Genomic DNA, 111053 nt, shown 5'->3' with positions numbered 1-111053 from the left:
TGACAAAGATGAGCGCACGTCACCGGCAGCCTAGAGGATGCTTGTGAAGGACCATCTGCCGCCAAATTTGCCAACCTAAGTGTGGGGCTTTAGCAATGTGATGACCAGCCAGGCTGTTTTATAAGAAGAAGGTCGTGAGTTAAATCCCAGAGTCTTGCCACATCTGTCTTTTTAGGATGGTTTCCTCACAATTGCCTTGGTTCTTCATAAAGGACTTTTGCCACAAAATGTGCCCAGCCAATTGTGAGTCTTCAACGACGTAGTGGCTTGAGTGGCTGCTTTGCAAGAAGCGGGCAGCAGGAGGCATGGACTGGCATGGACTGGCATGGACTGACAGGGTGGCATAAATTGCATGTTCAAAGAAAATACCCCCCCCTGTCCACTTCTTGGAAACTTTCTTCCCAAGCCATGCTGGAACTACAGGAGAGCACCAGGTGTCTCACTTCTAATTTGTGCCATGGTGGTCCATTTCCTTTCATGCATGCCTGGTTTTCTTCCATGTGCATTTCCTTGGGTTGCATTTCTTGAGTTGACTCAACGCATGCCTTCTTCCATGTGTGTTTCTCGGGGCAACCTTTGAGCTCAGCCCTGCCATGGACCTTGGGGCTGCGGCTTGCTTGGTTTGACTCAAGCACACCTCTTTCTTTGATTGCATTCCTTGGGCTTGATTTGATGCGACGCATGCCTTCTTCCATGTGTGTTTCGGGGCACCTTTCAGCTCAGCCCCTGCCATGGACCTTGGGGCTGCAGCTTGCTTGGTGTGGCGGCGGAGGTGGGAATTGAACTCAGGATGTTGTGCTCTGGGGGCGGTTACCTTGCCCACTGCTCTACTTGTCCGGCCCCCATTTTACCTAGATACTGGTTTTCCCTTTCTATCTAATGAGCCAATCTTTCCTGCGGCTCCAGCACTGCCGTGCATATGTCTGTTTAATGGATGCTTTTTGTTTCATTGGAAAGAGCCACCTGCTGGCAGAGGTGCGTTCCTCCTTTGGGCTCGGGGTTAAGGCGGCTGCCTCGCAAACAGAAGGTTGCGAGTTCAAGTCCTGGTGCGGTCTCGTTGCGAAGATATGATTTCCGTTTACAAACGGAAGCTTGCGGCTTCCATTTCTGCTTACTTCTTAGAATAAATTTGCTTCATCATAAAGAGCCAGCAGCCGACGGAGGTGCATGCCTCCTTTGGGCACGTGGTTAGGGTGGCTGCCTTGCAAATGGAAGTTCACGCGAGTTCAAGCCCTGTCGCAGTCTCGTTAAGATAACGTAAGTTCCGCTTGCAAAAGGGACATTTTGCCTTCAATTTCTGCTCTCCTCTTGGAATATCTTTGCTTCATTGTAAAGAGCCACCTGCCTTGAGTGCTTGCATGCCTCCTTTGGGCTTGGGTTTAAGGCGGCTGCCTTGCAAGCGAAAGGTTGTGACATCAAGTCCTGCTGTGGTAATGTAGGTTCAGGTAATGTAGGTTCTGCTAACAACCAGAAGGTTGTGGCTTCAATTTCTGCTCTCCTCTTTTTGAGATGCTTTGGCCCATCAAGAAGGGCCATCTGCTACATAATTTCTTCACTTTGCTCTGCACTTTCAGCGTTGTGGTGGAAAAGGCAGCTGCCTTGTAAGTAGACGGTTGTGAGTTTGGCTCTTGGTTTGAAACTGTCTTTGGGATGCTTTTGTTTGAGTGATTTTGCTTCATCGTGAAGAGCCACCGGGCAACAAATTGACAAAGATGAGCGCACGTCACCGGCAGCCTAGAGGATGCTTGTGAAGGACCATCTGCCGCCAAATTTGCCAACCTAAGTGTGGGGCTTTAGCAATGTGATGACCAGCCAGGCTGTTTTATAAGAAGAAGGTCGTGAGTTAAATCCCAGAGTCTTGCCACATCTGTCTTTTTAGGATGGTTTCCTCACAATTGCCTTGGTTCTTCATAAAGGACCTTTTGCCACAAAATGTGCCCAGCCAATTGTGAGTCTTCAACGACGTAGTGGCTTGAGTGGCTGCTTTGCAAGAAGCGGGCGGCAGGAGGCATGGACTGGCATGGACTGGCATGGACTGGCATGGACTGGCATGGACTGACAGGGTGGCATAAATTGCATGTTCCAAGAAAATACCCCCCCTGTCCACTTCTTGGAAACTTTCTTCCCAAGCCATGCTGGAACTACAGGAGAGCACCAGGTGTCTCACTTCTAATTTGTGCCCATGGTGGTCCATTTCCTTTCATGCATGCCTGGTTTTTTCGCATGTGCATTTCCTTGGGTTGCATTTCCTTGAAGTTTGACTCAACGCATGCCCTTCTTACATTGTGTGTTTCCTCGGGGCACCTTTCGAGCTCAGCCGCCTGCCATGGACCTTGGGGCTGCGGCTTGCTTGGTTTGATATATCATATGAGGATTTATTATCTTGGGCTTGATTTTGATGCGACGCATGCCTTCTCCATGTGTGTTTCCAGCTCGAGCCCCTAGCCATGGACCTTGGGGCTGCAGCTGGCTTGGGTGTGGTGGCGGAGGTGGGAATTGAACTCAGGATGTGTGCTCTGGGGGCGGTTGACCTTGCCCACTGCTCTATTCGGCCTTTACCTAGATACTGGTTTTCCCTTTCTATCTATGAGCCAATCTTTCCTGCGGCTCCAGCACTGCCGTGCATATGTCTGTTTAATGGATGCTTTTTTGTTTTCATTGGAAAGAGCCACCTGCTGGCAGAGGTGCGTTCCTCCTTTGGGCTGCGGGTTAAGGCGGCTGCCTCGCAAACAGAAGGTTGCGAGTTCAAGTCCTGGTGCGGTCTCGTTGCGAAGATATAATTTCCGTTTACAAACGGAAGCTTGCGGCTTCCATTTCTGCTTACTTCTTAGAATAAATTTGCTTCATCATAAAGAGCCAGCAGCCGACGGAGGTGCATGCCTCCTTTGGGCACGTGGTTAGGGTGGCTGCCTTGCAAATGGAAGTTCACGCGAGTTCAAGCCCTGTCGCAGTCTCGTTAAGATAACGTAAGTTCCGCTTGCAAAAGGGACATTTTGCCTTCAATTTCTGCTCTCCTCTTGGAATATCTTTGCTTCATTGTAAAGAGCCACCTGCCTTGAGTGCTTGCATGCCTCCTTTGGGCTTGGGTTTAAGGCGGCTGCCTTGCAAGCGAAAGGTTGTGACATCAAGTCCTGCTGTGGCCTCTTTCAGGTAATGTAGGTTCTGCTAACAACCAGAAGGTTGTGGCTTCAATTTCTGCTCTCCTCTTTTTGAGATGCTTTGGCCCATCAAGAAGGGCCATCTGCTACATAATTTCTTCACTTTGCTCTGCACTTTCAGCGTTGTGGTGGAAAAGGCAGCTGCCTTGTAAGTAGACGGTTGTGAGTTTGGCTCTTGGTTTGAAACTGTCTTTGGGATGCTTTTGTTTGAGTGATTTTGCTTCATCGTGAAGAGCCACCGGGCAACAAATTGACAAAGATGAGCGCACGTCACCGGCAGCCTAGAGGATGCTTGTGAAGGACCATCTGCCGCCAAATTTGCCAACCTAAGTGTGGGGCTTTAGCAATGTGATGACCAGCCAGGCTGTTTTATAAGAAGAAGGTCGTGAGTTAAATCCCAGAGTCTTGCCACATCTGTCTTTTTAGGATGGTTTCCTCACAATTGCCTTGGTTCTTCATAAAGGACCTTTTGCCACAAAATGTGCCCAGCCAATTGTGAGTCTTCAACGACGTAGTGGCTTGAGTGGCTGCTTTGCAAGAAGCGGGCAGCAGGAGGCATGGACTGGCATGGACTGGCATGGACTGACAGGGTGGCATAAATTGCATGTTCCAAGAAAATACCCCCCCCTGTCCACTTCTTGGAACTTTCTTCCCAAGCCATGCTGGAACTACAGGAGAGCACCAGGTGTCTCACTTCTAATTTGTGCCCATGGTGGTCCATTTCCTTTCATGCATGCCTGGTTTTCTTCCATGTGCATTTCCTTGGGTTGCATTTCCTTGAGTTTGACTCAACGCATGCCTTCTTCCATGTGTGTTTCCTCGGGGCACCTTTCGAGCTCAGCCCCTGCCATGGACCTTGGGCTGCGGCTTGCTTGGTTTGACTCAACGCACACCTTCTTCCTTTGATTGCATTTCCTTGGGCTTGATTTGATGCGACGCATGCCTTCTTCCATGTGTGTTTCCTCGGGCACCTTCCCAGCCCCTGCCATGGACCTTGGGGCTGCAGCTTGCTTGGTGTGGTGGCGGAGGTGGGAATTGAACTCAGGATGTTGTGCTCTGGGGGCGGTTACCTTGCCCACTGCTCTACTTGTCCGGCCCCCATTTTACCTAGATACTGGTTTTCCCTTTCTATCTAATGAGCCAATCTTTCCTGCGGCTCCAGCACTGCCGTGCATATGTCTGTTTAATGGATGCTTTTTGTTTTCATTGGAAAGAGCCACCTGCTGGCAGAGGTGCGTTCCTCCTTTGGGCTCGGGGTTAAGGCGGCTGCCTCGCAAACAGAAGGTTGCGAGTTCAAGTCCTGGTGCGGTCTCGTTGCGAAGATATGATTTCCGTTTACAAACGGAAGCTTGCGGCTTCCATTTCTGCTTACTTCTTAGAATAAATTTGCTTCATCATAAAGAGCCAGCAGCCGACGGAGGTGCATGCCTCCTTTGGGCACGTGGTTAGGGTGGCTGCCTTGCAAATGGAAGTTCACGCGAGTTCAAGCCCTGTCGCAGTCTCGTTAAGATAACGTAAGTTCCGCTTGCAAAAGGGACATTTTGCCTTCAATTTCTGCTCTCCTCTTGGAATATCTTTGCTTCATTGTAAAGAGCCACCTGCCTTGAGTGCTTGCATGCCTCCTTTGGGCTTGGGTTTAAGGCGGCTGCCTTGCAAGCGAAAGGTTGTGACATCAAGTCCTGCTGTGGCCTCTTTCAGGTAATGTAGGTTCTGCTAACAACCAGAAGGTTGTGGCTTCAATTTCTGCTCTCCTCTTTTTGAGATGCTTTGGCCCATCAAGAAGGGCCATCTGCTACATAATTTCTTCACTTTGCTCTGCACTTTCAGCGTTGTGGTGGAAAAGGCAGCTGCCTTGTAAGTAGACGGTTGTGAGTTTGGCTCTTGGTTTGAAACTGTCTTTGGGATGCTTTTGTTTGAGTGATTTTGCTTCATCGTGAAGAGCCACCGGGCAACAAATTGACAAAGATGAGCGCACGTCACCGGCAGCCTAGAGGATGCTTGTGAAGGACCATCTGCCGCCAAATTTGCCAACCTAAGTGTGGGGCTTTAGCAATGTGATGACCAGCCAGGCTGTTTTATAAGAAGAAGGTCGTGAGTTAAATCCCAGAGTCTTGCCACATCTGTCTTTTTAGGATGGTTTCCTCACAATTGCCTTGGTTCTTCATAAAGGACCTTTTGCCACAAAATGTGCCCAGCCAATTGTGAGTCTTCAACGACGTAGTGGCTTGAGTGGCTGCTTTGCAAGAAGCGGGCAGGCAGGAGGCATGGACTGGCATGGACTGGCATGGACTGACAGGGTGGCATAAATTGCATGTTCCAAGAAAATACCCCCCCCTGTCCACTTCTTGGAAACTTTCTTCCCAAGCCATGCTGGAACTACAGGAGAGCACCAGGTGTCTCACTTCTAATTTGTGCCCATGGTGGTCCATTTCCTTTCATGCATGCCTGGTTTTCTTCCATGTGCATTTCCTTGGGTTGCATTTCCTTGAGTTTGACTCAACGCATGCCTTCTTCCATGTGTGTTTCCTCGGGGCACCTTTCGAGCTCAGCCCCTGCCATGGACCTTGGGGCTGCGGCTTGCTTGGTTTGACTCAACGCACACCTTCTTCCTTTGATTGCATTTCCTTGGGCTTGATTTGATGCGACGCATGCCTTCTTCCATGTGTGTTTCCTCGGGGCACCTTTCCAGCTCAGCCCCTGCCATGGACCTTGGGGCTGCAGCTTGCTTGGTGTGGTGGCGGAGGTGGGAATTGAACTCAGGATGTTGTGCTCTGGGGGCGGTTACCTTGCCCACTGCTCTACTTGTCCGGCCCCCATTTTACCTAGATACTGGTTTTCCCTTTCTATCTAATGAGCCAATCTTTCCTGCGGCTCCAGCACTGCCGTGCATATGTCTGTTTAATGGATGCTTTTTGTTTTCATTGGAAAGAGCCACCTGCTGGCAGAGGTGCGTTCCTCCTTTGGGCTCGGGGTTAAGGCGGCTGCCTCGCAAACAGAAGGTTGCGAGTTCAAGTCCTGGTGCGGTCTCGTTGCGAAGATATGATTTCCGTTTACAAACGGAAGCTTGCGGCTTCCATTTCTGCTTACTTCTTAGAATAAATTTGCTTCATCATAAAGAGCCAGCAGCCGACGGAGGTGCATGCCTCCTTTGGGCACGTGGTTAGGGTGGCTGCCTTGCAAATGGAAGTTCACGCGAGTTCAAGCCCTGTCGCAGTCTCGTTAAGATAACGTAAGTTCCGCTTGCAAAAGGGACATTTTGCCTTCAATTTCTGCTCTCCTCTTGGAATATCTTTGCTTCATTGTAAAGAGCCACCTGCCTTGAGTGCTTGCATGCCTCCTTTGGGCTTGGGTTTAAGGCGGCTGCCTTGCAAGCGAAAGGTTGTGACATCAAGTCCTGCTGTGGCCTCTTTCAGGTAATGTAGGTTCTGCTAACAACCAGAAGGTTGTGGCTTCAATTTCTGCTCTCCTCTTTTTGAGATGCTTTGGCCCATCAAGAAGGGCCATCTGCTACATAATTTCTTCACTTTGCTCTGCACTTTCAGCGTTGTGGTGGAAAAGGCAGCTGCCTTGTAAGTAGACGGTTGTGAGTTTGGCTCTTGGTTTGAAACTGTCTTTGGGATGCTTTTGTTTGAGTGATTTTGCTTCATCGTGAAGAGCCACCGGGCAACAAATTGACAAAGATGAGCGCACGTCACCGGCAGCCTAGAGGATGCTTGTGAAGGACCATCTGCCGCCAAATTTGCCAACCTAAGTGTGGGGCTTTAGCAATGTGATGACCAGCCAGGCTGTTTTATAAGAAGAAGGTCGTGAGTTAAATCCCAGAGTCTTGCCACATCTGTCTTTTTAGGATGGTTTCCTCACAATTGCCTTGGTTCTTCATAAAGGACCTTTTGCCACAAAATGTGCCCAGCCAATTGTGAGTCTTCAACGACGTAGTGGCTTGAGTGGCTGCTTTGCAAGAAGCGGGCAGCAGGAGGCATGGACTGGCATGGACTGGCATGGACTGACAGGGTGGCATAAATTGCATGTTCCAAGAAAATACCCCCCCCTGTCCACTTCTTGGAAACTTTCTTCCCAAGCCATGCTGGAACTACAGGAGAGCACCAGGTGTCTCACTTCTAATTTGTGCCCATGGTGGTCCATTTCCTTTCATGCATGCCTGGTTTTCTTCCATGTGCATTTCCTTGGGTTGCATTTCCTTGAGTTTGACTCAACGCATGCCTTCTTCCATGTGTGTTTCCTCGGGGCACCTTTCGAGCTCAGCCCCTGCCATGGACCTTGGGGCTGCGGCTTGCTTGGTTTGACTCAACGCACACCTTCTTCCTTTGATTGCATTTCCTTGGGCTTGATTTGATGCGACGCATGCCTTCTTCCATGTGTGTTTCCTCGGGGCACCTTTCCAGCTCAGCCCCTGCCATGGACCTTGGGGCTGCAGCTTGCTTGGTGTGGCGGCGGAGGTGGGAATTGAACTCAGGATGTTGTGCTCTGGGGGCGGTTACCTTGCCCACTGCTCTACTTGTCCGGCCCCCATTTTACCTAGATACTGGTTTTCCCTTTCTATCTAATGAGCCAATCTTTCCTGCGGCTCCAGCACTGCCGTGCATATGTCTGTTTAATGGATGCTTTTTGTTTTCATTGGAAAGAGCCACCTGCTGGCAGAGGTGCGTTCCTCCTTTGGGCTCGGGGTTAAGGCGGCTGCCTCGCAAACAGAAGGTTGCGAGTTCAAGTCCTGGTGCGGTCTCGTTGCGAAGATATGATTTCCGTTTACAAACGGAAGCTTGCGGCTTCCATTTCTGCTTACTTCTTAGAATAAATTTGCTTCATCATAAAGAGCCAGCAGCCGACGGAGGTGCATGCCTCCTTTGGGCACGTGGTTAGGGTGGCTGCCTTGCAAATGGAAGTTCACGCGAGTTCAAGCCCTGTCGCAGTCTCGTTAAGATAACGTAAGTTCCGCTTGCAAAAGGGACATTTTGCCTTCAATTTCTGCTCTCCTCTTGGAATATCTTTGCTTCATTGTAAAGAGCCACCTGCCTTGAGTGCTTGCATGCCTCCTTTGGGCTTGGGTTTAAGGCGGCTGCCTTGCAAGCGAAAGGTTGTGACATCAAGTCCTGCTGTGGCCTCTGTTCAGGTAATGTAGGTTCTGCTAACAACCAGAAGGTTGTGGCTTCAATTTCTGCTCTCCTCTTTTTGAGATGCTTTGGCCCATCAAGAAGGGCCATCTGCTACATAATTTCTTCACTTTGCTCTGCACTTTCAGCGTTGTGGTGGAAAAGGCAGCTGCCTTGTAAGTAGACGGTTGTGAGTTTGGCTCTTGGTTTGAAACTGTCTTTGGGATGCTTTTGTTTGAGTGATTTTGCTTCATCGTGAAGAGCCACCGGGCAACAAATTGACAAAGATGAGCGCACGTCACCGGCAGCCTAGAGGATGCTTGTGAAGGACCATCTGCCGCCAAATTTGCCAACCTAAGTGTGGGGCTTTAGCAATGTGATGACCAGCCAGGCTGTTTTATAAGAAGAAGGTCGTGAGTTAAATCCCAGAGTCTTGCCACATCTGTCTTTTTAGGATGGTTTCCTCACAATTGCCTTGGTTCTTCATAAAGGACCTTTTGCCACAAAATGTGCCCAGCCAATTGTGAGTCTTCAACGACGTAGTGGCTTGAGTGGCTGCTTTGCAAGAAGCGGGCAGCAGGAGGCATGGACTGGCATGGACTGGCATGGACTGACAGGGTGGCATAAATTGCATGTTCCAAGAAAATACCCCCCCCTGTCCACTTCTTGGAAACTTTCTTCCCAAGCCATGCTGGAACTACAGGAGAGCACCAGGTGTCTCACTTCTAATTTGTGCCCATGGTGGTCCATTTCCTTTCATGCATGCCTGGTTTTCTTCCATGTGCATTTCCTTGGGTTGCATTTCCTTGAGTTTGACTCAACGCATGCCTTCTTCCATGTGTGTTTCCTCGGGGCACCTTTCCAGCTCAGCCCCTGCCATGGACCTTGGGGCTGCAGCTTGCTTGGTGTGGCGGCGGAGGTGGGAATTGAACTCAGGATGTTGTGCTCTGGGGGCGGTTACCTTGCCCACTGCTCTACTTGTCCGGCCCCCATTTTACCTAGATACTGGTTTTCCCTTTCTATCTAATGAGCCAATCTTTCCTGCGGCTCCAGCACTGCCGTGCATATGTCTGTTTAATGGATGCTTTTTGTTTTCATTGGAAAGAGCCACCTGCTGGCAGAGGTGCGTTCCTCCTTTGGGCTCGGGGTTAAGGCGGCTGCCTCGCAAACAGAAGGTTGCGAGTTCAAGTCCTGGTGCGGTCTCGTTGCGAAGATATGATTTCCGTTTACAAACGGAAGCTTGCGGCTTCCATTTCTGCTTACTTCTTAGAATAAATTTGCTTCATCATAAAGAGCCAGCAGCCGACGGAGGTGCATGCCTCCTTTGGGCACGTGGTTAGGGTGGCTGCCTTGCAAATGGAAGTTCACGCGAGTTCAAGCCCTGTCGCAGTCTCGTTAAGATAACGTAAGTTCCGCTTGCAAAAGGGACATTTTGCCTTCAATTTCTGCTCTCCTCTTGGAATATCTTTGCTTCATTGTAAAGAGCCACCTGCCTTGAGTGCTTGCATGCCTCCTTTGGGCTTGGGTTTAAGGCGGCTGCCTTGCAAGCGAAAGGTTGTGACATCAAGTCCTGCTGTGGCCTCTTTCAGGTAATGTAGGTTCTGCTAACAACCAGAAGGTTGTGGCTTCAATTTCTGCTCTCCTCTTTTTGAGATGCTTTGGCCCATCAAGAAGGGCCATCTGCTACATAATTTCTTCACTTTGCTCTGCACTTTCAGCGTTGTGGTGGAAAAGGCAGCTGCCTTGTAAGTAGACGGTTGTGAGTTTGGCTCTTGGTTTGAAACTGTCTTTGGGATGCTTTTGTTTGAGTGATTTTGCTTCATCGTGAAGAGCCACCGGGCAACAAATTGACAAAGATGAGCGCACGTCACCGGCAGCCTAGAGGATGCTTGTGAAGGACCATCTGCCGCCAAATTTGCCAACCTAAGTGTGGGGCTTTAGCAATGTGATGACCAGCCAGGCTGTTTTATAAGAAGAAGGTCGTGAGTTAAATCCCAGAGTCTTGCCACATCTGTCTTTTTAGGATGGTTTCCTCACAATTGCCTTGGTTCTTCATAAAGGACCTTTTGCCACAAAATGTGCCCAGCCAATTGTGAGTCTTCAACGACGTAGTGGCTTGAGTGGCTGCTTTGCAAGAAGCGGGCAGCAGGAGGCATGGACTGGCATGGACTGGCATGGACTGGACAGGGTGGCATAAATTGCATGTTCCAAGAAAATACCCCCCCTGTCCACTTCTTGGAAACTTTCTTCCCAAGCCATGCTGGAACTACAGGAGAGCACCAGGTGTCTCACTTCTAATTTGTGCCCATGGTGGTCCATTTCCTTTCATGCATGCCTGGTTTTCTTCCATGTGCATTTCCTTGGGTTGCATTTCCTTGAGTTTGACTCAACGCATGCCTTCTTCCATGTGTGTTTCCTCGGGGCACCTTTCGAGCTCAGCCCCTGCCATGGACCTTGGGGCTGCGGCTTGCTTGGTTTGACTCAACGCACACCTTCTTCCTTTGATTGCATTTCCTTGGGCTTGATTTGATGCGACGCATGCCTTCTTCCATGTGTGTTTCCTCGGGGCACCTTTCCAGCTCAGCCCCTGCCATGGACCTTGGGGCTGCAGCTTGCTTGGTGTGGTGGCGGAGGTGGGAATTGAACTCAGGATGTTGTGCTCTGGGGGCGGTTACCTTGCCCACTGCTCTACTTGTCCGGCCCCCATTTTACCTAGATACTGGTTTTCCCTTTCTATCTAATGAGCCAATCTTTCCTGCGGCTCCAGCACTGCCGTGCATATGTCTGTTTAATGGATGCTTTTTGTTTTCATTGGAAAGAGCCACCTGCTGGCAGAGGTGCGTTCCTCCTTTGGGCTCGGGGTTAAGGCGGCTGCCTCGCAAACAGAAGGTTGCGAGTTCAAGTCCTGGTGCGGTCTCGTTGCGAAGATATGATTTCCGTTTACAAACGGAAGCTTGCGGCTTCCATTTCTGCTTACTTCTTAGAATAAATTTGCTTCATCATAAAGAGCCAGCAGCCGACGGAGGTGCATGCCTCCTTTGGGCACGTGGTTAGGGTGGCTGCCTTGCAAATGGAAGTTCACGCGAGTTCAAGCCCTGTCGCAGTCTCGTTAAGATAACGTAAGTTCCGCTTGCAAAAGGGACATTTTGCCTTCAATTTCTGCTCTCCTCTTGGAATATCTTTGCTTCATTGTAAAGAGCCACCTGCCTTGAGTGCTTGCATGCCTCCTTTGGGCTTGGGTTTAAGGCGGCTGCCTTGCAAGCGAAAGGTTGTGACATCAAGTCCTGCTGTGGCCTCTTTCAGGTAATGTAGGTTCTGCTAACAACCAGAAGGTTGTGGCTTCAATTTCTGCTCTCCTCTTTTTGAGATGCTTTGGCCCATCAAGAAGGGCCATCTGCTACATAATTTCTTCACTTTGCTCTGCACTTTCAGCGTTGTGGTGGAAAAGGCAGCTGCCTTGTAAGTAGACGGTTGTGAGTTTGGCTCTTGGTTTGAAACTGTCTTTGGGATGCTTTTGTTTGAGTGATTTTGCTTCATCGTGAAGAGCCACCGGGCAACAAATTGACAAAGATGAGCGCACGTCACCGGCAGCCTAGAGGATGCTTGTGAAGGACCATCTGCCGCCAAATTTGCCAACCTAAGTGTGGGGCTTTAGCAATGTGATGACCAGCCAGGCTGTTTTATAAGAAGAAGGTCGTGAGTTAAATCCCAGAGTCTTGCCACATCTGTCTTTTTAGGATGGTTTCCTCACAATTGCCTTGGTTCTTCATAAAGGACCTTTTGCCACAAAATGTGCCCAGCCAATTGTGAGTCTTCAACGACGTAGTGGCTTGAGTGGCTGCTTTGCAAGAAGCGGGCAGCAGGAGGCATGGACTGGCATGGACTGGCATAGGACTGGCATGGACTGACAGGGTGGCATAAATTGCATGTTCCAAGAAAATACCCCCCCTGTCCACTTCTTGGAAACTTTCTTCCCAAGCCATGCTGGAACTACAGGAGAGCACCAGGTGTCTCACTTCTAATTTGTGCCCATGGTGGTCCATTTCCTTTCATGCATGCCTGGTTTTCTTCCATGTGCATTTCCTTGGGTTGCATTTCCTTGAGTTTGACTCAACGCATGCCTTCTTCCATGTGTGTTTCCTCAGGGCACCTTTCGAGCTCAGCCCCTGCCATGGACCTTGGGGCTGCGGCTTGCTTGGTTTGACTCAACGCACACCTTCTTCCTTTGATTGCATTTCCTTGGGCTTGATTTGATGCGACGCATGCCTTCTTCCATGTGTGTTTCCTCGGGGCACCTTTCCAGCTCAGCCCCTGCCATGGACCTTGGGGCTGCAGCTTGCTTGGTGTGGTGGCGGAGGTGGGAATTGAACTCAGGATGTTGTGCTCTGGGGGCGGTTACCTTGCCCACTGCTCTACTTGTCCGGCCCCCATTTTACCTAGATACTGGTTTTCCCTTTCTATCTAATGAGCCAATCTTTCCTGCGGCTCCAGCACTGCCGTGCATATGTCTGTTTAATGGATGCTTTTTGTTTTCATTGGAAAGAGCCACCTGCTGGCAGAGGTGCGTTCCTCCTTTGGGCTCGGGGTTAAGGCGGCTGCCTCGCAAACAGAAGGTTGCGAGTTCAAGTCCTGGTGCGGTCTCGTTGCGAAGATATGATTTCCGTTTACAAACGGAAGCTTGCGGCTTCCATTTCTGCTTACTTCTTAGAATAAATTTGCTTCATCATAAAGAGCCAGCAGCCGACGGAGGTGCATGCCTCCTTTGGGCACGTGGTTAGGGTGGCTGCCTTGCAAATGGAAGTTCACGCGAGTTCAAGCCCTGTCGCAGTCTCGTTAAGATAACGTAAGTTCCGCTTGCAAAAGGGACATTTTGCCTTCAATTTCTGCTCTCCTCTTGGAATATCTTTGCTTCATTGTAAAGAGCCACCTGCCTTGAGTGCTTGCATGCCTCCTTTGGGCTTGGGTTTAAGGCGGCTGCCTTGCAAGCGAAAGGTTGTGACATCAAGTCCTGCTGTGGCTCTTTCAGGTAATGTAGGTTCTGCTAACAACCAGAAGGTTGTGGCTTCAATTTCTGCTCTCCTCTTTTTGAGATGCTTTGGCCCATCAAGAAGGGCCATCTGCTACATAATTTCTTCACTTTGCTCTGCACTTTCAGCGTTGTGGTGGAAAAGGCAGCTGCCTTGTAAGTAGACGGTTGTGAGTTTGGCTCTTGGTTTGAAACTGTCTTTGGGATGCTTTTGTTTGAGTGATTTTGCTTCATCGTGAAGAGCCACCGGGCAACAAATTGACAAAGATGAGCGCACGTCACCGGCAGCCTAGAGGATGCTTGTGAAGGACCATCTGCCGCCAAATTTGCCAACCTAAGTGTGGGGCTTTAGCAATGTGATGACCAGCCAGGCTGTTTTATAAGAAGAAGGTCGTGAGTTAAATCCCAGAGTCTTGCCACATCTGTCTTTTTAGGATGGTTTCCTCACAATTGCCTTGGTTCTTCATAAAGGACCTTTTGCCACAAAATGTGCCCAGCCAATTGTGAGTCTTCAACGACGTAGTGGCTTGAGTGGCTGCTTTGCAAGAAGCGGGCAGCAGGAGGCATGGACTGGCATGGACTGGCATGGACTGACAGGGTGGCATAAATTGCATGTTCCAAGAAAATACCCCCCCCTGTCCACTTCTTGGAAACTTTCTTCCCAAGCCATGCTGGAACTACAGGAGAGCACCAGGTGTCTCACTTCTAATTTGTGCCCATGGTGGTCCATTTCCTTTCATGCATGCCTGGTTTTCTTCCATGTGCATTTCCTTGGGTTGCATTTCCTTGAGTTTGACTCAACGCATGCCTTCTTCCATGTGTGTTTCCTCGGGGCACCTTTCGAGCTCAGCCCCTGCCATGGACCTTGGGGCTGCGGCTTGCTTGGTTTGACTCAACGCACACCTTCTTCCTTTGATTGCATTTCCTTGGGCTTGATTTGATGCGACGCATGCCTTCTTCCATGTGTGTTTCCTCGGGGCACCTTTCCAGCTCAGCCCCTGCCATGGACCTTGGGGCTGCAGCTTGCTTGGTGTGGTGGCGGAGGTGGGAATTGAACTCAGGATGTTGTGCTCTGGGGGCGGTTACCTTGCCCACTGCTCTACTTGTCCGGCCCCCATTTTACCTAGATACTGGTTTTCCCTTTCTATCTAATGAGCCAATCTTTCCTGCGGCTCCAGCACTGCCGTGCATATGTCTGTTTAATGGATGCTTTTTGTTTTCATTGGAAAGAGCCACCTGCTGGCAGAGGTGCGTTCCTCCTTTGGGCTCGGGGTTAAGGCGGCTGCCTCGCAAACAGAAGGTTGCGAGTTCAAGTCCTGGTGCGGTCTCGTTGCGAAGATATGATTTCCGTTTACAAACGGAAGCTTGCGGCTTCCATTTCTGCTTACTTCTTAGAATAAATTTGCTTCATCATAAAGAGCCAGCAGCCGACGGAGGTGCATGCCTCCTTTGGGCACGTGGTTAGGGTGGCTGCCTTGCAAATGGAAGTTCACGCGAGTTCAAGCCCTGTCGCAGTCTCGTTAAGATAACGTAAGTTCCGCTTGCAAAAGGGACATTTTGCCTTCAATTTCTGCTCTCCTCTTGGAATATCTTTGCTTCATTGTAAAGAGCCACCTGCCTTGAGTGCTTGCATGCCTCCTTTGGGCTTGGGTTTAAGGCGGCTGCCTTGCAAGCGAAAGGTTGTGACATCAAGTCCTGCTGTGGCCTCTTTCAGGTAATGTAGGTTCTGCTAACAACCAGAAGGTTGTGGCTTCAATTTCTGCTCTCCTCTTTTTGAGATGCTTTGGCCCATCAAGAAGGGCCATCTGCTACATAATTTCTTCACTTTGCTCTGCACTTTCAGCGTTGTGGTGGAAAAGGCAGCTGCCTTGTAAGTAGACGGTTGTGAGTTTGGCTCTTGGTTTGAAACTGTCTTTGGGATGCTTTTGTTTGAGTGATTTTGCTTCATCGTGAAGAGCCACCGGGCAACAAATTGACAAAGATGAGCGCACGTCACCGGCAGCCTAGAGGATGCTTGTGAAGGACCATCTGCCGCCAAATTTGCCAACCTAAGTGTGGGGCTTTAGCAATGTGATGACCAGCCAGGCTGTTTTATAAGAAGAAGGTCGTGAGTTAAATCCCAGAGTCTTGCCACATCTGTCTTTTTAGGATGGTTTCCTCACAATTGCCTTGGTTCTTCATAAAGGACCTTTTGCCACAAAATGTGCCCAGCCAATTGTGAGTCTTCAACGACGTAGTGGCTTGAGTGGCTGCTTTGCAAGAAGCGGGCAGCAGGAGGCATGGACTGGCATGGACTGGCATGGACTGGACCAGGGTGGCATAAATTGCATGTTCCAAGAAAATACCCCCCCCTGTCCACTTCTTGGAAACTTTCTTCCCAAGCCATGCTGGAACTACAGGAGAGCACCAGGTGTCTCACTTCTAATTTGTGCCCATGGTGGTCCATTTCCTTTCATGCATGCCTGGTTTTCTTCCATGTGCATTTCCTTGGGTTGCATTTCCTTGAGTTTGACTCAACGCATGCCTTCTTCCATGTGTGTTTCCTCGGGGCACCTTTCGAGCTCAGCCCCTGCCATGGACCTTGGGGCTGCGGCTTGCTTGGTTTGACTCAACGCACACCTTCTTCCTTTGATTGCATTTCCTTGGGCTTGATTTGATGCGACGCATGCCTTCTTCCATGTGTGTTTCCTCGGGCACCTTCCAGCCCCCTGCCATGGACCTTGGGGCTGCAGCTTGCTTGGTGTGGTGGCGGAGGTGGGAATTGAACTCAGGATGTTGTGCTCTGGGGGCGGTTACCTTGCCCACTGCTCTACTTGTCCGGCCCCCATTTTACCTAGATACTGGTTTTCCCTTTCTATCTAATGAGCCAATCTTTCCTGCGGCTCCAGCACTGCCGTGCATATGTCTGTTTAATGGATGCTTTTTGTTTTCATTGGAAAGAGCCACCTGCTGGCAGAGGTGCGTTCCTCCTTTGGGCTCGGGGTTAAGGCGGCTGCCTCGCAAACAGAAGGTTGCGAGTTCAAGTCCTGGTGCGGTCTCGTTGCGAAGATATGATTTCCGTTTACAAACGGAAGCTTGCGGCTTCCATTTCTGCTTACTTCTTAGAATAAATTTGCTTCATCATAAAGAGCCAGCAGCCGACGGAGGTGCATGCCTCCTTTGGGCACGTGGTTAGGGTGGCTGCCTTGCAAATGGAAGTTCACGCGAGTTCAAGCCCTGTCGCAGTCTCGTTAAGATAACGTAAGTTCCGCTTGCAAAAGGGACATTTTGCCTTCAATTTCTGCTCTCCTCTTGGAATATCTTTGCTTCATTGTAAAGAGCCACCTGCCTTGAGTGCTTGCATGCCTCCTTTGGGCTTGGGTTTAAGGCGGCTGCCTTGCAAGCGAAAGGTTGTGACATCAAGTCCTGCTGTGGCCTCTTTCAGGTAATGTAGGTTCTGCTAACAACCAGAAGGTTGTGGCTTCAATTTCTGCTCTCCTCTTTTTGAGATGCTTTGGCCCATCAAGAAGGGCCATCTGCTACATAATTTCTTCACTTTGCTCTGCACTTTCAGCGTTGTGGTGGAAAAGGCAGCTGCCTTGTAAGTAGACGGTTGTGAGTTTGGCTCTTGGTTTGAAACTGTCTTTGGGATGCTTTTGTTTGAGTGATTTTGCTTCATCGTGAAGAGCCACCGGGCAACAAATTGACAAAGATGAGCGCACGTCACCGGCAGCCTAGAGGATGCTTGTGAAGGACCATCTGCCGCCAAATTTGCCAACCTAAGTGTGGGGCTTTAGCAATGTGATGACCAGCCAGGCTGTTTTATAAGAAGAAGGTCGTGAGTTAAATCCCAGAGTCTTGCCACATCTGTCTTTTTAGGATGGTTTCCTCACAATTGCCTTGGTTCTTCATAAAGGACCTTTTGCCACAAAATGTGCCCAGCCAATTGTGAGTCTTCAACGACGTAGTGGCTTGAGTGGCTGCTTTGCAAGAAGCGGGCAGCAGGAGGCATGGACTGGCATGGACTGGCATGGACTGACAGGGTGGCATAAATTGCATGTTCCAAGAAAATACCCCCCCTGTCCACTTCTTGGAAACTTTCTTCCCAAGCCATGCTGGAACTACAGGAGAGCACCAGGTGTCTCACTTCTAATTTGTGCCCATGGTGGTCCATTTCCTTTCATGCATGCCTGGTTTTCTTCCATGTGCATTTCCTTGGGTTGCATTTCCTTGAGTTTGACTCAACGCATGCCTTCTTCCATGTGTGTTTCCTCGGGGCACCTTTCGAGCTCAGCCCCTGCCATGGACCTTGGGGCTGCGGCTTGCTTGGTTTGACTCAACGCACACCTTCTTCCTTTGATTGCATTTCCTTGGGCTTGATTTGATGCGACGCATGCCTTCTTCCATGTGTGTTTCCTCGGGGCACCTTTCCAGCTCAGCCCCTGCCATGGACCTTGGGGCTGCAGCTTGCTTGGTGTGGCGGCGGAGGTGGGAATTGAACTCAGGATGTTGTGCTCTGGGGGCGGTTACCTTGCCCACTGCTCTACTTGTCCGGCCCCATTTTACCTAGATACTGGTTTTCCCTTTCTATCTAATGAGCCAATCTTTCCTGCGGCTCCAGCACTGCCGTGCATATGTCTGTTTAATGGATGCTTTTTGTTTTCATTGGAAAGAGCCACCTGCTGGCAGAGGTGCGTTCCTCCTTTGGGCTCGGGGTTAAGGCGGCTGCCTCGCAAACAGAAGGTTGCGAGTTCAAGTCCTGGTGCGGTCTCGTTGCGAAGATATGATTTCCGTTTACAAACGGAAGCTTGCGGCTTCCATTTCTGCTTACTTCTTAGAATAAATTTGCTTCATCATAAAGAGCCAGCAGCCGACGGAGGTGCATGCCTCCTTTGGGCACGTGGTTAGGGTGGCTGCCTTGCAAATGGAAGTTCACGCGAGTTCAAGCCCTGTCGCAGTCTCGTTAAGATAACGTAAGTTCCGCTTGCAAAAGGGACATTTTGCCTTCAATTTCTGCTCTCCTCTTGGAATATCTTTGCTTCATTGTAAAGAGCCACCTGCCTTGAGTGCTTGCATGCCTCCTTTGGGCTTGGGTTTAAGGCGGCTGCCTTGCAAGCGAAAGGTTGTGACATCAAGTCCTGCTGTGGCCTCTTTCAGGTAATGTAGGTTCTGCTAACAACCAGAAGGTTGTGGCTTCAATTTCTGCTCTCCTCTTTTTGAGATGCTTTGGCCCATCAAGAAGGGCCATCTGCTACATAATTTCTTCACTTTGCTCTGCACTTTCAGCGTTGTGGTGGAAAAGGCAGCTGCCTTGTAAGTAGACGGTTGTGAGTTTGGCTCTTGGTTTGAAACTGTCTTTGGGATGCTTTTGTTTGAGTGATTTTGCTTCATCGTGAAGAGCCACCGGGCAACAAATTGACAAAGATGAGCGCACGTCACCGGCAGCCTAGAGGATGCTTGTGAAGGACCATCTGCCGCCAAATTTGCCAACCTAAGTGTGGGGCTTTAGCAATGTGATGACCAGCCAGGCTGTTTTATAAGAAGAAGGTCGTGAGTTAAATCCCAGAGTCTTGCCACATCTGTCTTTTTAGGATGGTTTCCTCACAATTGCCTTGGTTCTTCATAAAGGACCTTTTGCCACAAAATGTGCCCAGCCAATTGTGAGTCTTCAACGACGTAGTGGCTTGAGTGGCTGCTTTGCAAGAAGCGGGCAGCAGGAGGCATGGACTGGCATGGACTGGCATGGACTGACAGGGTGGCATAAATTGCATGTTCCAAGAAAATACCCCCCCCCTGTCCACTTCTTGGAAACTTTCTTCCCAAGCCATGCTGGAACTACAGGAGAGCACCAGGTGTCTCACTTCTAATTTGTGCCCATGGTGGTCCATTTCCTTTCATGCATGCCTGGTTTCTTCCATGTGCATTTCCTTGGGTTGCATTTCCTTGAGTTTGACTCAACGCATGCCTTCTTCCATGTGTGTTTCCTCGGGGCACCTTTTCGAGCTCAGCCCCTGCCATGGACCTTGGGGCTGCGGCTTGCTTGGTTTGACTCAACGCACACCTTCTTCCTTTGATTGCATTTCCTTGGGCTTGATTTGATGCGACGCATGCCTTCTTCCATGTGTGTTTCCTCGGGGCACCTTTCCAGCTCAGCCCCTGCCATGGACCTTGGGGCTGCAGCTTGCTTGGTGTGGTGGCGGAGGTGGGAATTGAACTCAGGATGTTGTGCTCTGGGGGCGGTTACCTTGCCCACTGCTCTACTTGTCCGGCCCCCATTTTACCTAGATACTGGTTTTCCCTTTCTATCTAATGAGCCAATCTTTCCTGCGGCTCCAGCACTGCCGTGCATATGTCTGTTTAATGGATGCTTTTTGTTTTCATTGGAAAGAGCCACCTGCTGGCAGAGGTGCGTTCCTCCTTTGGGCTCGGGGTTAAGGCGGCTGCCTCGCAAACAGAAGGTTGCGAGTTCAAGTCCTGGTGCGGTCTCGTTGCGAACATATGATTTCCGTTTACAAACGGAAGCTTGCGGCTTCCATTTCTGCTTACTTCTTAGAATAAATTTGCTTCATCATAAAGAGCCAGCAGCCGACGGAGGTGCATGCCTCCTTTGGGCACGTGGTTAGGGTGGCTGCCTTGCAAATGGAAGTTCACGCGAGTTCAAGCCCTGTCGCAGTCTCGTTAAGATAACGTAAGTTCCGCTTGCAAAAGGGACATTTTGCCTTCAATTTCTGCTCTCCTCTTGGAATATCTTTGCTTCATTGTAAAGAGCCACCTGCCTTGAGTGCTTGCATGCCTCCTTTGGGCTTGGGTTTAAGGCGGCTGCCTTGCAAGTGAAAGGTTGTGACATCAAGTCCTGCTGTGGTAATGTAGGTTCTGCTAACAACCAGAAGGTTGTGGCTTCAATTTCTGCTCTCCTCTTTTTGAGATGCTTTGGCCCATCAAGAAGGGCCATCTGCTACATAATTTCTTCACTTTGCTCTGCACTTTCAGCGTTGTGGTGGAAAAGGCAGCTGCCTTGTAAGTAGACGGTTGTGAGTTTGGCTCTTGGTTTGAAACTGTCTTTGGGATGCTTTTGTTTGAGTGATTTTGCTTCATCGTGAAGAGCCACCGGGCAACAAATTGACAAAGATGAGCGCACGTCACCGGCAGCCTAGAGGATGCTTGTGAAGGACCATCTGCCGCCAAATTTGCCAACCTAAGTGTGGGGCTTTAGCAATGTGATGACCAGCCAGGCTGTTTTATAAGAAGAAGGTCGTCAGTTAAATCCCAGAGTCTTGCCACATCTGTCTTTTTAGGATGGTTTCCTCACAATTGCCTTGGTTCTTCATAAAGGACCTTTTGCCACAAAATGTGCCCAGCCAATTGTGAGTCTTCAACGACGTAGTGGCTTGAGTGGCTGCTTTGCAAGAAGCGGGCAGCAGGAGGCATGGATTGGCATGGACTGGCATGGACTGACAGGGTGGCATAAATTGCATGTTCCAAGAAAATACCCCCCCCTGTCCACTTCTTGGAAACTTTCTTCCCAAGCCATGCTGGAACTACAGGAGAGCACCAGGTGTCTCACTTCTAATTTGTGCCCATGGTGGTCCATTTCCTTTCATGCATGCCTGGTTTTCTTCCATGTGCATTTCCTTGGGTTGCATTTCCTTGAGTTTGACTCAACGCATGCCTTCTTTGATGCGACGCATGCCTTCTTCCATGTGTGTTTCCTCGGGGCACCTTTCCAGCTCAGCCCCTGCCATGGACCTTGGGGCTGCAGCTTGCTTGGTGTGGCGGTGGAGGTGGGAATTGAACTCAGGATGTTGTGCTCTGGGGGCGGTTACCTTGCCCACTGCTCTACTTGTCCGGCCCCCATTTTACCTAGATACTGGTTTTCCCTTTCTATCTAATGAGCCAATCTTTCCTGCGGCTCCAGCACTGCCGTGCATATGTCTGTTTAATGGATGCTTTTTGTTTTCATTGGAAAGAGCCACCTGCTGGCAGAGGTGCGTTCCTCCTTTGGGCTCGGGGTTAAGGCGGCTGCCTCGCAAACAGAAGGTTGCGAGTTCAAGTCCTGGTGCGGTCTCGTTGCGAAGATATGATTTCCGTTTACAAACGGAAGCTTGCGGCTTCCATTTCTGCTTACTTCTTAGAATAAATTTGCTTCATCATAAAGAGCCAGCAGCCGACGGAGGTGCATGCCTCCTTTGGGCACGTGGTTAGGGTGGCTGCCTTGCAAATGGAAGTTCACGCGAGTTCAAGCCCTGTCGCAGTCTCGTTAAGATAACGTACGTTCCGCTTGCAAAAGGGACATTTTGCCTTCAATTTCTGCTCTCCTCTTGGAATATCTTTGCTTCATTGTAAAGAGCCACCTGCCTTGAGTGCTTGCATGCCTCCTTTGGGCTTGGGTTTAAGGCGGCTGCCTTGCAAGCGAAAGGTTGTGACATCAAGTCCTGCTGTGGCCTCTTTCAGGTAATGTAGGTTCTGCTAACAACCAGAAGGTTGTGGCTTCAATTTCTGCTCTCCTCTTTTTGAGATGCTTTGGCCCATCAAGAAGGGCCATCTGCTACATAATTTCTTCACTTTGCTCTGCACTTTCAGCGTTGTGGTGGAAAAGGCAGCTGCCTTGTAAGTAGACGGTTGTGAGTTTGGCTCTTGGTTTGAAACTGTCTTTGGGATGCTTTTGTTTGAGTGATTTTGCTTCATCGTGAAGAGCCACCGGGCAACAAATTGACAAAGATGAGCGCACGTCACCGGCAGCCTAGAGGATGCTTGTGAAGGACCATCTGCCGCCAAATTTGCCAACCTAAGTGTGGGGCTTTAGCAATGTGATGACCAGCCAGGCTGTTTTATAAGAAGGTCGTGAGTTAAATCCCAGAGTCTTGCCACATCTGTCTTTTTAGGATGGTTTCCTCACAATTGCCTTGGTTCTTCATAAAGGACCTTTTGCCACAAAATGTGCCCAGCCAATTGTGAGTCTTCAACGACGTAGTGGCTTGAGTGGCTGCTTTGCAAGAAGCGGGCAGCAGGAGGCATGGACTGGCATGGACTGGCATGGACTGACAGGGTGGCATAAATTGCATGTTCCAAGAAAATACCCCCCCCTGTCCACTTCTTGGAAACTTTCTTCCCAAGCCATGCTGGAACTACAGGAGAGCACCAGGTGTCTCACTTCTAATTTGTGCCCATGGTGGTCCATTTCCTTTCATGCATGCCTGGTTTTCTTCCATGTGCATTTCCTTGGGTTGCATTTCCTTGAGTTTGACTCAATGCATGCCTTCTTCCATGTGTGTTTCCTCGGGGCACCTTTTGAGCTCAGCCCCTGCCATGGACCTTGGGGCTGCGGCTTGCTTGGTTTGACTCAACGCACACCTTCTTCCTTTGATTGCATTTCCTTGGGCTTGATTTGATGCGACGCATGCCTTCTTCCATGTGTGTTTCCTCGGGGCACCTTTCCAGCTCAGCCCCTGCCATGGACCTTGGGGCTGCAGCTTGCTTGGTGTGGCGGCAGAGGTGGGAATTAAACTCAGGATGTTGTGCTCTGGGGGCGGTTACCTTGCCCACTGCTCTACTTGTCCAGCCCCCATTTTACCTAGATACTGGTTTTCCCTTTCTATCTAATGAGCCAATCTTTCCTGCGGCTCCAGCACTGCCGTGCATATGTCTGTTTAATGGATGCTTTTTGTTTTCATTGGAAAGAGCCACCTGCTGGCAGTGGTGCGTTCCTCCTTTGGGCTCGGGGTTAAGGCGGCTGCCTCGCAAACAGAAGGTTGCGAGTTCAAGTCCTGGTGCGGTCTCGTTGCGAAGATATGATTTCCGTTTACAAACGGAAGCTTGCGGCTTCCATTTCTGCTTACTTCTTAGAATAAATTTGCTTCATCATAAAGAGCCAGCAGCCGACGGAGGTGCATGCCTCCTTTGGGCACGTGGTTAGGGTGGCTGCCTTGCAAATGGAAGTTCACGCGAGTTCAAGCTCTGTCGCAGTCTCGTTAAGATAACGTAAGTTCCGCTTGCAAAAGGGACATTTTGCCTTCAATTTCTGCTCTCCTCTTGGAATATCTTTGCTTCATTGTAAAGAGCCACCTGCCTTGAGTGCTTGCATGCCTCCTTTGGGCTTGGGTTTAAGGCGGCTGCCTTGCAAGCGAAAGGTTGTGACATCAAGTCCTGCTGTGGCCTCTTTCAGGTAATGTAGGTTCTGCTAACAACCAGAAGGTTGTGGCTTCAATTTCTGCTCTCCTCTTTTTGAGATGCTTTGGCCCATCAAGAAGGGCCATCTGCTACATAATTTCTTCACTTTGCTCTGCACTTTCAGCGTTGTGGTGGAAAAGGCAGCTGCCTTGTAAGTAGACGGTTGTGAGTTTGGCTCTTGGTTTGAAACTGTCTTTGGGATGCTTTTGTTTGAGTGATTTTGCTTCATCGTGAAGAGCCACCGGGCAACAAATTGACAAAGATGAGCGCACGTCACCGGCAGCCTAGAGGATGCTTGTGAAGGACCATCTGCCGCCAAATTTGCCAACCTAAGTGTGGGGCTTTAGCAATGTGATGACCAGCCAGGCTGTTTTATAAGAAGAAGGTCGTGAGTTAAATCCCAGAGTCTTGCCACATCTGTCTTTTTAGGATGGTTTCCTCACAATTGCCTTGGTTCTTCATAAAGGACCTTTTGCCACAAAATGTGCCCAGCCAATTGTGAGTCTTCAACGACGTAGTGGCTTGAGTGGCTGCTTTGCAAGAAGCGGGCAGCAGGAGGCATGGACTGGCATGGACTGGCATGGACTGGCATGGACTGACAGGGTGGCATAAATTGCATGTTCCAAGAAAATACCCCCCCTGTCCACTTCTTGGAAACTTTCTTCCCAAGCCATGCTGGAACTACAGGAGAGCACCAGGTGTCTCACTTCTAATTTGTGCCCATGGTGGTCCATTTCCTTTCATGCATGCCTGGTTTTCTTCCATGTGCATTTCCTTGGGTTTGACTCAATGCATGCCTCCTTCCTTTGGTTGCATTTCCTTGAGTTTGACTCAACGCATGCCTTCTTCCATGTGTGTTTCCTCGGGGCACCTTTCCAGCTCAGCCCCTGCCATGGACCTTGGGGCTGCGGCTTGCTTGGTTTGACTCAACGCACACCTTCTTCCTTTGGTTGCATTTCCTTGGGCTTGATTTGATGCGACGCATGCCTTCTTCCATGTGTGTTTCCTCGGGGCACCTTTCCAGCTCAGCCCCTGCCATGGACCTTGGGGCTGCAGCTTGCTTGGTTTGACTCAACGCACACCTTCTTCCTTTGATTGCATTTCCTTGGGCTTGACTTGATGCGACGCATGCCTTCTTCCATGTGTGTTTCCTCGGGGGCACCTTTCCAGCTCAGCCCCTGCCATGGACCTTGGGGCTGCAGCTTGCTTGGTGTGGTGGCGGAGGTGGGAATATTGGGAGCAACAACACCATGAAGTCCAAAGAACACACCAGACAGGTCAGGGATAAAGTTATTAGCGATCATTCAGAAATGGAAGGAGTATGGCACAACTGTAAACCTACCAAGACAAGGCCGTCCAACTAAACTCACAGGCCGAACAAGGAGAGCGCTGATCAGAAATGCAGCCAAGAGGCCCATGGTGACTCTGAACGAGCTGCAGAGATCTACAGCTCAGGTGGGGGAATCTGTCCATAGGACAACTATTAGTCGTGCACTGCACAAAGTTGGCCTTTATGGAAGAGTGACAAGAAGAAAGCCATTGTTAACAGAAAACCATAAGAAGTCCCGTTTGCAGTTTGCCACAAGCCATGTGGGGGACACAGCAAACATGTGGAAGAAGGTGCTCTGGTCAGATGAGATCAAAATGGAACTTTTTGGCCAAAATGCAAAACGCTATGTGTGGCGGAAAACTAACACTGCACATCACTCTGAAAACACCATCCCCACTGTCAAATATGGTGGTGGCAGCATCATGCTCTGGGAGTGCTTCTCTTCAGCAGGGACAGGGAAGCTGCTCAGAGTTGATGGGAAGATGGATGGAGCCAAATACAGGGCAATCTTGGAAGAAAACCTCTTGGAGTCTGCAAAAGACTTGAGACTGGGGCGGAGGTTCACCTTCCAGCAGGACAATGACCCTAAACATAAAGCCAGGGTAACAATGGAATGGTTTAAAACAAAACATATCCATGTGTTAGAATGGCCCAGTCAAAGTCCAGATCTAAATCCAATCGAGAATCTGTGGCAAGATCTGAAAACTGCTGTTCACAAACGCTGTCCATCTAATCTGACTGAGCTGGAGCTGTTTTGCAAAGAAGAATGGGCAAGGATTTCAGTCTCTAGATGTGCTAAGCTGGTAGAGACATACCCTAAAAGACTGGCAGCTGTAATTGCAGCAAAAGGTGGTTCTACAAAGTATTGACTCAGGGGGCTGAATAATTACGCACACCCCACTTTGCAGTTATTTATTTGTAAAAAATGTTTGGAATCATGTATGATTTTCGTTCCACTTCTCACGTGTACACCACTTTGTATTGGTCTTTCATGTGGAATTCCAATAAAACTGATTCATGTTTGTGGCTGTAATGTGACAAAATGTGGAAAAGTTCAAGGGGGCCGAATACTTTTGCAAGCCACTGTAAATAATACTCTGAAACACTAGTAATTAAACTAAATGGTTATCACCATTGCCAGAATCCCCTCCCCCCCAGAAATCTAACTTGAGCATGATACATGCTCAGCAGACAGCTATGGGAAAATGTGTTTTTGGTGACAAAAAAATGGCTTGAAAAATTTATTCCTGAAAAATATCACTGTAAAAAAAAAAATGTTATTAAATATCCATGCAGTTCATCTCTTCCACTGTAAGAATTATTCAGCCACCAGCTACGTAAAAAAATAAACATTACATCTTTTTACTGTTCCTGAGAGACTAGTACACAGACAAAATTAGAAAAAGAAGGGGGGGGGGGATCACACAAGGAAGGGGCTATTGTAATTATAAGTTCCCAGGTTTTTCCAAAGGAAGCAGGATTCTGATTAATGAAGTGGGAGGTTGCAAAATAACTACTCTTGGTAATAATAGTTAATACAGTAGAACCCCCATTTTACGTTTTTCAGGGGACCATGAAAAAAAGATGTAAAATCAGGGAAAATGTAAAATCAGGGAAATGTGTTAAGGACACATAAATGTCAATGATTTAAAGGAAATAAGTACAGGAATAATTTTTTATTTGCAACACAGTTCCTTTACTGAGTTATTTCACAGGTTTTAGCAGAAGTACTGAAACAACTTTTTACAGTGCAGGTATCGGACCCCTTATCCGGAAACCCATTATCCAGAAAGCTCTGAATTACAGAAAAGCCCGTCTCCCATAGACTCCATTATAATCAAATAATTCAGAATTGTAAAACTGATTTCCTTTTTCCATGTAGAAATAAAACGGTACCTTGGAATTGATCCTAACTAAGATATAATTACCCCTTATTGGGGCAGAACAGCCCTATTGGGTTTATTTAATGGTTAAATGATTCCCTTTTCTCTGTAATAATAAAACAGTACCTGTACTTGATCTCAACTAAGATATAATTACCCCTTATTGGGGCAGAACAGCCCTATTGGGTTTATTTAATGGTTAAATGATTCCCTTTTCTCTGTAATAATAAAACAGTACCTGTACTTGATCCCAACTAAGATATAATTACCCCTTATTGGGGCAGAACAGCCCTATTGGGTTTATTTAATGGTTAAATGATTCCCTTTTCTCTGTAATTATAAAACAGTACCTGTACTTGATCCCAACTAAGATATAATTACCCTTTATTGGGGGCAGAACAGCCCTGTTGGGTTTATTTCATGGTTAAATGATTCCCTTTTCTCTGTAATAATAAAACAGTACCTGTACTTGATCCCAACTAAGATATAATTAATCCTTATTGGAGGCAAAACAATCCTATTGGGTTTAATTAATGTTTTATTGATTTTTTCGTAGACTTAAGGTGTTGAGATCCAAATTACAGAAAGACCCCTTATCCGGAATACCCGGGTCCTATACCTGTACTGTAAAACATTTTGCATTTAATGCATGAGTTTGCTAAAAGTTTGAATATCACTATAAATTAATAAGATGCGGAAAAGAATACTGTACAGCACTGAAACAAAAATCTGTACTCTTTTAAAAATCTGCACCTTGTACAGCTGTTCCCCATACTTGTGCAACGCGGTATTTTGTACGCTCCCGGATAGGTACGCATGCGCAGTATGAAATATGAAGCGATAGTGGTGACGCTGACCTTCCTAAGATGGCGCCTGTGATCGCAAGACATGGGGGAAACTTTAATTCCTAAAGTAAGCTGTATTTTTACCTTAAAACTAAGCGATTTGCTAGGGAGAGGCATGATAAAAACAGTGTAAAATGCGGGAAATACAAATGTAAAATCCGGGAATAGAGCCCATAGGAATGCATTAAAATTGGTGGGACCACAAAAAAACGGTGTAAAAAGCGGGAAAACTTAAAATCCGGGGATGTAAATTGGGGGTTCTACTGTAGTTAAGAAGTGCAAAGCTGTGCTTATAGGCACAGATTTTGACTACAGAAAGGAACTGCCATAAACACATTGCAAGCAGTCTTCCTTTATCCTATGGTTTGAGAAGGATCTACTGACACTTTTAATATATGAGAGAGCTGAAAATCTATGAAAGGCTCAGTACATTTTTACATTTTAGACGATTTGTGCATGTGTGATAGATATGGGAAATCTGATGGAAGGATGTGCATGTGCAAGTCATTTACAGAGGGGTTGACATCAACAATTGAGACAACATTACTTACTAACAGGCTGGTGGCTGGTTGAATCAACTTGCTTTCATTTCAACTAAAAAGGATAAGTATTCTTTACTAACTTTATCAAAACCATTGTGTTTTTTTAACTGTTGGGTTTTATTTATTTTTTTCATAAGTAATTGTTGTTTTTGGAGCTAATTTACAAAGTTTGTGGGATCCATAGGCTTACAGCAGGTTACATTCCCTTGTAATTACCCTCAGCTTGAGGAGGGTGGGGTTTGATTAGTTCACTTTTACAGACTGCATAAATAGAACCACAGGCACTCCAGTGGAGCTTGCTCTGGTGGTAGGTGCTCTGGAAGTGATTGCTCTGGAAGTGATTGCTCTGGAAGTGATTGCTCTGGAAGTGAGTGGGGGCTCTGTAAGTGGAGTTATAAACTCAGGAGTTAGTGGGGGCTCTGTAAGTGGAGTTATAAACTCAGGAGTTAGTGGGGGCTCTGTAAGTGGAGTTATAAACTCAGGAGTTAGTGGGGGCTCTTTAAGTGGAGTTATAAACTCAGGGAGTTAAACACTAAGGGAGTTAAAAACAAGGTAAAACAAGGTATTTACTACAAGTCCTTACACCTTTTTTTTTTGTTTAACTGTTCTTGTAACTGGGAGAATGAGTGGTAGCAACATTGAAGGTCTGACACAGTGCACAGCCTGCCACATGTATGCAGTTGTGGAACAACAGTTCCAAAGTGCATACCTCTGTTGTGGATGTGAGCGAATTGCCACTTTAGAGGCTCGCGTTAGAGTCCTAGAGGAACACGTCGCAACACTGCGTTCAATCAACAATCTTGAGAGGGGTCTCTTGTTAACTGAACAAGAACTAGTGGGGTCAGATAGTAGGGGGGAGGGGAGCAGCAAAAGGATGATAGGGCAGTAAGCTGGGTGACAGTTAGAAAATCTAGTGTGGGGAAAAGGAAAAGGGAGGCTGCTCCAGGGTTTGCGCATCCCAACAGATTTGCCAGATTGTGTGAAGAAGATGGGAGTGTGAACTCTGGATTGGCGGTTCTAGGTGAGGCTGATCTCTCTAACAGCCGGGAGACCAGTTTCACTAGTAGTGGTGGGGAGGAGAGCAGAGCTAGGCCTAAACAGATGGTGGTTATAGGGGATTCGATCATTAGGAAAGTGGACAGGGTAATCTGTCGAGCGGATCGCTTCAACCGGACAGTTTGCTGTCTTCCTGGTGCCAGGGTTCGGCATGTGGTTGATCGGGTTGGCACATTATTGGGAGGGGCTGGGCATGACCCGGCTGTCTTGGTACATATCGGTACTAATGACAAAATGAACGGTAGGTGGGGGACTTTAAAGAGTGAGTTCAGGGATCTAGGCTCTAAGATTAGGCAAAGGTCCTCCAAAGTAATTTTTTCTGAAATTTTGCCGGTGCCGCGTGCAAGTTTAGGGAGACAGCGGGAGCTTAGGGAGCTAAATGCGTGGCTAAAGTCTTGGTGTAGGAAGGAAGGGTTTGGGTTCCTAGAGCACTGGGCTGACTTTTCCTTGGGGTACAATCTATACAGCCCTGACGGATTGCACCTCAATGGAAGGGGGTCTGCTGTGCTAGGGGAGAGAATGGTTAAGAGGTTGGAGGAGTGTTTAAACTAGATAAGGGGGGAGGGTGAGCTAGAATTCCATGGGAAAATTAGTGTAGACGGGGTAGGGGGACTAGCAAAGGGTTGTGGGGGAGGAGTGAGGGGGGCATATAGTTTATCAGATAAGGAGCTTCCGTTACAAGGAAAGCAGTCTCATAATTGCCTTAGCTCTAATTCTCCCTTAGCTAATGTAAACATCAGAGGGAGAAGTAATAATCTCCGCTGCATGCTGGCTAATGCGCGTAGCTTGTCGGGTAAATTAGGGGAGCTGCAAGCTATTGCATGTATTGAAAATTATGATTTAATAGGTATCACTGAGACCTGGTGGGATGATAAATGCGACTGGGCTGCAAATTTAAATGGTTATACAATTTTTAGGAGGGACAGAGAGATTAAAAAGGGTGGAGGGGTTTGTCTTTACGTAAAGTCAGACTTAAAGCCATGTAATAAAGACATTACCAATGAAAACGTCGAATCTCTTTGGGTAGAAATTTCAGTAGGGCTGAAGGTCACAAAGAAAATGATCATTGGTGTATGCTATAAACCACCCCGTATAGATGAGGGGGATGAGGCCCAGCTATTGTTGCAAATGGAGGAGGCTTCAAAACTGGGTCAAGTTGTTGTTATGGGGGATTTTAATTATCCGGACATTGACTGGAGTAATGGGGTGGCTAAGTCAGAAAAAGCTAGTAGGTTTGTAAATATGCTAAATGACAACTTTTTATTTCAGGCGGTTCAAGAACCCACTAGGAATGACGCTATTTTGGACCTGGTGATTTCTAATAATAATGAACTTATCTCTAACATTTGTGTGGGTGAGCATTTGGGGAACAGTGATCACAACATGGTCTCCTTTGAGATAATGCGGCAGAGACAGCTCTATAAGGGAGTAACTAAAACGCTCAATTTTAGACGTGCAGACTTTGCCAGTATAAGGGCATCTCTGCAATGTGTCAACTGGGAAAGGCTTTTCATGGGGTTAGACACAGAAGGAAAATGGAACATCTTTAAAACATTGCTTTGTAGGTATACACAACAGTATATCCCCCTTGTAAGCAAGGAGAGGCATCGCAAAGCAAAACCTTTATGGCTGAATAAAAGTATTATTGTCGAGGTTGGTAAGAAAAAACGTGCTTTTAAAGCATTCAAGTTAGCTGGGACAGCGGAAACTTTCATCAGGTACAAGGAAGCAAATAAAGCATGCAAAAAAGCTATCAAGCAAGCTAAAATAGAAATGGAAAGGGATATTGCTGCTAGGAGTAAAAAGAATCCTAAATTATTTTTTAATTATGTGAATAGTAAAAAAATGAAGCAAGAAGGGGTGGGAACTTTATTATCACGGGGGGGGGGTAAGTTGGTTGATGAGAACGGGGAAAAAGCTGAAATTTTGAACTCTTATTTTTCATCTGTCTATACATCTGAGGAGCCAGATAATGAAGGCTTCCCTTGTAATATGCCCAGTTCTAGTAATTTAGCTACGGACGCGTGGGTCACTCGGGAGGAAATTCAAAAGAGACTTGAACATGTAAAGGTAAACAAAGGTCCAGGGCCGGATGGGATTCATCCCAGGGTATTAAATGAGCTGAGCGCTGTGATTGCCAAACCTCTTCACTTAATTTTTCAGGATTCATTGAGGTCTGGCATGGTGCCAAGAGACTGGCGGATTGCTAATGTGGTGCCGTTATTTAAAAAGGGATCCCGTTCTCAGCCTGAAAACTATAGGCCTGTTAGTCTGACATCAGTAGTAGGAAAACTTTTGGAAGGGGTAATAAGGGATAGGGTACTTGAATACATTGCAGTTCACAATACTATTAGTTTGTGCCAGCATGGTTTTATGCGTAACAGATCTTGCCAGACTAATTTAGTTGCCTTTTATGAGGAGGTGAGCAGGAACCTTGATGCTGGAATGGCAGTTGATGTCATCTACTTGGACTTTGCTAAAGCGTTTGATACAGTACCTCACAGAAGGTTAATGATCAAATTAAGGAATATTGGCCTAGAACATAATATTTGTAATTGGATAGAGAACTGGCTGAAGGATAGAGTACAAAGAGTGGTGGTAAATGGAACATTTTCTAATTGGACCAGTGTGGTTAGTGGAGTACCGCAGGGGTCAGTCCTTGGGCCTTTGCTTTTTAACTTGTTTATTAATGACCTGGAGGTGGGCATAGACAGTACTGTTTCTATTTTTGCTGATGACACTAAATTGTGCAAAACTCCATGCAGGATGCTGCCGCTTTGCAGAGCGATTTGACAAAATTAGATAACTGGGCAGCAAACTGGAAAATGAGGTTCAATGTTGATAAGTGCAAAGTTATGCACTTTGGTAGAAATAATATAAACGCAAACTATCTACTGAATGGTAGTGTGTTGGGGGTATCCTTAATGGAGAAGGATCTAGGGGTTTTTGTTGATAACAAGTTGTCTAATGCCAGGCAGTGTCATTCTGTGGCTACTAAAGCAAATAAAGTGCTGTCTTGTATAAAAAAGGGCATTGACTCAAGGGATGAGAACATAATTTTGCCCCTTTATAGGTCCCTGGTAAGGCCTCACCTTGAGTATGCAGTGCAGTTTTGGGCTCCAGTCCTTAAGAAGGATATTAATGAGCTGGAGAAAGTGCAGAGACGTGCAACTAAACTGGTTAAGGGGATGGAAGATTTAAACTATGAGGTGAGACTGTCGAGGTTGGGGTTGTTTTCTCTGGAAAAGAGGCGCTTGCGAGGGGACATGATTACTCTGTACAAGTACATTAGAGGGGATTATAGGCAGTTGAGGGATGTTCTTTTTTCCCATAAAAACAATCAACGCACCAGAGGTCACCCCTTTAGATTAGAGGAAAGGAGCTTCCATTTGAAGCAGCGTAGGTGGTTTTTCACGGTGAGGGCAGTGAGGTTGTGGAATGCCCTTCCTAGTGATGTGGTAATGGCAGGTTCTGTTAATGCCTTTAAGAGGGGCCTGGACGAGTTCTTGATCAATCAGAATATCCAAGACTATTGTGATACTAATATCTACAGTTAGTACTAGTGGTTGTATTTATAGTTTATGTATGTGAGTGTATAGATTGGTAGGTGTGGGTTAGGTGTGCTGGTTTTACTTGGATGGGTTGAACTTGATGGACACTGGTCTTTTTTCAACCCTATGTAACTATGTAACTATGTAACTATGTAACATTGTGTGACAGCACTGCCCTGTTTTTACCAACGGTGCCAATCTACAGTACATATTCCAGTTATTAGTGTAGCTGAAAACCAAAGCCAGTTAAACAGAAATTAGACTCTTCGGGGTGAACAGATTGGCTGGAAAGGTGCATGTATAGAGGGCAGCTAGGGAAACTGATACACCGGCAATACCCTTAACAAAAAGATGAACCCATCCCTTAAATATAAGCGATTTCATGAATTTCATGTATTTATGAGTAGTCACTTTAATGTGGTGAAAACCACCTGCCAGCATTTTCCTCTTTTGTAATTGCAAGAGGCAGAAATACATTGACAGAGTAAAACAGTCCATAGGCGATTGCAAAAAAAAGTTTTGTGCATTTTGTCACATTTTCTCACCTCAAACTAAAATAAATAAATAAATAAATCTGCCTCTTTTTGTCTTTAACTGAATGATTGAGTTTGTTCGGAATAAGACAATTGTTTTTACATTCAATACACTTTGGCAGGTAAATAAGGACAGTTCTGGCCTGTGCCCGCTGCACTCTACACCTACAGCTCTCTGCATGAGCACCTTAGCGCTATTGAACTTCTGCCCAGGACATAGTGAATGAACTCTATAGATCTTTTTACCACAAAAGAAAAAAAATGTGTGTTTTAGACAAATAAGTAGCAGCCCCTGCTCCAAATTCTGCCCTTGTGCCTTTAACTTTTTCCCCTGTGTGAAAGTTCTTCTTGTACCCTGTCATTTATACTGTGAGTGAGATGTCAGGAAAGTACATTTATAGCTGGATAGACAGGCTATGCTAATATGCATTTACATTTTTAACATTCTTATTGAATAAGCACAGATGCTGTTTACTTACTATCTGACTGTATTAGCAGAATGGTTAGTTTTATATCTTCCATTCTTTATTAACAAATGAGAAGCCATCTGTGTCCAATTAACATCTTCCTACATTTGGATACTGAGAATCATCAGTATTTTGTAGATTTGTAGCAACTTAAATGTTCTTATTTTTAACAAAGTAAATAAATAATCAGCTTGTTGGAAAACACTTAAATCATATTACTTTTTGCATATGTGGAATTAGAATTGTTAGTACTGCCACATCTCCCCCATGTAAAATACCAGCTTATTTAGCCACTTATGACTATCCTCCATTTTGTGTAGCTGTAACGTAAGCTATTTGACTAAGGGTGATGGTACACAGGACGTTTTGTTGCCAACAATACATTTTTGCTACTGCAGGTGAGAAAGCGGCCCTTTGACTGGCTAACATTGAAACAGCTGGTGGTGAAACCCGTGACACAACATTGCAACATCCCCCGTGAGGCAAATTAAAGCTACTTTGGAAAGCTGAAACCCCACATATTGTTTTCCTTTAATCTGCGGGTTTAGGACAGCAAAACACATTAGCATGTCCCCAATTCCTTCACTGGACACCTGCCATCAGCTTATTCATGTGCACCCGCCTGCCCCAATCCCTCCCGTGACGTCAGAGGTAGGTGGGTTGGACATAAGTATATATTTATATATTACAATATAAATTTATATTATAATAATGATTCACTAGGTTGGGAGAGGGTTAGCATTTTGTCGACCCACACATACCTACTGCCAGTATGATGAAATTAAAACAACAGGGCCACCTGCTGGCCAGTTCTTCTGTTTTATTATTACAGAGAAAAAGGAAAACATGTTTAAAAATTAGAATTATTTGCTTATCATGGATTCTATGGGAGATGATGTTTCTATATTCAGAACTTTCTGGATATCAGAATTCTGGATAAGTGATATGACACCTGTACTAGGCTATATACATATATAAAAAAAAATATAGTATATGCATTTGCTTTTTCATACAAGGTTTTCCTGAAAATGTTATGAAAAATATTGAGGGACTTTTTGATTTCTGACAAATCTGGTTTGAGCAAAGTACCTCTCCTATTGGTTCAGTTTCATTGTTGCTGTATAATACAGGTACAATGTAAGTTAGCCCCCAGTGAATTGAATTGCTAAGGCTTTAACCCAAGTCAGTGATCCTTTTAGCAGAAAAATGCATTGGCCTGGGAAAAAATTAAAGAAGCACATCAATCTTACATACCTTTGCAAGATGTTGGTCTTCAAAATTAAACTTGTGTATGCACGAGCCTTAGTCTGCCCTAGGGATGCCTGGGAAATATATGTAAAATGGAGGCATGAAGGCCCCAGGCCAGTGCTTTTCCTTCTTAAATTAGCGTCTACCTGGTGATTCGATTCACTAGGAAGTGCCTAACATATTGCCGCCACAGTGAATCAGGAATTTCCTTGTCTAAAATTGGAATTGTAAAGTCTTTTTACATCTTCTTTTACTTTTAACATATTTGCTTAGGGTGCAAAGGAACTGTTCAATAACAAAGTTTCACAATTTTTGTTTCACTACAAATGTCTTTTAATCATTCTCAGACTGCAACATCATTACAGTTGAGAGTCGGTTTAAAGGGCAATTCAACTCAAAATAAAAATTTTGTTAACTTCCACGAAAAAGTCTTATTTTTCGTAAAGACTACGACCATTTCAGAATTCATTCAAGCTTTGGTATCTTTTGCCCAGGTTGGAGTTGCAAAGTACCATTGAGTCCTATGGGAGGCTTCCAAAATCAAAAACGAAAGGTTTTCGTGCCATTTACGATCATTTGGATAAGAAAATTTTGTTTACTCTCGAATTGCAAACAAATATTTTTGTACGACCAAGAAAAAAAGTTTTGCACAATTTTTGCACATCGGAAATTATCGTGGTTACTCCCAATTTTTTTCCAATCCTGCTTTTAACTAGTGAAAAATTTGTGCTTTGTTGACTGGCCCCTAGATCTGTAATCAGTAAAAACTGTGGAAATAATTATGTTGGGTTGAAAACCCCAACATTCTGTTCTTCGACTTTAGCTTATTCGTTCGCTTCTTCTTATTCTTATTCTTAGCGCCCCCATTTTCTAAACGCTACTCCTCCTACAGTTTTAAGGGTACAATACCCAAACTCCCCACACATCTTCGCCCTATAGCGGAGCAGGTTGCTTGTGCTTTTCTAAGCGATCCCGCCTCCCGTCTTTTTGTAGCGCCGCTCCGAACCCCCCAATTTTCCCATTGACTTTGACAGGGAAGATTTTCAAACTGCTGCCGCACTTACAGCTTTGATGCTACAGCCCCCAAACTTGAATAACATAATCATGGGGTCACCCCGTATGAAGCAGCAACATTTGTTGGATGACCCCAAAGTGGGAGGGGCCAACAACAGCCAATCAAATTTCACCCATTGATTTTTATGGGGAAATTGAAACTGCTGCCAATCTTACAGCTTTGAGGTTACACTCCCCAAACTTGAATCACATAGTCATGGGGTCAGCCTAAATGAAAATAGGATGATTATTGAATGCCCAAAAGTGGGCGGAGCTGTGAACCGCCAATCAGATTTTACCTATTGATTTGGCGGAAATTCAACCTGCTGCCATTCTCACAGTAATAACGTCGGGGTCCCCAAACTTTTTACACTTGGTCACTAGGGAACTGCAGTTTAAGTTTTGAAAAGTGGGCGGAGCCACCAACAGCCAATCAAATTTCATCTATTGATTTTTATTGGTTTGATGCCAGATTTTCCAAACTTTGCACAGTCAGTCACTGGCAACCCGCAAAATGGGAGGGGCCAACAACAGCCAATCATATTGTACCCATTGACTTTTATGGGGAAATTGAAACTGCTGCCAAACTTACAGCTTTGAGGCTACACTCCCCAAACTTGACCTGCTGCCGTTCTCACAGTACTAACACCAGGGTCCCCAAACTTTTCACAGTTGGTCACTAGGGGACTGCAATTTTAGTTTTGAAAAGTGGGTGGAGCCACCAACAGCCAATCAGATTTTACCTATTGACTCTTAATGGGGAAATTCAACCTGCTGCCATTCTCACAGTATTAACACCAGGGTCCCCAAACTTTTCACAGTTGGTCACTAGAGGACTACAGTTTTAGTTTTGAAAAAGTGGGCGGAGCCACCAACAGCCAATCAGATTTCACCTATTGAATTTTATTGGTTTGATGCCAGAGTTCGCAAACTTTGCACAGTCAGTCACTGCGTGACTTTGTACTCAAAGTTAGAAAAAGTGGGTGGGGCCGCCAAAAGCCAATCACATTTTTCATTGTTTTCAGTAGGAAAATTTTAACTGCTGCCATTCTCACATGTTTAATGTCAGGGTCCCCAAACTTCGCACAGTTTGTCAATAGGTGACTATGTTCCAAGTTTAGAAAAGTGGGTGGGGCCAACAACAACCAATTAGATATCACCTATAGACTTCATATGTTTAAAGGAGACATTTCATATCACCTTCATATTCAGTTATATGATTCATCTTTCTTCAATCTATGTAATCTTGCAGGTAAAAAAACGATTTGAATGCATTTTACCTGCTAGAATCGTTTTTATATCAGAGCTGCAGAGAGATCTTCACTCCTCCTGAAGCTAAACTGAAATGAGAGATGGGAATGTCTCTTCATTCTCCCACAGGAAATGGTCACAGCACTGACTGACAGGCTGAACTCTGCTGTAACAGGGAAACCCACCCCACCCCCCTGCCTGTGTATCTGTTACCAGTCTGCACATAGCTGTCCTGTGCTGCCGCCTGATCTTTACAAGTTGCAGGGAGTTGTTGCAGGAGAAAATGCAAAAAAAACCCCAGCTTAGCTATCAAAGTACAAGTTGCAGGGAGTTGCTGCAGGAGAAAATACCAAAAAAAAACCAGCTTAGGTGTCAAAGTACAAGTTGCAGGGAGTTGTTGCAGGAGAAAATACCAAAAAACAGCCAGTTTAGGTGTCAAAGTACAAGTTGCAGGGAGTTGTTGCAGGAGAAAATACCAAAAAAACCAGGCTTAGGTATCAAAGTACAAGTTGCAGGGAGTTGTTGCAGGAGAAAATACCAAAAAAAAAAAAACAGCTTAGGTATCAAAGAACAAGTTGCAGGGAGTTGTTGCAGGAGAAAATACAAAAAAACCCAGCTTAGGTGTCAAAGTACAAGTTGGAGGGAGTTGTTGCAGGAGAAAATACCAAAAAACAGCCAGTTTAGGTGTCAAAGTACAAGTTGCAGGGAGTTGTTGCAGGGGAAAATACCAAAAAAAAACGGCTTAGGTATCAAAGTACAACTTGCAGGGAGTTGTTGAAGGAGAAAATACCAAAAAAACCCGGCTTAGGTATCAAAGTACATGTTGCAGGGAGTTGTTGCAGGAGAAAATACCAAAAAAAAAACCAGTTTATGTGTCAAAGTACAAGTTGCAGGGAGTTGTTGCAGGAGAAAATACAAAAAAAACCCCAGCTTAGGTGTCAAAGTACAAGTTGCAGGGAGTTGTTGCAGGAGAAAATACAAAAAAAACAGCCAGTTTAGGTGTCAAAGTACAAGTTGCAGGGAGTTGTTGCAGGAGAAAATACCAAAAAAACCTAATTTAGGTGTCAAAGTACAAGTTGCAGCGAGTTGTTGCAGGAGAAAATACCAAAAAACAGCCAGTTTAGGTGTCAAAGTACAAGTTGCAGGGAGTTGTTGCAGGATAAAATACCAAAAAACCCAGTTTAGGTATCAAAGTACAAGTTGCAGGGAGTTGTTGCAGGAGAAAATACCAAAAAAACCCAGTTTAGGTATCAAAGTACAGGTTGCAGGGAGTTATTGCAGGAGAAAATACAAAAAAAAACCAGTTTAGGTATCAAAGTACAAGTTGCAGGAGAAAATACCAAAAAAACAGCCAGTTTAGGTATCAAAGTACAAGTTGCAGGGAGTTGTTGCAGGAGAAAATACCAAAAAAACCTAATTTAGGTGTCAAAGTACAAGTTGCAGCGAGTTGTTGCAGGAGAAAATACCAAAGAACAGCCAGTTTAGGTGTCAAAGTACAAGTTGCAGGGAGTTGTTGCAGGATAAAATACAAAAAAACAGCCAGTTTAGGTGTCAAAGTACAAGTTGCAGGGAGTTGTTGCAGGAGAAAATACCAAAAAACCCAGTTTAGGTGTCAAAGTACAAGTTGCAGGGAGTTGTTGCAGGAGAAAATACAAAAAAAAAACCCCAGTTTAGGTATCAAAGTACAAGTTGCAGGGAGTTGTTGCAGGAGAAAATACAAAAAAAAAACCAGTTCAGGTATCAAAGTACAGGTTGCAGGGAGTTGTTGCAGGAGAAAATACAAAAAAAACCCAGTTTAGGTATCAAAGTACAAGTTGCAGGGAGTTGTTGCAGGAGAAAATACAAAAAAAAACCCCCAGTTTAGGTGTCAAAGTACAAGTTGCAGGGAGTTGTTGCAGGAGAAAATACCAAAAAAACCCAGTTTAGGTATCAAAGTACAAGTTGCAGGGAGTTGTTGCAGGAGAAAATACCAAAAAAACCCAGTTTAGGTATCAAAGTACAGGTTGCAGGGAGTTATTGCAGGAGAAAATACAAAAAAAACCCAGTTTAGGTATCAAAGTACAAGTTGCAGGAGAAAATACAAAAAAAAAACAGTTTAGGTATCAAAGTACAGGTTGCAGGGAGTTGTTGCAGGAGAAAATACAAAAAAAAACCCCAGTTTAGGTATCAAAGTACAGGTTGCAGGGAGTTGTTGCAGGAGAAAATACAAAAAAAACCAGTTTAGGTATCAAAGTACAAGTTGCAGGGAGTTGTTGCAGGAGAAAATACAAAAAAAACCCAGTTTAGGTATCAAAGTACAGGTTGCAGGGAGTTGTTGCAGGAGAAAATACAAAAAAACCCAGTTTAGGTGTCAAAGTACAAGTTGCAGGGAGTTGTTGCAAGAGAAAATAAAAAAAAACCCAGTTTAGGTGTCAAAGTACAAGTTGCAGGGAGTTGTTGCAGGAGAAAATACCAAAAAAAAACCCAGTTTAGGTGTCAAAGTACAAGTTGCAGGGAGTTGTTGCAGGAGAAAATACAAAAAAAAACCCAGTTTAGGTATCAAAGTACAGGTTGCAGGGAGTTGTTGCAGGAGAAAATACCAAAAAAACCCAGTTTAGGTGTCAAAGTACAAGTTGCAGGGAGTTGTTGCAGGAGAAAATACCAAAAAAAAAAAAAAACAGTTTAGGTATCAAAGTACAGGTTGCAGGGAGTTGTTGCAGGAGAAAATACAAAAAAAAACCAGTTTAGGTATCAAAGTACAAGTTGCAGGGAGTTGTTGCAGGAGAAAATACAAAAAAACCCCAGTTTAGGTATCAAAGTACAGGTTGCAGGGAGTTGTTGCAGGAGAAAATACAAAAAAACCCAGTTTAGGTGTCAAAGTACAGGTTGCAGGGAGTTGTTGCAGGAGAAAATACAAAAAAAACCCAGTTTAGGTATCAAAGTACAAGTTGCAGGGAGTTGTTGCAGGAGAAAATACAAAAAAAAACCCCCAGTTTAGGTGTCAAAGTACAAGTTGCAGGGAGTTGTTGCAGGAGAAAATACCAAAAAAACAGCCAGTTTAGGTGTCAAAGTACAAGTTGCAGGGAGTTGTTGCAGGAGAAAATACCAAAAAAACCTAATTTAGGTGTCAAAGTACAAGTTGCAGGGATTTGTTGCAGGAGAAAATACCAAAAAACCCAGTTTAGGTATCAAAGTACAAGTTGCAGGGAGTTGTTGTAGGAGAAAATACCAAAAAAACCCAGTTTAGGTATCAAAGTACAAGTTGCAGGGAGTTGTTGCAGGAGAAAATACCAAAAAAACCCAGTTTAGGTATCAAAGTACAGGTTGCAGGGAGTTATTGCAGGAGAAAATACAAAAAAAACCCAGTTTAGGTATCAAAGTACAAGTTGCAGGAGAAAATACAAAAAAAAACAGTTTAGGTATCAAAGTACAGGTTGCAGGGAGTTGTTGCAGGAGAAAATACAAAAAAAACCCCCAGTTTAGGTATCAAAGTACAGGTTGCAGGGAGTTGTTGCAGGAGAAAATACAAAAAAAACCAGTTTAGGTATCAAAGTACAAGTTGCAGGGAGTTGTTGCAGGAGAAAATACAAAAAAACCCCAGTTTAGGTATCAAAGTACAGGTTGCAGGGAGTTGTTGCAGGAGAAAATACAAAAAAACCCAGTTTAGGTGTCAAAGTACAAGTTGCAGGGAGTTGTTGCAAGAGAAAATAAAAAAAAAACCCAGTTTAGGTGTCAAAGTACAAGTTGCAGGGAGTTGTTGCAGGAGAAAATACCAAAAAAAAACCCAGTTTAGGTGTCAAAGTACAAGTTGCAGGGAGTTGTTGCAGGAGAAAATACAAAAAAAACCCAGTTTAGGTATCAAAGTACAGGTTGCAGGGAGTTGTTGCAGGAGAAAATACAAAAAAAACCCAGTTTAGGTGTCAAAGTACAAGTTGCAGGGAGTTGTTGCAGGAGAAAATACCAAAAAAAAAAAAAAACAGTTTAGGTATCAAAGTACAGGTTGCAGGGAGTTGTTGCAGGAGAAAATACAAAAAAAAAACAGTTTAGGTATCAAAGTACAAGTTGCAGGGAGTTGTTGCAGGAGAAAATACAAAAAAACCCCAGTTTAGGTATCAAAGTACAGGTTGCAGGGAGTTGTTGCAGGAGAAAATACAAAAAAACCCAGTTTAGGTGTCAAAGTACAAGTTGCAGGGAGTTGTTGCAAGAGAAAATAAAAAAAAAACCCAGTTTAGGTGTCAAAGTACAAGTTGCAGGGAGTTGTTGCAGGAGAAAATAAAAAAAAAACCAGTTTAGGTGTCAAAGTACAAGTTGCAGGGAGTTGTTGCAGGAGAAAATACCAAAAAAAAAAACCCAGTTTAGGTGTCAAAGTACAAGTTGCAGGGAGTTGTTGCAGGAGAAAATACAAAAAAAAACCCAGTTTAGGTATCAAAGTACAGGTTGCAGGGAGTTGTTGCAGGAGAAAATACCAAAAAAACCCAGTTTAGGTGTCAAAGTACAAGTTGCAGGGAGTTGTTGCAGGAGAAAATACCCAAAAAAAAAAAAACAGTTTAGGTATCAAAGTACAGGTTGCAGGGAGTTGTTGCAGGAGAAAATACCAAAAAAAACCCAGTTTAGGTATCAAAGTACAAGTTGCAGCGAGTTGTTGCAGGAGAAAATACAAAAAAAAAACCAGTTTAGGTATCAAAGTACAGGTTGCAGGGAGTTGTTGCAGGAGAAAATACCCAAAAAAAACCCAGTTTAGGTGTCAAAGAACAAGTTGCAGGGAGTTGTTGCAGGAGAAAATACCAAAAAAAAACCCCAGCTTAGGTGTCAAAGTACAAGTTGCAGGGAGTTGTTGCAGGAGAAAATACCAAAAAAGAGCCAGTTTAGGTGTCAAAGTACAAGTTGCAGGGAGTTGTTGCAGGAGAAAATACCAAAAAACCCAGTTTAGGTGTCAAAGTACAAGTTGCAGGGAGTTGTTGCAGGAGAAAATACCAAAAAAAACCCCAGTTTAGGTATCAAAGTACAAGTTGCAGGGAGTTGTTGCAGGAGAAAATACCAAAAAAAAACCAGTTCAGGTATCAAAGTACAGGTTGCAGGGAGTTGTTGCAGGAGAAAATACAAAAAAAACCCAGTTTAGGTATCAAAGTACAAGTTGCAGGGAGTTGTTGCAGGAGAAAATACAAAAAAAAACCCCAGTTTAGGTGTCAAAGTACAAGTTGCAGGGAGTTGTTGCAGGAGAAAATACCAAAAAAACAGCCAGTTTAGGTGTCAAAGTACAAGTTGCAGGGAGTTGTTGCAGGAGAAAATACCAAAAAAAACTAATTTAGGTGTCAAAGTACAAGTTGCAGGGAGTTGTTGCAGGAGAAAATACCAAAAAACCCAGTATCAAAGTACAGGTTGCAGGGAGTTATTGCAGGAGAAAATAAAAAAAAAAACCAGTTTAGGTATCAAAGTACAAGTTGCAGGAGAAAATACAAAAAAAAACAGTTTAGGTATCAAAGTACAGGTTGCAGGGAGTTGTTGCAGGAGAAAATACAAAAAAAAACCCCAGTTTAGGTATCAAAGTACAGGTTGCAGGGAGTTGTTGCAGGAGAAAATACAAAAAAACCCAGTTTAGGTATCAAAGTACAAGTTGCAGGGAGTTGTTGCAGGAGAAAATACAAAAAAAACCCCAGTTTAGGTATCAAAGTACAGGTTGCAGGGAGTTGTTGCAGGAGAAAAAAACCCAGTTTAGGTGTCAAAGTACAAGTTGCAGGGAGTTGTTGCAGGAGAAAATACCAAAAAAACCCAGTTTAGGTATCAAAGTACAGGTTGCAGGGAGTTGTTGCAGGAGAAAATACCCCCCAAAAAAACCCCAGTTTAGGTATCAAAGTACAAGTTGCAGGGAGTTGTTGCAGGAGAAAATACCAAAAAAAACCCCAGTTTAGGTATCAAAGTACAGGTTGCAGGGAGTTGTTGCAGGAGAAAATACCAAAAAAACCCAGTTTATGTATCAAAGTACAGGTTGCAGGGAGTTGTTGCAGGAGAAAATACCAAAAAAAAAAACCGCTAGTTTAGGTATCAAAGTACAAGTTGCAGGGAGTTGTTGCAGGAGAAAATTTTAAAAAAAAACCCAGTTTAGGTATCAAAGTACAGGTTGCAGGGAGTTGTTGCAGGAGAAAATACCCCCCAAAAAAACAGTTTAATTATCAAAGTACAAGTTGCAGGGAGTTGTTGCAGGAGAAAATACAAAAAAAACCCAGTTTAGGTATCAAAGTACAAGTTGCAGGGAGTTGTTGCAGGAGAAAATACCAAAAAAAAAAAACCAGTTTAGGTGTCAAAGTACAAGTTGCAGGGAGTTGTTGCAGGAGAAAATACAAAAAAAAACCCAGTTTAGGTATCAAAGTACAGGTTGCAGGGAGTTGTTGCAGGAGAAAATACCAAATAAAAACCCAGTTTAGGTGTCAAAGTACAAGTTGCAGGGAGTTGTTGCAGGAGAAAATACCAAAAAACAGCCAGTTTAGGTATCAAAGTACAAGTTGCAGGGAGTTGTTGCAGGAGAAAATACCAAAACAGCCAGTTTAGGTGTCAAAGTACAAGTTGCAGGGAGTTGTTGCAGGAGAAAATGCCAAAAAAACCCAGTTTAGGTGTCAAAGTACAAGTTGCAGGGAGTTGTTGCAGGAGAAAATACCAAAAAACCCAGTTTAGGTGTCAAAGTACAAGTTGCAGGGAGTTGTTGCAGGAGAAAATACCAAAAAAAACCAGTTTAGGTATCAAAGTACAAGTTGCAGGGAGTTGTTGCAGGATAAAATACCAAAAAAAAACCCAGTTTAGGTATCAAAGTACAGGTTGCAGGGAGTTGTTGCAGGAGAAAATACCAAAAAACCCCAGTTTAGGTGTCAAAGTACAAGTTGCAGGGAGTTGTTGCAGGAGAAAATACCAAAAAAAACCCAGTTTAGGTATCAAAGTACAAGTTGCAGGGAGTTGTTGCAGGAGAAAATACCAAAAAAACCCAGTTTAGGTATCAAAGTACAGGTTGCAGGGAGTTGTTGCAGGAGAAAATACCAAAAAAAACCCAGTTTAGGTATCAAAGTACAGGTTGCAGGGAGTTGTTGCAGGAGAAAATACCAAAAAAACCAGTTTAGGTGTCAAAGTACAAGTTGCAGGGAGTTGTTGCAGGAGAAAATACCAAAAAAAACCCAGTTTAGGTATCAAAGTACAAGTTGCAGGGAGTTGTTGCAGGAGAAAATACAAAAAAAACCCAGTTTAGGTGTCAAAGTACAAGTTGCAGGGAGTTTGCAGGAAATACCAAAAACCCAGTTAGGTATCAAAGTACAGGTTGGAGGGAGTTGTTGCAGGAGAAAATACCAAAAAAAACCTAGTTTAGGTATCAAAGTACAAGTTGCAGGGAGTTGTTGCAGGAGAAAATACCAAAAAAACCCAGTTTAGGTATCAAAGTACAGGTTGCAGGGAGTTGTTGCAGGAGAAAATACAAAAAAAACCCCAGTTTAGGTATCAAAGTACAAGTTGCAGGGAGTTGTTGCAGGAGAAAATACAAAAAAAACCCCAGTTTAGGTGTCAAAGTACAAGTTGCAGGGAGTTGTTGCAGGGGAAAATACCAAAAAAACCTAGTTTAGGTGTCAAAGTACAAGTTGCAGGGAGTTGCATGTAAAAAAAACACATTTCTTTTCATTAGGTACAGTCTATAGAATAAACAGATTTGATTCCTTTAGTATGAAAAACGTTTTTTTTTTATTTGGCAAAATATTATTTTTCAATAAAGAGATACAAGACGCTTACTTACAGGATGAGTCACAGACGCAGCTAACTGAACGGCTCTAGTCAGGAGGGCTGGGCGGGGCTGGGAGCAGCACAAGAGAGCAGGACCCCAGCATGACTGACGTGGGCGGGGAAATGACATCACCAAAGTCCCCGCCCACATCTCACGCCCACTCCTCTCTCAGTGGCTGCAGCGTCTCTATGGGAAAGAAGCTGGGGCCGGCGGCCCTAGCTGAAGACAGAGACTTTCTTCTGGCCGGAAGCCCTGTGGATGGGAGGGGCTGCAGCGTTTCAGCAAGGATTTAACAGCCTTCTTGAAGAGTAGGTAGAAAATAAACTTTATTGTATTCAATTTTACTGTGTTAGCTGCTTTTTAAGATAAAGTGAAAAATTATTGTATATGTCTCCTTTAAATTTAAACTGCGGCCATTCTTTAAATATTAATACTAAGGTCTCCAAACTTTGCAGAGCTAGTCACCAGGTAACTGCAGTTCAGAGTTAGAAAAAGTGGGTGGAGCCACCAACAGCCAATCAGATTTTACCTATTGATTTTCAATGGGGAAATGCAACCTGCTGCCATTCTCACAGTATTAACACCAGGGTCACTAGGGAACTGCATTTTTAGTTTTTAAAAAGTGGGTGGAGCCACCAACAGCCAATCAGACTTCACCTATTGAATTTTTTTTGTTTATATTTAAAATGTTGCTTTGCTCACACTATTTATGTCAGGGTTCCCAAACAAGTGGGAGGAGCCACCAACAGCCAATCCATTTCCACCCATTAGATTTCATTGGTTTATATTTAAACTGATGCCATTATTTAAATATTAATTCCAGGGTTGTTAACGTTTCCAGAGTTAGTCACTGGGTATTTGCCATTCAAAGTTAAAAAAAAAGTGGGTGGAGCCACCAACAACCAATAACATTTCACCTATTTACTTTCAATGGTGAAGTGTAAAATGCTGTCAGCCTCACAATGAATGCCTCAGTCCCCAAAATTTGCAAAGTTGGTCACTGGGGGACTGCAGTTCAAAAATAGGAAAAGTAGGTTGGGCCACTAACAGCCAGTCAGATTTCATCCATTGAATTTTATTGGTTTTAATTTAAAATGCTGCCATTCTCAAACTATTTATGCCAGGGTGCCCACTGTTTGTCACTGGGTGACTTCGACTCAAGGTTAGAAAAAGTGGGCGGAACCACCAATCACAATTCACCTATTGACTTTTATTGGTTTAAATTTTAATTGCTGCCGTTCTTTAACTATTAATCCTAGGGTCCCTAAACTTCGCAGAGTTAGTCACTGGGTAACTGCAGTTCCAGGTTAGAAAAAGGGGGTGGAGCCACCAACCGCCAATCAGATGTCGTTGACTTTCAGTGGGGAAATTTAAGTTGCTGCCATTCAGACACTATTAAAACCAGGGTCCCCAAACTTTGCACAGTGGTTTTTACTATATAACTGTGCTCCAAGGTTAGAGAAAGTGGGCGGAGCCCATTCAGTGACTTCATGTTTTTCAACCCAACATGAAGTTTGTTCTCAAACTTCCCTTTCTAGTTACAATATGATGCACTGTTCAGCTAATGAAGATACTAACACACATTACAAGGTGTACATGCAAACTGTATACATTTGTGTTATACATTTCTTGTGACCCGTTTTTATTTCCTTTTGTTTAAATAGCAGGACTTAATCTCTGCTTTAACGTCTCTTCTCGAATGTCCCTAACTTTTCCAGATAAAGTCTTTATTTTAGTTCCCTGGCACGGAGTTGGAACTCTGACTGGCAACCCAACACCAAAGGAAAGTCACTTTTTCTTTATTTTTGTTAGCCGACAAAATAAGAGATCCCAACAGACGAAGTGCGCTACCTCGGCTTGACAGCAGCAACTCAGAAACACCGAAGTGCTACAAGTCGCCACTCCCACAAGGCGGCTGTGTGTGCGCAAGTGCGCTCACGCCTAGTCGCGCCGCCAGTCTCGCGAGATGAGCATTGTATTGTTGGGATTGTAGGGAAAAGAGCTTGCAGGTACTCTAGCAACCGGCCTCCCTCCCGAAGTCTGCAGCTCACTGACAGCAGGGGGGCCGATAACCCAAGTAAGTGCAGTATAACCGGGCACTTCTTCAACCCAAAACCCACCGGGCCCGCGACGACTGTCCCCCCATATGGCGGCCCTGGCTGCAGTCAGACGCTCCTCAGAATCTCACTTTGCAGCAAAAGATTTGTTTTCATATTCATTCATGGCAGCCTGCTGGAGTTTAGCAACATTAGATGGGCTTCTAGCATGAACTGCTTAGTTCAGGTTCTGGCAAATCACTGCTGTTATGTTTAGATCTGGTGTTCTTCATCCTTTCCCTGGTTAGCCTCTGTCTGTGCTTTGGGTTGCACTTATTTAAAGTTGCATGCACCATTTGCCTTGTAATATAACCTGCTGGGCTAGCAGTGCATTTCCTGCAAAGTGCAGGGCGCTTTTATTTTGAAAAGCAGACACACAGAATATAAATGTTACTCTGCTTCATGTAAGTCTGTCCTTTAGCTGTGAATTGCAGGCGATTAAATATATGACATATGATTATTACTTTACAATGCACAAAAGCCATGAATATATTGTACATTATATCTTTATAAATGGAGCTTAGTGATGTCATCAGATATAATTGTTGCTTGGTGATGTCATTTGTTTCACATGACAGAGGTAAACTTGCATATTGTAAAAGAAAGAATGTACCTGTTGTAAAATATTGAGGAAATTAGTTTCATGACTTGTATAAAAGCACTTGACATGTGGCCTCTTGCTTTTATATGTTTATGAAAATTGTCACTGGCTTTTAATAATCTTATATTTTACAATAGGGGGGTATATTATTCTCCATATTACAAGTCTAACATAATTTGGGAAAGCAACATTTTAATGATCACTTATATATTGCCACTCCTAATTCCATTTTGGGATGTACAAATGTCCCAGTTGCCAAGAGGTTAAAAAGTTTTATTTTTTAGAATGTGTAGAAAATGTCTACAGTTGGTATATTTACTCCCAAATGCTAGAGACTGGAATTCATTCTGTCTCCAGGTCGGTTAAATAGTGCACTTTTTTGTTTGTATAAACTTGGTCATTTTAAAAAGTTTTTTTGCTTAGTATATAAGGTTGAATAATAAACTACATGATTTTCCTGCGTTTGATTAAATTTGTTATGTTTTGTTAAAATTTGTTTATATGTTTATTAAAGAATATGGGTTATGAGATGAATTTGTGTTGAGACCTTCAAAAAGTGGAACAGTAATAAAACTAAAAATCTACTTTTTTTAGGACATAGCAAATAGCCTAATGCGTTTTGTGCTTGGTGGGCCTATGGGACACTGGTTGGATAATGTTTGACTAATGTCACACATGCTGCTTTTTCCATTGGTGGTCAAACACTTATCTGAATCTGCCTGTCAGTGCTCACATTGATCACATATTGATTTGAAGTGCATTTTTGTGCACTGCATCCTTTCCATTACAAGGATCTTATGTGCAAGGACTTAAGGCCCCCATACACGGTCCCTTGGACCGACTCTGCAGCTTATCTGCCCGTGTAGGGGCAGAAACGAGCGGGCTGGCCGACCGATATCTGGCCTGAAATTGGGCAGATATCGATCGGCTAGGTTAAAAGATTCAGTCGGATCGGGGGCCGCATCGGCTCGTTGATGTGGTCCCTGAACCGACTGCCCCATTGCCGCCTACATAATCCAGTCGTTTGGCCCCAGGGCCAAACGATCGGATTATTTTTTTTTTTAACTTCAAGCTCCCCGATATCGCCCACCCGTAGGTGGGGATATCGGGGGAAGATCCGCTCGCTTGGCGAGGCCTGAAATTGGGCAGATATCGATCGGCTAGGTTAAAAGATTCAGTCGGATCGGGGGCCTCATTGGCTCGTTGATGTGGTCCCTGAACCGACTGCCCCATTGCCGCCTACATAATCCAGTCGTTTGGCCCCAGGGCCAAACAATCGGATTATTTTTTTTTTTAACTTCAATCTCCCTGATATCGCCCACTCGTAGGTGGGGATATCGGGGGAAGATCCGCTCGCTTGGCGATCTCGCCAAGTGAGCGGATCTTACCGTGTATGGGGACCTTTACAGTCTAAAAAGGTCTATGGGCTTTTAATCCAAATTGTATAGTATTACTGAAACTAAGAAATAGTTGATTGACCTTGGATTATTTGTTTCAGAAGGGGCAGGGACTGATGTGAATGATAATGCCTTTAAAATGTTGTCCGTATGTCTGCACTATTTAAACAAGGGATAATAATAACCATGCCTTGGCTACTTCCAAACAATCTATACATCTGGGAAACCCCTAGAATATATAAATGTAAGACAACTTGCAGGTTTTCTTTAGCAAGAAAAACTACTGGGCAGCTGTTTGAAAAGAGTTATCTGATTAGTTGTTACAGGTTTTATTAAATGATGCAGATCCAAGTAGTAAATGAGAAATCTCTTGTAGATATTGGAACACTAAAAATTGTCGGAAGGGTAGAATTCAAATCATTTTGACATTAATAAAAGCTAAGTATCACTTTAGTTTCCAGTGATTTTATCATCCCTTTCTGAATCTATCCGTGAAATAACTAGAAATCTATGAACCTGGGAGCAGAGTTTGTCTGGCCCTTCCTTGTCATACTATAACATTCAAATCCCAAGTCCATTAAGATTATGGGCCTTATTGACTTATGCTACAACAGTTTTTGTTAAGGAATTGCAGTTTCAAAATTCCAATCGGCACAACTAATGGCACTGGCAATGGGTTCCATACGGAAACGTACAAGTCGCCGTGACAGAAATATGCGGTATGGGACAAACTGGTATTGTTCCCACTATGCCAATTACAAACCGGATTCCAAAAAAGTTGGGACACTAAACAAATTGTGAATAAAAACTGAACGCAATGATGTGGAGGTGCCAACTTCTAATATTTTATTCAGAATAGAACATAAATCACGGAACAAAAGTTTAAACTGAGAAAATGTACCATTTTAAGGGAAAAATATGTTGATTCAGAATTTCATGGTGTCAAACAAATCCCAAAAAAGTTGGGACAAGTAGCAATAAGAGGCTGGAAAAAGTAAATTTGAGCATAACGAAGAGCTGGAAGACCAAATAACACTAATTAGGTCAATTGGCAACATGATTGGGTATAAAAAGAGCTTCTCAGAGTTGCAGTGTCTCTCAGAAGCCAAGATGGGTAGAGGATCACCAATTCCCACAATGTTGCGCAGAAAGATAGCGGAGCTATATCAGAAAGGTGTTACCCAGCGAAAAATTGCAAAGATTTTGCATCTATCATCATCAACTGTGCATAACATCATCCGAAGATTCAGAGAATCTGGAACAATCTCTGTGCGTAAGGGTCAAGGCCGTAAAACCATACTGGATGCCCGTGATCTCCGGGCCCTTAAACGACACTGCACCACAAACAGGAATGCTACTGTAAGGGAAATCACAGAATGGGCTCAGGAATACTTCCAGAAACCATTGTCAGTGAACACAATCCACCGTGCCATCCGCCGTTGCCAGCTGAAACTCTACAGTGCAAAGAAGAAGCCATTTCTAAGCCATTTCTAAGGGGAGATGCCACACAGTGGTGAAAATGGCCTTGTCCCAACTTTTTTGGGATTTGTTGACACCATGAAATTATGAATCAACATATTTTTCCCTTAAAATGGTACATTTTCTCAGTTTAATCTTTTGTTCCGTGATTTATGTTCTATTCTGAATAAAATATTAGAAGTTGGCACCTCCACATCATTGCATTCAGTTTTTATTCACAATTTGTTTAGTGTCCCAACTTTTTTGGAATCTGGTTTGTAGTTGCCCCGTCTGTTTTTGCTCTAAAATGTTAAATCGCATAAAGGCGTGTTAAGTGTTTTTTAATTTGGACATGGAACAGGAGTAATTTTTGTGTGAATGTGTGGTTTTTGAAAATTTGGAGATTTGGTGCCTTCAGTAAGGACATTCAGAGAAGCAACCTGTGTAGTAAATCTTGCACAGTCTTAATTATCAATTACTAATTTTAAAATAGCTATGCATGGTCAGATTTGGTCTTACAGTTTGGCCACATTTCTTGACCATCTTGGATGGATATAACTTGTGTTAGAAATTCCTGATAATATATTAAAAAAATATAACAATAGGTGATAGCTATATAATTACATACTTTTTGTGTTGAAAAATGGGCTATACAGCCATTCACCAAGAAATAGTATGTAAAAGAGCCCAGCAGCATAAAGTATTTTCAAAATCTATTTATTTTTCACAGTTTTCCATAATTTTAATAACGTTTATTTCTAAATTAGTTCAGTAACTAATGTGGACAGGTCAGTCTGTATACAGAATCCTTATCAAGCTACATAATTTTAATAATTATTATTTTAAAGTGATACTGACACCAAAAAATTACTCTTCAAAATATGAATGTACATTAAAAGTTACCTATAGGTCATGTTAATTGTTTTCGAAGTTTGTTTTTGTAAGTAATTGTTACTTGAAGTTCCTAAACCTGACTGTTTTGCCAACCTGACTGTCCCTTCTCAACCTGTTATAGCTTCTAATGCTAACGGCCTCCTGCTGCACTAATATGGCAGCCCCCTCATAGAGGAACATGGGGAATCATATAGGCAATATACAGACAATGGGCAAATACTTCTAAGGCAAAATTATAAATAGCATGCAAGGACAATGTTAAAATAGATGTACAATTTCTGGTGTCAGTATCTCTTTAAGGGGTGGGTTCACCTTGACATTAACTTTTAGTATGATATAGAAGGTCTCCTTTTCCTAGCAACTTTGCTGTTGGTGTTCATTATTTATTTTTTATAGTTATTGAATGATTTGCCTTCCACTAATACATCTTTCCAGTTTTCATATGGAGGTCACTGACCCTTGCAGCCAAAAACTATTGATCTGTGATCTACTGTGATTTACTGTTATTGTTACTTTTTATTACTTATATTTCTATTCAGCCCTTCTCCTATTAATATTCAATTCTCTCATTTAACCCACTGTCTGGTTGTTAAGGTAAACAAGACCCTAGAAACCAGATAGCTGATGAAATTCCAAACTGAAGAGCTGATGAACAAAAATCTAAATAACTGAAAAACCACAAAAAATGAAAACAAATTGCAATTTTTTTCGGAATATCGGCGTGTCTACATCATACTAAAAGTTAAGGTGAGCCACCCCTTTAATAAAGTATGGAAGCTGCCCTTCTTCCAAGATAATTGAATTTATAATGTTATAAATGTAACTTTATTTTTTGTCAGTAATTAAATAAGTTCCAGTGAAGGTCTTGCCAGTGGCTACATAATGAAGTATGTGTAAGACATATCGGTAGTATTGTTTTGAAGGGCTTACAAATCATTTACTGTTTCCTGATCCATTACTGCTTCTTTTTTTACATTTTTTTTATGTTTATTAACAGGAGTCATGGCCCGTTTCCAGATGCCTGACTTACCAGTCCTAAATGAGTCTTCTGACCACAGAGAAGCTATCAAGCACTTTATTACTGCAGTGGAGTCAATGGTATCACTTTTAAGTTCTCCATATGCATTCAGTTTAACTTATTCATGTGATGCCTCTGTCATGCTTTCTGTTTTATAATATTATGCATATTCAGAATGTGGATTCTTACAGCTTTAATATATTGAGGGTTTTAACACCAGTTTAATCTGAGAAAATGTTAATGTATTGTTTTTTGTTTTTTTTTTGTTCAGTGTACAGAGTTTGCCAAAATCAAGGCAGAAGTAGCATGTATCGCTGTGTACGATCATGAAACGCTAATAGCTGGCAGTGAAAAAGGAAGATCCTTTTTAGATGCAAGAAAGGATTTCCAGAAAGCCTTTATTCAGTACTGTAAGTTGTATAAGTTTATATCTTATTTTGATCAATAATACATCCATATATTGAATAATTTTAGGACACTAAAATGCATTATGCTAGATGTCCTTAGAATTGATTTTATTAATGCTGGCAGCCATACTGAGACCAGAAAAGGCAAAGGATCTCTGTTATTAGGTTGGCTAAAACAGTTTACTTCTAAAACAATTTAACAGGAGTCAGGTCTCCTTCAGGTCTTAAAGACTAATGTCCCAAAGAGCAATTTAATCGCCCATGATAGATCTCTGGCACAGGGGCAACTTACTGCTACGAAATGCCTTTCCACCGGCAACAATAGGAGTTGCCTGTGGAAAGGCCCATGCATCGCTTTGGCTTTCCGAAGTCACGTGAAGTTTTCTTCCTGGAACTTTGCCTGACTGTGGAAAGCCGAAGCGTACGCCTTTCCACTGGCGACTCCTATTATTGTGGGTGGAAAGGCATTTTGGAGCAGTTAGTCGTCTATTGCGTACGACTGACGCTTTGTGGGACATTAGCCTTAAAGGGGTTGTTCACCTCTTAGTTAACTTTAACACATTTTTATCAAAATTGTACATTGAATACCGTTAAAACCTGGCAGTGGACCAGATACTGGAATAGATGACAGAATGGGAATATAATTTGAAAGTTAATTTTAGAAGTTTATTAGTCATTCAGCTCAATCCCTGGTTTGAAGGGTTATTTCCTATCTTAAAGGTGGGACAGGAAGAATAGGAATGTTAATGTGAAAACATATAAATAAACATGCATTGTATAGTTACATAAATATTATTTTAAAGGTAGTGTACTAGTTATCTTGTGTGGTCTACATTACTTTAGGAGAAGTAGTTATATGTATATATTTGTGTTTTAATCCTTCTAGTGGGAGCAGCAGTTATAACTTTGATAAGACCATGTACATCTTGTAATCCTACTAGTGCCAATATTATGTTCATAATGATAAATTGTTTGTTGAAAAGTTACAGTTTGATAAAACGTAACAAATTGTCTCTCAGACATGGGAGTATGCTTGTTTAACTTTTAAGGAACAGCCATACAAAGAATGAATTGTTTTCTAAAGCTGGCCATACATATAAAATTGTAAATATTTTTCATGAAGAGCCAGGGGAAAAATTCTTAAGTTGTTAGGCTGTGTTAAGGTAGCCGTATAAGGGTCCATAAAAGCTGCAGATTTGGTCCTTTCAGATGAAATCGGCAGCTTGTTGGCTCGTGTATAGGGCCTTCCGATGGGCCTGCTGGATTAATATCTGTCTGAAAATTGAGCAGATATTGATCATATAGGTTATTGATGCTGTACTCATCCTGACAGCTGCATTTGCTGTTGCTTTGATCTAATCATGATCAGGGATATAGCCCACCTCAGGGGTATTAGTCTCTGGCCCTCTTAACATTACAGTAAATAGCAAGAACTAGTAAAAATGTAAAGGTAGAAACAACAGCATAATCGTCAGATTTACTATACACAGTAATATTACTGCTCCTTTAAGCCAGCTAAAATTTTGAAATCTGACCTTCTAATGGTTCAGGTAGTCTGCCCAACACACACTTAATGGAAATTGTATGAAACGTTATCAGTACAAATATTGCTAGCCTAAATCGATAATTGGTTGGTCTATTGTCACTTAAAGAGTGGCAAAGCTAGCAACCATTGAATCTATTGAAAGATTTTTGGCCTTGTTGCTACAGTATAAATCTGCAAGCAGAACACCCATACTACAGTAATATAGAAAATCCTTCAGTTTGCCCAGCATTTGTTCATTGTTCTGAACACACCCTACCTATGGTATTCTTTATGACACAGGTAAAGTTAATTAAATTAGTGTTGACTGAGAACTTTAAATCTGCTCTTTTGGCACCTTCATTTTTGGCAATGCATTGTTACTGTATATAAATACAAAAGAAATATAATTGCCGTAAAAATATTTTCACAGGCAAGTTGGAGGAAGAGAACACCCCACAACATCATGTCATTATAAGTTCTAAGGCAGCAACAGACTGTGCAGAAATAGAATCTCTCCAAAAGTCTGTGGAGGACTTGTTTTGTATTTGCTATGGTATTTAACTTTTTATATTGTATATCCTATGATTGATTTACCTTCTCAAAAATGTTTTATGGGTCATAGAAATGTTTAATAACAAGTTATGCCTTGCAGAGAGGAATACCTAGCATAGTTTTGATATCCCTCTATGGAGTGTATTAGGGTGATGGCACGTGGGGAGATTAGTCACCTGTGGTTCAATATCAACTACTGTGGGTGACTAATCTCCCTGGGTGCTTTGCCACTGGCAACAGTGAATCTCTGGTGGCAAAACATATGGGGTAATTCATTTTTCAAAGTTACCTGAACTTTCTTACACAGGAAACTTCGGTCGACTTTGGGCCAGTATGCTTTCCCACTGGCAATTCACTTTATTGCCAGTGGGAAGGCATTTTGGGGAGATTAGTTGCTGGCAGTAGCTCGGATTTAACCGTGGGTAATTAATCTCTTGTGTGTCATTGCCCTTAGAAATTGTTTTTGGCCCTATTTGACTCACTGCACCCCCAGTGATCTATACACACTGCATGAAATTATGTAATTAAATGAATAATATAGTAAATTAAATCTACACCCTAGATCTAAGATTGCTTTTGTTGGCAGTTTTTTGTTGCTCTATGGATATTCGTAATTATAACCTCAAGTAAATATTTTATAGGGTGAACAAGACTGACCAAAATAGTACAGTTGTACCACTTGACTGAGCATCTATTCTGTATTTTTTTTAAGTACATTTTTTTTTATTAGTGAGCTACTTACAGGTTGGCTGGCTTGTTACATAGAATGCACTGCGATAACATGTTTAAGTAGCAATGATTGCTAGTTACAAAATAACTCTCTAAATAGAGGATAGAGTTCAAATATGACGTTTCAAAGGTTTTTTTATGGATCATAGTTGGCCCTAAAGAGCATAGTCCGGACACAAAAAGTCACAAGTACCAAAACCTCAGGATTGCAGAGCAAATTGCATATTGTGCTGTTAGTTAAAACTGGCATTACATTCTAGATTACTGATTTGCAGATCTGTGAAATGGACAATGCCATTTTTTCTCATATTTTACCCTATTTTAGGCAAAGCTTTAGGAAAATCAACCCCAGTGCCTGTGCCATATGACAAGATGGTAAGAGACCCAACTGCAGTCTCAGTAACTGGACTTCCCAAGGATGTATTTGTTAAAGATCCATCTAACTATGACCTTGAGACTGTAACCCAGATATTACACAACAGATCGCAAGTGTCATTCTCTATTAAAAGGTGAGGAGCTATTGCACATTTGTGTGTGCAGAAAACAAAGCTTTCAAACATTAACATAGCTTTATTACTTTGAGGGACAGAATTATTGTACAGCTGAACCAAGAGCAATTCCCAGCAGTTCAGCTTATTCAGCAGTTCAGTCATGAAAGTTTTTTTAAAAAATTGACACATTCAAAACTGATACCTTTGTCAGTTTGTCAGAATGTATTTGACTGAGTTGACTGCCATTTTGCTTTATGGAGCGGTAGCACTCAGCACTGCTCAGCAGAAACACTATCACCTGTCCCAATCCTTATTCCAGGTACAGATCACATGGTGGAAGAAAGTATTCACACAGTTACTTTCAGGCTGGAACGAATTGTTAAATTAAAATTAGGGATGCGCTGAACCCCCGAACCCACCCCAACAGATTCAGTCCGAATACCGATCCAAATCCATGTGCTAATTAGTTTATGCTAATTAGGATCTGGATTTGCTTGGCCGGGACCATGAATTTGGGGCGAAACCGCACCCTGCCAAAAAAGGCCGAATCCTGCCCGAATACCGAACCGAACCGATTCCTTAATTAAAGGAAAAGAAAAAGCTAAGCCACTTGGGGTGCCAAAATGTTTGGCACCCCCAAGTGATTTTAATCGCTTACATATATATACGTCTACACTGACTCCAAAACTAGTGTTTATAAAGAACTATAAAGAGCAGTCTTTTATACAACAAGTACCTGCCTTGCTTGTGATGGTGGTACCTCTTTAAACTCTAGTTCCTTATTATTAAATAAGAACTTAATTTCACAGTCATCTACAAGCATCACAGATGAGGCTAAGCTTTTGAGATGTTGTTACGTATTATTCTACATTGATTCTGTTTCTTATTGGCCTTCAATGCATTATGTAATTTCAGTCCATTAGTTAATATTTTTTAATTCTTGCAATAGCCATTTTAATCATTTTTTTTTTTCTAGACCTTTTCTTGATAGGAGGAAATCGGATGGTAAGTTTCAGAGCGACACTTGAATTATAATTGGCTGCCAAACCTTTTCAAACTGGTGTGCTTATGATCTAGGGGTGTGGTGGAAGTGCTTTGCTGCTTATAACACTTGGACATAACTTAACTAGAAGAAAGATGCTGCAATAATTAGCAAGCTCTACGAGGGACATAATGACCTACTAATTCAAAATACTTTCCAATTGCTCTCCTGTAGCAAATAGTATATAGTGAACTTCAATATTATTCGTAAAAACAAAACTTAGTCTCTAAACTACACACTCCCACTCCAGATAATGTTACATACACATATAATAAAGCTTCCCTCACTGTGCCCAGCATTATCAAAGAGCTATTACTTATAAAGGGGGTGATAAAATAGAGGTTTTGAAAAAGGGCCTCTTAAAAGCAAAGGAAAGACACTACTCAAGTGCTACCTGCCTATATATCTTGTTAGCACTTTGCTTAAATGGCCAGGCTGTGATAAACCATCCATTATAATCAGCCAGCATACACTAGTGTATGAGTTCCTCGGTTTTGTTCCCTGTGTGGAGATTAGGGATGCACTGAATCCAAGTGTCTGGCCAAACCAAATCCAAATCCTTACAATCTTGTGACTTTTGATTACGTGAACTTGGAAGTGAAAATTTTGTAAGAGCGCACTTCGCACGCTATTTGATTTAACCCTTCCATAGCCTAATTTCCATATGCAAATTAGGATTTGGATTTGGTTCGGTATTCAGATGATTCTTTCACAAAGGATTTAGGGTTTGGCCGAACCCAAAAATATTGGATTTGGGACTTGATTTAACATTAACCAATCAGTGCTTGCATCAATAACAGTGCTTTTATGATACATATTGAAAACAAATACATATTCAGGGGTTGATAAAAAAATTTTTAGGCAAATACCAGGGTTCTGTACAAAATTGTAATGAAATGCATTGTTTTCTGTTGCAGAGGATGCGGTTACAGATTATAATGATGCCTCTGTCTCTGAGAGGTACATTTTTTATGTTCTGATTTGAATTCATTTGTCTTCGCATTTTTTTCTTAATGTGGAGTAGAGAGTGAAGTATTACGCATTTTTCCTGCTGAGAATAATAATAAACCTTTGTCCTTGTTAAGTCACGCACAGCAACCAATTAATCAATCAAATAACTAATCAATAAATCAATCAGGTGTTGTCTTATAAACACATGATCAGTAAATGATACCTTCTGATTGAGTGCTATGGGTTACTAGACCTGGTGCAGACTGACACATTCTCCCATAGCCCAACAATTTTCAGTTGGGTACAACCAATTGCTCATGTCAGTCAGAGATAGTGGGTGATCTGTTTGCACATGATGTTTTAGGTAGAATAAAAATATATGTACAAAATAAGACTACTCGTGAAATAAATTTGTTAAAAAAATTACTATAGATTGCTCAGAGTTACCCCTACACACAAGCAAACTAACAAATGTTAGTTGCTGCTAAATACACTTCTTTCCTGACATGTGCTAGTAACTAAATATTCCCTTTTGCGAACACATTGCACACCTTCAGGTATACATAAATATTATAATTATTTTTAAGTTTGCGGAGCAGTTATTAAGTCATGTTTGCTTCAGCTTTGCAAAGGGCTATCAGACTTTGGGCCACATTAAATTCAATAAGAAAAAGTTATTTCATGGTTTATCGCTCATAGACAAGATTCAGTTCAAGGAGAAAAAACATTTTTTTTCAAATTCAGTTTTCCATAGACTTTAATAGAGTTTTCACGTGATAAACTTTGTGATAAGTTTTTCTGAATTGAACTGCATCTCAAATTGAATTTCATCTTGAGTTTTCACTTGATAATCTTTTTTCTCACTGAATTTAATCTGCCCCATTGTAGCTTTCATTTATCTGTATTAGATTACCACATGCTTTTTAAATATAGACAACGTTCATTTTATTGTCACTGTATCGATTTTTGTGCATGATGTCCGATTTATAATTAGCTATTTGTTGCACTTTGCAAGCTACCCTGCCCATAAGTGTGCACACTGCTTTTTGCAACATACAGTCATGGTTGAAAGTGCCCATTTTGTCCATACTGTTAGATCAGCCTGACTTGGTGTACCACTTGTGTGGCCAAACCTGGCAAACTATGCTTGATTTTCAAACTCGGAAATGGTTCCAACTCGGAACCATAAAACCTTCAGATGTTTTAGACTCAATTAATCAATGGCACTAAAAGAATTAAAGCATTTTAATTTAAAGCTTAGTACTTTTTGAACATGGCACGCATTACTATATGCTTTAGTTTGGCTTGTGCATGAGATAATAAAAATAATAAAAAATCATGGGATGAATTAATCAAATCAAATTTAAATTCTGAAAAAATGATTTTTCTCTCTTTTTAAAGCTACAATACTGTGCAAGTGAAAACTGAGCCCAGTGAAGATTCTGGTATGTCACCTAATTCTTTTTATTATGAACTTTTATTATGACATGTAGTCACTAGAATATTACTTGTTGGTAGTTTGCTTTGAGCACATGGCAGTTAATTGCAAACAAATACAGAATGAAACTTGCTTTTTATCGTGGTCTTTGTTTTCCCAACAAGATGAAAATAATAATCTCTTTAACACCTTAACACTAAATGCTTTAGGTAGCAGTGCCAACACCATAGATTCTGCGTTTCTATTTTCTATAGAAAAAATGCATTGTTCTGATATAGAATCCTGCCTGTGGCTTCCATGGCCAGCACCAAGCTTTTTATGGACATATATAATGAGTCTTACATTGCTAAGCTATTTCTAAAGTTAAAGAAATAGAAAACCCACTTCTTGCTCATGTATGGTGTTTCATAGTGTTAATCAGATGCATTTGAAATTATCAGCATGAAGATATTTGAAAAATAGATATGCAAAGAGAATAATCAACAGTTTAATTTTATACATGAAGGGAGAAAGTTACCCTTACAATTGACTTTGGTTTTTAATGCTTTACAATAAATATAACCTTCTTGACCATCTTTTTTTTCATTAAGAAAAAAAACAATAGAAGTGTTCTTAAAAACAGGTTTTGTTTGGTTACTTACAGAAAGTTCACTTGAGTTGACCACTGTCACTATAAAGGAAGAAATTGACGATCAAGACTACTATCAGTTTAATTTCCAAGGTAATCCATATAAATGTGAATGGTCATTACCTGCAACTACTTCCTTACCTTGTTACCAGAGACTGAGATGAATACTATATGGCTCATATATAATAGGGTGCAAAGTGTGCTTTGATATTCAGTGGTGTACAAGCAGGCTTAAGTTGCACTCACTCTTGTAGGGGCTGGCCTGTGGTTGTCCCCTTACTAGGATGCTATTCTGCAGATGCTATCTTGGCTATCTTGAGTGCCTTTGGGTTAAAAAGCACAATGCAGGCCTTATAATTTAGGCCTTTTAAAATACAGGATTCCATTCTTCATCAGAGTGATTTACTCTGCATCTTGTACTAGGTTCTCTACCAAAGGTACATAAAGTTGCTAAGAGGAACAGACTGTTCCTCTGCTGTACAAGGCTAAGGCCAATGTCCCACGTAATGATTTACCACTCCAAAATACCTTTCCATTGGCAACAAAGGTGGAAAGGCCTATGCATCGCTTTGGTTTTTAGAAGTCATGAAAAGTTTCCTCCTGCAGGTACAACGCACACTTTATTCTATTGTGCATTTATGAGCACATTTATGTGCCAATAGAATAATGTAACTGTATTTCACCATCCATCCAAAACTCAGCATTAAGTATGCAAAATCAATTATTTTATCTACTATTTTTTGTAATAAGTCACAATCCTGTGTATTTAAACATGTCTAGCCATGCCCTAAAATGCAGTATACTGTATAAAATGTTTTTTATATTTTCAAGCCATTGTAATTGATTCCAATGAGGGATCTGTCATATCTGGTAGTCTTATATGAAGGATGGGCTTAGGGGAAAGATTCTCTAGCAAAACTCATAATAGTACATGTCTTGGTTTAACTCTTAAAGGAGAAGGAAAGGCTAATAAAGAGTTAATCTCAAGTTGCAGGCATACCTTCAGTTCTCTCAATAGTGCCGTTAAGTCTCCCCATATTTCTCCCGTTCAGATGATCAGAAGCCTCATAGGAAAAAAAAAGATGAGCTCTGTAAAGAAAGTTCCAATAATGCCTCGCTCCTGCACCAATACCAAAACCCGTGTACATGTTCCATTTGTAAGACTGTGAGGAAGGTTCCTGCTGATTGGCTCAGATCCACATTCCTAAGGGGGGGGGAGTGAGTTCTTAGCATTCTTGAGGGAGGGGGAAGCAGGAGAGGGGTGAGAGGAGAGAGATGCGTGTCTCTGGCACAGGAAAACAAAGACAGCAAATCTTTTGACAGAGGACTCAGTGCAGCATTTCTGTCACTTTTTAATCATCTGATTTTTACTTGCAATACACAGCATAGCAAGGTAAAGGGCACCCAGCCACTAAAAGAGTTAATTTGCAAGAGCAGCAGATCTATAACATACCTATTTAGGTGGGGAAAAGTATCATACGCATCAGTATTTTCTCTTTGATATACCTTGCTTACTAATTAGAGTAAATTTATACAATTGTTGCTTTTGTATAAGACTAGTGAATATAAACCTCCGATATTAAAAGAGAAATGAAACATCTGTATTCATAAAAGTCATATAACCGTGTCAATAAAAAACATTTAATATTTTTTTGTTGATCATTTTAATTTCCTATGTATATTTGCTATTGAAAAATTATATTTTAATATAATCACATTTTTAAAATCACTTTTAATTTGTCATTAATGAACATGATTGTATATAAGTGTTCTTTGACAAGTATAACTGGTTAATTCTGGGTAAGAAACTTAAATAATACATTTAATTGCTACCCTTAGACTCAGACCGAGTTACACTTCTCCAAACGAGTGACCCATCGATTATCTTCGGTTTTCTGAACACCTCACATGCACAGTAGAGTAAAGATCGGGACTTAAATATTGTGAATTTTACTCTACTTTGCATGCATGCTATCAGGACAGCACAGCAGATTTCTAGGGCTTTAAGAAACATAGCAGCATGGCAGGAAGTGCCCCCCTAGTCTAAGATTAATGATTATATTCACTAAGGAGGCCTAACACATTGACATTCTCCAGTAAATGTTACTTAACTTGCCCTTTAAAATGCTGTTTGTTAGAAACCTGTTGGGTTTTGTTTTACATCAATGCAGATGCCACAGTAAGCCATAGCTGCCTCTTTCCTTACCCAATGAGAATATTATCATTAAATTTATATTTTGTACTTAGCTTACCAACGTAGTAATCATTTGTTAAAATGTTTTTTAAATTTTTGTTTCTTATAAATAGTGTAAGTTTTATACAATTTATTATAATAGTAATTTCACTATTTTGTTTACTTTATATGCAGTTCCAGTTAAATATGCAGTTCAGATTTTTCTTGATACTGTGTTGCAGTAGTCTTGTAAATGGTTTGCTCCAACAGATAGATAGGTACATAGGTAGGTAGGTTGGTAAGTAAGGATTACTATTCTATTCTATCTATAAAAATAGAATAAGAATAGCAAGGAAAAATTCATCAGAACCAAAAGCATTTTAATCATAAATGATGCAGGTCTAAGAACATACTGTTGTAGAGGACTGTATGTATATATAGTAAATATTACACATTAACTCCCTACTAGAAGACTTCCTACAGAGCAAAGACGACTGGATATTTTCTAAATGATTCTCCTAGAGAAGACTTTCTGGTCTTTGCTGTGGAACAAGGAGCCTTCGCTGCAGAAACTGATATACTCTTTACTCTTTGCTGCTAATATGCACTCATTTCTACAACGATCTCAGGACAAAAACACTGTGAGGAAAAAATATGTGACATTCACTCCAGGCCTACTTTTTGTTGAACTTCAATTAAAGAAGGCCCATATATGACATCCCACCAAAAGAATTCAGAAGATTTCTCTCACGTTATTTTCTGAATGTTAAAAAGAAAGATAATAGTGAATATGAAGACTTGCAGTTCAGTCAGTTTTCCAGAGCACTGAGCGTTACCCAAAGCAAGGGAACAACCCCACAAATATGCCAATGATGGCAACTGATGTATATCAGTTGGGCATGTCTCTCCCACCCAAATGGCATCATTTGTACTGCATATATCCCATCCTTTTGCTAGAACCATCACATTTTCCTAAAGCGAATATCACCCGGTGGCCATTTTTCCTCTGATACATAATCAGATAGATTTAAATCTGCAAACAACATACACACACAGACCCTTATTCAGCATACATTTCAGCAAGAATGCAGGCTCACACAGGCAGAACTGTCTCTGATAAAAGTTCTGGTTTGTTTGAGCTGAGCTCAGGAGAGGAGGTTAGGAGAAAAAATTGAAGCAGACAGCTAGAGCTGAGTTTCTATGGGAACCAGCAATGCCCTTTCTTCACTGGCTGCTAGACTGGAGGGCGTGTTTAGTAATCTGAGCTTAGAACAACTGAGCATGTCTGGCAAGCCAGAAGTCAAAGCAAATTCCTGAGGGGGGCCAAGTGGGTTAGGAAATCTACGTGATAAAGGGGATGCTGCAGCCTTCCTATTAACCTCTGGACAACCAGTGTGGCAGGACAGGTATTGAAAGATTTCAAAGAGACTGTTCACTGATTAAATTTTTGTGTGTGGGGTTACAAGTTTACAAGTTTTTTAAACCCACAAGAGATGCTTTGAAATGAAAGCAACAGGAATTGAAAACCAAGGGAAAGGGTTGTAAACAGAATGGTTTTGATGAGTTAACTGATGAACTTATCAATCAGCTATATATTACTAAACACACAAACTACATAATGCTCACTCCCTCCAAGACACTATATGGCTAAATAACTGTATTTACTTTGGTATGAAGGGAAATTCCAAAATGTGCCAGCTAAGATGTGCTGAAATCTTACTAGGGAGGATGAAATGGCAATGAATATTTACAGTATGTAAGAGAGAGGCAGAAAAAGGATCACATAGGTCTAAACAATTCTGCATTTAAACACAAGTCAAAAGCGTTTGCTACTCCTAAAAGTCCTGAATGGTGTCCTGTTGTGAACTACAAAATATTTCTGCAGCACAGGCCATTTTCTCTGCTCTCTGCTTTTATCCGCCTGTGTTTTATAGGCTGGCAAACAGAAGCAAATCTGCTCTCTTCTGCAGCTCTGTGAGCTGCACTGACAGGCAGAGCTTTGGCATGTTTGGCTCAAAACACCTGCTTTTGCATTTTTCGGGCTGATCTGCACTCAAGCCGAATCCATGATTTGGTTTGGGATTCAGCTTTTTTCAGAAGGATTTGATTGAATCCACGTGCCTGGCTGATCCGAATCTTTAATGACGTGATTTGTTGTCACATAAAGTTGAAAATGTTTAACCACACGTGCATATATGTAAATTATGATTCTGTTCGGTATTCAGCCAAATCTTTCATGAGGGATTTGTGGTTCGGCCGACCCCAAAAAAGTGGATTTGGTGCATCCCTACTTTCAGTGCAACTACATGGATTCATGAAAACAATTAACTTAAGGCTAAAGTCACAATAAATTCCACAATATGATTGTGACTGATTAGTTATTAATTCATGTTCTCATTGCATAGCAGCTCTGAAACCAGTGCAATTTGCATCAAAATTTAAATAAGCATCCCTGTAGCAGACAAACCTAATTTTCTGCTTGATTAATTTGCAACAACCCCTAAGCTTAGCTTCTCAACAGCTGCCCAGAGAACACTAAGCGTGTGAGTGTTACAAAATCCAAGGTGGACAACTCCTCTGACAACTTTGAAGGGCTGAATTATTTCTGCTATAGACACTGAACCTTTAAGCTGTACAGTAAGTTCAGTACAGGTATCGAACCCCTTATCCGGAAACCCATTATCCAGAAAGTTCCAAATTACGGAAAGCCCATCTCCCATAGACTCCATTTTAATCAAATAATTCACATTTTTCTATGTAGTGATAAAAAAGTACCTTGTACTTGATCCAAACTAAGATATAATTAATCCTTATTAGAGCCAAAACAATACAAAACAATATTATTGGGTTTAAAAACTATTTAAATGATTTTCGTAGTAAGACTTAAGGTAGGAGATCCTAATTACTGAAAGACCCCTTATTTGGAAAACCCCAGGTCCCAAGCATTCTGGAGAATGGGTCCCATACCTGTATATGAAATATTATCGCATTTCTAGCCATATTCTTTTTTAGGGTTTAGTTCTCCTCTGCTTCTCTCCAGTTGTGTTTTGTAGACAGGAAGAGAGAAGTGGAGCGAATGCTTAATGTGACTTTGGCCTTATGTTAGTTGTTGCTAAACACCTGTCACAGATGTTTTCATAAGTAATAAACATTTATTAACTAAATGTACACATGACAATTTCAGAATTTTTATAAAGAACAATTACATTATTGATTGGGTAAAACAATACTTCTAATCAGTGTGTAGTAAATACCCTTTAAAAAAATTCGAAGATTTAATAGGGAATGGCATAAGAAGCACGAACGGTACAGGTTTGTTTAATTGACCACTCCTATTGGTGTGCTGAACCTGATATAAATCCACAAAAAAAAAATCTATGGTGTTTGTTATTTCTTGAGCCAAACAGGGCAAAATGGGAAACTGAATCTACTTCATGTTTTGTCCTTACGAGGTAGATAATTAAATTGCCAGTATACAGCCCATTTCCTTTACTTTTTGTTTCAGCTGGGAACTTGCATTTTGCACCAGGAATTACATTTCTGTGGATATAAGAGTTTAGTGCTAGCACTGAGCTCTAACATCCAATCACTGAACACATTCTGATGAATTAACTCATTGATAAATGTGTCAATTTTCCTAACTACACTTATATTAAAAATGCTGGAAATTCTTCAGGAGTCCCCAGTTTTAATTAAACTTTTGATTTTTGGGGACCTTTTATAGACATTCTGAACTAAAGTATTTCATTGCGTAATTAAACATTGAACCTTCCCCAAACTGTCTAGACTCACTTTCTTTGAATAGATGCAATCACTCAGGTTGCACTTATTTGATGCATTTGAACTTAAGGTCTACTTTTTCTTCTAAGGTTGTGGATATGGTGAAGAGTCCAATGAAGCAACTGAAGTGGAGCAAAGAGAAGGTTAGACATATTGAATGTATTTGTTAAGATGCAAACAATCTTTGTTTCAGTTAAAACCATTGAAGCACTAAGAATTGTTGAGGTAAAACAGCTCAAAATTTTGTGATTGTCATATAGATATCATCCGTAAATGTGGTTGCCACTTACATTTTTGCTGGGAAAATATAGGCAATGTAATAATAAGGTGGACCCAAGGCTAAAAAAAAGACAGGAGAAGAACTGGCCAACACAGACATTTTTGCATGGCTTTGGAGATTCATTATTCACGCAGTCACCACAGTGACAGTAGAAGATGTAATTTTTGTGTTTTTTTTTATACAGCTGTTCAATGTTCATGTGTCATGCATGATATCCCTGCCCTAACAATATAATTGATAATGAATTTTGAAAGCTCGTCTCTGTAGCTGTAAGCAAACATTAGTGCTGGATCCATCTGGGGATTTCTTTTTCCTTCTTTAAAGATTCAGCTCTGCAAGTACCTTCTGAAACAAGTGAGGACCCAGAAGTTGAGGTCACTATAGAAGGTTGGTTTGTAAATTGTTCAGTACTCCTTTGCTCCCAAAGGAATTAATACAGCCAGTTGGCTTTTACAGAAGCTAAATCATAAAGGTCCAAGAGTTGAATTCAGTTAAACCACATATGTTTTTCATAGTCTTTACTAAGGGGGTTTCAACCTTACAAACAGAAATGCTCAATATTTGCTCAAAAAGGTCTTTGCTCTCTGTATTGTTGTTGTATAACATATGAAATGCGTAACATACTTTGAATTATTTCCATTTCAGTTTATTCTTTTTCTAAACTTTGTATTTCTGAGTAGCTGTGCACTTAGACTAGCCATAGAGATTTGGAACTAGCTATGAAAAGATTATCTTGTGCCTTATTTATTTCTTAAATCACATTAATTACTGTCACTGAGTTCAGTGACTAGTAAATGTATGTAATGTACTTTAATCTAAGGCTATTAAGCAGGATTCTTGTGCTAATCATTAAAAAGGATTCCTTCTTTTAGTCCGGAACAAGCTAATTTTCCCTGTAGTCAATACAGATGTTAAATATTTCTGTTCATTTGCATTAGATTAAGGCCTTATAGGCCTCTTCAGGGAATACCCCAATAAGATGTAGAGTGAACAAAAATGGCTTTAGTACTTTAGTACAATTTTATTGCTTTTACCAGCTACCAGTAGTTAAGCTATAAATCTCCATGTTTCTGCCTTACACAACTTTATAATTTCACTCTCATCTCTACTGCACTCATTTTTTCTACTTTCTCTGTCCTGTGGTTCTCCCATGTATTCTCTACATAGATGCTTTTCCTTATCTTTAAACTTTCTTTCTGTTATAACACATCTACTGATATCATGTTATTTATCATGAAAAACTGTCCTTACGTCACATAATACTGTCTATGCCTTTATCGTATTTTGCGCGACTTTTTCGTCATCTCGCAATTTTTTCGTATTGACCGATAGTAAACGGCGGAAAAACCAATCCGATTTTTTCGCGATGGCGTCGTAAAAGTCGCGGAAAATATACGAAAAAGTCGTGACGGCGGCGAAAAATCACTGGACATACGAAAAAGTCGCAAAAAATACCGATCATTACGAAAACACGCATTCGGACGCCTTCGGACCGTTCGTGGATTAGTAAATCTCCCCCTGCGTGTCTGTCCATAAAGATATAGCCACAAGATTGTACATATATTTATATATCCACTCTGTACATAATATACATACACTCTATTTATACATACATACATATATTTATCTGTTTATATATATATATATATATATATATATATATATATATATATATATACACACACCAATATTTTTCAATACACGTGTCCATATTTAGGTCTCCAGATTGTTTGTATAATGCACTTTTTACACTGTACTCTTGGTACAGTTTTTATTTTAGCTGATTTTGTCTTGCACTGTCCACTTTTCTGCAATGACAATGCAGATTTTCCACTTGTGGGACTAATAAAGACAGATTTGCTGCGATTTCTGACATCTGGATACGCTTCACCAAGAACTGTGCTGAGAGTCAAGGAACCTCCTCCTTTGAACTCCAGCAGTGGACAAATGCTCCGACTCATAAGGATGGCCACTTTCTGGATTTAGTCTTTACTAAAAATCTGTCCCTGTCTGATTTTAACAGTGTCCCCTTCCCCTTCTCTGACCATCACCTGGTTACATTTTATGTCTCTCACTCTCCTTCCCAACCTGCTCCTTCCCCCACTGTATTAATTAGAAATACACGCGACGTAGATCTCCCGGCCTTAGCTTCCTCTTTCAGGTCCAGTCTCTCCTCCTTTGATGAGACGTCGGACCCTGATACCCTGGTTAGCAAGTACAACAGTATACTTGCCTCCACCATTGACCTATTTGCACCCCATCAGCCTAAGCGTACTCTGGTTCAAAACCCACGCCCGTGGCTGAATGTGCACACCAAATTCTTACGCTCCTGTACGAGGTCTGCGGAACGTATGTGGAGGAAATCCCGTACGCAAGCAGACTTTATCCATTATAAATTCCTATTGGCCTGCCTCAATTCTGCCCTGTCGAAGGCTAAACAGGAATACTATAACACCCTCATAAACCACAATAAATCCAACCCGCGACGCCTGTTTTCTATTTTCAATACCCTTCTGCGTCCCTCACAGACTCCATTACCTCACCTTATGCACTCTCCCCAGGACTTTGCTGAGTTCTTCATGAACAAAGTGGAGTCCATCAGCAATCAGATTCCTCCCTCTACTAATACAAACCAGCTCCTCCTTCCTCAGCCCCCTGCTGTATGTCTTGACTCTTTTGGACCCGTAACTGTCTCCGAGGTCTCCCACCTTCTTTTGTCTGGTCCCCTCACCACTTGCTCTCTTGACCGTATGCCTTCCTCTCTGCTCAAACACTGCATTCCTGAACTTCCTCCGGCTCTTACTCACATTTTTAACTCTTCTCTGACCTCTGGAAGCTTCCCCTCTTCCTTCAAACAGGCCTGTGTCAAGCCCATCCTAAAAAAGGCCACGCTGGACCAGTCCTGTCTCTCTAACTACCGCCCTGTCTCACTTCTACCGCTTGCCTCCAAAATCTTAGAACGTATTGTCTTCTCCCGTATTACTAACTTTCTCAATGACCATAATTTATTAGACCCTCTGCAATCTGGTTTTCGGCCTGCGCTCTCTACTAAGACAGCGTTGTGCAGAGTTACAAATGATCTTCAGGTTGCCAAAGCCAAAGGTCACTTTTCCATACTAATCCTCCTAGATCTATCGGCTGCGTTTGATACGGTTGACCACTCCCTCCTGATGCAAATTTTGCATTCGATTGGTCTCCGCAGTCAGGCTGCATCCTGGATCTCTTCTTATCTCTCTAACCGTTCATTCACTGTCTCATATGCTAATAAAACCTCATCTCCAGTTCCTCTTAATGTGGGAGTACCTCAAGGCTCTGTACTTGGGCCGTTGTTGTTCTCCCTCTACACGCTGTCTTTGGGAGATCTTATCCGTTCATTTGGCTTCAAATACCATCTGTATGCTGATGATATCCAAATTTATCTGTCGACCCCTTCGTTAACAGCTGAAACTGAGACTCAAATCTCTAACTGCCTCCTGGCCATCTCTAACTGGATGAACCAACGCCACCTCAAACTCAACCTAACAAAAACTGAACTAATGATCTTTCCGCCTAAGCCTGGTCCTACCCCCCCCCCTTTTCTATCTCTATTGATGGCACCCTCATCAACCCCGTCGATTCGGCGCGTTGTTTGGGGGTGATCTTTGACTCCAGTCTCTCCTTTACATTAACACCACTGTCAAAACCTGTCACTTTTTCTTACGCAATATTGCCAAAATTCGTCCCTTTCTTTCTACTGCAACAGCTAAGCTGCTCATGCATGCTCTCATCCTGTCACTACTGGACTACTGCAACCTGCTATTAACCGGCCTCCCTAACTCCCATCTTTCCCCCCTACAGTCTATATTAAACACTGCTGCCAGAACTCTCCTCCTCTCATCCAAGAGAGTTCAGGCCCTTCCCATGCTAAAGTCCTTATCATGGCTTCCTATCAAACAAAGAATTTCTTACAAACTTCTTCTCCTAACCTTCAAAGCCCTCCATTCCTCTGCTCCTCACTACATCTCGTCCCTTGTGTCTCCTTATGTTCCCGGCCGACGCCTTCGTTCCTCGCAGAGCAATCGTTTGGCTGCACCCCCCACTTCTACTGCGGTTTCCCGCCTTAAACCTTTCTGCCTTGCTGCCCCCTACATTTGGAATGCCCTCCCTGATTTCCTCAGGAGAGAATCCTCCCCCAGTCTTTTTAAAACTAAGGTTAAAGACTACCTTTTGGAGCACTCGCCCAGCACCTAATCTGGGAACTGGCACTTATATTGTAGTGTCACCCACTGTGACCTACAGCACTTATATTCGCCTATTTGTGTCTGTTAGTTACCCTCCCATATAGATTGTAAGCTCTACGGGGCAGGGACCTCCTTCCTCTTGTGTCCTCGACTCTTAACTTATTGCTGCTGTATTTATTATTATACTTTGTATTTATCTATTATCTTATTAACACCCTGTTTGTATTAATGTATTCTACTGTACAGCGCTGCGTACATAAGTAGCGCTTTATAAATAAAGATATATATACATACATACAACTCCATTGCTGAATGCAGGGACGATGGTCATTGGGTCTGCAAATGCTGCAAACAGACTTTGAAACAGACAGACAGACTGTGTGGGAGTAAACAAATGCAAATGTGCCAGGCCTCACAGGTAATGGGTGAATTGGGACAACAAAAGATTGGGGAGAATCAAGCTGAAGACCTGTGAAAATCTCAGCAGGGGTGAATAACACCTCGGGCCTTGCACCAGAAAATAAAAAAGTCAGTAATTCTAGTGTTATGAAATGTGCCTATATACTGTATGTACTGTATGTAATTGTATTTGTCACCTAAATCTGTGTTTTGCTGACTTGAAAAAAAATTACAACACTGAAAGCAATTGAATTTTAACAATGTCACTTCTTATGGCTTTTAAATAGTCACATTGCATATTTATTTCAACTTAAATTGCCTTTTTAAAGAGAAAAGTACCCTTTTGATGTTCATAATTCTCTTTTGCCTAAGATGATGAGTACATTCCACCTAATAAGAAGCCAAAGAGCACAGAAATTGTCAATGAACCACTTCAATTTAAACGAAAAACCCGGGAGTTTAACTTTGGTAAGCTGTTACTTCCATACACGGTTTGCAATTCCGGATTATGAAAAATAACTGGTACCTAAAATTGGTTTAAAGAGAACCTATCAACCATATATTGTTTCCCCCACCAGAGCCTGTACTCCAGATGGGGGAAACAATAGTTTAAAAAAAAAAAAAAACTCCCTCCTACTTGCGCTGGGCTCCTGGTGCGAACGACCTTGTTGGTTGGCACGCATGCACTTAATAACTGATCACCCCGCTCTCTTACTATGCGCATACGCCTGACATAGGAGCGGTAAATGTAAATCACCCTGCTACATCACACACATGCGCATAACAAGCGGCACTTACTGTATATACTCGAGTATAAGCCTAGTTTTTCAGCACCCAAAATGTGCTGAAAAAGTCACCATCGGCTTATACTCGAGTCGGGTGCCATGGGTCCCTCCAGACTAGCACCCTCTCTCCTTTGTGTGCAAATTAAGCCACCTGCAACCAGACCCTCCAGTGCCTGTTGTTTTTGTTGACCCTCTTCTCCACTTACAGAGCTAGTTTACTGTTTTTCTTTGAAATAAATATTTAAAAACATATACCCCACTGATGCCTCAATTAATGTAATTTTATTGGTATTTATTTTGATTATTGAAACTTAGCAATAGCAGCTGCATTTCCCACCCTAGGCTTATACTCGAGTCGATACGTTTTTCCAGTTTTCTTAGGTAAAATTAGGTACCTCGGCTTATATTCGGATCGGCTTATACTCGAGTATATACGGTACTCATTATATGCATTACTTGCGGCACTTAATCATTATATGCATGTGTGTGCCTCCAGCGCTGGCAGAGGCAGTTTTTTTTAAAAAAAAACAAAAACCCAAAACTATTGTTTCCCCTTTCTGGAGTGCGGCCTCTATTAGCCCACACCTCTGGCGAGGGAAACAATAAGGGTTATATCTGCCCTTTAATACAGGTATGAGATCTGTTATCTGGAAACCCATTATCCAGAAAGCTCCAAATTATGGGAAGGCCATTTCCTATAGACTGCATTTTAATTAAAGAATTCAAATTTTATAAAAAATATTTTCTTGTTCTCTGTAATAATAAAATAGTACCTTGTACTAAGATATAATTAATTTGTATTGGTGGCAAAACAATCCTATTGGATTTATTTAATGTTAAAGTGATTTTTCTATTAGACTTAAAGGGGTGGTTTACCTTCAGGTTAACTTTTAGTATATTATAGAATGGTCTATTCTTAGCAGTTTTTTAATTGGTCTTCATTTTTTATTTAGTTTTTGAATTATTTCTTCTTCTGACTCTCTCCAGCTTTCAAATAGGGGTCACTGATCAGAAGCCCCAAAACTATTGCTCTGTGAGGCTACAATTTTATTGTTATTGTTATTTTTTATTATTTATCTTTCTGTTTAGGCCCTCCCCTATTCATATCCCTGTCTAAATTGGACCTTAGCAACCAATCAGCTGCTGAAATTCCAATCTGGAGGGTTGCTGAACAAAAAGTGAAATAATTCAAAAACCACAAATAATACAAAATAAAGACTAATTGCAAATTGTCTTAGAATAACATTCTCTATATCATACTAATAGTTATTGTAAAGGTGAACAACCCCTTTAAGTTATGGAGTTCCAAATTATGGAAAGACCCCCTATCCCGAAAACCCCAGGTCCCAAGCATTCTGGATAACCGGTCCCACACAACATAAAAAGTTCATACATTTATTATAAGGGTGAAGACACAAGGCGCTACTTAATAGCAGGTACTTGTCAAGGCTACAGAATGCTAGAAAATACCCTGCCATAGACAATACTGAGAATTGCCTCTGTAAAACACATGTAGAGACGATTATCAGTAAATGATCAGCATTGTCTGTTTTAGCAGCCATGACAAGTAGCTGCTACCAGTAGCTCTGTGTGTCTTCAATATTACAGTACAGGCTCAATTAATAGATGTGCCAAACAATTCATGCAGGTACTATAATGAACACAAAATAATGCAGTCATGTACATAATAAACAGATAAAATGGTTTCACTTGATTTTCCTGTCAATTTACTAGTTTCTTACAAGTAAATGAAGGATTATCTAACCATTAAATTATCAATATGTTGTGTAGGTTTGATTTTAAAGGGGATGTAAAGACAAAATTAATAATTGCTAATAATTGCTAAAAGCATTCTTAATGTCACATGGAACAGTTTTGCTATATATACTTTGATTAAAAGTTATCTACTGTTCAAGACTTCAAGACTGCAGCATTTGAATTTTGTTCATCATGCAAAAATTTGGTAATTAATAAGAATAGTGGAAGTATGCGCCTCTTACTATGTGTGCCTATAGGCAAGTGTGCTGCACAGACTGGCATAACATCCAGACATGCCTGCAGCAATCTTTTTGGTGGCTGGAAATTGCAAGGCACAGCTGGTCAGCCAGCAAACTTTAGTAGGATCACATACAGAGCTCAAGCGCAGGATACGCCTGACAAATTAAATTTTAGTGCTTCAGTCTTGCGTTTTAATCAGTATATATTGCAAAATTGTTCCGCAGCAAAATTGCATATTTTTCTGTTTAGCAATTATTAATTTTGCCTTTACATTGCCTTTAATTTTAAAAATGTAGCATATGTACTGTAGTATAATGGCTGAGTTTAAACTAAAACATTTTTTTCTGTTCTCTACTACTCATGTCAATTCTATATAATTCTATAATAATATAATTCTATATATTTTTTTCTGTCACTCTGCTTTCTTGCACAGTTTTTTTTCTCAGTCCCATTATGCCTGTCTCGTTTGCCATATCTTGTCTATTTTACCAATCTATGTCCAACTTATTGTTTTCAGAAAAGTGGAATGCTAGAATTACAGAGTTAAGAAAGCAAGTGGAAGAATTATTTGAGAAAAAATATGGTAAGATTGAAGTTATGTTTCTCTAAAATGTATGATACCTCTATCATTTAAAGGAAACAGGTGCTGCTGGCCTATTTTGGCAATCACCTACAAACTTATACATGAAAATATTGAATAGCAAATTAGTTGTTACATGTCTTCCTTTTGTCTTCTCTTGATTATCTTTACCGTTTCTCATGTATTTAACATACTGTATAAAGTTCTGTTCATATGGATTACATAACATGCAATATACAAACGCTTTTCTTATTTTATTTTGAAGCTCAAGCTATTAATGTGACTGGTCCTGTCGCAATCCCATATCACCTTTTTCAGTCCAATACTGAAGATCTGTATGTTGAAGGTTTACCAGAAGGAATTCCATTCAGAAGGCCTTCAACCTATGGAATTCCACGCCTCGAAAGGATATTGCTAGCAAGGGAAAGGATACGATTTGTCATTAAAAAGTGAGAAAACATTTATTAATCACTGAGAATGTAATTCTTTATTCACAGATTCCCTAGAATGAGCCACTGTATCAGTTTTTCACAAGGGACATCAATATAATTTAGGGAGCTCAGCTCACAGCACCAACTTGATCCTTAAGCAAACTCTGTCATGTTCCTTTAAAAGTAAAGAATGCAAGTCAGTATAAAATATAAAGGTGTGGCTCTTATGTTATGATAGACATCACAGGATATCAATATAGCCACCCAGTGGATGACCTGCTGTTGTTCCTAATTTTAGGAAGGGGCACTTTTAATTGGTTGCATTAATATACTACCCTTTAAAAAAGGCTTTTGGGGAGCTAAGTTTTATGCTCTAAAAAATAAAATAAAAAGTCCTGTCCTGTCCAGTTTTTAAGGGATGCATGTTAGCATAATATACAAGGCTGGGGAAGGTGCTCTGCATTAATTTATCCTGGTCACAATCTTTGCTGCTTTCAGCTGCTTTGCCACCTAAAAAAAGGCTGGGATTTCAGATCTCAGGGTCATGTGACACTTTAGGAGGCCATTTACTAACGGTCAAACATTTTTTTTCAATTTGTTTTTTTTTTGTTTTTTTCACTAAAAGTCACAGAAAAAATGACTAAACTTGTCGAGATCATGTAGAAGTCAATGGCAGATGTCTCTTGCCGTCCCTGGAGGATCCTTTGCTTTGAAACTTTAGAGGTTTTTAGTGCAACAGTTCGAAAAAGTATAGATTTCAGTGCAACAATTAAAAAAAAAATTGCAGTTTTGCAACTTTTCTGTGACTTGCTGCACATAGTTTTTCAGTTTTAGTAAATCTGCCCCTATGTGACCTCTGATGAAGTGCCCAGAAAGCGCATCTAAAGTATTGAGTTTGTTATAATCATTTTTTTTTATTTTTTTATTTAATTGATCACTCTCTGTATTCGGGTTTCTGAAACACCTATCTGACATCGGCAGACATCTTGTTTTAAAGTCAGAGCCACTAGGGCACAGACAAAAGGGTTAGACTGACACTGCTTTTAAGGCAAATACATTTACAAAATTTAGAATTGCAATTTCTTTCATTAGGCAAAGTTCTATTTTTGAGTTGACAACACTTTTAAAATAAAGAGATTTCAGCAATGGGCATAACATAACAGAGGGTTTGTTTTGTTTTAGCAGATTACATTTAATATGTTCATTAATTATTATAATGTTGCCAATGACCTGTTATATAAATGTAAATGCACTGTTTAAAGGACATCAACCCCAAAAAATAATGTTTTGCCTAATAAAAGAAAACTTAGCAACTTTCTTACATATTTGTAATCGTTTTTGAGTTATTTTGATATGTAACTGCTGTTAAAAGCAGTGTCTGCCTGTCCTTTCTATTCTCTGCCCTGGTGGCTCTGGGGTTCGAAATAATGTAACAAAAGCCAGCAGATTTTACAGACATGCCTTGCTGGAGGAGCCTGGCGCTTGCAACATTGTTTTAAAACGATGTTCAGCAAATGCTGCTTTCTATAGCAATTACATTTACAAATAACTTTTAAAGCACTAATCATTTTTAATAAATTGATGTTGGAAAGTTGCTTAGAATTATGTTGTCATAGGCAGCAAAAAATATTTTTGGGGTTGACATGCCCTTTAATATGTAAAAGAAAGGTCTCGGGTTGGTAAAGGAGTAATAAAGCTTAGCAGCTTGAAAGCCCATTATAGCACAGGAAGACTGTAAGCTGTCTGCCTACTGTCTAGGGAGGCACTGCAGTCAAACACAGGGCAATATCACTGAGTGTCTTGGCAGTATTAGTTCAGCAAGGTAGATCTAAGTGGTTCTTACTTTCAAGCTATAAGCTATTGTGGTGGGAAAGTTATTAAAAAACGTCATCTGAGAATGCTAAATATTTTTTAAGCCTCTCGCACAATTTGTCATTTCTGTATCTTTGAGTGCTAAAGCTAGCAGTAAGGAAGTTTTACATTTGACTTAAGTCACATGAAAAAAAAATCTGAATAATGCCTCCTTATATGGTAATAAACCTAAAAAAAAATGACATCTCTTTTTTAACTTAATGTTTTCTATTTCTAGGCATGATTTGCTAAATGCAAGAGATGTTATGCCGCTTGAAAAGCCCAACACAGGAGGTAGTTTATATCCTTTCTGATTCTTTCAACTATATATAAATTCTTCTTTTTTAAATAGTCATAAAAATCTAGTCCACATTCTATGTGTATGGTTTAAATGAATAAAATGAGGGAGAATAAAAAAGGGTGATCAGATTGAAAACAGTGATCTTTTATAACTACCGTCTAAAGTAGGTTTCATAAGCATACTATTTGGCATGTTGGACAGCCGCAGGCCCCTCGCACATAAGGGAATTTTGTCTGCCACTGCGTTAAGATGGAGAATTGTGGCAGACAAAACAACCCCCTTCACTCAGACCCGGATTTGTGGCGAGGCCACAAAGGCCCAGGCCTAAGCCAGCATAAACTTATGCCCCCATGCCGCCCCACCATAGCGAAATTTTGAAAATTTGCTCCCATACATAGCAATGAGGACCTCTCCCCACTGAAAGTTTGAGCATCTGACTCCACTAGTCACTGCTCCTTACCGCTTGCCATATTAGTGAATGACAAGTGCGCAGTTGAATGCATTTGGGATGACAAGTGGAACCTAGTCACCAACGCATACATGCTAGCTTTTAGCACCAAGGTTTGCTTGTTACCACTCTGTGTGCATTGCACAGTTGGTATCCACTGCTGGTAGATACCCTAGGGCAGTAATAGAGAAAACACTTCATGGGGTCTGAAGCTTGAAAAGAAATATGGCAAGAAAAGCTGTATTTTATATACTGAATTTACTGTACCAACCCTGAGGTTCAGCAGCCCTATAACAATAAAGGGCACATTTATGTCAGCAAGTGCAGTGAGCAAAGTGTAATTTCAAGTGCAGTCACCATGGTTTTTTCTCACAATTGGCATCATAGCAGTCCCATGGGTACAGTTGCACTGTACCTACCACAGTTGCTCCCAGCCAGAATTGCTACAAATGCACATGTGCTTCAGCACAAATGAAACACAGTTGCTGTGAATATTTTCAAAGTCTGCGTGGCATCATTTCAGTTTGTTATTCTGTGTTTGGCGTGTCAGTGACATGCATGCCCTATTTTTTTCTCGTAACAATTGACACAGGGCACTGAGGGAACCCTGAAGCTACTAAAGGGGAGATTTCCTGAACTACTTTCTGTATCTTCATATATTTTATGTATGCTTATTTTTACTAGTGAAAGAAGAATGGTATGCTAGAATAACGAAATTAAGAAAAATCGTTGATCAGTTGTTCAGTAAAAAATTTGGTAAGTATTTGTTTCAAAAATAAATTTCTGTCTTGAATTTCATTTTATTAAGCCTTGTTTCTCTGATTTTTCGCATTAGATCATCTTAAAAATTAAATTTTAAATGTTTATAGCCACTTATAGAAAACGTCTAAAATGCCTGTTATATTCATGATAAAAACAGAAGCTTCCTGTACGGTGCTTAGGAAGCTGCCTCTATGGATAGTATTTCAAAATTGCAGTAGGATTTCCTGTGGGCTTAATGCTCAATACACTGTGTTCTTCGGGCAATGCCTCACAGGGCATTTTTTTGTGTCGAAAAGGCATGTCTCTCTTCTGTCTGCCTACCCCCTAGTTAAGGGTCCTTGAACATCAGCAGATACAAGCATAAGGGGCTGATGGGGGTTCTGCAATTGCAGGTGGCTTGCCTTGGGTGCTGTTGTCCTGTCACTGTTGTGGTTACAAAATGCCCAAAATTCCATGTTATTGTTGGTAGTGAGAATTGCTGCATGAAAAATACTTATCACCTAGTTGTGGAGTGGTAGAGAACACCTAATGCCAGATTTTCAGCTCATGTCCATGCTCAGACTGACATACTGGTATATGTTTTAGTAACCTTTATTCAAGTAAAGAAAGATCAGCAAATTACATGAAAAACCCTGCTGTAGTTTTAAAATATGTAATGGTGCTAATATTGCATAACTTTGTCAATAGCACTAATAGAACATGCATGAAACCAAAATAGGTATAATTGAAAAAGGGGTATTATGGAATGATAGTACAGGGATAGGATCTATTATCTGGAAAACTTGGGACATGGGGTTTTCCAGATAAGGGATCTTTCTGTAATTTGGATCTCCATTCCTTAAGTATGCTGAAAATCATTTCATCTTTAAATCAACCACTGATATGACGTCAGCAGTTTTGTTAGAATGAAGTACAAGGTACCGTTTTATTAGTATAAAGAAAAAGGAAATCATTTTTAAATATTATGATATTTTATTAAAGGAAAATTATATCCCAGAATGAATACTGAACCAGCAGTTTATTTCATATTAAGTGACCTGATCCAAACTAGAATATATATTGGTAAATATTGCCCTTTTTTTTTTACATCTTTAACCATGAGCTAACATTTTTGATGGGCTGTGTGCTCCCTTAGAGATCACCTGGCTAGAAATAATGCAGCTCTAACTGTAACATGAAGAAAAGGGAGTAAAAGACAGAACTTTGTTCATCAATAGGCTGATGTGACCTAACATGTGTATGTGCCCTTCGTTTGTTTGTGTGCCCTGTGATTCATATGGTCCCAGGGGGTGGCCCTCAGTACTTAAAAAGGCATTTTTATTTTGTAACTTATATTTTTATTGAGTTTTAACAATGTCGATTGTAATGGAATTTCAGCCTTCGTTGGCGAACAGTTTCCAGGGTGTACAAGTTTTAAGGAAGTGGGGGATTCTATTGGTTAATCTAGCGATTCCGGCTTCAAATGCCTTATTTGACTCCACTCGTTGCTCTCTGTGGGGATGGCTGAAGTTTTCCAGCATGCATCTATCGAAATTCGGGTGGCTGTTAAAACATGATTAATTAATGCTTGGTACGATTTGTTAGTTTTTGGGAAAGGTTTGCCTAGCAAAATGGTTGTTATATCAAGTGGTACAGAGTTTCGTAATAGCTTGCTCAGTAGTCCTGAGATTTCTGACCATAATGGGAATATCATTGGGCAGAACCAGAAAATATGCGGGAGAGTGCCGATATTCCCACAATTCCTCCAGCATGATGGGGAGTGATCGGGGAACAGAGTATGTAATTTAGCTGAGGTATGGTACCAGAGCATAAGGATCTTGTAAATATGCTCTGTCTTGAGCAGATTATCATTTTTTTAGCATTTCCCCAAATGAGAGACCAGTCTTCCTCCAGTAGGGGTTGGGGGAGGTAGGAATCCCATTTATTCATATATGAGCCTTAGGTTCAGTAAGGATCTGATAAATTTTAGAAATTAAACCCTTCTGTGGGAGGCCCTTCTTAGCGATTGACTCAAATAGGGTGAGAGTATTCAGTTTAGCCTTATCGCTGTAGGGTTTGTCAAAATGTCTCAGTTGAAGATATATATAGAGTTTTAGGGCATCCTGGTTAGATTTTTGCTTAAGTTCTTTGTATGTTTTGACCTCTTTAGTAAAAGAGTTTAGTAAATCAGCAACAGTCTGGAATCCTGAGTGTGACCATTTGGCACATTCATATATTTATGACAATCACTAGATGAAGCCGGGTTTTACATATGAACTGTTTTATGTGATCTATGTTTATAGAGACCTACATTGTTCAGGGTATAGGTTTCCTTTAAAATGGGAGATGGCCTTTCTGTAATTTGGAGCTTTCTGGATAATGTGTATCCTATAAACTGGAAATAGAATGCTTGTTTGTATTAACCTTGAAAATGTTGCTATTTAATCATCAGTACTATCCCATGGATATATGTTTTTTTATTTATTTTTATCCCAGCTGAGGCCTTAGGCAAAACAGAGGCTATGTCTGTGCCATACCAGAAATTTGAAGCAAACCCTGCTGAAATGTATGTGGAAGGGTTGCCTGATAATATTCCATTCCGTAGCCCTTCCTGGTATGGAATTCCAAGACTGGAAAAGATAATTCAGGTTGGCAACAGGATCAAATTTGTGATTAAAAAGTAAGTCTGTTGACCAATATATTTTGGAGATGCAAAAGTAAACATTAAAGTTTCGCCTGCTTGAAATGCTAGTAAATGCAGATGTATATCTACAAGCTATCCCATACCTTAACGTAATATGAATACATGAGATACATGGCTTGGCATTGTTATTGGCACTGCCATGCAGTCCCAATGAATCACAGTCTAGCACACATGAATAAATGCCTCTCTACAGTTCAGAAAGCTGTGGTAAATAACTGGTTTTCTAAGCAAAATATTTACTTAAAATATTTAGCTGGGTGAAATAGATTGTGTTTCACCTGAACCAAATGTTGTTTTAGTTTTAGTAAAACACTGATAGTTCAGGTATTTGTGCAGCCTTTATGCAGTACATAGTCACTGTCTTGTTTTTCCCTAACACAGACCAGAATTGCTGACTCAGTCTGTAGCTGAATCAATGCAAAACAGAACAAATTCAGGAGGTATGTTTGTTAACAAATCCAGAAATGTGTTATTTTGGTGGCAGAATGTAGCTACATGGTTATCTGTAAAAAGAAACTGAAAACTGGTTAAGAGAATTTAATGTATTTTGCCTTTAGTGAAAGAAGACTGGAATGTGAGGATTACTAAATTAAGAAAGCAGGTAGAGGAGATCTTCAATACAAAATTTGGTAAGTTTTACCCTGGAGTCAGCTCCAGTCACACATGCCACTAGGCTTTTTCTATGTAATAGTAGTAGTAAAATATCCTATAATTGATCATGACTAAATCAGTGTCATTTTTCATGTATTTGATAGTAGCTTTAAGGCATTTAAGGCATGGAGTTCCAAATAATGGAAAGACCCCTTGTCCATATAACCCCAGGCCCCATGCATTCCTAAACATGTATTTTTACAATAAATCAGATCCATTGTGTGCTGAATGTAACTAGTTTTAAAACTGTATGCATATTAAATAAAAGGAATTTTTATAAAAAAAATACTTCCTTGATAACCTGTGTGCATTTTGTTTCATGTGGATGCATGTATGACCAGTAGTAAACAATTCAGGCTGGCGTTCCTACACTTACATAGCACTTGCAAGGCTGAACGCTTCCAAAGGCAGGGCAACATTGCCAGTAATTTCTGCCCCATTGCAGTGTGCCTTTAGTAAAAAATGTATTGCTGTAATTGTCTGTAAGCATGTAAGGAAGATTGATGAGGGGGAATTCTAATGCACACAAGAACAATCAGTCAGAGACTTCAAAGCAGGAATAAAAGTGTCCAGAGAAGGGCTAATAAAAGCTGCCAACTCTTTCTATTCAGTCCACGATGACAGCATGTTAACCTGTGTTAAGGTTCCTCGGAATGGCCTCCCTGACAATACCTGGCCGAAAACTTGCCACATATTTGTGGGACAGGTTTGAAAAATCATCTGATGATGCCACGACAAGTGTGTCAGTGGCCAGATGGTGTGGAGATACGGTCATTTGGTGACCCGCCAAACAAACACATACTAAAATTTGTGGCCAGCTTTTAGGGTCACACCATCCACTGAATTAACTTGGCAACATCAAGAACTTAGTTCGCAACCACCTACATGGTCATGTATACTGGTAATGACAACAACAGGCACAAATTAATTACAACCAAGACACTTGGGGTACAGACAAAAACATATACTTAAAAGATTCTTGAAACACATTATCCAGAAAGCTACATATTTAAAGGGGATGTTCACCTTTATTACACTTTCAGGAAAAAAACATTTTTCCATTTAATGTTGTCAATTTGCTTTCATTAACAAAAATGCACCGTTTACAATATATTTACCTAACTACATGCCCTGATTTGCATATCCATGATCCAGTTGGCTGAATCATACCAGCCAGTCGGATCAATAATACGCAAATGTGGGAAGATGACCAACAAATTGCATGTATTATTTAAAAGGGAAAATATGTTTATTTAATGAAAGTGTTTTAAAGATGAACATACCCTTTAATAGAAGGCCATCTGCAATTGAGCCCATTTTAAGCAAATAATTCTAATTTTTTATTCTTCTCTGGAAGAATAAAAATACTTTGTACTTGATGGTAACTAAGCTGGGTTTCTTCTATGTTTTAAAAGATTTTTAGCAGACTTAAGGTATGGTGATCCAAATTACAGAAAGATTTCTTATGTGGAAAACCCCAGGTCCTGAGCATTATGAGTAATAGATGCTTTATCTGTATTGCAACAAGGATTTAAAACTGATGATACTTTAATGGAATTATGGCCCTGACTGCCTCAGTGATTCAAAGAGTGGTTTAATTCTATGTTTTATGGCTATTAAATGTATTTTTTTAATAGCAGTAAGTCAGCTTGAGAGAAGGTCATTTGTCCCATCTGCAGGAGCAATGTACCTTAACCATGACTGCCATATTTTTCAGATGATCTCCTGTCTAAGTGCTAGGCATGTAAGTCTTTCACTCAGCAATATTGAGCTTATTTCTATGTGTTGCATAGGTCAAAGAGGGGACAACAAGCTTATCCTTTTTATTATGATGCTTATTTTGCCACATCATCTGAGGAGATGCAGTAAAAACCCTTTATTGCATCTATTTTATAAGTGTAAAAGTAGCAATACGATCTCCAGCCTGTAAAAAAATAAACTGTCAAGTACAAAGTTTTCTACACACTGTAGTTTACCACTACTTTATTTAACAAGTACAATCTCTCTTTTAGCACAAGCACTGGGACTTCCTGAAGCAGTAAAAGTCCCTTATCCAGTATTTGAGTCTAACCCAGAGTTCCTGTATGTCGAAGGATTGCCTGAAGGAATTCCCTTCCGGAGCCCCACATGGTTTGGGATACCTCGGCTAGAGAGAATTGTTCGAGGAAGTGCGAAAATTAAATTTATAGTTAAGAAGTACGTATATAGTTTAAAGCAAAACAAAGCATATATTCATATTTTTTTTAATACACCTGTTTTAATCTTGAGCTCATGGGTCATTTGTTAAGATTATTTCCTAGTTTTTAAATAGTTTAACTAAATATCTATAGTTTTTGTTTTTCACAATGTGTGATTTAGTTCAATTCATCTCCCAATTAATTATACTGTTACTTTATAATGTCTGGGATGCACCATTCAAGGAATAGGCAGCAGCACATACCGAGTTCATTATCACTATTTGCACTGATAGGGAAAACAGATTCTATCATCCTCCTCTTGTCCCATAAATAGTAGGAGAGGGCAGTACATATTAGGGCTCTGGCACACGGGGAGATTAGTCGCCCGCGACAAATCTCCCTTGTCACGGGCGACTAATCTCCCCGAACTACCATCCCACCGGCGAAAATGTAAGTCGCTGGTGGGATGGCACGCACTGCTCGGGCGATTTCGGCAAATCGCTGAAGTTGCCTCGCGAGAGCCCTTAGGACTATGGCTCATGCTGTGTATTGGCATCTTCTGTGCTCCAGTGGAGAACAGTAGTGGCCAATACTCCCAAAATTACCTGTCACCTATGCTGTGCCTACAGCAAATGAAATTACTGACAAGAAGACACTACTCAGATTCGATATTTTTAAAGAATTTTGCACCTGTTAATGTCTGTATTTCCACTGGAAAGCTTTTGCCATACTTTGCTTTCAGAAGCTGTGATGTTTGATCTTATATGTTTTAATTACTGTGCTCTGCTAGAGAACTATGCCTGACAAATGTTGCATGTTCCACAGGCAGGTAATTTCCATGCCTGACCATGTCCTATTATGCCCATGATTTGCTCATTTAGTGAGGTCACCATACGAGAGGACCTTTCACCATTATTCCCAACTTAAGGCAGGCGATATTGAATTGATATGATTATTTGGCCCTCAGGCCAAACTACTGAATTACATTGAAGGTCCTTTCCTGAAGGATTATTTGAACTGGTTGGAGTTTCACATTTCAATGCTGCTACAACTGCTCTTAATGGCTAATAGCACATGCCTGCACCAACCATCCTTGTGATGGTGGGAGCTGCCGTGAAGTGAACACAGCTAGATATGATCCTGTGGTGAGGGTACAAGTGTATCTGGCCACCCATGTGCTGGGCCAAATTGATCTAGCATACAGTGGGGGCCTGTTGAGACCCGTCAGATGAGAACTGATTTTCAGTCTGACAGGCTCGTCAGCCTCATCCATACACAGAAAATTTGATCTTGTCTTGGTCTGGAGGGACAGAGTTGCCAGCTCTTATCAGCCTGTGTATTGTCAACTTAAGGACAATGAAAGTAACAAACATAAGCTCTTCTATACAAAGGATCAAATTCTGACATTTGCCATATTTTTTTTTGAATACTTATAATGATCATCTATTTGCTCTATATCTCCATTTTTGTAGTCTCCACCTTTACTTCTTTCCTTGTAATAATCTTGTTTTACATTTATTTTTCACTTACAGTTCCTCTGTTCTCTGTCCTAAAATGATCTTCTGTTTAGCAGAGCTGTTTTACCAGTTAGGGCTCTGGTACACGGGGAGATTAGTCGCCCGCGGCAAAACTCCCTGCTCGCGGGCGACTAATCTCCCCGAGTTGCCTTCCCTCTGCCATCCAACCGGCGAACATGTAAGTCGCCGGCGGGATGGCAGACGCGGCGGCGCGATTTCGGGAAATCGCCGAAAAAGACTTGCGAGTCTTTTTCGGCGATTTGCGCGAAATCGCGCCGCCGCGTCTGCCATCCCGCCGGCGACTTACATGTTCGCCGGTGGGATGGCAGAGGGAAGGCAACTCGGGGAGATTAGTCGCCCGCGAGCAGGGAGTTTTGCCGCGGGCGACTAATCTCCCCGTGTACCAGAGCCCTTATAAGAAATTAGCTCACGCAATTCCATAGCTGAGTGTCTGGCAAATTTAAACATCTGTTTTAAAATATTATATGGATAATACTATTATGCTTTAACAAACTGAAAGGTGGTACAAAGATAATTTTACTGATCACTTTACTAAACAAAAGGAGAAAGCAGAATTAAAGCAAAAGTAATTTGTTTTCATTTTCCTCAGTTCAGCCCAGGAAACCATTCACTGGATTTAGGATATTTATGACATTTAAATTTATAGGATAGTTACAAATTGTAAATTTATTTCAGAAATAGGATAATACTTAATTGCAGATATATAACATTTGTTCTGTTTACCTTGTAGACCTCAGCTGGTTGCAACACACATTCCTTCTGAATTGGTCAACAAAATAAATATTGATGGTATGAATTATTTCATTATTCAGTGTAAATAGCATTATTTGTTTTAGATGGGATGATATCAGAACAAAGTGAAGGGATTGTTATAATCACCTGAGAGCATATTTGTATGTCTGTAAGATTACTGATATTATTTTATAATTGACGTATTTCCTTGGTAACTTGGGATTGATGAAAAGTAACAATGTGTTTGGAATAGCACTATATAGTTATAGGCTTGTAATATCTCAGAATTATCTAAAGCAGTGCTGTCCAACTGGCGGCCCGCGGGCCGCATGCGGCCTGCGACCCCCCTCTGTGTGGCCCCCCACCTGTCTGGCTGCTTTGATGGCTTACCTTTGAGTAAGCATTAAATGGTATCAGTACTGAGATTAACTGGCCCCCTGCATGGTTCTCACCTCAGATTCAGGCTGTAATCCCTCTGTATTGTTTAAAAATGTAATCCCCTGTGTTGTTCACACCTTTTAATACCTGCATTGTTCACCCCCTGCAGTGTTCACACCTCAGGCTCAGGCTGTAATCACTCCCATTGTTCACTTCTTCACACCTCAGACATAGGTACTGTAGGCAGAGTATGGCACATACAGCCAGCATAGGGCAGGTAGAGTATGGCACACACAGGCAGCATAGGTCAGGGAGGGTATGGCACACACAGGAAGGGTAGGGCAGGCAGAGTATGGCACACACAGTCAGGGTAGGGCAGGCAGAGTATGACACTCTGCCTGTGTGTGCCATACTCTGCCTTCCTTGCTGCCTCTGTGCCATACTGCTGCCCTTGCTGTGGGAGGTGAACCTGGCAGGGGTTTGTTGTGGGAGTTTGTTACAGTTGGAAATAGCCATTAAATGGTCCCTAAGGTGTGTAATTATGTACTGGGGGTTGCTCTGCTATCCACAGTGGAGGAGGAGGCATATGGAATTTAAGGGTATATCTTAATATGACATAATTCTTTCACATATGAATGATGGTTGATATCCCCACTGTAAGGACCAAGCATTTGGGATTTTGCTGTGCTACCACCATTGTGATAAAATAGGTGTGGTTTGAAGTGGGTGTGGTTTCAAAAAGGGGAGTGGTCAAAACTGGCTTCCATTAGCGGCCCTCCACCATGTATGCTAGAGAAATTCCGGCCCTCGGCACCGTAGAAGTTGGACAGCACTGATCTAAAGAATACGCTTCACTTATTTAAGTTACTGGTGTTTTGTATGGTTTTTTTTCCGCTCTGTTATTATGTACATTTAAAAACAGAGTCATTATTCTAATGTACTTTTGACGATTTTGCTAAATTGTACTTAGTGCAGTAGAATGCATATCAAAGACCTTGTTATAGGATATATCTCTAAGGCTAAGTGCACACTAAGAGGACAGTTCCTTAAATGTCCCATGCTTCAGTCATATTTTTCCCCTTTATGGCTTACAACTCTATTATATTTTTACATTTTTGGGGCTGTATAGTACCAGTGATGGTGCCATCATCCAAGAAAAATAGGAGCCAGCAGAAGCTAGCTGAAAAGTACCTCATGTACTCTAGTCAGTTAATTGTATATACTATAACAGTAATGATAAGTCTTTTGTTGAAACCAGTAGGCAATTTGTTTTTTTTGTTTTTTTTTTCCTGTTATTTTGGTTTTTTTTTATTAAAGTGTCACAATCTACAGAGAGCGGAAGCAATCCAGCAAGTAAGCCACCCGAGGCAGCAGTTGATGGTAAGATTTCAGCGATGTGGTACTTTTTGGTTGTTAATACCAACTGCACAATAAAGGGAAATTTTGCATTACAATTATAGGGGTTGTTCACCTTAGAGTTAACTTTTAGTATGATGTTGAGAGTAATATTCTGAGACACTTTGCAGTTGGTCTTCATTTTTTATTTGTAGCTTTTTCCAGAGAAAAGGGAAATAATTTTGAAAATTTTGAATTATACGAAAAATACGAAAAAGATGAGCGTTCGTGGATTAGTAAATGTGCCCCTTAGTGTAAAACTCAAGTTTATATTATCTCTATCAAAGTTCATAACTTTAAACTTTTCAACATTGAACCTCACTTTCCAGTTTGCTGCCCAGTTTACCAATTGTCAAATCAAACTGTAAAGTGGCAGCATCCTGCTGCACAATTGAATATTACAGCAATAAAGACACAGTACTTCCAGAGGTACCACAATAGCAATTTGCACCATGCCAGACCCTGCTAGCTCATGCTCAGTGAGCAAGAGACTCCTTTCAAGATTGTCAGTCAACCACAGTGTTGCAATTTGTTGCTCTAGAGCTCTAACGCGATCCTCTAAAGTGGCAATTCACTTACATCCACCACAGAGGTTAGCACTTTGGAACTGTTCCAAATCTGCATACATATAGCAGACTGAGCACTGAGTCAGACCTATCTTGCTGCCACTCATTCACCCACAGAAAACAGTTATAAGAATGCATGTATTGTTTAATAGATCATACCTTTGTTTTTCAACTGCTGACCGGAACCTGCTCTTTAGTGCTATCCCCTGCTACGAAATACATGTACATTGAAAGATTGCAAGTAGAAAAAGCTAGCACCGTCCACACTAACCATACACGTTCAAATTGTAACCATCTACACTCTCATATTGAGATTAAAAGGAATAGAGTAGGAACACTGGGGTAACGTGCAACTGAAGTAAAATTATATAGGAAAAAGGAGAGAAACAGGGAGACACCCAAGCAGGTGGTCCCTGTCTAGACTTCAGATCCCTGCACCGTTAACCCCAAAAAAGTAATAATTATTATCAGGTACTTCGCTTGATCAAGTATGGTAAGAAATTAAAACTTAACCTTTATTAATAAAACTTAAAAGGTGAAGTGTATCTTAAAGAAATTCTCATTAAAAATCGCCTGGGGTGATATTCAATTGAAGTAAGAACTATGAGGTAATATGAGGCTGCTCAGAGTTAACCTGTCTAATTAAATTCACTAAAATGTTTCAGCTAGAAAGATAACCTTTGTATCAAAACTCTCCACACTTCAACAGCCCTGTGGAGGCAGCCAGAGAGAGATTGAGATACGTCTGCAACAATTGTTACAGAATTGTTGCCATAAAAGGAGAACTCGGGTCCAGTTTCCTTATGACCTATAGTCACTGCTTAGACGGGGTAGGGAATTCAAACCCCGTTATTACTCTGCTGAAATTCAGCCGTTTCTGTGTCCACCACCCCGCAATGGAATAAATTCTGGTAGCTCTATATTGCAGCCCAACCTCCCATTCTTTATGTTGAAGCATCCCCACTTAATAAAATGCACATCGTTCGTGCAGACGTTTCAGCCCACCCTTTCAAACCCAAAGCCCCACATCAACACCCGTACCACCCCCCTCAAAGCCCACAGGGTGCAGGGATCTGAAGTCTAGACAGGGACCACCTGCTTGGGTGTCTCCCTGTTTCTCTCCTTTTTCCTACATTGAAAGATTGTTAAATGACAACTCCTGCTACGTGGTCATTGGTTGCTATACTTTAAGTGATTAAACCTGTAGCAAACTTTGCACCCTTTAATACTCTTTAGACTGACTGTAAATGGATAAAAAAAGATTATGACACAGCCTAAATGTAACGTGTAATCGTTTTGATTAGCTTTTTTTGTAATAAGGATTGATGTTTATTTCTTTGTCTGATCCATATAGCTCACAACAACTTCTGTTGTGATTTGAATAGCTTGTTGTCATTTTTGTGCTTCCAGATAAGAACACAGATGATTTTTTTCTTTTTTTCACAGTTGATACCTCAAAATCATGCATACGGACGACTCCTGCCCAGACTAATGGTTCCAGTATGCCTTTCAAACCCCGGGGAAGAGAATTTTCTTTTGGTAAGCGTATCCTTTATGTGCTGTTCTTTTATGTCATTGCTTCACGTTGTATTAATTATGTTTACTTAGGTCAATAAAAAGCCAATATTACTTTGATTAAAGCTGTGATGTTTACCCACATTTTTCTAAAATATGCACAATAAAACAAATTACTGTTGTTTATTTTTATTATTATGTGAGAATACTATTCCAGTTCAAGCCCTATTTATTTAGCTGAAACCAAGCACAATTGTATCCTGTACCTTCAATTCCTGCCCATACATATGTCTTAACTCCCTAATTTGGAATTCAGTTGGTTAACTTTCTTGATAATTTTCTTTCCATTAGTGGGGAAGATCTGCTTGTAGTTTGGGGATCAAATTATTCCCCTGTTCCACCAGTGGTAACTTTTGTGTATACATAAAATGCCAGTATAAATTGTAACTTTTTTTTCTCCCCACACAGAGGCGTGGAATGCCAAAATTACAGACTTGAAACAAAAAGTAGAAGCCCTGTTTGATGAGAAATGTGGTAAGTGAAATATTTAGATTGCTTTAGTTTTAGTGATTTTATTGCATTCTGTATTGCTGATTACTTATGTGTGCAAGATTCAGAGATTTCTGCATACCACATCGTTTTGTAACCTTATGAATATTGTTCAAAATATCCCTGAAAATAGTTATATATTATTATATTGTACCAAACTGGGAAATAAAATGCTGCAAAGTGCAAGCTTGGAGGCAATTTTAAGAAATTTCCTAAAAACTGAAACTCAGACATACAGTATCTAAACTTTTTAAAGTTGTTAGAATGCACACTTTAAAAAAAACATGGATTATGAGTCAGCTTAGTTACATAAAAAGCAAGTGTATGAATTACCCATGTTAATTTTATTAACATGGGTAACATTATTATTATTCCTTGATATCCTGCTTTTGCCATTGTCAGTCTAACTGAACATAGTGTATTTCTTTTTCTAGGGGAGGCACTTGGTCTTAATGAACCCTATAAGGTTCCTTTTGCATTGTTTGAATCATACCCAGAAGATTTCTACGTGGAAGGGCTTCCTGAGGGTGTTCCCTTCCGCCGGCCGTCCACATTTGGTATCCCTAGACTTGAGAAGATTCTCAGAAACAGGGCAAAAATTAAATTTGTTATTAAAAAGTAAGATCAAAAATTATTTAGACATTGTCCATAACAGCCTAGCTCATATATAGGAAATATTGTACCCTTAATGTAAAATGTAGGGATATTAGAAGTTATAAAGGAGTTCCATGACCATATAAAGGTATTATAAGCCTTAGGCTTAGTGCTTTAATACAGGTCATAGAAACTCTGAGTTTGCAAATACCATTTAAAAGTGCAAAAAAGGGCTCATTTATGAGGGCAAGTGCAGAGTGTGCAAAGTGCAATTTGGGACATGTTTCAATGTCTTTTACCCACATTTTGTGTAAAAAAAAAAAAAAAGTGCAGAGAGCAGCTTGTTGATTTGCGCAACGACTGCAGGAAAGTTGTAAAACTGCAGCTGTGGTTGCTCTTAATAAATGAACACATTTATATTGTGTCAGCTTTTCTTGGTATTTGCTTCTGGTATGAGTGTTTATTGGGGAAATTAGAAGGACAAAGTAGCCAGTAGGTTTAACAAGACTTACTGGCTGTGTTAGTAACTGGAGCCTCCCACCTTTGGGATGGTGGGCTGAAAGGTCACAGTAATAAAAGCATTCATCTGGGTCTTGTGTGTAGATTTTTAGCTTTAATCTAACACTGTTATAAATATAAAACTCTATGATGCAGTGGCAGATCAAGGCTGTCTGTTCATTAGAAATTTAAGCAAGGGGGTGCTTAAGGGGGTAAAAACTAAATTTAATACCAGGTTATACCTAAATCGCAAACATTAAAAAGCACTTAGAAATCCAAAAGGGTGCAGTTAGTTTTATATAGAAATAGTCCTAGTGATGATACTAGCTGCAATAATTCCTGTGGGCACTGCCACTTCAAACCAGATGGTCAAGCCATAGGTGTCTGAAAAAAATAATATTTTAATTCTTTAAAAACACTTCTTTATTAAAGGTAAAATGCACTTACAAGGTTGCAGTGATTATTCGCTCATACAATTGTACAGTCTTCTCCCTTGAGGAAACCAAGTCACAGTATGTAGGGGAGTACTGATGGTTGTCTACAAAGTAAGGTGCCCAAGATCCCTCCAAGCCTCTCTGTGTTTCCATGGCTATGCCATCTGTATCAATTAATTTTATCTTTAATAAAGTGTTTTTAAAGGTGGCCTGGCCATACTGCTTTGCAACGGTTTATAGATGCACTGTTGTTAAAGGACATGTAAACCCTAAATTCCTCTACCATTAATATACAGTACTCTCCATAATGTTTGGGACAAAGACACATTTTTCTTTCATTTAGCCCTCTGCTCCTTAGTGTAAAATTTTAAATTAAACAATTTAGACGTGGTTAAAATGCCCATTTCAGACTTTAAGTTGAAATGATTTGCATACATTTCAGTTTCACCATCTCTTTATTGGCTGCTAGACTGGAGGGGGTGTATTTAGTAATCTGAGCTGCAGCCTAACTTTTGACCTTTGAGTGGCAGAGTATTTAAAGACTTCAGTAAGTCTGTTCACAGATTACATTTGTTGTGGGGTGTTAACATGTCCTTTAGGGCTCTGGCACACGGGGAGATTAGTTGCCCGCGACAAATCTCCCTGTTCGCGGGCGACTAATCTCCCCGAGTTGACATCACCTGCCATCCCACCCACGAAAATGTAAGTCGCCGGTGGGATGGCACACACGGCAGCGCAATTTCGGCAAATCTCCGAAGTTGCCTCGCGAGGCTTTTTTTTTTTTCAGTATAGGCTTGTTCACAGTGTAGTATTAAGCAATGTGCCCTAATCTGCTTACTTATAGGTTTTTATCTGTATGTTCAGAATGCAAAGCTAAACATACATATTACACTGTCTTTTGTTAGACCTGAAATGATTGAAAACACTGCCAAAGAACAGCCTCCAAACTTTGCACCAAGTAAGTTGTTCTATGTTTTTTTTTATAAAGTTGTGAAAATTTTGGCGCTTACATGTTTTTTGATGTTTACTTTATGTATTTTGGAAACATTATTCTAAGTCATATTCCCCTTGTGTATCTTCAAAACTGTTTATTGTGACAAGTTAATGCTACCCTACTGATGAGTAAAACTGAAATCTTATTCTTAGGCAGTGACTAAATTATCTTGAAAAGATTGAAGAATGCTCGATGTTAATGTAGAAGAAGAACCATGAAAACCTAAATTATTTTGAGAATCCGTGTTCATTCTTAAGTCCCCTTAGCACAGTAAAAAGGGTGTAAAGTTATCCCATTAGGTTTAGGGATTCTGATAGAATCCCTAAAAACAAGCAAGTTTCCAATATCATTGCATTATATTTTTCTTACTCTTTGAAATAATCAATCCGGTTTTCTCTGCTGCCACAGGCAGCCTCAGTCAGCCCCTGCTGCATTTCTGCTGTAATCCGACTGATCTCCCACTGCACAGCCAGTTAGAGGCAAGTATACTCATTTGCTGGATGTGCATTCTCTGTTGTGACGGGGTCGGCTGCACAGAGAGATAAGGACAGCATGCAACTTTTAGTTTCTTGTACAGTTGAGAAGAGGCTGGCTGAGGCTGCCTGTTACAGCTGAAGAAAACAGATTGTTTATCTTTACAGCTTTAATAATAAAATAATGCATGTGTATTTGAACTGTACTTGATTTTAACAGAATCCCTTAACTCAGTTGGATGACTTAATATCCCAATTGACAGTTATGCTAACCTATGCCCATATTTTTTGCAGAACATTAATAGAAATTACAACTATTCCTTATCTGGTAGATTTTGAAGGTAGTCTATGTGCTTGCAGCCTGTGGTGACATTATGCACTGTCCATCCATATTTAGTCCTGAATATGAGATGCTCCACTTTCTTCTCCCATTAATTATTTTTAATTTCTCTACTGAAAGTAATTTACCCAGCACAGGCTACTTTCCTATGCTTGCAGTGAGTGCTCCTGTGTAGCCTTATAGCTATGGAGCAGCAGCAGTATTGATGCTGTGATACATATAACCCAGCCCTCCCCCGTGCTCTGATATATGATAATGAATTCTTTATTATGCAAAAGTGTTGCAGGATTGATCGAGCCTAGCCTTTCTTCTGTATAGGAAGGAGTCAGGCTAGGCTCGATCAATCGATCGTCGCATAGTGGATGCTGCTCCTTCCTTCGCCGTATCACCGTAGTTCAATTGACAGGAAGCCAAGTTTTAGCAGGTATTTTCTATTAAAGCATTTAAGATACTAAGTGGTTTGCAGGATAGGGCAGTTATTGGTGCAGGGTAGAATAGCCTTTTTACTTAAATTTTTAGTGTTACATTTCCTTTAATTCTGATAGCATATTGACAGATACCTTCAGTATAGAATGTGGAAGTTTGCTCTGATCTTACATTCCCAGCCAAATCAGGCTGATCTGATCTTTTAGCCCCCCGGCCATCAGGAGATGGGCTCATGAATGTGCCAATGTGCTTCCCACCATAAAGGGCAGAAATCCATGGTGGAGGGCCTATACATGGGCAGATAAGCTGCAGACTCAGTTTGAAGGGGTCAAAACAGCACTGAAAAACCCTGTCTGTTCTTACCAATGCATATGCAGTGCATAATTTGGTCAACAAAAAGAAACAAGGGTTCACTGACTATATCTGATATTTCTAAGCATTGTTTTAGTATTGTTAGATGACTGCAAAGGCTAATTATATAAAACAAGCTAAGTCACCATTGCTTTTATACTTTTCTTCATAGAAAAGGCAGGAATTCAGAACAATGCACATACAGCTTCTGGACTTGAAGATCTGAATATAATCCAAGTGACAATACCAGGTTATATTTATATTTTTATCAATTTATGGGGTATATATAAAAAAAAAAGACTGAATTGCATACATTCTGTAGTAATTCACATTGTCATGGTAAGCTGTATCTTATTCTATTCTAGATGCAGACAATGAAAAAAACGTTAAAGTAGACAAAGCCCGACAGCTGAGGGAGCAAGTCAATGAACTGTTCAGTAAGAAGTTCGGTAAGTTGACAGCCAGAAAAGCACAATGAAAAGGGAAAATTGTATCATACTTACCGTGATTTTCCTTTCCTGGGAGTACTCCATATCAGCACTATCTGGGATATCCCCGCCCCCACGCCCCATCAGAAGGATCCTCCCCAAAGCTTTAAAAGCCACCCCCACCCCCTCTATGGCGTCTTTGTTACGAGCTTTAAGACTACCATTGCATAAGGGATGGGAACATGCTGATATGGAGTACTCCCAGGAAAGGAAAATCACGGTAAGTATGATACAATTTTCCCTTTACCCTGGTCGTACTCCATATCAGCACTATCTGGGACATAGCAAGCTAATACCCAGTTGGGAGGGAAACTAGGCTCTGGCAGACTTCTGGATGGTACTGCAATAACTTTGCTGAACGTCATAGTAACCTATCCATTGTCATGCTAACAACTTCAGGAAAAGAACCTAGCAATGTATTGAAGACTTCTAATAGGATTGGCTGATCTCAAACCAAACCAGGAGAAAGAATGAACAGTGATACTAATGAAAGAAGATCCTGCTAGGACCCAGACCTACACAGAGAAACACACACAGTGAGTGTGACCCCAAACTGACTCTCTCATCGCCACTTGGTTAGAGGTGGACAGTGCCTGACACACCATAAGAACAAACTCCCAGAATTTCACAAAACTATTTAGAGACATACCATTTGACAGCTGTGAAATTCACCGCAAGTGGAAAATACCTGCTAAACCATAGCAGAGAATCCGGTCTCTATACATATCAGTATCTGGAACTAATGCAACATGAACATTACAAGGTAGAAGATATGCATCATGAAGGAAGTACTATAGGCAGAAACTATGTGAGCCCTATATGTGCTTATGCTGACCTCTTGACCGCTAGTAGCACTCTATCCCATAACAATCTTTAAAGGTTGCTCTCATGCCGAGGTCACATACTAGAATGATAACCCTCCACAAGAGTAACCTAATTCCAGGAATCTCAGGTACTGCAATGACAAAACAGTCCCTAATTTTTGGGCTATATGCTGTCCCTTTATGGGGACTAGCATAAAATGAGACAAGCAGGGCAACCCATGACAGAAGACATGAACGGCAATGCCACTACATATGATATACCCTGGACGGGAAGGCATACTCAGCCACCATGCCGCTAAACTAATATATAGCATAGGAACAGGAAGACAATCCCAGCCAATGTAGACAACTAGGTAGGAATAAGGAATGTCTTTCAAGTATGAGTTAAGGTTAGAGCTTCTAGACCTAACCAGTGTGTATGCCCTGTATCCGGACTAATTTGATCAAACCCCATGTTTCAAGCTTCCCAGCTGGAGGCACCCTCACCCAAGGGAGAATACTTCAGGGCAAGTAATTAACTGTTGCGCAGGCAATACTATGGGCCAGATAACTGGGCCCTAGGCAGGGAGATGTAGGTAGAACTTACCTCTAAAGACTGATGGCACAGTCCATAAATTGGAAAGCATAGGTCATCCCAAGCAGTGCGAATGTGACACATCCCTTGAGAGACAAGGTCATTCCCTGCCATATGCCCTGCAATCAGAACAGTGTATAACAGAAAACCCAAAGAGCAAACACGTGTCCTCTTGGGGGAACTAGGTATGGAATGGCAGCTACCCCAAAACATTTACTCACAGCATGTAATTGGAAGCCAGGTGAACCTTTATATATTCTCAAGCCCTGTAGAATGTATACAATATGCCTAAACAGCTGTAATCCCACAGCCAATTCAATGCAAGGGTTAGACCCTCCGAACCCAACAGAAGTGACAATGATAGTTTAGCAAGGTAATGCATAGTCTATTTAACGGCTGCTTGCTGGGCAAAAAACACCTAACCCCTGTCAACAAAAAACAGCTTCGAAAACAAGCGTTTAGCTGTGAAGCTATTCAAGGCAGAGAAGATACCCAGCAACATAATTAAGATGTAATGTACATGCCATCTTATTACCCTGCTTGAGCTACTGCGATCCCGCAGATGCCATGAGATTGGCTGCAACCTGCCAGCCTTTAGCTCCCAAGAGGCAATACCAACAAGTGTAATGGCACCTTTCAAAAAAGGCTAGTGTTATACACTAGCAATGCGGAGATTCATGAACACACTGATGGGTTTGCTTCAAACCGGTCATGGAGCCAGCCCCTATTTAACTATTTAATGTTTTCGGACTGACTTACCATGTAGATCAAACTCATGAGAGAGCCCTGTAGAACATGCAAGTCAGATGCTGTTCACCAAGTGTATATACTACTAAAGTGATGCCTCCCTGCAGCACAAAGGAACGCATGTTGCTGGGCTCTAGAATAACTGCAAACTCAGAGGAATGTTTGTTTTGCAGCATATTATGGATCATGGTTTATGCCAGGCTCAATAATTACTACAGGCGCAATGGCCCCACAGTTGAACTACAGCATGTGAGCATAACCCTTTTGGTTCAGCTGTAGTTATAACCGTAATGCATTCAGCTTGCATACCCACAGGGCCCAATGAAACCTGCAGCTTGGCCCATACATACTACCTGGTCTTAGAAGTACTGCAAAAAAGGCCTACAAAACCCAGAACTGGCAACAGCTTATGAAGCTTATCAATAATAGGACACAGTGAACCATGAATTGTGCTGCAGCTTTAGGCATGCTAATAGCACAGATAAAAGAAATGCTGGAGACAGTACTCTGTTTGGGCTGCAGATTCATAAACATGCACATTGCCCAGTACAGCAAACATTCAGTCAGCTAAAGCTGTAGGTATGCTTACTGCCCAAACTGGTACCAGACTCTGGTTGCTGCAGAAACTAATGAATATTATTTTGTACCCCGGCATTCGCAGTTTAAGCATGCATAATACAGGAACCATGAATTGTGCTGCAGCTTTAGGCATGCTAATAGCACAGATTTGGAAATGCTAGAGATGCACTCTGTTTGGGCTGCAGATTCATGAACATGCACATTGCCCAGTACAGCAAACAGTCAGCTAAAGCTTTAGGTATGCTTACTGCCCAATTGTTACCAGCCAATGGTTGCTGAAAAACTAATGAATATTATCTGGTACCCAGACATTTGCAGTTTAAGCATGCATAATACAGGGTTGCTGAAGAACTAATGAATATTATCTGGTACCCAGACATTTGCAGTTTAAGCATACATTAGAAAAGTGAAAAAAAAAATCTGCTGGTGATTATTGTACAGAGAAACATACAGCATAAGTATAGGAACACTTAATGGCAATGTGCCCATGCATAGCCTGAAAGAAAACTACCTGGCAATACACTATTAACACATATGCAGATAATGCTAATCACAAATCAATAATTGTGTTAGTTTACTGGTAGCAACACAAGCCTGGCCTGGGGACCCCAAAGCGTGGCCAATAATTGCTGCTAGCCGACAAGGTAGGATTACAGCCCTCTGCAGGGTGCTACAAAACACCATTAAGTGATCAGAATAAAGGGCTCTCGATTTCTATAATACTATAGCTCTCTAAGCCAATAGTTATGGCCTACCTTAGGCATCAAAAACTGGAAAGAGGTTCCTAAGGAGGACTGATTATAGGAAACCAGCAAACAATCAGTATACAGAACCTTACCTTCCCAGCCCATGGTGCTATACTCTGGGAACTCAGGACTGGAATGAGAGCCACAACACCTTTGGCTAATTACATAATTACCTTCAGCAGAGGTACTCTGGTTACACCCCTATTAGCCAGTAGGGTTATACTACAGACCCTTATACAGAGTTTTAAACATAATTAGCCAGGCTACTACTAGCGAGGCACCTGAACAATTTCAGCCCTAATACAGCAATACAATCTGGCTACAATCGTGATGGCAAAGTACTGGATCCATGTGCATACACTTAATTATACACAGCTAATGCAGATACAGATCTCAGAGGTACTTCAACTCTATAATGCCCCGACTACTATAAACACCTTCCACAGTAAGTGAAATATTAGTGCATTACCTGGTGTAGCAGCAGTAGCCATAACACAGAACTGGTGCAACTCTCTGGGAAGCTCAGCTGGAGTGTAGCTGATCACGTAATCACATTCACCTGAGGCTACTCAGGAATGCATCTAATTAGCCAGTTCTTAATAGTAACTACACTACAGTGCCCTAGCAACCATAACACAATGCGGGCAGCTGAAAGGAGTTGACACATTACCCCATGTATCAGCAAGTAGCCATAACACAGGACTGCTGCAATCTCTGGAAAGCTCAGGTAGAGTGTAGCTAGCACATAATCACATTCACCTGAGGCTACTCAGGAATGCATTTCATTAGGCAGTTCCCAAGGTTACTACATGGCTCTGCCCTAGCAACTGTAACACAATCCAGAGCAACTGAAAGGTTCAATGAATCACCCAATCTGTCTGCAAGTAACCATAATATTTGACTGGTTACATTCAGCTAAAGCTATCCAGGTATGTAGCAACTAGCAGGCAAACTAACCCATTTGTAGTACATAATGCAGCCCAATGTTTAAAGACAGTGGGGTGTCAGGCCCTTTTTTTTTTTTTTTTTTTTTTAAAACACCTCTTAATACAAAACCTTAGGAAAGACTTTGTGAGGGAGGCAGTAGGCTTTGAACTCTGGCTCTATTCAAAAAAAAACTCTCTCCACACAGTAGAACAAAAAGGAATATGGAGATCGCCAGACTCAGGCCACTAACTAAATGTTGAGTACTGCTAACTTCCACCTCCCTCGCCCATCCGCAAAAATATTAAGTGTGTCGGGCCACACACCATTGCCACCAGACACTCACGGCCTGGGAGGGCATACGGATGGGGGGACTAGCACTTGCCATTGGATGCCATTATGACAAACCAGAAAGGCACATGGGATCAAATATACCAAACAGCATTGTCCTACCTTATCAAGCAGAACAGAGCCGAAGATCCCAGGATATGAGGTAATGTGCAGGGGAAAAGATCTCATGGACCAAAAAACCCCAGTCCCTAGGTGCCATTTCCGGTCACCTAATGCTTTCCCAAGGCTAAAAAGCAAAAATGTTGCTTCCAATGGAGCAAGGAAAGCAGAAGGAAAAAAAGACGCCATAGAGGGGGTGGGGGTGGCTTTTAAAGCTTTGGGGAGGATCCTTCTGATGGGGCATGGGGGCGGGGATATCCCAGATAGTGCTGATATGGAGTACGACCAGGGAAAAGTGTTTTTCACCATTAATGATGGTGCCCCAAATCTGTGTATACTCATCATCTGTATAGGATGATTAATATTGTATGTATTATCTTTGTAGTTAAACTAAAAATCTACAGTTTGGAATTTTTTTTAGAAGGTATTAAGGCTTTATTATTATATTTTTTTTATATTTTTATAGGAGAAGCCATTGGCATGAACTTTCCAGTAAAAGTCCCTTACAGGAAAATTACAACTAACCCAGGATGTGTGGTAGTTGATGGAATGCCTCCTGGAGTTTCATTCAAAGCCCCCAGTTACCTTGAAATGAGTTCTATGCGTAGGATTCTGGATTCAGCTGAATTTATTAAGTTTACAGTTATAAGGTAAGTGTTATTTAACTGAAACGTAATTATAGATTTTTTTATAGATTTTAAAACCCACAGAGATCTTGTTATTAAGCCCACTGTTATTGCATATTCTCATAAGGGTGACTGCACACTGTTTTGTCACTCACCCTTTGCACCCTTTTCGCATACATTCCAAAATCTTTTATTAGTTAAAAAAAAAAGAAAGTTAGAAAAAATACGAAATTATCTTAAAATTGTTTAGTAAATGGACCCCTAAGTGTAAGTACTTATAAGTTCTGTGTGGCAGGAACCTACTTCCCATTCCTCACGCAGTGGTCAAAGTGTATAAAAAGGGCACAAACAGGGTGCTGTTGCTTGCATTACCCTCCAATCCCCTATCTGTCCCATGCCTTGCACGTTATTCATGCTCTTGCGTCTGTTTATGTCCTTGCACTTGCGTCCTCTTAGGGTCATTAATGACCTTATATGTCACTTCTGTATGGTTATACAGATTTCTTACTTACTATAATGCTTGTCCTCTCTTACAGCAGTGTGTATCCTAGTAGTGCTTTATAAATAGCGAAATAGTGGATTTTAGTAGGCTTCTAGTGTAAAAGCCTTGCAATGATGTATTTAATGCTACTTTATACTCCTTTTTTATAACAGGCCTTTTCCAGGGCTGGTTCTTAACAACCGTAAGTATGAAGAATTTATCAAAAATAATAATTTTTTTTTTTTTTTTTAAATTTCTTTAATCAGTGTATACATACTTGTCTGACATTATGTTAATTTGGTAAATTATTGAGCTGTATAAATGATTGAGTAAAACGTTTCTGATTGGCTTCCGGGGATCGAGTTTCAAGAAAATGCAGACTATTGCAGCATAAATTGAGGACATCAGGGCTGTACTGGTTTCTGGTGCTGCTGCTCAAGGCTTTTTCTTTTTTTTACTCATTTGTATAGCATGAATCATATTCTTTGCCAGTGATAAGCAGTCCCAGTCTTGATTATCCCATACTCTGCATCAGTCTAGTTATTTGCAACATTCTTTCAGAATTTGGACCAAATGCCATTTTGAGTCAGGAATTTTACCCCTCCCTTGCCCTATTTACCATGTAGACTTTTATGGGCCTTTGTCTAGGATGTAGGCGCTTGGTTGCCTATAGGGTAAAATCAAATTAAAACACAAAAAAAAACTTGGAAAAGCAATGGAAATGAAAAACAATCAAAACAAACTTCTGTGATCCGTGCATGTGCAATACAGCAGGGCCAGCTGTGCATGGGTGATTGCTGAGATAAGGGGTCAGGCTAAGGTCCGGTGCTGCCCTAAGCATTAGCACTTACAATAAAGTCTACTGTCATATGGGAATTACGGATTCCTTTGTATATTGCTGCTTTCTCATAGAATAATCATACTCCTGTCACAAAGAAATTTAGGTGTCATTAGGCTGAAGGTTACAGAACATGACCCGACATAACTATAAATATTTTTTTTTTTCATGTTTTTCATCCAGAAGAAAGTGAATCCGGACAGTCAGCAGAAAATGGTAAGAGGTTTATATGTGGCATATATTTTTTACATTACAAAGTGACAATCCTGCCCACCTGCAACACACTACAAAGCCACACACCACAAAATATTGCAAATTAAATAATTTTTTTTACCTGTGTCGCTCTAAGGTAAAGATTATAACAAAATACAGAAAACGGGTTATTTTCTTTTCTCAAAGGCATATACAGTGCCAGGCCAACAGGAAATGGCACCCAAGGCAAATCAAATGCAGTCATCTGCCCCCAAGTGCCCACCAATACAGCATCCTTTGTACGTCATCTCTCCCCCCCTTTCCCCATGCCATACTCTACTAATGACCCGCTGAACTTTTTCAGAGTTACAGAAGGGCTGGAAGTAGAGGTGGGCAGGCAGAAGAGGTATGTACCCAGTAACCCCCCCACATACACACACAGTTGCTCCATAGTCACGTGCCTTTTCTGTCTGTCCCTGTTTCTGGCCCCGGCCATGTAATTCTGAAAATGTTGGCCTACAGACTCTTGCAACTGAACTATAATTAAATGTTTAGTGAGCCCCTGCTAATATACATATCTATTATCAGTGGGCTTTCCTAAGCCAGTGGCACACTGCACAAATAAGCTCCCAAATCCTGCCAAGGAGCTTGTTGTAAGTTTAATACATTTGCAACTCACAACTGTTTTGGCACAAAAACTCTCAAATACATATTTTCTATCCAAAATCCTGCTTTAGCTGGTGACAACTGGTTTTTATTAAAACTAAAAACTGCTGCTTTTACTTATTGATTCAGTCCCACACCACCACCCCTTTATTCGTTATACTCTTCGAGTATACATCCTACGTGCTGTGAACTTTAAGGTCTTACGTATTTATTTCATTGACTTTAAGTTTGTGTGTGTATATATATATATATATACAGTGGTGTGAAAAACTATTTGCCCCTTCCTGATTTCTTATTCTTTTGCATGTTTGTCACACAAAATGTTTCTGATCATCAAACACATTTAACTATTAGTCAAAGATAACACAAGTAAACACAAAATGCAGTTTTTAAATGAGGGTTTTTATTATTTAGGGAGAAAAAAAATCCAAACCTACATGGCCCTGTGTGAAAAAGTAATTGCCCCCTGAACCTAATAACTGGTCGGGCCACCCTAAGCAGCAATAACTTCAATCAAGCGTTTGCGATAACTTGCAATGAGTCTTTTACAGCGCTCTGGAGGAATTTTGGCCCACTCATCTTTGCAGAATTGTTGTAATTCAGCTTTATTTGAGGGTTTTCTAGCATGAACCGCCTTTTTAAGGTCATGCCACAACATCTCAATAGGATTCAGGTCAGGACTTTGACTAGGCCACTCCAAAGTCTTCATTTTGTTTTTCTTCAGCCATTCAGAGGTGGATTTGCTGGTGTGTTTTGGGTCATTGTCCTGCTGCAGCACCCAAGATCGCTTCAGCTTGAGTTGACGAACAGATGGCCGGACATTCTCCTTCAGGATTTTTTGGTAGACAGTAGAATTCATGGTTCCATCTATCACAGCAAGCCTTCCAGGTCCTAAAGCAGCAAAACAACCCCAGACCATCACACTACCGCCACCATATTTTACTGTTGGTATGATGTTCTTTTTCTGAAATGCTGTGTTACTTTTACGCCAGATGTAACGGGACACGCACCTTCCAAAAAGTTCAACTTTTGTCTCGTCGGTCCACAAGATATTTTCCCAAAAGTCTTGGCAATCATTGAGATGTTTTTTAGCAAAATTGAGACGAGCCATAATATTCTTTTTGCTTAAAAGTGGTTTGCGCCTTGGAAATCTGCCATGCAGGCCGTTTTTGCCCAGTCTCTTTCTTATGGTGGAGTCGTGAACACTGACCTTAATTGAGGCAAGTGAGGCCTGCAGTTCTTTAGATGTTGTCCTGGGGTCTTTTGTGGCCTCTCGGATGAGTTGTCTCTGCGCTCTTGGGGTAATTTTGGTCGGCCGGCCACTCCTGGGAAGGTTCACCACTGTTCCATGTTTTTGCCATTTGTGGATAATGGCTCTCACTGTGGTTCGCTGGAGTCCCAAAGCTTTAGAAATGGCTTTATAACCTTTACCAGACTGATAGATCTCAATTACTTTTGTTCTCATTTGTTCCTGAATTTCTTTGGATCTTGGCATGATGTCTAGCTTTTGAGGTGCTTTTGGTCTACTTCTCTGTGTCAGGTAGCTCCTATTTAAGTGATTTCTTGATTGAAACAGGTGTGGCAGTAATCAGGCCTGGGGGTGACTACAGAAATTGATATTGAAATTGAAAATTGAAATTGATAAACCACAGTTAAGTTATTTTTAACAAGGGGGGCAATCACTTTTTCACACAGGGCCATGTAGATTGAGTTTTTTTTCTCCCTTAATAACGTAAACCTTCATTTAAAAACTGCATTTTGTGTTCAATTATGTTATCTTTGACTAACAGTTAACGGTTTTTGATGAGCAGAAACATTTAAGTATGACAAACATGCAAAAGAATAAGAAATCAGGAAGGGGGCAAATAGTTTTTCACACCACTGTATAATCTCCAAAAAAAGACCAGCAACACCGAGTTTATTTAAAAAAAAAAAAAAGCTGTTCATGTGTTTTTAATACATGGTTGATTTTTTTTTTTAAATAAACTCCGTGTTGCTGGTCTTTTTTTGGATATTTGAATGATTTACCTTGCACCCCAGGCAAAAACTGAAGCATATATATAAATTATTAATATTGTATATTAATAAGCATTCTTGTCAGATATATATTTTCTGTTTTTACAAAAAAGCTGACAGAAGTCAAACAGATGAAGCTGCAGAAGAAGGTAATTTTTTTGTTTATAAATATTTACTTCAAATATAAAAATGTGTATTTATAAAACATTATCTTGTGTATCTTATTAAACAAAGTGGTGAAAAACATTGATGGTATAACTCGTATGTATGGGGCCCCACTGCAAAAGGTCATGGTTTTTTTTTTGTTTTTTTTTTCTATAAACATTTGGAAGATTTCTTCTCATAGGTATATTGGTCAAACTAAGATCGCTATTGTTGTAGGCTAATCAATAATACACACAGGTGTCCAGTAAAAATCAAATGTTATATTGTATGTATATTTTTTAATTATATAGTGCTACTTATGTATGTATGTAGTGCTGTACAGCAGAACAATATATTAATAAACGGGGTGATTACAATAATATATAGCTACAAAGTACAATACTGATTGCAAATAAAGTAAAATTGCAGTTGCATTAAAGTTTCCACAGAGCTAAGTGTCAAAGACAAGAGGATGGAGTTCCCTGCCTCGTAGAGCTCACAATCTAAATAGGGGGTTGTAACTTACAGACACTAATGGGGGTCTATTTAGGTCTGACACTAGTGGATGACACTGCTTAGCCTCTCAACAGCTGCTCAGAGCTCACTGAGCAAATGCACTGTCCCAGACAGTTCTAACAGAATCCAAGATGAGCAGCTCCTGTGACAACTGTAAAAACCTATGTCATTACTACTATAGAGATGCTGAAACTTCTGTATAGTGCAGTCAGTTTAGTATATAAATTATAGCATTTCTAGCCATATTCATTTTTAGGGTTTAATTCTGGTTTAACTTTAGTTAAGAATCTGTATTTTAGGGTTGCTCATAGTTAAGTTATTAGAAGTATGGACTTTTCTCAGTCTCATGCTGATTGTGTCCAGCACAGAAATTTGCCAGTGTTTTTATAACTGGCACCTGTTTATTTACCAGCACCATGCGCTACATTTTTTATACTGTCCCTGTTCTTCACTCCCTTCCCTCTCCTTTTCTTTAGGCTGTCCCTGTTTAATTTTTTCCTTGGGTTGCTCTGTGTATATAAATGTATTCTATTTAGATCTCTTGCAGCAGTTCTGTTCTGAGGTCACCTTCATTAATGAGGTGTCTGTTTTACCAGAGGGCTTTTTTGATTCATTAATTTTATTAAGTGCTATGTACACTCATTGCTTGTATCTACCTATCTATATGCCCACATACAGTAAAGAAAACTAGTGATAAAAATTATGTTCCTAGGATCAAAAGACACACAAGACTTAAGTCTTATAAAACAAGAACCAGATCCCACGTGGTAACCATCAGTAAGCATCCGGTAAGCACTTTTCTTGGTCAGTTTTTGCTTATCTTGTATATATTCATTTTTGGACCATTTTCCTGGAGTTATAGTATTACTTTCAAGCTGGCAGCTCTATAGAAAGAAAGCCATTGAATACACATTTTGTATTACATCATGGCTACTGAGCATGTTAAATATTCCAGTAAAGATTACAACTCTAGAAAGTAGCCTAGGTCAGTGTAATTTTTATTGAAGCCATGCACCACCCAGGACTAGTTATTTGACTCATTTGGGATGCCTGGAACATCATCACACAAAGTATTTTAACCTTTACTTCTCCTTTAACGCTGCTTTTATAAATATGCCTCTAAGTCTTTTTTTTTTTCTGTCTTGCAGCTAAAAACATGATTGTGGAGAGGAACCCCTGGAATGTGTAATATAACTGAAAAAAACAAAGTGCTTTCAAAAAGGACCATTTCATCATCTTCTATATTTTTTTTTATTTAGATAGAAATGATGTACATTTTTTCTCTGCAGGTCTTTGAAATGGATAATAAAGGACTGTGGTGAAATAAAGTTCACCATCTGGATGGGAAAGTTTCATTTGCTGGCTAAAAATCATCACTATCATCATCTGTTTATAATAGCACCTTTTCAGTTGTTCTATGTTTTTTTCTTTGTATGGCTCACGATGAAGAAAATCTTCCAAGGAAGCCTTGATAGTGGGAGACAGACATATAAACTGCTGGTGTAGTGCTCACCTGGTTTTCAAATAGACTATTTTTCCTAAGTGTGGTTTATGACCATTTTTCCCATTTAGAACACTGCATGTCTTTTCTTCCATGACTTGGAAATGATCCCAACATTTATGCAGTTTGAGTTTCAGTCCAGAATGCATTGAATGGCCTTTGAGATAAAAAAATATCTGATCCAGAAACATGAAAGACTGTTTGCCTTCATCGCTGGGAATCTACTCGGCTCTATCTCTCTTGTCCTACACTACATACCAATAAACTGGCTGTTTTTTTAATTGTCATTTGTTCTTTACTAAGATATAATAATGCAGGTATCAATTTATAAAGAATTATTATCCATAATTCTTAAAACCTGGGGTTTTTGCAGAAAAGTGGCTTTATGTAATTTTGATTGGGGTTGGGAAAGCAACATGTTGCTCACGAGCCACTGGTTGGGGATCACTGCCTTAGGCCATGATGATTGTTTTGCCACAACTGGGATTTGTGCAGCTTAGTTACCATAAAATTAAGGTACTGCTTTATTATTACAGAGAAAAGAAAAACTAAAAAGAAAAAAAAGATTACTTTTTGCTTAAAAAGGATTCTCTGGCTTCAGGCTGCATTTATGGGAGAACGTAACGAGTAAGAGAGGCAAAATAGCTAAAGCAACAATCCCCCAACCTAGTAACACATTAAAAATAACTAGGAGAACTATCCAGGACCAATATAAATGCACTTGATGCCTATAACCATTTTGCAGTATCATATAGCACTTTGCAATTGTACCATCATTTTTTACTTTGCAACTGCACATATGTGCTGCTGCTGTTTTAATTTGGGGTTTCTGTATGTTTATATACTGTTTAGGTATATGGTGGCATACTTGTTCTTGGCTTCATTCATTGATCATTTCCAGGAAGCAGGTGGCCTGTGGATGGCACTTTGTTTTTTTGAACTACTGCATTTGCAGCTCCAATGAGGAATACATGCCTCTGTACACAGAAGGTGCAATAGAAAGTAGTTACTTCCAGTACCCAGTGAAGTGTCAGCAGGTCCAGGCTGAGATTCAAAATAGGTCCTGTAATTTCAAGTACAAGTATGGGGCCTGTTGTCCAGAATGCTCGAGACCTGGGGTTTTCCAGATAAGGGTTCTTTCCGTAATTTGGGTCTCCATACCGTAAGTCTGCTAAAAATCATTTAAACATTAAATAAACCCAATAGAATTGGTCTGCCTTCCATAAGGATTCATTGTATCTTAGTTGGGATCAAGTATAAGGTACTGTTTTATAATTACAAAGAAAAAGTAAATCATTTTAAAAAATTTGAATTATTTGCTTATAATGGAGTATATGGGAGATGGCCTTTCTTTAATTTGGAACTTTCAGGATAACTGATCCCATACCTGTACAAAGAGGCCCAAACAGCTCCCCCACAGGTCCAGTAAACAGGCACTGTCTATGACATCTTTCATACAGCAGCCCCTCTGGCATTTGCTGAAATCTAAATTGGTCTGGGTGTCAGAATTATTTGTTAGGGCTTCTCTAGCTTCTAAAAATAAAGACATTCTAGCGGGACACAGTGCAAGCCTCAGGACACTAGCTCCTTACTTGCCACAAAAGATAATTTTTAAAACTGTTTTTTTGCCAAAAAAAGCATGTAATTGTAAGCAATGTATTACATTAATACAATATTCTAGTGGTTTTAAAGTAATTTGTAAATGTAATAGTAGTTAAAAGTAGAATTTGCTTGTCTGTTTTTAATTTCTGCACTGCTGCAGCACAAAAGCCACCCGATTAACAGACCATGGGGATTAAAAACGTCTAAACAAATAATGCTTTAACCAGGGAAAATGTAAAATAGATATCTATGAAGATTCTCATTTATCCAGCTCATCATACACAGTATCCAGTAGAATGAAGTCTAAAGCAACTGGACTTTTTGTGTTTTCTTGAAAATATTTCACCACTCATCCAAACAGCTTCTTCACTTCAAATGACTGGTAGGCAATTCCACAGAATGTAAACTCCTAAGGATAGTATAGTCACAGGCATTCAATCACAATGGTTCCATTAAATTTATTCTATTAGGTGGTGGCTGAAACTCGCAGGTGTGTGAAAGTGTGATCCAGTCACAATGGTACCATGATTTTTATTATTGAGGCAGGTGTTGATCTTTCAGGGCTCTGATACACGGGGAGATTAGTCACCCGCGACAAATCTCCCTTGTTGCAGGCGACTAATCTCCCCAATATGACATCCCTCCGGCGAAAATGTAAATCACCAGTGGGATGGCATACGCGGCGGCGCCCTGATCCATTATCAAACTGTTGTGACAAAGGAGTAATAATAACTGAATGGCCACCTTCTCCACTCCTTCCCTGAATCGGCTTAAGCTCTTTAAGACCTCCACATGGTGCTGCCAAGATGGAGTCTTGGCTCTCTATTGCTCCTCTACTCTCCTAACAATTATTTGCTACAGTTGTCCAATAGGGCTGTGCTTCCCAGTATACCCTGCCTGTCACAGTCACAAGACTTATGTTGGCTCTAGGCTGGGACCCTGTTTCTCTCCCTTGTAATGGTGTTTACCCCTTATTCTAAATATATATTCATTGTTTATATTCTGTGACATGCTGAATGCCTGTACACGCAATTTTGGGGGAATTAGCATTGGTAGGCAGGCAGGCATGCAGAGGATCTGGAGCATAGAGACAGGGACACCAAGTCTTTAGGCAAAACTCAGCTTTATTAAGGGCCCATTCTTCCCAACCGAAACATAAAGACATAAGTTCATAAACAGTTCAGTGTTATGATATGGCCCTCCTTCAGGGTTCTCACCTTCCAGGGTTGGTCCCACACTCTGGAACACTCAGGCTTCACAGTAAGCCTTGCTGAGCCCTCTCAGCACTCAACCATTTGGTCAGAATTCCCTCTGCTCCCTGGCAGTGGCAGGAGGCACCCCCAGCTCCTCTGGGAGTTCCTGACACAGGCAGCCCTCCTGCTCTGAGAGTGACCTTCACTCAGTCAGCATTCAATTCCAACTCCAACCCCCTGTGTAAATCATACAGCCCTTTTATTGGCTGCTCACCTGCAGCCTAATCAGGCAGCTCCCTACAGCTGGCCAAAACAAACCTTAATGGGAGATTTCCTCCAACACAGCATTACCTGCTGTAAAATCAGGTATTTTACCTTGGGCCATTTGTATCACACCTTAAACACTGGTAGAAATACACCAAATAATGACCTTTCCCATTGCATCTCTCACAATTCCTACAATTTTTATTGATATATACAATCAGGACCCGCATTCTTAAAATATATCTGACACTTACTGCCAAGCAAATCCTATAGTAACAGATATGTTTGTGTTTCCTAGTCAGTTGCATGTGATAAATGAAGTCATCACTTGAGTGATGCTGTTAGCCACTGGGAGGGTGGGATACTATTTTTGTATATATACAGTGCACATCATTCACACCCACTAACAGGGAAGTAGGATGTTGAGTGTTTTTGAACGTCTAACATAGGTTACAAACTGCAACCCATAGTCAATCAAAGCTTGCACACTAGTGTTAACTCTATTAAATTACTTTCTATTTATCGTAAAAGGTAAAATAGATGATTTTTATTTTGTAGACAATTTATATATACCTCAAAAAGCACTGTTACCGCACTCATCCATAGTGTGAATCCCGGTGCTCTGCAACTTCAGGACGCCGTCACATCCCTTCACCATAGATAAACTTGAAACAGATGCGGCACTCGGATTATTTGCAAAAAAAAGTGTATTAAAAGAATCACATCACATATGCGACGTTTCAGACAAAGTACATGCCCTTTATCAAGCCTGTAATAATGTGACCCACTCAGTGAGTCACATTTAAAGGGATACACAGGAAATGACATCATGGAATAAACATTACCATAGCAATCATTCTTAAATCATGAATAATGCAGTACCCTCACAAGGCATTAGTCAGCAAATAACAATAGAGTATTTATAAATTACAGAAAGAGAAACAGATCATAATCCCTATTTAATCCCGCTAGGGATAGCGATTGTAACTTATTGATCCACCACACCTCCCTTTGTTTCAGCCTGAGTTCTCTATCACCCCCTCTTTTTAAAGGAGGTATAGATTCCAGTACCATAAACCTAAGCTGTTCGGACGTGTGACCCTTCTCACAAAAATGTTTAGAGACCGGTAATGTAGTATTTCCTAAGTTAATAGCTGACCGATGTTGTGAAATACGTGATTTCACCATCTGTGTGGTCTCACCTACATAGATGAGGCCACACAG

The 111053-nt window shown here is 41.2% G+C and overlaps 1 protein-coding gene and 1 long non-coding RNA gene across 6 annotated transcripts; both read left to right on the top strand.

Moving 5' to 3' along the window:
* Nucleotides 1–46805: 46805 nt before the first annotated feature.
* gtf2i (general transcription factor IIi) lies at nt 46806–107051 on the top strand. Of its 5 annotated transcripts, none has more exons than XM_031896977.1 (35): nt 46806–47006; nt 51970–52122; nt 52373–52473; nt 52665–52803; nt 54756–54878; nt 55932–56115; nt 57074–57102; nt 58057–58099; nt 59492–59535; nt 60172–60249; nt 66199–66252; nt 66714–66776; nt 71381–71476; nt 74309–74374; nt 74637–74820; nt 76892–76947; nt 78087–78158; nt 80640–80823; nt 81229–81287; nt 81405–81476; nt 83511–83694; nt 85944–86002; nt 87641–87703; nt 89731–89823; nt 90268–90333; nt 90783–90966; nt 92780–92832; nt 94631–94708; nt 94824–94907; nt 100257–100440; nt 101071–101099; nt 101922–101951; nt 104723–104758; nt 105982–106057; nt 106418–107051. In XM_031896977.1, the coding sequence occupies exons 3-34, from the start codon at nt 52378–52380 to the stop codon at nt 106038–106040; spliced, it is 2844 nt and encodes a 947-aa protein (XP_031752837.1). In that variant the 5' UTR covers nt 46806–47006; nt 51970–52122; nt 52373–52377; the 3' UTR covers nt 106041–106057; nt 106418–107051. The 5 variants fall into 5 exon arrangements, with proteins under 5 accessions (XP_031752837.1, XP_031752839.1, XP_031752835.1 ...); XM_031896975.1 differs by having other exon boundaries at nt 46808–47006; nt 101919–101951; XM_031896976.1 differs by lacking the exon at nt 51970–52122 and having other exon boundaries at nt 46808–47006; nt 101919–101951.
* On the top strand, nt 95209–99971 carry LOC116408859. The gene is made up of 2 exons (XR_004221341.1): nt 95209–95482; nt 99549–99971. It is a non-coding gene; the product is annotated as an uncharacterized LOC116408859 (long non-coding RNA).
* Nucleotides 107052–111053: the final 4002 nt, after the last annotated feature.

This window comes from Xenopus tropicalis, chromosome 2 (genome assembly GCF_000004195.4).
Source record: "Xenopus tropicalis strain Nigerian chromosome 2, UCB_Xtro_10.0, whole genome shotgun sequence".
Taxonomy (NCBI): domain Eukaryota; kingdom Metazoa; phylum Chordata; class Amphibia; order Anura; family Pipidae; genus Xenopus; species Xenopus tropicalis.
Note: the sequence above shows the minus strand (reverse complement) of the source record. Positions and strands in the feature narration are given on the sequence as shown.

What these genes read in the sequence shown, in the direction of transcription:
- gtf2i (XM_031896976.1), top strand. Translation starts at nt 52,378, where the DNA reads ATGGCCCGTTTCCAGATGCCTGACTTACCAGTCCTAAATGAGTCTTCT. An exon ending in CAACAAAATAAATATTGATG is followed by an intron (nt 86,003 to 87,640) that starts GTATGAATTATT and finishes TTTTTATTAAAG; the next exon opens with TGTCACAATCTACAGAGAGC. An exon ending in AGATGAAGCTGCAGAAGAAG is followed by an intron (nt 104,759 to 105,981) that starts GTAATTTTTTTG and finishes TTATGTTCCTAG; the next exon opens with GATCAAAAGACACACAAGAC.